General features: G+C 38.5%; 3 protein-coding genes across 5 annotated transcripts; all 3 read left to right on the top strand.

Annotated features, from left to right (window-relative positions):
• Positions 1 to 5,547: 5,547 nt before the first annotated feature.
• Positions 5,548 to 18,056, top strand: LOC127620067 (PR domain zinc finger protein 1-like). 2 transcript variants are annotated; one of them, XM_052093160.1, is made up of 7 exons: positions 5,548 to 5,577; positions 6,489 to 6,799; positions 10,577 to 10,696; positions 11,938 to 12,187; positions 14,684 to 15,579; positions 15,672 to 15,800; positions 16,180 to 18,056. In XM_052093160.1, the coding sequence occupies exons 2-7, from the start codon at positions 6,629 to 6,631 to the stop codon at positions 16,708 to 16,710; spliced, it is 2,097 nt and encodes a 698-aa protein (XP_051949120.1). In that variant the 5' UTR covers positions 5,548 to 5,577; positions 6,489 to 6,628; the 3' UTR covers positions 16,711 to 18,056. The 2 variants fall into 2 exon arrangements, with proteins under 2 accessions (XP_051949120.1, XP_051949121.1); XM_052093161.1 differs by lacking the exons at positions 5,548 to 5,577; positions 6,489 to 6,799; positions 10,577 to 10,696 and adding an exon at positions 11,488 to 11,811.
• Positions 18,057 to 48,335: 30,279 nt separating this feature from the next.
• On the top strand, positions 48,336 to 94,466 carry LOC127619479 (uncharacterized). The gene is made up of 22 exons (XM_052092325.1): positions 48,336 to 48,616; positions 53,272 to 53,368; positions 57,023 to 61,002; positions 72,715 to 74,371; positions 81,274 to 81,321; positions 83,386 to 83,504; positions 85,720 to 85,930; positions 87,438 to 87,577; positions 87,685 to 87,811; positions 87,920 to 87,955; positions 88,060 to 88,199; positions 88,717 to 88,843; positions 88,998 to 89,152; positions 89,401 to 89,527; positions 90,484 to 90,516; positions 90,633 to 90,745; positions 90,865 to 90,994; positions 91,266 to 91,405; positions 91,546 to 91,669; positions 91,760 to 91,918; positions 92,143 to 92,302; positions 93,425 to 94,466. The coding sequence occupies exons 1-22, from the start codon at positions 48,426 to 48,428 to the stop codon at positions 93,511 to 93,513; spliced, it is 8,103 nt and encodes a 2,700-aa protein (XP_051948285.1). The 5' UTR covers positions 48,336 to 48,425; the 3' UTR covers positions 93,514 to 94,466.
• Positions 94,467 to 95,667: 1,201 nt separating this feature from the next.
• anxa14 (annexin A14) lies at positions 95,668 to 113,402 on the top strand. 2 transcript variants are annotated; one of them, XM_052093058.1, is made up of 13 exons: positions 95,668 to 95,944; positions 96,063 to 96,112; positions 97,245 to 97,347; positions 97,439 to 97,527; positions 97,645 to 97,758; positions 97,906 to 97,996; positions 98,141 to 98,220; positions 98,383 to 98,421; positions 98,786 to 98,876; positions 101,368 to 101,475; positions 101,577 to 101,632; positions 112,666 to 112,773; positions 113,176 to 113,402. In XM_052093058.1, exons 2-13 carry the CDS (start codon positions 96,071 to 96,073, stop codon positions 113,233 to 113,235), a joined length of 981 nt encoding a protein of 326 aa, XP_051949018.1. In that variant the 5' UTR covers positions 95,668 to 95,944; positions 96,063 to 96,070; the 3' UTR covers positions 113,236 to 113,402. The 2 variants fall into 2 exon arrangements, with proteins under 2 accessions (XP_051949018.1, XP_051949017.1); XM_052093057.1 differs by having other exon boundaries at positions 95,669 to 95,948.
• Positions 113,403 to 144,179: the final 30,777 nt, after the last annotated feature.

The following is a 144,179-nucleotide window of genomic DNA, read 5'->3' as shown; positions in this document are numbered from 1 at the left end:
TGGAAAATGTGGCTCGGCTCCTCAGTGCGATACCTGATGTGCACTTGCAGCGCACTCCTTTTATACGCATATGTCAGGGGGAGTGGCATGCAAATTCCACACGCCAATTTTCATCTGCCTTTTCATACGATCAGAGATGTCTGGGCTCCCAAGAAGCGACCCCTAGTGTCGACACATCGACACAACATCTTGTTCCTTCCATCAGGGAACAGAGGTTACATCAGTAACCGAGACATTATCAAAGGTCATTTGGAATGAAACTTGGTGGACCCATTTCACTCTTGGCCTAAGAGGTCTGTGCAAATTTTTATAAAAATCAGCCACTGGGTGGCACTATCACAGATTTGTGCATGTTAACAGTTGTATATTATGCAATGTAAAAAAAAAGTAATTCTTATCATATGATAGCTCTTGTCATTCTGAACAACTTTGCCTCAAGAGCCAATGGTGTCTGTCAAACCGTTCGTTAAATATTTAAGATTACATTAAAAACCTACTTTTAAGAACTAGTCCTAGACTTTTCGCTCAATCCCAATGAAACAAGTGCCACAAGATTATCTGTATTATATTGTCTCTTTATGAATAATTATTTTTTTTAAATAATGTGTTGACTTAGCCACTACTACTTAAATAGCTTTTAAAGTGGATGTAACAAGCTTACCACTTTTCTGATTGAGTTGACATTTTGTATGCAATCTGTGCATTGTCTTTGTTGCATAATGTTTGAGAAATGCCTAATATAGTTCAGAACATACATATATATATCAATTTTAATTTATTTATTTAAGGGGCAAGTAAAAAAAAAAAAACATTTTTTTGCTAATCAATTTCATGCTACAAATGTTCTCGATTGAGCTTATCTTGTATTGAACCCAGAGTATTCCTTTAACATTAGCAAATGCATCATGGACTAGGAATCATGAACTTACAATGAACAATATTACTCTTAGTTAATGTTCATATATAAAATACAATTAGTGTACATTAAAATTACAATTCATTGTTGATTCATGTTGATATGCATTAACTAATGTTAACATTCTGTATATAACGTTTACATTTTGTGTAATTATAAGATTAATACATGCTGAAAAACTATTGTTCATTACAAGTTAAGTAATGTATGTTAATAAATACAACCTTATTGTAAAGTGCTACCAATACACATATGTAGACTTTTACAAGTGTCGGGCATTCCGTTTCTTCAGAAATCTGCAGGGCTTTCTGTGGAGTTGTCTGGGCACAGGCTACAAATGGGTCGGCCTAAAGCTACCTGATTAAAGGTCTTGGAATTTAAGGGGTCTTTCTGTGACTCAAGGGGCTTTTTGGGTATCATGCACTGATTATCATTCGGGAGGGATCCTTTGACCACATCATAAGCACATTGCATGATTACTACACGCACAAATGAAAAAAACATTATAAAGATGCCAGTATCACTCATGGAGGCTAATTATTCACACTGCCCCCAACAAACACAGTTGTTGAGTTTTGTTGGATCAGTGTTTTAAAGGGACAGCTCGCCAAATATTAAAAATGTTTTCATCTTTTACACACACGTAGTTACAAATCCATATGACTTTCTTTCTTCTGTGGAACTAAAGAGGTAAGAAAAAAAGGAGGTAAGAGAGAATGTTAGCCTCAGTCACTATACACTTTCATTGCATGGTTTCCCATACAATAAAAGTAAACGGTGACTGAGGCTAACATGTTGTCTAGCATGTCCATTTGAGTTGCATGGAAGAAAGCAAGTCAAGGGTTTGGAACTACATGATGGGGGGTAAATAATGACATGATTTTCATTTTTAGGTGAACTTTTACCCTTGTTGGTGTATGTTGAGACAGTGTTTCACAACATTATAAATCCAACTTTAGAAGGGTTGAAATGTTGGAGCTTGTTAGGGCAGTTAATTAGCCTAAGGTGATTTTGAAAGGCTCTTTGCACGATTGTTTACATTATTGTCAAGGTGGAGAAATTTGTGTTCCTTGAAAATTGCAACAACTGTGACTCAACAACACAGTTGTTGGCCTTCAGTTCACTTTGAAGAACCCCGTCCGGGATTTGAGGGTGTTACTGTTATTGAGCTCGGAGGGAGTTTTTATAAAAATCAGAAATACTTTACCATATTTGTGGGTCAGTAGCAGTTCACAACTTTCGGGTGGGTCAACACCTTGTATATCAAAACAATATAAACTCTACATGATCCTGAAAAAAGAGGTGCTACTCTTTGCAGTCCCAAACTTGTTCTATTCTGTAGTTTTTTGTTTTGTTTTTTGCTTTACACTAGCTTACTTACACACTGTAAATAGTATGGTGCTTCACCACTGAAAAAGTGCTGCATATAACACCTCCATTAGCACATACAATATTTTGTTGTGTATGTGCTACTTTTCATTCCTATATTTTTCATGAATCTGAAATATGTGAGGCCTCTCATATCCATGTCTTTGATCTCTTTGTACAAAGATAAACTGGCATTCATAGCAGTGCACTTTGCATTCTCTTTTTAAGTATGTCATTTTACACTGTAATTATACACTTGCTGACTTGTTTGTCACATCCTTATCCCACCACCACCCACCCTCCCTCACGTTCCACCCCCAACCACCAACACCACCCAATCCCGCTCCCTCGGTGGGATCAACCCTCCGCTGTAAAAAGTGCAAATAGAGCGACGCCCTGGTTGATCAGCTCTGCTCACTCCGCGCCGGGCTGAGCCTCAGCCCAGACTGTCTGCAAATTAGAGAAATTAGCCCAGTGAAAAGAGAGCCACACTTTGGCCATGTGGCCACATGCGTCTCACGAACAGCCACAAGTGCCATATGGCAGCCAATTTACTGACCGTTTCACTTCATGGGTGAAGATAAGGACAAATTAGAGGGACACACTAAGTTATGGCATTTAAATGTAGTTGATGTTAATGAAGATGGTAGATGGACAATTTAATGCTGTTTATTATTGTTTTTAATGTAAAATGTTAGCATGTCCTTTTGAATAATTAAAAAATCACAGAGTTGGACTGTACGAGATTCCACACATAGATTTGCTGAAAGAAAAAATGCGAGAACATATGTGGCAATTTGAAATATGCTAATGACTTTAGTTTAAAAGATAATTATGGTGAATTTTACATGCCACCCCCATTACCATTACCACATTTGTACAAATGAATTTATTTTATTTAAATGATAAAGACTTGACACATCATTGAACTACTCCTTTCATTTTTGCTGATTTAAAAAAATGTACTACATCTGCATCCTCACTCTATCACTTTAATTCATTATAAAAATTAATGATAATGTAATTAAAAAAATGGGAATAGCATAAGTAAAACAAATGTTCCTGAAATTTAGCTATTAACATCCCCACACCCACCTCAAAACTGCCAAGAATTCTTCTGATGAAGTGTTGTCCCATACTGCATTTGAACAGAACAATCAAACTGATCAAATTTATTTGTTCACTGTGGAAATATTTTCATCATTATTTGATGATTTAAAAAAAACCTTTTATTTCAATCCATTTAACTTGCAATCACTTCTGTCATTTGTACTCAATTTCCTTCATCAGTAATTAAATTCAAAGTAAGCCAAACAAGTGTGACTTTGGCAACACTATGATTTTACTTTTAAGGCTTTTTAAAATGACTTTTTACAGTGTATCCCGCACTTCCCCTGTTTTTCAGTTTTTTATTTATTGTTTCCACACATTTGAAAGTAGTATCATATGTTTTTATGCTGGTAGGTTTCAAATAAACAATATCGTATCATAACCCTAATCCATGGACTGTAGCAGACATCAATAACCATCTCTTTCCATGCTGTTCAATTTCCCTTATCTTTGAGACAGTAGTTAACTGATTGTTATTGTGAGTCTTGAATGTTCCATGTAAGGGCTGGTGAGTTTGAATGGACTGAATATTCCAGGTAACGACTGATGTGTTTAGACTAGGCTGAATGCTCCGTGTCAGAACTGGTGCATGTGACATCGAGACAGGGTGATGAATCTAGAGGTCTGCACGGGCCTTAAAATTAGACCTGACCCGTACCTGAGACCGTGTGGGTCAGAACCCTACCTGGCCCGAACGATACCATCAGATTTTAAGCCCCAACCCAAACCAAAATTGCTTGCTATCTAATTTCTTCTCCTAGTAAGTACTGATGCAATAGGCTGTATTTTATGTAAGCATATAGGCAACATTCATAACAGTATTGAAACCGTAAACATACACATTTTTAACAAGGCACAGCAGCCCCTTAGTTCATTAGAGCAGAAGGGGGAAAAGCATTGCCTTACAGTTTATTTCCTGAGACTTCACCTGGTGCAGAACAATCTGGAATAATATGAAACAATGCAACCTGAACTTGTTCAGATTGTTCAGCCTTTGTGACATCTGCGTTGAAAACAATCTAGACGCAGCTGAAAGTATGAAACAGAGCGCAGGTGTCTCAACATTTGTTCTGACAATTTTAAGTTCTTTTTAACTTGACATGGTGTTTAAAATATGCCGGTCCTGCACGAGATGCTGAAGAAAAAGCGAGATGTGGTACAAATGTCAAAGATATTCGTTCAGCATGTTTAAACATTGGGAAAACAGAACAGATGCGCGCAAAAACACATTTGGTGTGAATGGACAGTAACTCGTCTGTTCGTGTGTGTCTGTGAGTGAGAGTGCGAAACAAGTTCGGTAAGACTGTTTATTTTTTTCATTAATTACAAACCCTACCTAAACCTGAAGTCCTACTTGAAAAACTGATACGAATCCAGCACGAAACCCCTCGTGTTCTCGGGTCTAGTTGGTCCCATGTCAGGTTGCAGATCTCAAGACATGGGCAGATTGGGAAGAGTTCCCGGTTGTCCCTATGGCCAATCCGCCACTGCCTCTAGATGAAGCCATTCAGACAGGTGTCTGAGAAGCTGTCCAGTTTGACCTGCTTTGTTTCCTGTCTCCGTCCATTCCACTACTACTCACAACAGAGTATCACACACCAGGACACCAGGCCAGATCTAGGTCACAGAGGTGCTTGTAACACGTGTGTGTGTGTGTGTCTCGAGGGAAGGGGAGGGGTGGATAATTGGGTTGGGACCAGATTGCTCATTAAGCGTCCATCCAAGCAAAAGTCCATTGGTGTGTTTTGCAATGATCCAACCATCTGTTTTTTTTTTTTTCTTTACTCAGTCATTCATCTCCATTCTGATTGTCTAAGTAATATCCTTTTGTCTCCAGGAGGTGTTGATGTGTATGTTTGGGGCTTACTGTGGTCAAAACGCTTCCAGTGTCGCAATTGGATCACCTTCAACTAATCCTGGCGGTCACATGTCTCAAGTCAGATCCTGATTGGTTGGTCTTTGGAGCTCAAAAGTCTGACACAGTTCAGCGTTGACAGTTTAAACAACAGTGGCAAACAGGCAAGAAAGTCTGAGAGATCACAAGGGAATTGCTGTTGGAAGATTGTTTGGACTTTATGGATACTGGAGAAAACTCAACTAAGATGACAGCGTGACTGGGGCAGAGAATCACAGCGATGACCTAACCAAAGATACTTAGGATGCAACAGCTGAATGAATGTGAAGTGAGTTCACACCATTGATGAGAATCAGCTAGTATTTATTTATTCATTATTATTATTGTTTATTTATTTTAATATGATAGAGAGCATATTATGACCTTTAGGTTTGGAGAGAAGATGTGTGTTGCTCTGCATCATTGAGGCTTTATCCAATCTTTGTTGTTTGGGATGTAATTGGATAAAGTTAGGCTTTTGTGAATGGCTGTAATATATATTAACTTCCCATTGGCTAACCATGATGTTTTACTAAAACTTTTTCTCTAAGCTTTTTTTTATATTTTTAATTTTTAAATGCACTGTATAATTAGCTTATAATGACCTCAAATTTGGTCAAATTTCATATTAAAATAAAGTTAATTAGGGTACAAAAAGTTGCATGTTTGACATTTTTTAAACAGGTTCTAAAAATTCTTACAGCTGGAAGACTTGTGATAATATGGTTGCAGCCACAAGCTACGTCTAGCCTCATAACACATTTCCACTTATTATTGACAACTAAAAGGCTTGGAATGATTATTTTGAAGATTCAATTATGGAAGTACGAATGTAAAATCTTAAAATGTATTTGGATGCATTTATATACGTGTATAATTGCATTTATAAAGCTATGATTTTGTGAATAAGAGCATGAAGTCATAGATATTTCACATAATATTACTACAATTTTCTTGTCTCTCTACACTTCTCCTTTGTCAAATATTAGTCACTAATTGTTTTATGTGATTATATGTAACATGGAGTGCTTGTTAATACTCTGTTGAAGAAGTCTTGCATCTCTCACTTGATGTATCCATCACTCCTGGCCACAGCGATGGCTCAAAGTATGAGACTAACTTTGTTCCGTCCTTCAAGATTTTGAATACAATAGAGACCTGAATTGAAATTTGTATGTCTATTTGTGTGTCTATTTTTAGATCAAAAACTAACAAATAAAGCAAAAAGGAGGAAATCTCCAACAAAGAACCAAAGCAACACAAACCAAAGGAGAATATACCAAACAACTCACTAAGAAAAGAAGCAATTGAAAAGGGGGAGAGAAATCGATTGAGACAAGATGAAGTTGGAGGCATCTCTAGAGGACATGAGTGAGTGGAGGGAGGTCGACTTTGCACTGAACAGCACCTACATTGTCCATGACCAGTCGTCCGAACCTAGCTTCAGTCTGCCCAAGGCTATGACCTCCATTCCACGGAACCTCACATTCCAGTACAGTGAAGACAACCAGGTACAGTACACTTAGTCTGTTGCTTTTTTAAGCCTTTCTAAATAAATTTCCAATTCCCATATTTCAAAAGATGGTTAAAATCTTTTGTCATCATTTAACACACAAATATGACCATTATCAGCTTGTGCAACACTTCAGCGGCTGTTTTCCTGGAGCAGTTATTAATACATTATCAATTACCATGGGAATACCATAGATGTTTTTATATGTACCATAGTAGTATCTTGGGAGTACCATGTACATCCCATGGTAATCCCATCAGATACCATTACTGTATTATTGTGTCAACACAGTACATATTTGTAAAGTTATAAGCTTAAGTTAACTTCAGGTTTCCCTCCATTTGGGTTTGATCCAACACTCTTTGTTTTACCAGCCTAGATACCTAACCTTTAAGCTATCACCACCAAGACTTAAGGAAATGTAGGTCCATGAAGTGGGACTATCAATACATTTTAATACACAAATTAGAGTATCACAACAACTGTGACACTCTGTAGGGGCACTTGCTTGGCATTCGCAGGTGTAGTTTAGTAGGTCAGTGTGATGATGACAGTCATTGGCAGGTCAGGGATCAGATAGCTAAAAGGCCCATCAGGTGACGTGGACTTTAAACAGCCTAATCACATAAACTCTCTCTCTCAGTCCAATTTCACTGTGTGTATATTTACACACACAGCAGAGAGCTAGTGTGCATGTGTGTGAATATCAGGTCTTATCTACCTTAAACTGCAGCTTATTTAGCAAATATACTACCAAAGATTACTGTTAGATTAAGTAAATGACACAACTGGTAGAGCATAGCGTAAGGAACTGCAAGGACGTGGGTTTGAATCCAGTTAAAGGAATAAACTGATAAAATGTTTACTTGAATGCTCTGCAAGTAATTTTGGATAAACATGTCTGCCGAATGCATACATTCCAAGTACTGTTGTGCTTTCAACAACAAAAAGTTATTCAAAATCTTTGTTTTCTATCAAATTCCTCACTCGATTTCTATCTCTTGCTTGTTCACACGCATGTTCCTGTGTTTTCTTTTGTGTCTGTCCCCATACTTCATGACTTCTGCTATTCTGTTTTGTCTTATACATGATCCAATTTCCCTCCTTTGCAAGTCTTTTCAAAGACCTGCAAAGGTCTCTGTTCAGGTCTCTGTTCTTTTTTATATTCTATCATCCTGAAGGTGTGAAATTGTGGTCATCAGCAAGAATGCTGAGCTCCGCATACAAACACATATAGACAAACATGCACATACACTCTAATATCTCATATGTGAAACAAAATGTACCAAGACCAAAATCCAGACCATTTTTCAAACATTTCATTCAGACTTCACATTATTTTTATTGACCAGACAGAGAGTTCACTTTCGGTCAATAAAAATTATGTGAAGTCTGAACAAAATGGTTGTCCTGAGCTTATTTGCTTCTTTCTCTTCCTTTTCTCGTTCACATGCCTTTTATCTTGTTTGCATTCTCAGTCTCATCTTTTGCCACACATGGCCCTCTTTTTCAAGCATGGAGCTAAAATCAACCTTGCCCTTGAATACAAAAACAATGTTCCTGTCACTATACACAGAGACACATTTAAAGATTCTATCAGAAGCTGACACATTAGTACAAATTAAAACAAAACTTGTAATAACTAACAACAGAAGCTCTCTCTCTCCCCTAATCTGCACTCTATCTGAAATGTACAAATACAGTGAGGCATTGCACACTTCCCATTTTTGAGCAAGCAATTCCTCTAGCCTCCTTCCCACCCTGCTGATTCTGTGAAAACAATTTCTCTTACGTTGTTCATGGCATTAGCTTTAGACATGAAAACCCACATCCTTTGAGTGTGTCAGTTCCCGGAGGGCCCCAGAACCCAACAAACTCTTTTTATTGGAAGAAAGAAGGGTCTGAGAATTTAGGAACATCGGAAAGCTAGTTTCGTTCATGACTATTCTGCTAGTCATTAGCTATCCAGTTTCTGTGAAGCATGCAGACACATTATAACCTTTCTATACCAGTGAAAGTGTGCATGTCACTGTTCTAATACATTTTCAGTGCAATTACTGCAAACTGCAAAACAGTGTGTGGGAGAACAGAAAGTGACAACTCCACCACTATCTGATAGCATTTCAAGACCAGGAGCACTGATAAGAATGCATTGTGAAGAAAAAGTTACTTTTTGTTTTTATCCTTTTATTGCAAGCTGCGTACATTTTAGTAAATTGGCAAATAAGCTTTTGGTCTTAAGTTTGTTCACAAATAAGAGATTTATTTCACTTTATTCATTAATAATTTTTCCAACTGAGGACATCCCCAGGTGTTCCCAAAGGAAAGTTTTGTCTGATTTAGTAAATTTGTCGAGCCAATTTTGTCCCTAAACTATAACTAAGTAACACTAAGCATTCATAGAGAGAGAGTTCTGTAACTCTTGTCTTGAGACGTGTGCCTAACTGGGGGTGGGGGGGGCATGTGACAGATGGAGTGATCTGTAACAGGGCAGCGAAGGACACAAATCTGCACACATACACTTACAGAATCTCAGCCAAAGGAAATAGGTTAAGCTTGACTGATTAACTTTCATTTGAACTGAAGCTCCTGAACTGAAGATCCTTGGAAAGCTTGGGGATGGGTGGTCATAGTTGGATGGAAGGTTGAGTGCTTTAGCGTGTGCTTGGGGTGGCGTTGGTGGCGTTGGTCTTGTGAAAGAGTGACACTCGGCCCCCCACCCCTGCTTACTCACTAAAGCCCATCTGAGCAGTTAATCACTAAAAACCAACCAATTAGTCATGCAACGCTAATGAATCACAATTCTACTGTCACCCTAACTCTCGTCTCCTGTCGTTGACTGGATGTGCTTCCTCCTTTTTGTAAATTCTTGGAATCCGTCAACAATGATAAAGTTTTTTACTTAGCAAGTAAACTTTTCGTCTTGAATTTGCTGAAAATAGGCGCTTAATAGTTGAAAGTTGAAAGGAAATGAACGATATATGCATGATGGGTGGGGGGGGGGGGGTGACTCCCACACCCCCCACGCCACAGTGTGACCTACATACAAGCCTTAATTCTGGTAATGTTTTCTACTGAGCATCAAGAATACACCACCTGCTCCATCCCTACACTCTTTCTGTGCCTTTTTGTCCTCTTTTGTCCTTCTTTTTTTGGTCTTAAAGGGATAGTTCACCGAAAAATTTAAATTCTTCAACGTCATGAAAATGTACTCAACCTCATGTTTTTAAAAAACTGTTTCAAACCAGTAGGGGATGTTAGGCGGGATGATGCATTGAAAGTAAATACACACAGAAACTGTCAGTCCCTAGCATTCAGCCTAACGAAAGTTATAAGGGTATATGACGTGAGTAAATTATGACAGAATCATTAGAGAATCATCCCCACTTGTTAATCTCATGCCTTCCTCAACTCTTTCTTAAGACAAAATTGTCTTAAGACAAAATAGTTGTAAGTTTGTCAATACTACACCACATTTGCCAGAAGGGTCAAAGGAGTCAGGCATTAATGAGGACAGCTGTGTGTTTATGTTTCTAGGGCAGGGTCCATGCAGAGCAGGAAAAGTATTAGTATTTTTATTCACTTAACTCATTAACCTGCAAAGTCTGTAACATTGGGTTCCCTATGACACTCAGCTTGGGTCGTCTCAAACCAGACATGCCTCGCCGAACACAATGAAATGGACGTCCTGTTCAAAATAGATAAATCATTAATCATTTATTTATAATCCCCTCCCCCCAAATTGTTTCACAAGTGCCACTATTTACTCTTGCAGGTAATTGGTGTCTTCAGCAAAGAGTATATACCTCAGGGTACACGATTCGGGCCTCTACAAGGAGTCAACTACACCAAAGACAACGTGCCCCCTCAGACTAACAGAAAATACTTTTGGAGGGTAAGTGACTTCATTGTTGATCTAACCAATTCTAGTGAGAGTAAAGCTGCCAAACCGGCCATGGCTGACTTTCCAGAGAATTTCAGTGAAAAGGATCCAGAAGCATGCTTATTCATGCTCAAATACTGTACATACAAATAAGTATTCTTTTCTTCAGCATGATTGCCATTCCTATTAGACTCGAAGGCTTACTTGGAAAATGCAGAGGAAGCCCTGAAAGATCTTATCCTGTTTGTTCTGGATTCCTACTTTGTCCTCTACTATTGAGTATACCTTTTGTGTAACCATTAGACAAATACAGAAATTATAGCTCAATTATAGCTTTTTTTTGGTCATGTTTTTAGAGAAGTCGGGATTCCTGCAAAGAGATACAGTATAGTGGCACACACATACACAAACACATTGTTGCTGTATACTGCATGAAAGTCCAGTCTTTAGATTCCTATTTTCATATTAGCATGAATCTAAATGAACTTTGAAGTATCTTTTTCTCCCTGCCAATGTCACTTCATATGTCTATGTGTGTGTTTTTATGTGTGGTGTGGGCGTCCATGTAAGCCTTTGCAAGTGCACACACGAGTGCATTTGAGTGAGTGTGTCTGCGCGTGCTGTAGGTACATGCATTGATGTGTGTCGCTGTGGGTTTTCCTAATTTTAGTTGTCCTTTCCTCTCTCCATTTCCTGTAAATCCATACCGACTTCCTGATGGTAGCAGAAAAAGCCATAAAATGATGCACCACATCACATGACATAAAAGCAGGTGAATGTACGTGCAAGGGGGTATCCGCAAGGGTGAAAGTATGTTTGTGTTTATAGCCTTCAAGGGTGTGTAACTGGTAAAAGAAATGTCTGAGTAAAGCTATGCATGCCCTGGCACGTCAAAGCAGTGAATTCCCCTACATTCAAATGAGAGAGAGAGAGAGAGAGAGAGAGAGTGGAGAAAGGGGTGGAGACTGTGCTTGTGACTTGCAGCATGTGTAAATAGTTTGACGGTGGCTACATTATAAGAGAGCTGACATCATTCACACAGAGAGTTAATCTGTGGGACAAGCCGAACACACACAAGCAGAGTTGACGTAGACAGCTGTTTGAAGAGTATTTTGTTCATGGCAGAGGTGAAAACTAATACCAACTTTTGGAAACTGCTTATTTGAATGTCACTAAATTGGATGTAAAAAAACTATAATGTCTGATAATGTAGGTCTGCATTAATTAACATGATTTCTCTTTTCTCCATCTAGATCTACAGTGGTGGGCAGCTACACCACTTCATTGATGGCTACGACGTGCAGCGCAGTAACTGGATGCGGTACGTCAACCCCACGCGCTCACTAGCCGAACAGAACTTGGTGGCCTGTCAAAATGGCCAGGAGATCTTCTTCTACACCGTCCGGCCTGTGGAGCCCAAGCAGGAGCTGCTGGTGTGGTACAGTGGGGAGTTCTCCCGAAGACTGTGTAGTCAGCCTGAGCAACCAGACAGAGAGAAGCCAAGTGAGTCACAACATTATTTGACATTGGGGATGTGTTGGATGGAGAAGCTGGGTTTCTGTAGATAGTGGGATATTTGATAATGCTAGGATGGAGAGGTTGTAGACCATTGGTCTTTATCTTTTTCTGCTTTCCTTCTTATACCTTCTCTCATGTCTCTCCATTTCCTGTCTTCTTACTTTTTATGTTTCTCCTTATACCTCTTTCTCCATCTCTCTCCCTCTGTCTTTCTTGGGAAAATGGTAAATGGTCACCTCAACTACCATTGTATAGTGCCACTCCTGTATGTAGTAACTCAAGACTGAGAGAGACAGGATGGTTTGTACTGTGCTCGGTATCTATCCTTATCTTTCAGTCTCTCAATCAGCAGATTCCTGCTGAAGGAAGATGTTTTAATGCCTTTATCTACAAAGATCAGTGATGATAAAATGGACACTCTTAGTGCCTCTGTATTTATGGAATATAGCATATCATTATTTAAAAATGGGGAAAGAACATTTAACTGAAATATATATATATATATATATATATATATATATAATTTTATAGGCTGTGATATTGTATTTTCAGGCTTTTATTCACTATTATAAAGTTACGAAATACAACAATTAATTAAATATGGTCCTAATAATTAAATCTGATGGAAAATACTGCCGAAACCAGATTATTCAACAAAATTTAGTTGTTCAGAGTCCCTTTACATTTGTCAGATTAACTCAAAGTGCTTATTATGTTTATATAATATATTGCATAACGTGCATATTTATTTGTAGACATTAGGGATAATGTCTGCTTTGCATTAGGGTCATGATCATGTTTAATGACTGGTGTGTATATATATATATATATATATATATATATATAAGAATCTAGGGGTGAAAACCAATGAAAGTGACAGTGTGTGCATGTATATGACAAATGGTGGACTTTCTGGATATTGCTGTCTGTGGAGGTATTTTGTGATAATGCCTTTTTCACATTGATTCAATTTCACACTGACACTGTGCTATGTCTGTCTTATTCACTTCTCACCATTTTTGTCTGTGTGTGTGCGTTTCTGTCTACTAATGTTAAAGGCCATTACCTGAGTCATGTTGACACAAAAACACACGCTATCACTGAACAATTACAAATTATTATTGAATATCCCTCTTTAGGAAACCTGGCACTGTGAAGCACTTCACCCTTTCTTAGAGACTTATTTTTTATTCATGTCATTCAGACTGCTTTAATAAGTTTTACTTCCTGTGTGAGGTTAAAATAAATCTTTATATTAGGTTTTAAAAACCGACAATTCTTAACCATTTTAGAGTCCTTTTGTATAAGTATAAAAAAGAGCACACTTACTTGAAATGCTCTTCACTACACTATACTCTGAAAGTGGATCCATGATTTAAATCTCTGTTGCTTCTGTTGTTTCAATTTACTCCCCTTTTAAATCTGATTTTAGAAATTAGTTTAGAGTTTAGAATGAGTTGAGATTTTTGCTCTTTAAAGTTTCAAATATCCATTTTCACTTTCCTCGCGGTAGTTAGGAAATGCCTAACTGCACACTGCCTGTAAATGTTGCACCAGGTTGGTTGTTGTGGCTTTCTCTTTACAATCTCTAGAGTGAAAGGACAGTAATAATTTGACTTTATCTCAATTCCCTGTATAAAAGTCAGTAAAAGTTAGTGCTGAAGTGATGCCATAGGATTTTTTCCATGGTTGAGGATGTCTACTGTTATGGTGAGTCAGTGCAGTTTCTGAGTAAAAAAGTATAGCTCTCACACGAGGCTCCTTTCTTCCGATATATACATATAACCCCCACCTCCTGAACCTACACACTCCCACACTGCAAACACCCACAAGGTTGTAATCTAGGTGCTTCGTGAAAACAGTACTATTTCTGTGTCAAACAGAAACCAGTCTGATATCTTCTGCCTGTCAGCTTTAAACTGAAAAAGCTGCCATTTACCATAAGTGAGCATCTGAGGAGGAAGGTTATGAGTAGGTGTATGACAGGCATACAGGCACATTTAATGGGTAACTGCTGTCACCCTGTGAAGACATCGACCCCTAAAGGCCAAAGTATATTTCAGTTTTCTGAGTGCTGCGCACATGGATTTTGTCAATTTTGTCACCAGCGCAGTATGCATGGAATGTCCGGGTACAGCATGACATCGCAAGAGTATTACAAAGAAGTCGTGCGTATGCATCTAACACACCTGTATGGGCTTGTGGTCAAAATAACTTTTAAAGGCTGAGCACTGAAAATGTATTGTACCCTAGTCTTAAGGCTACTCTGCAAATTGACTGTGAAGCATGAAGATGTAAATTCTGTTTGTGTTGAATGATTGATGTAGTAGCAGAGCTCCAAACAAGACAAAAGCCATCACATACAGTATAGCTAGTATCACACTTGGTTTAGTCTTGGATTCTCACCTCTACTGACTTTGATACATACTTCACCTCACACTGATGTTTTCTCTCTCTCTCTCTGTTTTATCTGTTAACCAGAGCACATACCTGATATCGCAGGATACGACTATCAGAAGCAGCCCCTACCTCAGTACATCTACAACCCTAAACAGACCCCAACCCCACACAAACTTCAAAGTGAGGGAGAGGAAGACGAAATAGATGAAAAGATTGATGTAGAGGTTATCGAGAGGGACACGCCGCCTGACACACCAGACGAACAGGTTGTGGATTTTAGCAAGAAGATCCATAAAGCTGCACCACCAGAGCCTGTGCATTCTCCACATTCCAATCAAAGAGAGCTGAACATGAGCACTAATCCATATCCCACCCTTTCCCCACCTCAAGACCTTCCTCTCCACCTACATGGCCTCTACGGTAATCGGGAAGGCTTGATCTCTTACCCTCTATTGCCCTCACCAAGACCTCTACAAGCTCCATATCCTATTTTATCACCATACAACCCCCATTATCAGCGCTTGTTGTTGCCTTCATATTCCCCTCCCTTTCCCTCTATGTTGCCTTCGAAAGGGGGTCTCCGGTACAATGGCTTCCTGGGTAGTGATGGCTTGCCCTACCCCTCTATACCCCAACCTGGTCTGTTACCTATTACATTGCCTTATCCTACCCCACTTCATGGAGGTCTGAAGGAAAGAATCCCGAATGCTCCACCCCAAGGAGCCCCCGCGACCCCAGAACTCTCCCCTCAGCCAAAGCACTTGCCCCAGCAAACCTTTCAGAAGACCTTCTCTGAATGTGAAGAGGCCATCAATCTCAGCATGGCAACACCCAAGAGCATGTCACCATCATCCTCGTCCTCTCCACCAGTCCCTGGGTACAAATCTCTCCCATACCCACTTAAAAAGCAGAATGGCAAGATCAAGTATGAATGCAATGTCTGTCTCAAAACATTCGGTCAACTCTCCAACCTCAAAGTGAGTAGAGTGTTCTTGACTTCCTTACCTTCATGTTTTGAAAGACTTGGTGTGATTTTAGAATAACTAAATGGTATAAATTCATGTTTAAGGTGCACTTGAGGGTCCACAGTGGAGAGAGGCCATTCCAATGTAATCTTTGCAAAAAGAACTTTACCCAGCTAGCTCACTTACAGAAACATCACCTTGTCCACACTGGAGAGAAGCCACATGAGTGCCAGGTAAGATGAGAACATGTGCATGCTGTAATCTATAAAAGAAGTGAAAGATAAAGGACATTGCATGACAGTTATACAAGGTTAATGTGCGATGATGCTCACCCACAACATTGCTTATCTCTAATAGAACCTTCACCTTGTCACTCCTGTTTCCTTGAAGGGAAAATGCTTTGTTGAACAGGAACTAGAGAGGGTGTGGCTGTGACTTCAGCCTGTGCTTTTCATTTATCTTGGCCACTAAAAAGAAAACATTGCATTAATGAAATAACACGTCTAGCTCCTTGAATACAATCCAAAGTGACTGTGAGGCAATTATGTAAGGCGGCAGTGCTGTAGTTTGCCTTTGAATTAAAGGATAGTTTTTCTCTTTTAATATCCACAGGTGTGTCACAAACGCTTCAGCAGCACCAGCAACCTCAAAACCCACCTACGCTTGCACTCCGGGGAGAAGCCCTATCAGTGCAAGCTGTGTGGGGTGAAATTTACCCAGTACATACACCTCAAACTCCATCGTCGGCTGCACAGCTCTCACGACCGGCCCCACTGTTGCCAGGCCTGCAACAGGGGTTTCATCCATCGCTTCTCTCTGCATCTCCATCAGCGTTCAGGCTGCTCTCCGACTGCCTGTACAGAAATCCCAGAACTGAGGCGAGCAGCGGAGCTTGTAGAGTGCTTTGATGCCAGTCACGAGGCTGAGGCTCTGCCTGAGAGTGCCGAAGAGTCTCAAGTAGATGCCACCCTGGAAAAATGGTTGGTGAGAAGTTTGGAGAGTGGCGAAGGGAAAGAGGACCTTGGATTCCTCAAGACCTTTGCTGCAGTACCACAAAGGGTGACTGCCATCGGACATCACCAAGAAAGAGCCAGTGTGGTACACTTCAACCGTCAACCCTCTATAAAGACAGAGGAGGAGTAGTCAAGGGAGAAAGATGAAAGGATGACATTATAGCTTTTTCAGGTCTTCCTAAAAAAAAAAAAAAATGTATTTAAGCACATGGAATTCCCTAGTTGACACCAAAAAACCTCTCCTCCCTGGTACACAGGGATAAATCAGAGAGAGGAAGAGGAAATGAGAGGCGCACCAAACAAATAGTGTTTCCAAAGACTTGAATAATGTGTCAAGTGATTGCACTTCTACTCTCTTACCTGCTTTAGAATGAAGATGTGATTTATAATGTCCTCATACTTTGTTTGGTTTTTATTCTGATGAGAGTCGGTTTGTGTGAGTTTGTCTTAACTTATTATTGCAAAAGTTTTTTTTTCTAACTTTTTTTAAGAGCACTGTATCAAATGTAGTTGAATACTTATTTGTGTACTTTTATGTGTTCTTTTTATGTATGGCTTACTGTTGTGATTTATTTTAAATGTTGGGATTCTCAGGAATAGTTTGTCAATCCCTCTATGGACACTATGTGACAGTCCCTGATGCATTGGATATTTACTGTCCATTCCAAGTGTGATTTCAGTGTATATGTGTACAAATTGAGTATGTTTGAATGATTGTTCCTGGATTTAAATTACTTTAGACAAGAGCCCTTTTGAAAATATAAAAAGCTATATTGACAGTAGTGTCAATCTAGGTTTAATTCACTGTAATTTCTGAATTGCTTTTCAAAACTTTGTGTTTTCTTGTCAGCAAATATATTCTGAACCCCTTTGACATTGAAAAGTAAACATGCATGACTTTTTATTTAATATTTAAATTGAAAGAAAGATTCTTTGTTTTATTAGTTTTATTTTATTGTTTGTTAGTTGGTTGTGTTTACCATTGCTTACTGTTTTCTCTTTAATCCAAACAAGTATTTTAGCACTATGAAAATTTCCAAATCAATGTAGCTGGAATTGAATTTGCCAATCACCTCAGATGAAGATTGCAATACTTCTTCTTTTTTTGCAGACACAACAGTACCTCATACTAAAACAATTAAATTGTTAGCTTGATTTTTTACACTTGTTTAATTTATTTGATATCAGCACTGGAAAAAGCTGGAACTAGATCCAAGTGCAGTATATTTGATACTTAGCTACAAAAGGGATTATAAATGATACTGTTCCATAACTTTTTTGTACAGTTCTTTTGTTTTTTCTAGTTTATTTTTGACTCCATCTGAAAGATGTTGATACTTTATATGTGAGAAACTATTTTTGATAAACTTTTATAATGTAGCACATTAAACATTACTTCTCTAAGCTCTCTGCTTTTTCTGTCATGTCGTGGTGTTGATGAACTTACTATGTCAATATAATCATGTATTCACACTTGTACATTCACTTGTACAACACCCTTCAAGTCCCACACAAAAGTTGGTCTCTGTGGTCGTATTTCTAGAAAGTAGAGGAACTGAAATTGTAGCTCATCAGCTAGGACTGAAAGAAAAAGCCCACCATCACATGCAATGCTGTTTTTCATTTTGACATAAAAAAACATCCCTTTAACCTTTGCCTAATGTTATTTTGTAGCATGGTTTACAGTAAAAAAAAAAAAAAGAAAAGAAAGAAACAAAAACAGTTCGGTTTCAACATAACTCCTTTCTGCTTTCAAAAGTGTCATTACAATTATTATATAATATTTAAAGTGATAGTTTTCCCAAACTATCATTATTTTCTCATTGACACCCTTGAGTTGCTACAAACCCATATAATTTACTTTCTTCCATGGAAAACAGAGGAGATGTTTAAATGACCATTTATTTCACTATACTGGAAAAAGCCTACAACATAAAATTCTGCCTAATATCTCTGTGTTTTGTGTACAGTTTGAAGACTTCAAAAAGGTGACTATATTAAATGGACTTGAACATTAGATATGAAATATTCAAACACTTTTTGAAACACACAATCGTACAAATGTGCTCAGAAGAGCTGGCAATTATGTAATGAAAAGGCACAAGCAAAGAATCAATAAATCAAGTAAAAAACTGCAAAACATCTTGGGCTTTTATGCCACACTCAATCAGGTCATTCCAAGTTTCTTTGCAATGGTTCGTTTAACCTGTACTATTACCGAGCACTATTTTTTTGTCTCCAATCTGTGCACAGGAAAAACTGTGGTGTGATTGTAACCCACTCTGAGCTGGATTCAAACTGGCGTCTCTGGTATGGGAGGTGGGCATGCTAACAAGGAGGCTAAAAGCTACAACATTTAGTGCACCACTTGAGACAAGGGGAGTGAGGTTTACACACACTGCACAGCACGTACCAGCTGGCTACTGTTACACATTCAACACACAAATGTTAGTAACTAAAGACAGGGCAGTTACAGAAAGAAATGTCTCAAGTCTTTTCTCTGTCCTCTCTTGAGTACAACACTGTTTCCTTTTGTCACATCCTCCCCTCTTTTCTTCTTAAACACATACATGAAGGGGGAGCCCCACACACCACACACACCTCAGACCAGAACAAACACACCTCAGCAGGTGTGTGTGTGTGTGTGTGTGTGTGTGTGTACGAGGTGAAGACATCTGTCACTGACAGCATGTCAAACCACCACTTTGAATACATTTTATGAGAAGTTGCAAGAGGTCCTTTTATGGCAGAAAGGAGAAAGAAAACAGAGAGACGCTTGTGAAAACATAATAGAGAAAAAGAAAGAGTGGAAATTGACTTGCTGTAAATGGCATGCAGAGTGTGTTGTGTGTGTGTCGTGTCAAGTCATTTTTATTTGCAAAGTGCTTTTCACAACACACATTGTTTGTAAGCAGCTTTACAGAAAATCACGCATTAACATAAAATTAATCTGTAATACCTATAAAGTCTTAGAGTGATCATTGTTTAGTTTGATTAAATATGATTGTAAATTGTGTATAAAAATTCAATAATAATTGTATTAAGAGCCACAGTGCGCAAGCAAAAGGCGACGGTGGCAAGGAACACAAAACTCCATAAGATTTTTGTTAATGGATAAAAATAACCTTGGGAGAAACCAGGATCACTGTGGGGGCCAGTTCCCCTTTGGCTAATCAGCATGAATATAGTGCCAATATTAGTTATTTATGTGTAGTGCAGGTCATGGTTTAAAATTAGTAAACTAAGTAAGTGTTAAGGTCCAGTGTTTAAAAAAAAGATTTTGTATGTTCTATAAGATTAATGACTAATGTCTTTGAAGTCCATCCTGGATTAACTGCAGAAGTTCACATAGATGCACTGTCCTTTGTTAGTTGGCTGATGACCGCTTTTGTTGGCAATTAAATGATAGTCAATATATTCTAATTCAATCAATATACAAAAAAGATGCAGGCAGAGATCAATGAGTTGCATCGCAGTTCAACCGGCACGTAATTTTTGTGAGGTTCGGTGGGGTCCATCGTAAATCCAAGGTTCAGGCAGTGGCATATGAATTATCCGATATTTTACAGTTGGAGGTGGCATAAGTTCATCCTGTGAAGTCCATCGTGATGTCTGGCTAGCACCAGCTGCATTTAGTCATCATCACTCACAGACATATAGTAGTGGAGTCTGTCACCAAGCAGGAACGGAGCTGGATCTGGCCGGAACTGGTACCCTCGGTATATGAATCCATGGAAACAAATAGAATAATATAGGCGTAGCTGTCATTCAAATTTTTGCAGAGTTATAGATCATGATAGATGTTTCTGGCTCCGACAGACTTAACTAAAGCAGCCTAATTGTGACTTGATGGATAAATTAGGTGTATGCCTGGATAAATAGATGACTCTTTAGTCTAGACTTAAACTGAATGAGTGTGTCTGCATCCCAAACAGTGTTAGGGAGAATATTCCATAGTTTAGGACCCAAATAGGAAACGGATCTACCTCCTTTTGTGCATTTTGATATTCTAGGAACTATTAACAAGCCCAAATTTAGCGTAATGAACCTGATGGAATATAATATGTCAGAAGGTCACTTAAGTTCTGTGGAGCTAGACCATTCAAAGATTTGTATGTAGTTAACAGAATTTTAAAATGAATACGAAATTTAATGAGTAGCCAATATAACGACAATAAAATGGGGCTAATATGATCATATTTCTTGGTTCTGGTCAGCACACTGGCAGTGTATTTTAAACCAATTGAAGTTTATTTCTTCTGAAATTTATTTTAACTTCCTGGACATCCTCCCCGTAATGCATTACAATAATCTAGTCTTGAGGTCATGAATGCATGAATTTGTTTTTTGGCATCAGCAACAGAGAGCATGTGTCTTAACTTAGCAATATTTCTGAAGTGGAAGAATGCTGTTCTACAAACATTGGTATCAAGCATAACACCCAATTCTTCAGTGTAAGGTATGGCGGAGGATCAGTGGCCTTAACAGATTCACGAACAAACAAGAATTTACTGTTAAAAACTCCCCTAATTACTGAAATAGCGCCAACCAGTCTCCACAAGCACAATAAATGTATTGACAAAGAGACAATGAACCATTGACAGAGAACCGCATGTGACATCCGCATGCTCACCACGTGCTTATCGTGTGGACCGGAAGGGGGAAACTTTTGAACGTAAAAATGTGTGTCTTTCTTATAAAGCCTAAAAGGGCTTAGTTTTAATGAAATATGTTGTAATCCCTGTGTGCTATGTATTTTGGTGTAGATCAAAATTAGTAGAATTGTTTAGTAGTGTAGGAGAACTCATTATATTTAATAAGAGGCTTTATATTTAATAGCCTGAGTGTAAGAATGTTAAACCCACTTTTAAAGGTACCAAATATACCTTTCTTGGTATCAAATTAAACCTTACGATTTGTCCGAGCTGAATTCGAATATAAGATCTCTGTAGAATGATATTACGCGATGTTTTACTATCTTTTGAGTCATTCAGCCCAAAATCTCTTACTGTCATAAACATGCAAATGAGCCTTGACAAAGGAATCATTCTCCTGTCCCAATGGAAGGAGAATTTTACGACCTCCAAAGGAATGTTCAGAGAAGTGCTGACCCTCACTTCATTCTCTTACTGAGAAAGAGAAATGAACCCTGTTAATCCTATATATATATATTCTATATATCCATGTGATAAATATTGACATGTATCTAATGTGCCATCTCACATTTTCCCTTAAATGTGCTTGATCTATGTTTTCTTGCAAACTAATGGGTTAATGTTTCAGACTTTGCATACTATGGTTAACCAAAATCATATGTGTGGCATATTTGGTCTCTATAACTTGGTATTTTGAAGATTGAAATGACTGTGTACATGATATGTCGATAACAACAACATATTAGTATTACAAGTATATTTCCTATTTTCTTTCTTGCACATGCAATGGGCAATTTTACAACAAAGAGCAATAAACCAAATTCCCGCCTAGAACTCAAACCCTTCTTATTGGTCGAGCCAATGAGAGGTGGGACCTGTTTCCTGAGGGTATAAAATTGCTGCGCCCACTTCCTCGCCCCCTCTTAGCACTCTCTTAGCCCTCTCTTATCTCTTATCTTCGCTCTCTTAGCCTCTCTTGCTTCCTGCCTCTCTTGCCCTCTGAGCCTTGTGCTCTCTCACTCTCTCGCTGAATGATGCCAAACTAGAAGGCCCCAAGGACTCCCAAGCGTGCGCCAGGCTACGGCCTTGACTTTGCATTCACCAAAGATTCTCTGACTCTCACTGGTTCTCTCTCATCAAGACAACATCATCAAAGATCAACTGGAGCCTCAACAAATGGCATCAGGACAGTTTAATTCAAATGGGACATGCAAGTATCAAACTTAGTCTCATTATTTGATACATTAAGTATCCTTAACCCCTTTCTAAAAAGGGCGTGTCAGAACTAATATGATGGTTTGCTCAGGCTGTTGATCTGCTGAACTTCAAACAATGCTATAACTTCTTGCCTTCCTGTATTCTGCTTCAGCCCTCTTTCCCTTGGTAAACTGTATGCATGTATGTATCTGTATGTTAGAGTAGTTTAAATGTTTAGTCTAGTTAATAAAGTCTTGTTCATGTCACATGTAAAGTTGTCTGTGTCTCAAGCTCATATCTAAAGTCACTAATCATAGATTTTGACTACTTGCTCTTAATACTTAGTAAGAAAGACATTTCCCTTGCCCCGGAAATGTACATTTCTATTAATTAATTAATTAATAACCAAAATTGAGTGTTCACGGGATGAACAGAGTATTTGGTTGTAATGTTAATGTAGCTACATCAAGTTAACCCGATTAACTGATCCAAATATTCATAATCGATTATAACAAGTTATGATTGATTATTAATATTTCATAGAGCTGATTCGCTACCTAATGGTGGAAGAATATAGAGCTGATTCGCTACATCAGTGTAAAAGATGACATACATCCATCGAGATTCAAATGATATGTTAGCAGCTTATTTTTATTTTTGATCCAATAATTAGTACCTCTGTTTTGTCAGGATTGAGTTGAAGGAAATTTCTGGCGATCCAATCTTTTATTTCATTGATACACTCTGCTTTTTTAGAGAATTGTGATTTTTTTGTTGGGTTTAGAAGAAATATAAAGTTGGGTATCATCGGCATAACAGTGGAAACTTATTCCATGATTCCTGATAATATCTCCAAGGGGAAGCACAGATAAAGAGAAAAGCAGAGGCCCTAAATCTGATCCCTGTGGGACTCCATACTTAGCGGTCTGATAAATTGGACCTAAACCATGCTAAGGCAAGTTCACTAATGCCAACATAATTCTCCAGCCTATTCAAGAGAATGTCGTGATCTAACGTGTCGAAGGTAGCACTAAGATCTAAAAGCACTAGAAGAGAAATGCAGCCGCGATCAGTTGATAAGAGCAAGTAATTTTTAACTCCGATAAGTGCAGTCTCTGTACTGTGATGAGGCCTAAATCCTGACTAAAATTGTTCATAAATACCATTTCTCTGTAGAAATGAACATAGTTGGGAGGACACTATTTTTCTAGTATTTTTGACATAAATTGTATATTTGAAATCCATCTGTAATTAGCCAATTCTCCAAGCTGTGGCTTCTTAATAAGTGGTTTGATAATGTAACGGTTACCCTGTCTTGTCTCACTGTTGGTTTTGGTTTAGTCCCTGTCTTTCGTTGATTGTTTGTGAACGTGGTTGTATGTAAGTGATGTTCGTTCCCATGCCTGTGTTCCCAGTTCCAGTGTTTTCGTGTTTTGTTTTCATTTTTGCCCATCGTGGTAGTTTTGTTTGTTCATCTCTGTTTGTTTCCATTCGTTTAAATAAAGTTAACTGCACTTGGATCCTCAACCTTTGTCAGCCTCAGTCCTCAATCATTACAGAACGAAAGACCACACCATGGATCCAGCAGTATTATGCGCCAGATACCACCTGCTCTGCCTGAGGCAAGAGGACCGTCCTATTGAGGCCCACGTCCGCGACTTCCTTAAACTGCCGGCTGTTGCGGACTTCTCAGACTCCTCCCTGGAGGTGTTCTTCAGGGAAAACCTGATTGGCTGGCTGAAGGAGCGGCTGCCGCCGGCATCACGCGGCTGGACTCTCCGCGACTTCCTGGAGTTAACCTTGCTGTTGTGCGGCTCCCCGTCCACGCCTGCCCCGGTCTGCGAGCCAGAGCCTACGCCTGCCCCGGCCAGCGAGCCTGAAGTCACGCCGACCAGGAACAGCGTTCCAGCGTCGCCAGTCGCCTTCCATGAGCCAACGCGGCCCACTTCGTCTGCCCGGAGGAGGGAGAGAAGACGGGCTTCCGCCTCCCGGCCCGCGCCTGCCCCGGTCTGCGAGCTAGAGCCCACGCATGTCACGGTGAGCGAGCTAGAGCCCACGCATGTCACTGTGAGCGAGCCTGAGTCCTCGTCAGCCACGGTGAGCGAACCTGAGCCCTCGACCGTCCCCGAGTCAGCGCCAGTAGCCTCAGACGTCAGTGAGCCAGAGCCGATAGCCTTAAACGTCAGTGAGCCAGCGCCTGTAGCCTCGACCGTCCCTGAGCCAGCGCCTGTAGCCTCGACCGTCCCTGAGCCAGCGCCAGTGGCCGTGACCGTCCAAGAGCCAGCGCCAGTGGCCGTGACCGTCCAAGAGCCAGCGCCAGTAGCCAGGACCGTCCCAGAGCCAGCGCCAGTGGTCGAGCCCATCCTAGAGCCAGCGCCTCTCAAGTCTCTCAAGTCTCTCGAGTCTTCCAGGGCTCCTCCTCCCGAGCTTTCCAGAGCTCCGCCTTCCGAGTTTCCCGAGCTTTCCAGAGCTCCGCCTTCCGAGTTTCCCGAGCTTTCCAGAGCTCCACCTTCCGAGTTTCCCGAGCTTTCCAGAGCTCCGCCTTCCGAGTTTCCCGAGCTTTCCAGAGCTCCGCCTTCCGAGTTTCCCGAGCTTTCCAGAGCTCCGCCTACCGAGCTTTCCAGAGCTCCGCCTTCCGGGCTTTCCAGAGCCCCGCCTTCCGAGCTTCCTGAGCTTTCCAGAGCTCCGCCTTCCGAGCTTACCAGAGCTCCACCTTCCGGGCCTTCCAGAGCTCCGCCTTCCGAGCTCCTTGAGCCTTCCAGAGCTCCGCCTCACGAGATTTCCAGAGCTCCGCCTCTCAAGCCTCTCGAGCCTTCCAGGGCTCCGCCCCTCAAGCCTTCCAGGGCTCCACACCTCAAGCCTGTCGAGCCTACCAGGGCTCCGCCCCTCAAGCCTCTCGAGCCTTCCAGGGCTCTGCCCCTCAAGCCTCTCGAGCCTTCCAGGGCTCCGCCCCTCAAGCCTCTCGAGCCTTCCAGGGCTCCACCCCTCAAGTCTCTCGAACCATCCACGGCTCTGCCTTCCGAGCCTCCTCCAGAGCCTCCTACGGCTCTGCCTTCCGAGCCTCCTCCTGAGCCTCCTGCGGCTCCATCTCCTGAGCCTCCTGCGACTCCGTCTCCTGAGCCTCCTGCGGCTCCGTCTCCTGAGCCTTCCTCGGCTCCGTCTCCTGAGCCTTCCTCCGCTCCGTCCCCGGAGCCTTCTAGACCTCCGCCTCTAGAACTGCCTATGGCGCCACCGCCCTACGGTGCCACCGCCCTCGGCTCCACCTCCTGAGCCATCCTCGGCTCCACCTCCTGAGCCATCCTCGGCTCCACCTCCTAGGCCTTCCTCTGCTCCATCTCCTGAGCCTTCCCCAGCTCCGTCTCCTGAGCCTCCTACGGCTGAGCCTCCAGAGCCCCCCCCAGCTCCGCCTCCTGAGCCTCCAGAGCCCCCCTCAGCTCCGTCTACAGAGCCCCTCTCAGCTCCGCCTCCGGGACCTGTCCCTGTCCTGAGGCTGTCTCCCAGGCCTCCTAGACCTGTCCCTGTCCCGTGGCCACCTCCCAGGTTCCCTGAACCGGCCCTTGTCTTGTGGCCAGCTCCCGGGCCACTCAAACCTGTCCCAGTACTGTGGCCTCTTCCCAGGCCCCCTGACCCAGTCCTTGCCAAGTGGCCATCTCTCAGTCCACCTCAACCCGCCCCTACCCGGTGGAAGCTCCCCAGGCCACCCGACCTGGTTCCCAGCACACACCCCCAGAGACTGCTTATCTGCCCTCTCGCCCTCCTTGTTCTGTCTCTGTGTCCCTCGTGCCCCCCGTGGACTGCCTGTCTGCCCCTCGTTGCCCCCCGGACTGCCTGTCTGCCCCTCGTTGCCCCCCGGACTGCCTGTCTGCCCCTCGTTGCCCCCTGGACTGCCTGTCTGCCCCTCGTTGCCCCCCGGACTGTCTGTCTGCCCTTTGTGCCCCCAGTCATTGGTCATTTGTTCTTCCCGTTTTTTGTTTTTGTTGATCGTCTGGTATCCGATCCTTGAGGGGGGGGCTATGTAACGGTTACCCTGTCTTGTCTCACTGTTGCCCTTTGTTTGTAATTTTGTCACTTTTGTTATTCCTTAGTTTTCACTTTTGTCACCCTTGTACATCCATAGTCTTCCTGTCAGCCCTCGTGTTCACTGTTCATTGTTTTCACCTGCCCTCGTTAAGTTTGCCATTTGCTTCCCTCGTTATCTTGTTTGGTGTTCTGTTTGTTCATTGGCCCCTTAGTTCTATGTTCATGTATATATATCCTGGTTTTTGGTTTAGTCCCTGTCTTTCGTTGATTGTTTGTGAACGTGGTTGTATGTAAGTGATGTTCGTTCCCATGCCTGTGTTCCCAGTTCCAGTGTTTTGTTTTCATTTTTGCCCATCCTGGTGGTTTTGTTTGTTCATCTCTGTTTGTTTCCATTCGTTTAAATAAAGTTAACTGCACTTGGATCCTCAACCTTTGTCAGCCTCAGTCCTCAATCGTTACAGATAACTGCCATTTTAAAGTTTCTTGGGAAATGTCCTAAGGATTACTGAATATGTGAGACAATTCTGGAAGATTATTAGTGAAGCTGTCTTTAGTGATTGAAAGAATTCTGCCTGAACAATAGTGTGCTGTAGATTGAGTGACATTAGCTGGTCGCAGCAAACAAGAGAAGAGGTAATGATCATAAATGTCATCCCTCTGCAAAATAAATGTCTATAGTATCAACATCAACTCCATATGACAGAATTAAATCTAGCGTATGATTATGGCAATGAGCTGGTCCTGTCACATTTTGTCTGACTCCAAGAGAGTTGAGTATATCGATAAATGCTAATCCCAATGTGTCATTTTCATTATCTGTGTGAATGTTGTATTCACCAACAATTAAAGCTCTACCTACATCAGGTGTGAAATTCGGTCCCTGGAGGACCACAGTCCAGCAGAGTTTAGCTCCAACCCTAATTAAACACACCTGAAGCAGCTAATCATGGTCTTGGAGCAGGGCTGGAACTAAATTCTGCAGGGCTGCAGCCCTCCAGGAACTGAGTTTGACACCCCTGATCTACATTAACTACTAGATCTGATTCAAAAGGAAATCTGAGTACGGTCCAGGTGATCTATATACTGAAGCAAGTGTAAAAGACAACAGAGATTTTTTATCTATTTAGTTCAAAAGACTTAAACTTATATCCTGTCCTCTTCGTAACACCAAATACGTCACAGTATTTTGAAGCAATATGACAAAGGATAAAATTATGAACATATAAGAATAAGCAACACTAAGCAGGCTAGCAAGCTACAAACACTCGTACAGCATGCTGGCAGCAACCAGAACAGGAAGAGGAATGGAACTTTGTGTGTGTGTGTGTGTGTGTGTGTGTGTGTGTGTGTGTGTGTGTGTGTGTGTGTGTGTGTGTGTGTGTGTGTGTGTGTGTGTGTGAGCGTGTATTTATCACTTTGTGGGGACCAAATGTCCCCATAAGGATAGTAAAACCCGACATTTTTGACCTTGTGGGGACATTTTGTCGGTCCCCATGAGGAAAACAGCTTATAAATCATACTAAATTATGTTTTTTGAAAATGTAAAAATGCAGAAAGTTTTCTGTGAGGGTTAGGTTTAGGGGTAGGGTTAGGTTTAGGGGATAGAATATAAAGTTTGTACAGTATAAAAACCATTATGTCTATGGAAAGTCCCCATAAAACATGGAAACACAACATGTGTGTGTGTGTGTGTGTGTGTGTGTGTGTGTGTGTGTGTGTGTGTGTGTAGACAGGTTTGGGTGGTTTATGATGACATTTTATTAGGTTACAAACTGGTAATTACAATGCTATGTGGATTATGAGGACATTAGTAGTGTCCCCATAATTCAAATCGCTTTAAAAACATACTAAACAATGGGGGGTTTTTTTTATGTAAAAATGCAGAAGGTTTTTGTGTTTTGTGTGTGTGTGTGTGTGTGTGTGTGTGTGTGTGTGTGTGTGTGTGTGTGTGTGTGTGTGTGTGTGTGTGTGTGTGTGTGTGTGTGTGTGTGTGTGTGAACATATGCATAACCATAACAACAAAGATTTTTAACATGAAATGTATTCATTCATTGATAAGTACATTACAAGAGTAAATATAGGCCTACAAAGTAAAAGAAAATTGCAGGAAAAAGGCACACAAATTTAAAAACACTATGAATACCAACATGGCTTTTATTCTACATCAAGAAATACTAGCTGCTAGTTATCTGCTAATGAAATTTGATGCATTACTAATTCAGTAGAACCCATTAAGGAAATCGTTTGCCAAATTTTAAATGCTTCACTTGTTGCTATTAAGAGCCAAAACTTTGAGAAGCCTACAAAATAGTTTCTTAGATCAACTACAAGCCCAACATTTGTAATTTAGTTTAATGCATTAAGCTCTATTAATGCAATTTACTGCACCCATTAACATTCAGGAACTAAGAACAAAATGTTTTTCACATACGGTTAGACTTTGTATTTTGTATTTTATTTGGGCTCAGAAGATCTGCAACCTCCTTTCCAAATGGTAACTGGTCGCAACAAAATAAAATTATGATTAATAACGTTCTTTTCAAAATGACAGTACTCTGTGCTAAGGAGTGGGTGAAATACCAATTGCAGTGTTTTCAGATCTCGCAAGAGAAACAAGCAACCTAATCTGGCCCACAATAAACCACTTGCTTCACCAAAACAAGCTAAAATAAGCAGTTAAATTTGTTCTTGTGTGTTGGCTTTATCAGCATAGAAATCATAACAAGCATACAGTTAATTAACAGTTAATGAGTTGCAGTGAAACCGGAAGTCCAGGAAAGTGATTTGGTGCCTCTTTGTGTTGATACAACAAGACGCTGCTCATTAGCCAACCGCAGGCTTCTGGTGGGAACGTAGCTCTGCAGGAATGATTTTAGGTACACTAGAGCAAGTCCAGTGACTGTTCTATGGCAGCATCACAGCCTTGAACTTGATACGTGCAGCAACTGGCAGCCAGACAAGAAGTGGTGTTACATATGCTCACTTTGGTTCATTGAAGATTCTGTATCCTTTGTAGAGGCCTAATTGCACATGCAGCAATGAGATCCTTACAGTAATCCAGTCTAGATATGACAAGTGACTGAACAAGGAGTTGTGTGGCATGTCTTATTTTCTCGATGTTGTAGAGTGTTAATCTACATGATTGTGCTATCTTTGAGATGCGGTCAGTTAAATGGAGTTGGTTGTTGATAGACCCTTAGATTTCCAGTTGCCTGGAAAGAAAAGGAGCTCAGTTTTTGCTGGGATGAGTTGCAGGTGGTGATTCTTCATTCAGGCCGAGATGCCTGCCAAACAGGCAGAGATTTGAGCCGTCACCATGGGGTCATTGGACTGTAAAGAGAACACATGCTTGAATGAATGGGTCCCAGTGAGGTTGTGTTGAGAAGAGACGTGGTCCAAGAAATGAGCCCTATGGTACCGCAGTTAGTAGCTGATGTGACTTGGACACCTCGCCTCTCTTTAGGCTACCTTGAAAGACCTACCTGAGAGATAGGACTTGAACCAGCCAAGCACAGTTCCTGTGATGTCCAAAGAAAAGAGGTCACCCAGTGTCAGACTTGCATGTGATTTAAAATACAATTGAAGTGACAACATTCCTGAACTGCTGGCTGCTTTCCATTATTCTTGTCTTCTGATGTCTTATCTAGAAATCATTTAAAGTGTTGTCATTATATATCTGACTACAAGAGAACTGAAAGTAGAACCGGGCACTGTCTTTTCCAGCGAAAAAAGATTTAACAAACAGTATAAAAGAAAAGCACATATTCAATCTCTCTAATGATGTGGAACTGCTGATAAGCTTACTTTTAGACACTATTTGATTTTGAGCATGTAATATTTCTGCCCTGTATGAAACCACAAATTAACAACACAACTTTAATATGAAGAAACATTTTGATCCCTCTGTGTGTATCTATACATGACATGTCTTTAAAATTTCTAGCTTTGAAATATGAACTCTAAAATATCCATGAATGTTACTTTTGCATTTCTATGTTTTGCAAGTCTGGCTCATCCAGGGTATACATTTCTATATACAACAGTTAGTTCCGGTCCTCGAATCTGATTGGACGAGAGATGTTCCATAAGTACTGATGGTCTCACACCATCAGCATCAGACGCTTTACTGTGTGTATCACTCCGCTTGTGTTCCAGCTGTTCTTAGCTAAAGTGTCAGAACAGTGCAGATGTGTTAAGAGACATCTGTCTCTTTACATTTAATTTTGAGACATTACATATTTTAGCCAGCAGGAGGAGGCAAAAGACAATTTTTGTGTGTAATATGAACCAGTTGGTGAGGTGAAGTGAGTCAGCATCATTCAGTGTGTTTATATTCAACAGCACTCCGTGATCGCTCGTATTACAGTTACACTTCTAAAGCTAGGAAATAGCTTTAAATGGCTTTAAACTAATTACTTCAGCATTAAGGCTCATCACAGCTGGGAGACACAACAGACTGATTAATTACACAAACTCAAGGCATTTACCTCATACCGGAGTTTCCACATTGGAGAGGAAAAAATGGTGGAGGACATTGCGGTTTCTATACTGAATGACTCTTGTGCACCAACTACCGCAAAATAGGGTGGAATACCCCCGCATTAACGGCTATTTTTCCATTGACAAAATTGGATGCATTTCACCAAAATGACATTATCTTATTAACAGATTACAGCATCATCAACAGGTGATCACACACTCTCTCTCTCTCTCTTACACACAAACACACACACACATCCTTGTTTATCCAATAACATATTAGAAAATAGTTCTGTAATTATGTTTTTGAGAAGCTTGGACACATCATTTGGTTTGAACCAGCAACAGCAGATTCTGATCCATTGCATAAGAAAGTAGTTCCATGCACAAATGTGCACAAAATGTTTTTTTCAAAGTTACTTGTTCATTGAACTGTTGTATATAAGTAATGTCACACTCGCAAACATGCTATATGGCCCTAAATCAGTACTGCTGTGATTCGGCCGCAGGCTAAATGCCACAGCAGTGCTGATTTAGGGCTATCTTGCACTCTTGTTCATGTGATATTGCTTAAGTAACACATTTAGCTGCAAAGAAGTGCAGTGAAAATGTGTTACATTACAATTCCCTGATGCTTTTAAAGTTTGTACTCATATGGCCTATTCTATTGTGTGTTTCCTTAGCAACAAATTTAAATATAGGTCTCCACACAAAGACAAACAACATAGAAACTGCCAGGTCATATTGTTGATAAATGCATAGGTGATGAGTACAAAGAGCAGGAAAGTTGCTATGATTAAACGTAAATATCACGTGCTTGCCTGCAGTCACCTTTTGTAGTCAACAACCAGCATAACACTAGATTACATTTTCACTTTTGGTTGTCACTGACACTGACTCAAAAACTCCAGCATGATTTGTCACAACTGAATTCAAAACATGCACACTCACGCACAGTAAAAACCTGATCACACTTTTAGATAGTAATGCCTCATTTCCAACTAAAACGGCCGTACAACTGAGATAAAACTGAATTTCTTTGATTCCATTGATACAACTTATTGACACTCCTGGTTATTTTTTTCAATTCCAAGTACTCGCTAGAGCTAATAAATTTTTCTGGAAATTGTTTCGATTTTACACCTTAAAGCTAATTTGCATGAAATAAAACTATATGATTGGCAGACATATCTGCCGTTTTGTAACCAGCTTGAGATCTTTGAAATTCCAGATAAATGTGCATGAATTTTCTGCTTAACCAGTTTTGTGTACAGTAACATTAAAAGGGTGGAATGACTGACAGGTGGTGGCCAGCATCTGCCAAACAGTGTTTCTACATTTTTTTTTTTTTTAGTATACGGATACAAATGTTTCCTTGTGTGCAATCTGATCAGGTTTGCAAAGAAAGCACATTGGCCTGTAATAAAACTAAAACACATTCAAATGTTTAAACAAGACCAAGTATTTCTGTGCTGTGAGTGTAAGGGTTGTAAATAAAGTATTTGAGTAATTGTTTTTAATTACAACACTTAATATTTTGGAAAATATACTATTGTACTCTAGCACTGTTGCAGCTGAATACTTGTATTCTTACTGATTTTCATTTCATATTAAATAAATATAAGATACTTTTTATTTCTTACAATTATGAATTTAGAAGTAGGGTTGCAGCGTTATACCAGTTTCACGGTATAGCACCGTATGAAAATGTATGTTTTTCATACCATGTACATTTGCTTATCTACGGTATTGAGGAAAGGCAGGAGAATCTCACCTGCGCATGCACATCTCCTTTCCTCCTTGACTGCCTGTCAGACTCAGACAACATACACACAGGCACAGGGTTGGGTTTACAATTTCTGAGGCCTAAACCTGAATGTTAAATCTTTGTGACACATGCACTAAAAACAGCCTAGACGCAGCGCAACAGAAGGAAACAGAACGCAAGTGTCTCGACGTACGTTTTTGAAACCTGAAGTTCTTATTAACTTCAAACAGTGTCTAAAAATGCGCCGGTCGGATACTAAAGAAACAGCGAGACACGGTGCAGCAGTCAAGGACGTTCGTCCAGCGTGTTTACATAGGAAAACAATGAAAAAAAAACAGAGAACACAGAAAAACACGTTTGGTGTGAACGGCCCCTAACTCATCCGTTCGCGTGTATCTGAGCATGTGAGTGAATCAAATTCGGAAGGCCTATATATTTTTTCATAAATTACAAACCCAAAGTCCTACTGACCTGAACCTGGCAGCTTCTAACGTGAACCATTCTGAGAGCACTGACAGCGGCGTGTTCGCACATGTACCCAGAACAACATGTCACATCTAGCGGTTTTTGCAGAGCTTTCCTACCGGGGTGGGGGCCCCCTCACCTGGTTTGCATGATGGTTTAAACCACTACTGCACATGCACCGGAGAAAATTTCAGAGTAGCGAGGTGAGGGGATCTGACAGAAGTGTGTGTGTGTGTGTGTGTGTGTGTGTGTGTGTGTGTGTGTGTGTGTGTGTGTGTGTGTGTGTGTGTGTGTGTGTGTGTGAGCGTGTATTTATCACTTTGTGGGGACCAAATGTCCCCATAAGGATAGTAAAACCCGAAATTTTTGACCTAGTGGGGACATTTTGTCGGTCCCCATGAGGGGGTAGGGTTAGGTTTAGGGGATAGTATATAATGTTTGTACAGTATAAAAACCATTATGTCTATGGAAAGTCCCCATAAAACATGAAAACACAACATGTGTGTGTGTGTGTGTGTGTGTGTGTGTGTGTGTGTGTGTGTGTGTGTGTGTGTGTGTGTGTGTGTGTGTGTGTGTGTGTGTGAGTTAAAGCAATGTTTCTCAACTGGTGGATCGTGACCTAAAAGTGGGTCTAAGTTCTATTCGGACTGGGTTGCGGACAGCAGGGAAAGAACAATAACATGGTTCTCCCATTGAAGATATTTCGGCGGCCACCCAAGTGAATGCCTATTTCGGACTGCCTAGGGACATTTAATGGTAATCTCGCAATCAGCTAAAGGCTTCTCATTTGCACTTTCGCATGAGTGTGATGGAACCAGCTCGCGCTAATGATCTGCTCTGATCTCTGGCGTGCGTGTGTAAAAACTTCCCTAGATATTGCGAAGCGCAGACCTTATAACTGATGTGACCAGTTTCAATTCTTGGGAGACTTTTCTAGCTCGTTTTTTTTTTCATTATACATAATCACCTTTACAAAATTGTTTCACGATTCAGGATATGCTATTCGCTTTTTAAAAGGAGGGAGAGAAAACTGCCTGTAGATTGTCAATTGATACACGCCCTTGTACTTGAAAGCCATGAACAAAACTATGCAAAATAAAAGGATATGCGACCCAGGATACATTAAATACAGGTTACGTTTTCTCTATGGCGGGTTGCCACTTAATTTCCAATGTCAAATCTGTCCTGAAGAAAAACCAGTTGAGTTAGAGCTACAGATAGGAGCAGACTGGCTGTGCAGTCGCACACCTACAGTATATATTAATTATTAATAATCATGGGACATTACATTAAAGGCACACACAGCTGATGTTATTTTTCAATTAGTAGTTAATTTAACATGTAAACTAACATGCTTTAGTTATATAACATGTTATAGTTACATGCTATATTTTTAATCATATTTATAATTCGGTTTATTATTATAATTCTGTTAGCTTTTCGTTTATTCTATTTATTTTATTTATTTTCAAAAGGGAGACTTTTTTACACATGCTTCCATTAAAAAAAAATATGGTTTCAAGATTCATTTATAATGAAGCATTTGTAAAAAAAAAAAAAAAAGAAAACAAAATCTGTTTCTTTTAAGGGTCATTGTAACTGATAATAATTGCGTAAAATCATATACTGTGATACCGTGAAACAGTGTTATTGTATATGAGATGTTTATTGTACCATGAAGATCTCATACCTTTGGAACCCTAGTCCAAAGTACTTTTTTTTTGGAGGTCAACAGGACTTCAATATTTCCTTATTTTGTTAATTTTACTGAGCTTAAAATACCAAACAAATTACACTCCTGGTTGAATTTTTATAGCCAATGATAAATGAATAGCCAACGAGTTTAAGTAAACTGTGGTCTTTATTTCTTTCGCCACAACACATTCTTCAACCAAAAGCAATAAGTTTTAATTATAGATTTTGTAGAAAATGACAAGCTTCATTCAAGTGTGAACACTGATCAGTCTAAAAGCAACTACATTATTAAATCAGCTATTTCATTTTCAGATGCAGGTTACATAGTTGGAACATTGAAACATTTCTTCATACACCTCTGTCTACAACTACACTTTTTTGTTCTTTCTGTTTCCATTCTTCCTCCACTTGCAAAACACCACAAGTACTTCAGCAAACCTAAGTCGGTACTTTCACAATCACTCTTCCCTCGTCACAATGTCAGAAAATATTCAACTTGCACTTTATGGTACCTTCACATTGTGCTTTTTATTTTCTACTAAATTGATGCTAACAATATACACAGGCTATTAAATCACATGATCATGAGACATTAGAATGACAATGAAGCATTGCAGTTGGCAATGCACTATATAAATCATATCCACAGTGGCCCAAAAGACTGACTCATTTTCCTAGCAGGCCTGGTTCATGAGCTTGGCCAACCTTGTCAACCAAACCCCCACCCAACCCTCCAACTGTTTGGCCCACCCAAAGTGTCCAATGGCCCACCTTACATCTTAGAACTGGAGCCAGGCCTGCTGTGTAGTGCAAAAAAGATTACTACAGAAAGATAGTAAACTACTCACAGATAAGGTGCTGTATATTAACAAGCACACTTCTGCTCTCAAAATATTTTCAGAGAATATATTTAGCCTCTAAACAATTTCTCTCTCTGAAGAACTGGACTTCCACATAAGTGGAATTTCTTTTTTCTTTTATTAAATGTATCCTCACATGATTGTTTTGGTTATATCAGTGATCTGTGGTATGACCAGAAACCACACAGGTTAATTTGACTTTGAATAACTGGAACATGAAGCTTAGAATCAAACCTGCATAACATTTGTTGTTTGATCTTATTTTCCTAAAGGTCTGTACATGCACTAGCATGTCAAATGGCCAACACTGTGTAGTTTATCTCATCATAGATTAGTCATCAACAACTGAATGTCCTTTTTGCAAATGTAGCCTCCTTTTGCCATCCCAAATGCCAACTACTGTCCTGAACTGCAGGGTTGTCACTTAATTAAATGTTTTTTAATGCCCATGCCAACAGGTGCAACAGTAATTTCACATTTGAAATTAATCTAATATGTCATGACATTAGTCATGTTAATAAGAATGTTTTTACTAAATAATAAAAAGGAGATTAAATTATCTTGAGTCTGAGGGGTTAATTCACTAAACAGTTGAATGACTAAAAAACGACTAAAAAAGTAGTTTCTTTTCTTATATGAAGAGGGCAAAAAGTAACTAATAGCACGGTGCCAAGCCAGCCATTTTCATTTTTTAGTAACATAAAATTATGTTGGGCTTGCATTCATCGAATACCCTTCTTTCAAAAGAAAGCTGGATTATATCATTTGAATTTCCTTTTTTAATTTTCATTGGCATGTAAACATCCTTTGCTGATGAGAGGTTTAATATCACTATTGTTTTCCAGCAAACAATTGTGTAAAAAGTCAGTTTTAAATCCAAATGTAATAGTCTAGTCTACCAACTGATAACGTTTTTTTACTGGTCCCAGAATTAAGTTAAAATTCCAACCAAACAAATACAAATAACTGTCTACAACAGTTTTGTCGATGAGTTCAGTTGAAGAGATTTAACGAAGACAAATTTCACATTTTTGGTGAGTTAGCGCACACTACAGGCCAATAAATGTTATTATCACTGGCATGTAGGAGGCTATGTTCAGAATAGCATTTTTTAGCATATCATATTTAAAATACAACATTGTTAATCACATTTTTAATGAATTTATTGCTCAACAGTACCACGTGAACAGATACAGACCTTTAGATTTTTTTTTTAAAGGAGATAAGATTCTCAATCTTTCCTAATGTTCAGGTCAGTCAGTCATGTGACAGTTACAATCTTGAGAGTCATGAAAGCCAGTAAAAGATATGTGGTTGAAACGTCTGGCTACTGCCACCTCAAGTGACACTAACATCACAAATTCACATTTATATTGACCTAACAAAATAAAGAAAAAGGTGACAAATCCCAAACGTTGTCAGTATGTTCAGTTATAGCCTGAACGTCTACAAAAATATTAGCTCTAAACTGATAATTCAAGTCATATAAAGCAAAAAAAAAAAAAAGGCTTGTGAGCCTAAGCATGTTTTATGCTGGCTATTTCGCTATACTTGTAGCAAAGGAAAGAAAGAAAAAAAAAGAAAGAAAGAAAAATAGAAATCATACCATTGCTAAGGAGATTATTCATTCATTGAGCTGTAGCCTACTTTACAAGGATTTTTGGGGGTGAAATTAACAAAACAGGTTTAAAAACGCTGGATTGGAAAGCGCACTCAGTAATGTTTGTCTTTGTGTCATCTTAGACTTACACTGACACCTAGCAGCTTGGATGCAGCATAATTTAAAATCAATAGATTTATATTTCAGATGCCATTGTAGAAATGTAGTATTCACAAAGTATTTGGCTGGTCATGTGACCCTGTCATGGCAGCCACCATGTGTGGACCCTCTCCATGTAGAATAAAACTGCTTTTATAAGGTTACTGATATGACTGAATACTTCATTTTAATCTGAATGGTCAAGATTTCCTACATGCAATTAATGTCTTTAGGAGTTGAACTTTTTTAATGAGGAAAACAATACTGAGTGCACTTTTAATAGAATCAAAAGCAGTAAATACATATAGCCCTTTAGGGAAAAATATTTTTTTATATAAATGCTTTTAAAATGCTTTTTGTCTGAACAGTCATATTGGATAAATTCCAGTCGAAAGTGATAATACCCATGTGGGCATTACAGTTTGAGTGTTCCCTATATTAAAAGTCTTGAGAAAGGGCTCTTTGTGAAAAACTTAACTTTTACTAAACTTTTGTTTGGAATGACCATTCGAGTGGCTTGGTGTCCCCTTAACGAAAAATGCAGTTTGGAAAAAGCCCAATGTCACTGAATTTTAGCCGCGCGAGAATATTATGTCCGCGATATCGTGTGGATTATCAGGGTTCAGAGGTCAAGCTACAATCAAAGAAGACATATCCAGTAGTTGATCTAACAAGCTGAGAAATGTCAGCCTAATCATAGCGGGAGAAGTTTTACCTTTTAAAAAAAATATTTGTACTTGTTTGTTTCTTTGTGAGTTGATGGGTTATGGGTGTGTGAGATCCGAGAGGCAAGCAGCTTTCTACAACATGGAGAAGTGGTGCAAGAGCAATGTTGCTAAACTGTTTTCTCATAAGTAAGGGAGGTAAGAACAGCAGGAAATAAGATGCCCAGTTTGTCAGTGAAAAGAAAACTGAACATTAATCTACTCACTTTACCATTTGTTATCAACGCAAAACTACCATAAACCATAAAGTGATACTTTCCAAGAAATTTTAAGACACTTAAATCACAGACTAACTAACACACTTTTAGTTGACACTTGCGTTCTGGCAAGGTCATTGAAAACGTAAATCATTTGTTTATCCGTGATGAAGAAAATGGTTATTTCCAACAGTTTACTCTGACGAGTAGCCTAATTCAATGGATCGGGAAACGCAACGTTTCTGTTTGAGGAATTATTATGAGGCTATTATTTGTAATTTTGCTCCTTCTACTGATCAATATTGGTCATTGCATTGTTCGTTGCTAAAGATAGTTTTTGGGGGGCAGAACAATCGAGACATATCCAGCTGCAGACCCGCAGCACCACCAGTTTCAGAACCTGAAGTGAGGGGCGGAGTTATTGACAATGAGACAAGCATGGCGGAGAGCATGGTGAGTTGTGCATATATTAAGTTCAGCGTTTATCTGCTAAATATTTAATTTGTGCATAACTTTATCATCTTAATGAAGCTTGAATATTTTGTCATACGTTCGATACATTTTTGCGTGTTGTAAATGAGCCTTGCGGTGACGTTTTGAAGACATCTTGTGAAGGTGTTAAAGTGTTTGTTCCACGTTCCTCTGTTATATGCATTGTTTGTGAGTTAATGTTACCTTATAGTTGAGGGGGTTTTTTTACGTTGAGATTATTGTGTGGTGCTTTCATCTCTTGTAGAGACATTTCGAATGAATGAAGACCACAAGGAAAAGGCCCGCAACAATCTCCTGGAACAGTCAGAAGCTTCCAGAGAGCCCTTTCTATTTCATTTTGTGTTCAGGGATGACATGGAGTTATTTTAGCAAGAATGTAAGGACAAAATGGGCCTGAGAGTGAATTCCTCATTTGATACATTTTAAGTTTAATTTATACAGGATTGTCATGATAAAATGGGCCTAGGGGTGAATTGGTCATTTGTTGTATATATTTTTATTGTTTCGTTTAAAATTATGCTGAATTTTCTCTCTTTTTTTAGTTTTTTGACATGTTTTATTTTACATAAAGAAAAATGCATGCTGCACATGTTCTTGTGAAATAAAGTATAATTTATATAAAATGCCCATAAGTTTCAAGCATTTTTTTTCACCATCATGATCAGGAAGTAACTCTCATAATACAATGAAACGGATAACTATATACAATTATATTACACAAGATCAATGTTTTAAAGTGCTTATTGTACTGTACCTTAAAGAATCATTATAAGATACGTATAAAGTATGATGTTTCGTTTGTAATAAAAGCAAAGTACTCTCCAAAACGTTAGGTGGCGCTATTCGGTTTCGAACGTAAGCTCCGCCCCTCACTTCAGGTTCTGGCGCTGGGGTTCTGAAACTGGTGGTGTAGCCTACTCTCCACAACGTTAGGTGGCGCTACTCGGTTTAGAACGTAAACTCCGCCCCTCACTTCAGGTTCTGGCGCTGGTGTTCTGAAACTGGGGTTCTGAAACTGGTGGTGCTGCGGGTCTGCAGCTGGATACTATTGGAACAATCAGCAGTATAGGCCTACAAGCGGTAGTAAAAGGAGGAAATGGAGAAAGAAAACGTGTTCTTGTTTAACAACAATTATTTTAATTATAGCTTATTTCAACTCTGGCCACAAGGTTGCACTCTTGCGCTTCATAAAATACCAGAAACAAGTGTTCTAAACTGGAAACGTCCTCTCACTTTTAACTGCTTTTATTTTCAGCAAACTTAACCTGTGTAATATTTGTATGAACATAAAGATTCAACAACCAAGACATAAACTGAAAAAGTTTCACAGACATGTGACTAACAGAAATGGAATTATGTGTCCCTGAACAAAGGGGATTTAACAGTCAGTATCTGGTGTGGCCACCAGCTGCATTAATTACTACAGGGTATCTCCTCCTCATGGATTTCACCAGATTAGCCCTAGCCCTCACCCTCCGATATAACAGGTCCCAGACATGCTCAATGGGGTTGAGATCCAGACTCTTCGCTGGCCATGGCAGAACTCTGACATTCCTGTCTTGCAGGAAATAATGCACAGAATGAACAATATGGCTGGTGGCATTGTCATGCTGGAGGGTCATGTCAGGATGAGCCTGCAGGAAGGGTACCACATGAGGAGGATGTCTTCCCTGTAACGCACAGCATTTAGATTGCCTGCAATGACAACAAGCTCAGTCCGATGATGCTGTGACACACCGCAACAGACCACGATGGACCCTCCACCTTCAAATCGACTCCGCTCCAGAGTACAGGCCTCTGTGTAACGCTCATTCCTTCAACGATAAACGAGAGTCTGACCATCAAACCTGGTCAGACTAAACAGCAACTCGTCACTTTTTGCCAATCCTGTCTAGTCCAGCGAAGGTGATGTCTGGGAAGGACCTGCCTTACAACAGGCCTTCAAGCCCTCAGTCCAGCCTCTCTCAGCCCATTGTGGACAGTCGGAACACTGATGGAGGGATTGAGCATTCCTGGTGTAACTCGGGCAGTTGTTGTTGCCATCCTGTACATGTCCCGCAGGTGTGATATTCAGATGTACCTATCCTGTGCAGCTGTTGTTACATGTGGTCTGCCATTGCGAGGACGATCAGCTGTCCTCCCTGTAGTGCTGTCTAAAGTAAAGACATGCAATTTATTGCCCTGGGCACATCCTGCAGTCCTCATGCCGCCATGCAGCATGCCTAAGGCACGTTCACCCAGATGAGCAGGCACCCTGGGCATCTTTCTTTTGGTGTTTTTCAGAGTCAGTAGAAATGTCTCTTCAGTGTCCTAAGTTTTTATAACTGTGACCTTAATTGCCTACCGTCTGTAAGCTGTTAGTGTCTTAACGACCGTTCCACAGGTGCATGTTCATTAATTGTTTATGGTTCGTTGAACAAGCATGGAAAACATTTTTTAAAACCTTTACAATAAAGATCTGTAAAGTGTTTAGGATTTTTACAAAATTATCTTTAAAATACAGTGTCCTGAAAAAGGGACATTTCTTTTTTCTGAGTTTAGTTTCCAAGAGAGAGAGTTTTACCACACATTAATTTTGTCTGTGGAAAGGGGGCTTACAAGTTTTTTTTAATTATTATTATTTAATCTCCTCGAACAAAACAGAAAATTATTAATAAGTATTTTGTCTAAATATGAATGTGATAATTTCAGGGATTCTCATTAGCTAAATAAATTAGCAACATTTAAAAATAATCAAATATTAGATCAAACAACCTTATAATACAATTTTAGACATTGAATTCAATGATCTTATGGATCAGGAATATTCTGCAGGGTGTAATGACAAACGGGTTAGTTTTTGTTGCAGTTTAGACTTTTGGTAGAAAATAAAATAAAAAGTGCCTTTTAACCCATGGTGCATTTAGCCCTGTTGAACCCTAAATAAATCATTTTAAAAAGAAATGAAAAGATGCTTGCACTGTTTGAAGGGTATCCCTTATTCATTTATTCTGGTTATACAGTTGCAAAACTTTACCAAACCTAACTGTAGTCACCGGTTAACTAGTATTGAGGGACATGAGTTTAATGTCTTAGTATTTTAATTTTTTTTAATCAGTGCTACCTTAATATTTCTAGACCACGGTTTGATCAAGGTAAATGCTTAGGGTGGCGAGGATCACAAAAAAAAAAAAACTTAACCTAAACCTTAATACATGTACATACTTTATGGTAATGTCAGAGACCTGTGGTATAACTAAGTGTAAAGTGGTTAATGGAAAGGAGGAGGAGAGAACTGGCTTGTCAATATAAATAATAGTTTAATATAAAACTGAAACAAAAGACAAACACACACATATGACGGACATGTCCGTTAACGATCTCTCTCTCCCACACGATCCCCTGCAGTCGACCTTTATCCCTCTTGAAGGCTTGATTAGCCTAATACGGGACCGGGTGTGTAGGATCACCACCCGGCCCCGCCCTCTGCCCTGCCACATACCTCCCTCGTTCTCTCAGGCTGGGGAGCCCCCGGCCTGATGTACACCCCCCCCCCCCCTTTCCCTGGGGGAGGGCGTGCTTTAAGCCTAGTCTGCCGGCAGGTCATCCCCATCTACCTGGACGAGGGAGGGGACAAGGGGAGGGAAACAGAAATAATTCAAATGGGGGGGTACTTCCTGTAAAAGTGTAGTACCCCCTCAAAAAAACGGGGGAGAGAGAGATGAAAAAAACTCTTACTCGCCAGTTCTCCGATACGCCGTAGCTTGTTCCTCGGCCACTCCTCCACCCTCTATCGGACGACAGCCGCGCCTCTCCGGGCGGATCAGAGGCAGACCTCCAGCCCGGACGGAACGCATTCTCGGGGAACAGAAGGGGTCTCCCCCACCCCTGGCAGCGATTCTCCCGCTCCAGGCGGTAGGCAGTGAGCCGCTCCCCGCTCGCGGTCGGCGGTCTTAAACCCAGCGGCCGGTAGGCGACTCCTGCGCCCCTGGCAGCGGCCCTGACCACTCCAGGTGGTCGGTTAGGAGCCCCTTCTCCCCTCGCGGTCGGCAGCCATCGTCCCACTCATTTATTTCTCATTAGTACACTGTAAAATAAATTCAGTAATTTTAAAGGTAAAAGACTAAATAGTCTACAGGAAAAAAAGAAACGTTAATTGATTAACGAGTATTAACTTATAAAATATGTTTAAAATGTTACTGTATATTTTAAAGACAATACAGTAGTTTTTCAAATACAATTTTGTAAAAATATCTTTCTAGTATAATTAATGGTAAAAATGTCTATTATGTTTAACAAGAGAGTACATGTAAGTTTTACAGTAAATTATTGTTATTGTACAGTAAAAAAAAATGAATAATTGGGCATTCCCACAATTCCCTGCAATCAAAAAAAATACATGCTGGATTTACTTAAAAATATAGTGCATAATGTTTGCAAGCCTCTTTTTAAGTGAGTTTCACATGGAATTTTAAGCATTATTACCTAAAAACCTTTAGTTGGCAATGCTTTCCCAGCAAACGGTTTTGTTTAAATTTATTGGTTGGTGTGACAATATTTTAAGTAGTTTTTAACCATTAAATTTAAGTTAATTCTACCATAAAAGTCTTGTTTACCCCATTATAAAGTTTAAGCTTATATAGATTCATAATTTTAGGTTCTTGAAACTTAAAATACATAGGTACTGATCATTTACTTCAAATTAGATATACATTAAAATGAGTGGAAGAATTAACAGACAACTGGTGAATATTAAAGGATTTCTTTATTTATTGAAAAATGCAACTTATTAAAACATCATTTTCAGCTGTTCTAAATTCACAGCTTTAATAGAAACATGCCTATGATTTGTGATAATATTCTTTTGTTGTATGTTTGAAATAGTGTGCAAATCTACTGTGCGTGTGTTTTGTATTGTCACAAATCACAACAATAAGCAGCAACATGCTTTTTAATCTTTGTGGTGTTGTATGCTTGTGTTTGTTTTAGTGTAGTGTAGAGTTGAGTATGTTGTTTATATAATATTTGTGGCATTGTATGCTTGTGTGCATGTGTGTTTTATTGTGGTATAGAGTTGAGTATGTTGTTTATATAATCTTTGTGGCATTGTGTGTGTGTGTGTGTGTGTGTGTGTGTGTGTGTGTGTGTGTGTGTTAGTGTGGTGTAGAGTTGAGTATGTTGTTTATATAATCTTTGTAATTGCAATTTATTGCCCTGGCCACATCTGCAGTCCTCATGCCGCCATGCAGCATGCCTAAGGCACGTTCACCCAGATGAGCAGGGAACCTGGGCATCTTTGTTTTGGTGTGCTAACCACCTGACGTCTGCCTGACAGGAAGTCCAGGATCCAGCTGCACAGCGAGCTGTTTAAGTCCAGAGCCCGGAGTTTCACATCAAGCTTGGAGGGCACTATGGTGTTAAATGCTGAGCTGTAGTCTACAAACAGCATTCTCACATATGTGTTCCTTTTTTCCAGGTGGGACAGAGCAGTGTGTATTGTAGATGTAATTGCATCATCAGTGGAGCGGTTGTTGAGGTAGGCAAACTGCAATGGGTCCAGAGAGGTGGGCAGCACAGAGCAGATGTGATCTCTGATTAGCTTCTCAAAGCATTTGCTGATAATGGGGGTCAGAACAACAGGACGCCAGTCATTTAAACAAGTGATTTTTGATTGCTTTTGTACAGGCACAATGGTGGACGTTTTCAAGCATGTGGGGACTACAGACAAGGAGAGGGACAGGTTGAAAAGGTCCGTAATAGCACCAGCCAGTTGGTTTGTGCACGCTCTGATGACGCAACCTGGAATGCCGTCTGGACCCGCGGCTTTCCGGATGTTCACTCGTCGGTAGGATCGGGTACATCCGCAACAAAGACGGAGAGTGAACCATCCACTGTAGTGTCGGCCGCGAGTGCTCGCTCCGCGAGGGCGGTGTTATTTTCCTCGAAACGAGCATAAAATGTATTAAGCTCATCTGGGAGAGATAGTGGTGTTCACGGCGGAGTTTTTATTCCCTTTGTAGTCCATGATGATGTTAATTCCCTGCACATACTTCTAGAGTCGGTGGTGTTGAACTGTCCTTCAATTTTGTGCCTGTACTGGCATTTGGCTGCACTGATATTTTTACAGAGGGCATAACTGGCTTGTTTAGGCTCCTCCGCATTCCCGCAATTAAAAGCAGAGGTCCGTGCATTAAGTTGCACGCGAACATCGCAGTTAACCCATTGTTTCTGGTTAGGGTAGATTAGTTATTGTTTTGGTCGGAACAACATCCTCTACGCACTCCTGCTTTCATCTCCTGATAAAACACGTTATGCTATCAGCGTAAACCTCAATGTCGTCATCAGAGGCAGACCGGAACATCTCCCAGTCCACGTGATCTCCCAGTCCGCGTGGTCTTGTAGAGAAGAGTCGGATTGGTCTGACCAGCACTGGATCATTCTGAGGGTGGGTGCTTCCTGTTTCAGTTTCTGCCTGTAAACAGGCAGAAGCAGAAAGGAAAATGTCTGATTTGCCAAATGGTGGGCGGGGGAGGGATTTGTAGACATCCTGGAAAGGAGAATAGCAATGGTTTGAAACCCGGTCCCCTCGTGTGTTGAAGCTGATGTGTTGGTGGTATTTTGGTGCGATTGTTTTAAAATTGGCTTTGTTAAAGTCCCCGGTAACAATGAACGCGGCCTCAGGGTGCGCAGTTTTCTGCTCACTTATACTCCCATATATTTCCTTGAGTGCCTGGTCTGTTGGCTTATGGGTGGATGTACACAGCTGTGATAATGACCACTGTGAATTCCCTCGGTAGCCAGAATGGTCAACACAGAAGCATGAGATATTTCAGATCAGGAGAGCAGAAAGACTTGATAAAATGTACGTTCCTCTGATCACACCATGATTTGTTGATGATAAATCATACACCTCCACCTCCGCTTTTACCTGAGAGGTCTTTTGCTCTGACCGCTTGGTGCACGGAGAACCCAGCGGGTTCGATGGCTGAGTTTGGAGAGCTTGTTGTCCAGAGACTGAACATTTGCAAGTAGAATACTGGGTAGCGGGGGTCGATTTGCGTGACGTCTTACTCAGATGAGATCGCCAGCTCTTTTTCCCCTTTTCTTTCTGCGTTTCCACGGCCGGACTGCATAGACAAAGGGCTCCGCTGGCATTTTAAGTCCGGTTTTCGGTGTGTAATTGCAGAACCAATGTCCAAAAGTGTTTGTCTGTCGTATACAATAAGGCAGACAACATCCAAGACAAAAAAACAAATAAACAAAACAAACAATAAACTGCAGTGTTGTGTCGGAGCTTGCAACGTAGCAGCCATACTTGGCGCCATCTCGGCACGTCCAAAGTTGAGTATGTTGTTTATATAATTGTTGTGGCATTGTGTGCGTGTGTGTGTGTGTTAGTGTGGTGTAGAGTTGATTATGTTGTTTATATAATCGTTGTGGTATATGTATATATGTATTTCACATACATTTATATTTGATTACCTTAACTGTGGATCAACAGAAGAGGTCTGGTCATCGAAAATGGCCGCCTCAAATTGCGCGCTTCAAAGTCAATCAAGTTCTGCATCTGTGCATCACGTGGTAATCTGAGATCCTAAAATTAAAATTTTTAAAAACTACAGTTTTTTTTCATTATTAAAAGTAAACAATAAACTCAATATATTTTGTAACAACTGTAGCTTTAAATTAAGTAATGTGTGAAACTTAATTTTATAAGTAAAATCTGTTTGTTTTAATGAGCCATATTTGCTAAGGACAGGAATACTTCTATACAATGTGCTTTACCCATCATATTTAATTATATTTTATGGGAATAGTTATGTTTCTTCTGTTTTATATTTGATGTAGTTTAGTTAATGTTTACTGCATTATTTCATATGTGTTACACTGATGGTGTTTATTGTTTGTGTGAGTGATACTGAGCACTGTCTCTACATGTTTATTGGTCATTGCTCCTGGAAGAGCCACTATTGGTGAACTTCATGTCATCATGCGCTCTTTGTCGCTATACACTGCAAGATATAACTGATCAGTGAAAGCTTTGCGTGTGGGGTCTAAAGTTAGATTTTTTTGTTAATTTGATCTAATATTTAATTATTTTTGAAATGTTGCAAATTTATGTTGCTAATGGTATTCCCTGATATTATCATATTTATTTTTAGACAATATATTTAGCCTTTTCAGTTTTGTTAAAGGTGATTAAATCAAAAGTTTAACTGTCCAATAAGTGAAAGGATATGGGGTAAAAACTATCGCTGCCTTTTTTTTTTTTTTTTTTTTTGTAATCAAAACAACCTTATTATGTTGCTCCATTCTTATTTAATGAACTTAAATGTAGCCTATTTTTTCTCAATCTTGATGTACTTTGGGACCAGAAAAAGGTGTGCCTTTAGCCCTGTTGCAACCTAATATTATTTAGGCTACATAAATTTGACTTTATGTATACATTTCTTATGTTATAGTAACATAGTAACATAAGAAATCAGGCTGTTCTTATTAGCTTTCAAAAACTGATTATAAATGATATTCTGCATTGAATCCGTTTTATAGCCTACATAGGGGCAGTGGTGGCGGAGCGGTTGAGGCTCTGGATTACAGCGGTCGGGGGTTCAAGCCCCAGTACTGCCAAGATGCCACTGTTGGGAAAGGCCCTTGACCCTATCTGCTCCAGGGGTGCTGTATCATGGCTGACACTGCTCTCTGACCCCAGCTTAGCTGGGATATGTGAAAACAAATAAGTGTAAATATATATGCAAAAATGTATGTATAATGTGTGACCAAAATAAAAGGCTTCTTCTTTTTATCTCACAACTCTGTTTGAAATATTAAACTGGAATAGAATTAAATTAAGCTCAAATCCCTAGGGCCATGAGCATATCAACTTTCACATTACTAATGTCATCGTAATGTCCTCCATTAATATTTTTATCTTGCACTTAGCATAGACTGGAATATGTATTATGTTCACTTCACGTTCTGAGTGAGGGCGTTTCTCCCTCTGGTAGGCAACTGTAATGAGTCTATAGCCGTTTCCAAATCCTATTGAGCTGCCTAGTTAGGGGCCGTTCACATCGAACGCATTTTTGTTGTCCGTCCATGCTGGTTTACTATTGTTTTACTTTATAAGCATAGGCTGATCGTACGTCTTTGACCGTTGCGCCGCGTCTCGTTTTTCAGAGTGTCGCGAAGGAGCGCCGCGTTTTTTAGACGCCGTGTCAAGTTAAAAGAACTTCAACTGTTACAAATGCGTCTCGAGACACTTGTGTTCGTGGCGCTGCTTTCAGCTTGTTTTAGCGCAAGTACAAGTTCTGTGTGAACGCACCCTCAGACAGCATTTGAGCAGCTGAGCTGACTGAAATCTAAAAACGCAGCCTAGTTTGGGAGCTCTTCTAGGTTTTGAGACAGAGCCAGATCTATTCACAAGAGAGAGTCACATCTGGCTGTGTAGGCTACAAATGCAGACATCATTCTTCATGCACGTTTGTCTCATCGTAATACATTTTTACTGAAATTAAACGCGTGATTCCATCGTGATGCTTTAGGACTATCGCATCATGGCGAAAAAAACTATTTCCACCAAAAAGTCTTTAAAGAGCTTGTTTTCTAAAAGTGAAGCGAATCTCAAAGAGTCTGTGGAGAAAGATGACAGCGGAAAGGGCATAAAACTCAATTTCTTTAAATGGAAGAAAAAGAGGAAAACTGAGAGCGCAACAGACATCTCCGAGAAGAACGTACAGTTTTCAAGGTAAAAAAATATAATTACATGTTCACAGTCGTTTTCATTACAAACGGTTGATATCATGCTTATTGTGTTTTTTTGTTGTTGTTTTTTTAACCCAAACTTCACTGTTAGGTTAAACCGATAAATATATATTTTTTAACAATATAACATGTGAAAAGCTTAAACAGAATACAACAAAATGTACTTGCGCATTTTCAATTTAAAATGAACTGTTGTTACAACATAAAGGGTTAGTCCCTGACTGATAAGTACTATCACCCAGACTTACTACACATTAATGTGCTTAACTGATCCCTGAGACCTTTTTAGTTGCCCTGGACTTTGGACAATTCGCACAGTCCACCTCTTTCTGTTTGCACATCCTGATCAACTACACATACCAGCAATAATTTAAGAGACAGTCAGCTGGTGAATATGCCCAGAAATAGGTCAAAATAGCAGTAACAAACTGTTCCTTTTATGACCCTCAATAGTCATATAAGACTAATTTACAAAGGGTGGTTGGGTACACTATATAAAAAAAAGGTTTTGTCAGGTAGCCTAAAATGTCTCTCATGTGGTAAGATTCAAATAACTGGTTTTATTCGAGACAAAAATATTATATAATATGCTTGAATGAACCTGTATATATTAGTCTATACACTAAATACATTTTTAAGGGTCACATCAGGAGAACTGTCTCTTTAAGAGAACGACTGCACCTTTGCACTTTTTATAAAAAAAGTTGGTTTTTTTTAAGTGTTGACATTTTTAATGTGATTTACATACTATGCTGAAGGATACAAAAAAATTTAACTCCCAAAATTTTAAGTAGATGAATATAAAAATACACAATGCTTAAATCTGTGGACCAAACCAAAAAAGGAAACATTTCAGTCCATCAGACATTCTTCAGTTCTTTTCTTCATGTCTTTTTTTATTAATCTATTTAAGCTGTTGGATTTGGTGTGCAGATTCCTTAATATTTATGACTTAAGAAACAAAGGATGAAACCAGTAACGGCAAAACTAACAGCAGATATTTTTTTTAATCTATGGATTTAAATAGTTGATGTCATTCGATGACTTCAGTGTAATCATCCAAACTGGTCGAAGCATTTTAATTGCAACCCAGAGAAAGCCTGCATAATTTTGGTTCTGCACATGCATACAGCTTAACCCTCATTTAAAACAATCAATAAAACCAGCTTTTGTACTTTAATATTGTAGGTCAGTTGTACAAGCCACAAAAGCTCCTCCAACTGATGACCATCCTGCGGCATTTTTGACAAAACACTAGACAAGTCCCTGACATGTGACTATTATTCAAAACATGCTGTTTTAAAAGACCGGATCTGTTCTCTGTGTTTGCATTGGCACAATACGTTGTGATGCCTTAATCAAGCACTGTTAACCGTGTGTCTCTACTCCAAATAAACTGTAAGACAAAGACAAACAATCTATGTACTCATGGTGAGGTAATGTGTGAGGAGTTCATTTTAAAACACAAAAAACCTGTTGCATGTGCATTTACAGATACAGAGCATAGTTTTAAATTTTACTTTAGAAATTGGCAAACAATGTGTGGTCTGTGCTATATGGGGCAACATCTTCAGATCCAACTACAGATTTGACTTTTAAGCAAAGTGAAATACTTCTCCAAAAACACACAAACACTTTTGAATAGAATATTTTCCCATTTGTGTGGCCTGTTCAGTGCTGTATTTATCGGATAACAAAGTAATTTGTTACTTTAATCAAATTGCTTTATAGTAAAAAAGTGTCAGATTTTTTAATTCTTGTAATCATATTACAGTTGCTGACTTTCAATGAAAGTAATTACTTTTAAGTACATTCCTTGTGCTAAAGTATTGTGTATAATACATTTAATATGTACCTTTATATGCAAGTATGTATCCAACCTTCTCGCTTCATTGTAGTGGTTCATGTGTCCATTTGTCCTTGCTTTTTCAGAGATCTAAACACTTTAACTTCCATTTGGTCTGGGCATCCAGGGAGCATCCATCCACCAGACAACATGGTCCACATTTTAATATTGGCATTTTCTGGCAATCGTTTTAACGTTAGTAACGTTAATCGAGTTAAAGTAGCTATGAATGAAACGCCTCCCAATGGTGTTTTGAATGAGGGTGTGTTCCATTCAGAAGTGATTATCCCTATGCCCTATTCCTTTCAAAGACTTTATCATACACCATGAGAGCTTTGAAAGTCTAAAAGGTGTGGGGCTCAAAAATAAGGGTGACTCAGATCTCGCTTTTTCTTGGAAATTCAGTTTGAAGCGATCTTACGTCATGCCTGTGCTCCCTTTAAAGTGCCTTTCGAAGGGTGCTTTAACCCATTTGGAAAGCAGTCTGTGTTCGCATCTAGCAGGAAAAGTTCAAGGGACAAAAAATACATCACTTCCTTAGACCATCTTAAATGGTCTGTAGACATTTTGAATTTTAGGGGAAAACCAAAACCTTTCTTGGAAAAGTGATTTAGAATGTTATTTAGAAAGTTAGAAAGTCAACTTAAAATACAATAATTATTAATGTGATTACTTTTTAGATTAAGTCATCAGTAAAGTAATCTGAATACATTTTTAGAGAAGTAATTTTGAGAAGCTTACCCAACACCGGCCCTGTTCTGAGCAGATTTCCACTTTCTGTTATACATTTTTCTGACAAACACAACTTTTATTTCAGAAGAAGTAATCTTAAATTGAGATTTGTTTTTGTGAACTTGTTCTGTATATATTTGTTTGCCTTGCCCCCATTTTGTTCCCTTTTGGCTGAACATGGAAACCATGTCAGTGGTTTTGCTTGAATACTTTTGATGTTCGTCAGCAGAGTCTTTACCACACCCATATAAAGACCACAAAGTTACATCTTCAGGGTATGAGTTAATATTTTGGTGCAGGTATTTTTGTGTGGAAAAGTAAAGCTGTGGTTTCACTTAAAACTAAATGCCAGATTGTGCATTCTGTTTTTTTGTCTTAACCAGATTTAGTTTTGAAAAATCAATTTCTTGCCTCACAGATTTAACTAAATGCTCATCTCTCCATTATAAAAGTGCATTTTAGTTTTATATTGCTTTATTTGTTTTTCAATTCTCCATGCTGCAAATTATATAGTTTTACCTGGAACTGGCCACACCACATGCTTACCGTCTCTTATCACACTGAACGAAACTCATAACATTTGGCTGTGCCCTCCAGGGAGAAGCTTGATAGAAATATTCAGATACATAAGTGAAAGTTTCAGCTTGTTTTCACTTAATTTGTTAAGTATTTCTAGCATGACGGTGTTTACATTGATACCTGATAAAGATAAAAGCTATAAAGAGTTTTCCCACATTACATGAATATCACTTTATAATCAGGCTCACTTTTAAATGTGTATGTACCTTCACACACATACATCGCAATTTCAGTGTCAGTGTGCCTGAGGGTTTTAAGAGTGGGTTTGGAATGTGAAGCTGAATGGTTAGCAAGACCCAATAATTTCTCCCTTCTGATAACTCCCATGCACTTTTGAGGGTCTTGGATCAAAATAACCTGCATGTACATACATGCAAATGAAAAACTTTAAAGGGATAGTTCACACAAAACTGAAAATTCTGTCGTTATTTAGTCACTCTCATGTTGTTCCAAACACATATTAATTTCTTGCTTCGTTGGATACAAAAGGAGAAGTTAATCAGAATGTTAGTCTTAGTCACCATTCACTTTCAGTTGTATAGAGAAAAGATGTAATGAAAGAGAAATTGTAACTTAGCATTCTGCCGTACATATCCTTGAGTATTCCAATTTAAGTCGTGGTCTTAGAAAAACATGAGCGTGAGTACATGATGATTTATAAGAATATACACTTTTGGGTGTACTATCCCTTTAAAGTGAGCTGTAAATTCAGTTTCAGCTTTCTACAAGACATTTTTTAATGATTCCATCTCATGGCTTTAAGGATTACTTGAGTTGGTCAGTCAGTCAAGTTGATCCAGTGTATCAGCATCTCTTTGTTGGAAGTATAAATGAATGGCATTTAAATGATTCACATTCAAAAAATGTGATTGCTTCCGTGATGAAATGAAAACTTGGATGCACCTGTTCCAACCCAGTCACCAGCTTAAGAGTTGTGAATTGCATCTTTTGTACAAGAAAATATACTGCCACACAATTAGGGCATTGTGTCCCTGATGAAGGTGAATCAGACCCACGTGTCGAGGCCACAGCATGCCATTGACTGTGCTCACCTGTCACCGAAAGATCTGGATTTGTTTAGCACTTAAGTTATTGTAAGTGGTGCTGTACAATGGATGTTTATGCTTGTTTAAGTAATTGTGTTTGAACAACTTTGTGTACCTGTGCATTCATTTTGTATGTGTTTACACACCTGTCAGTGCTCTCTGAAAATATCCCTTAGGTTTACGCTGATAGTATGCTATCTTTGTAGAAAGCAAATAGCTTTTTACACATTTTGTTTGGATGAGTTGCCTTTTTATGAAGACATATTTAAAGTTTCACATTCCTGTCATTTTAGCTGAACGGCATGAACATCTATAGTTCACTGCACAGAGAACTTGAGGGCATTTCATTTGTTTGCTCTTTGTTTGCTCTGAACTTTAAACCGAATCCCTAGTCTCTCAGAGTTATATTTTCTGACTGAATGTTGTGTTCCACAGAACAGAGCCTGCCACATTGGAAGTTTGTGAAGGTCAGGATGAAGAGAAGGGGTCTGGACACAAGCCATCTCTATTTGGCACTGCCCCCAGGTCAAAGGTCAGAGAGCTCCACACTTCTACTTCAAGTGTTAATTATTTTAAACTAACATGTGCATGACAACTACAGTATTCACAGTCATAGCTATGCAGCTCGCATGACAAAATAACAGTAAACATATATATATATATATGTGTGTGTGTGTGTGTGAGTTTATTTGTAAATATTTGTAGTAAAAATGATACAGGGTTCCTACTGTCATTGAAATTTTGGAAATATCAGGAAATTGTAATATTGTATTTTTCAGCTCTGGTAAATTCATGGGAATTAATAACATTTTAAAAGTCATGGAAATTTCTACAGTGACTATACACTCACCAACAATTTTATTAGGGACACTTGAACACCTTCATATTCATGTGATTTGTTTTGTCAGCCAATCATGTGGCAGCAATGCATAAAATCATGCGTATATGGCTCATAAGCTTCAGTTAATATTCACATCAACCATTAGAATGGGGGAAATTTGATGTGAAGTGGGACTACCATCTGTGTACCTCAAAAGAAATCGAGATTCGTCAGACCAGCCTAGGTTTTCTAGTCTTTAGCTGTCCCCTTTTTGGTGAGCCTGTGCCCACTGCAGCCTCAGCTTTCTGTTCTTGGCTAACAGAAGTAGAACCAGAAGGGTTCTTCTGCTGTTGTAACCCATCTGCCTCAAGGTTTGACATATTGTGCATTTTTAGATGCTATTCTGCTCACTACAATTATACAGAGTGGTTATCTGAGTTACCATAACCTTTCTGTCAGCTCAAACCAGTCTGGCCATTCTCCGTTGACCTCTCTCATCAACAAGTCGTTTCCAAGGGGGCCTGGGTAGCTCAGTGAGTAAAGATATCACCTAGTCACAAGTTCGAATCCAGGGGGTACCGAGTGACTCCAGCCAGGTCTCCTAAGCAACCAAATTGGCTCAGTTGCTAGGGAGGGTAAAGTCACATGGGGTAACCTCCTCGTGGTGGCTATAATGTGGTTCTCGCACTCGGTGGGGCACGTGGTGTGTTGTACATGCACAACATGTCACGTGATAAGATGCGCAGATTGATGGTCTCAGACGCGGAGGCAACTGAGATTCATCCTCCGCATCCCGGATTGAGTCACTATGCCACCACGAGGACTTGGAGTGCATTGGGAATTCCAAATTGGGGAGAAAAAAACAAAACAAGGCGATTCCATCCAAAGAACTGCCACTCTCTGGATGTTTTTTGTTTTTGGCAGAAGTAAACTCTAGAAACTTGTGTATGAAAATCCCAGGAGATCAGCAGTTACATAAATTCTCACACCAGCCCGTCTGGCACCAAACATCTTGCCACACTTGAAATCACTGAGATCACATTTTTCCCCATTCTGATGGTTGATGTGAGCATTAATTGAAGCACCTGACCCATATCTGCAGTGGAATGATTTTATGCATTGCACTGCAACCACACCTTTTGCTGATTAGATAATAGCATGAATAAGTAGGTATGCAGGTCTTTCTAATAAAGTGCTCCGTGAATGTATATAAATGATTTATTTACAGATCAAAAATATTGATTTAGTCTGATTGACTCTTGATTTCATCCATGTTTTATTTAAAGTGTAGCGATGGTATAATGGATACATTAATAATTCTCTCCTCTCATGCTTGCGTTCAACAGTCCAGAAGTTAATATGCATGCCTTTTATGCTAAGCTCTCTTGTACGTTTTAAGGGAAGACATGCACAGACATGGTGAGGGACATGGTTGATTAAGGCGATTTGTAAGAGCGCTAGCTTGTGTGGGAAACAGCAGAGACTTGTTACTGAGGACTGTTTTTCTAAATGTGCTATATTTGTTTATTCTAGCCTTGCTTCTCTCCTTTGTGTAGGCTTAATTTAGGACAAAATTGTACAGTTGTAGCTCTTCCTGCATCTACAGGTTTTCATGTCTTTATGAGTAATGTATTATCAACAGATTGAGACTGTTAGTTTAAAGACGTTCATCTGTGATCAGGCAGAGTACTGGATGTTTACAAATAGTATGTATTTTATGTTTGTATAGGCACAGGATTTTGAATTTATGGCTGATCATTTTTTCAGGTTTTATGGTAAGGTTACACAGGGACTTTAAGGGTTAGGGTTACAATTCCTTTTACATTTTGTTTCTTTAGCTGGCCAGCAGATGGAGCTAACTGTATGTAACATATGCTAAACTTTCACAAGAAACCAGTCATTATTTTGACAGCTTGAGCTTTCTGTTTTGAAAGTATTAATACCAATCAACCGCAGTTATTTATAAGATATATATAAAGGTGATATAAGTGTATTTTGGCATCTGTAAGCAGGTCTGAAGCATATTGCCATAAACATATTGCCATTCATTTTATTGTTTTGTTTCTCACAGTTCCTGTTGATTTATGATTTTATGATTCTGATAAACCTTTATAACTCTTCAATAAAAAGCAGGTGGTGCTCATTAGTGTAATTCCAGCAGGTTAAAAGTTATTCATAAATGCTGACAATACTAAGAGGAAACAGATCAGTTCTGTGTCTAATTATTATGACTCTAATATCTGCATTGGTTTAATTCAGATTCATTACCACAAAAATATGTTATGTTTTGGCTTTAAAGCTGTTTAGATGTTTGTTATATCTATTTTATTTACATTTTTTACTTTTGTGACAGAGTTCTATATTTCACAATAATAGAGAAACAATATCGATTAGTTGAGATACATGACAGGGTTTACTGATAACCAGCAGATATGGTCATAATGAACTCTTCCCGCCTTCAACCTGCATTTCTTCAAGTAATTCAGGGCCTCCACCCAGATTGAAAGACATAATGAAAGATATCTCTCTGTTTCACGCAATGGCATTTAATTCTCTGTTGTTATCAGATGGAAAATGTAATGCACTTTAGCGGCAGACTTATCATCTTTCACTAGAGAGTAGAACATGATTTCATTTCCTGAGGCAAAAGATGAAAAGGCACAGCATTGGTCTTATTAGGTTCACAAGAGTGCATCTGTCACTTTTAGGGAAAGTGATCAAAATCTATATGAAAATGAACTAGGATGTTTCATGCTTCCATCAGAAGCTTACTGACACTTTCATTAGAAACTATTATCTCATGCCTTTCATGCCTAAAGAATTCACTAGACTTGAGAATGCAAATCAGATGGGTTACTATTAGACATGTTTGAGATGTTAACTTGAAGGAATAGCTCACCCAAAAATGAAGACAGTCATCATTTACTCATCCTCATGTAGAGCCAAACCCATTTAAATTTATTCCTTTCTTGGAAAACAATAGTAGATGTTAGGGACTTAGTTGCCATAGATTTTCTTTGTATCTTTTCTCCATACAAAGTGAATGGTGACTGAGGCTGCTATTCTTCCCAATATCTTCTCTTACCATCCACAGAAAAAAATAAAATGGTTTGTAACAACAAGAGGGTAAGGGTTTTATGGGTATTTATGGGTTGATCTGTCCATTTCAATTGCATGAATTTAGTGTAATTGCAGTGTAAGATTTTACGAGATTACGGTTGTTGTTTTTTTATTATCCTCATTGTTGTTATTTAATATCAAATTATGTAAATAACTGCGTAGTTCATGATTTTAGTCCTCTTTTTTTCCTCACTATTATTGCTTTAATTTTTTTCATCTGTCTTTTTAATTTCCTTTATTTTATAGAAAGGGCTGCTCAGTTACTCTGAGAGTGACCTTCGTAAACCCAAGAGCTTTGGCACATTTCATCTGGGCTGGAAGAAGAAAAGGAAAAGAGATCTAGCCCAGAGCCTTTCAAGTGTCCCAGGTGCAGTCCCAGGTGTCAAAGGTCACATCAGCGAACATGAGGAATTTGAGGAGCAGGTAGAAAAAGAACTAACCCTACTACACCATCAGGACGGTTTCCAGGTTGTTGAGGCTACACCTGTTTCTAAAGCACTCCCTCGTATAGCTAACCAGTCGCAGCCCCTGGATATCATGAGTGACATGTTTTTGCCCAATGATGAGGGCCGACTAGAGGATGCTGTCCTTGCTGCTGGTGGTTTTATGCCGCCCCATGTTGACAGTTCATTGATACCGTATATTGACTCTTCAGTCTCTGATAGTGATGGTTACCAGACACCCCCAGAGAGCCCTGTACCAAATTATCTCTCATTTGATTACACAGCTGCCCAAGCTGTGACTAGAGAATACCCAGCCCCTGCTGAAAGTTATATAACTGACTCTTCCAGAACCTTTTCTAGACGTCAGGCTACATTTGCTCAAATGGATGATCATGAACCTGTAATTATTACAGACACTCTGAAAATTGCAGAGTTCTCTCCTCTGAACACTGAACATGTTGAAGCAGTGTTCAGCAGTACATATTCAGCTGCAAATCCAACTGCCACTGCTGTAGATAGATCTATTCAGTACTCCAGCTCTGTGCTGTTTTGCACTTCAGAGGCAAAGCATGAGGCAATGCATGATATCACAGACTCAGTCAGTCGTGTTCCTAAAATGGAAACTACAGCAAATTCTGACACCTGTTCTGTTGATAATTCAAATACAGGGGTACATCTGAACTTGAATTGTGTTTCTGGTAGGGATGATAATTCACTCTTTTACTCCAATTCTGAGACCCATAAATCAGGGATTACAGCAGACGTGGAGGTTAAAACCTTCACCACAGACATTGCTCCCAACATAAATACATTGATTACTCCGGAAGAGTCTTACCTGGACTGCAACCAATCAAAGGATGTAACCTCTACCATCAACCAGAGTTCCTTTTCCTCCAACCCCAACAGTACACTGTCTTCCATCCTTGATTGTTCTAGCTCTTCCATCCACCAAAGTTCCAACTACTCCATCTCCCAGAGTTCTGATTTTGAGACACCTGAATCAGCTATTACAGCAGATGTTGTGGTCAAAACCTTCACCACAGACATTGCCTCTTACACAAACACAATGATGTCTCCGAAAGATTTATACATGGACTGCAAGGTATCAAAGGATGTGACCTCTTCCATCCCCCAGAGTTCTTTATCTTCCATCCACCAGAGTTCCATCTCTATCTCCCAGAGTTTTGATTCTGTGACAACTGAATCGACTTCTACAGCAAATGTTGAGGTAAAAACCTTCACCACAGACACTGACCCCAACATAGACCCAATGATTACTCAGAAAGAGTCATACCTGGACTGCAACAAATCAAAGGATGTAATCTCTACCACCCCCCAAAATTCTATATCTTCCCTTCCCCAGAGTTCCTTGTTTTCCATCCACCAGAGTTATTTTCCTTTCATCCCTCAAAGTTCCAACTTTTCAATCCCCCTGAGTTCCAGCTCTTCTATCCTCCAGAGTACCACGTCTTCTATCCCTCCAATGTCCACCTCTGTCATCCCAGAGAGTTTCACTTCAAACTCAAACAATGTCATCTCCCGAATTCCAACCTCAAAATTTGATTCTGACTCTAAATTGCTTTCTAACATTCAACCAAATTATATTATATCTACTGAGGCAGAAGTCTTTAAAACCAGCCCTGTAGATAACAGGGATTTGTTTGTCACCAACAGTGATATATTGGTCAACAACACTGACCCACACATCAGATCTGACCTCAGTATCACTACAAATACCAGCAAACCCATTTCTGTTTCATCCATGCCAGATGTAATAGTGTCTAGCTCTGTGTCTTCCTCCAGTAACATAGAAAACAGTGTGGATGCTGACACTGATACCAAGCTTATTTCATCTTTCTGCAATGCTGATGTATCAGCATTAAGCTCAGTTCACTGCAATTTACTGGTAGGACATTACACTCCTGCTTCAAGTTCACTGGAACAAACTTGCTCTGATAATAATAGCAAGATAATTTTAATGGAATCTCCTCAAACAGCCAATTATTCTTATTCTACATATGCCACTGACTCAGATAAACCTATCCCTGCTGTTGTAGGACCTGTTTGCCATAATGCTGAACCTGTCCTTCTTGAGAATGAGTCAAATATCTCTTTACCTCAATCAGTTCTGTCAAGAGTGCACACCACCATTAACTCCACTAAAACTGCCACCTTTGACCTTATTGGTCTCTCAGACCCCGTTATACCTGACCCTTCCTGGAGAGGTCTGTCTAAAAATATGACTTATTCAGATATGGCAACCCTGAGTGAAATATCAGCACAAGAACGTATAAATCAGGAAATAGACCAAGCTAAATCAACCAGCTCTCATGAAATTGTCCATTCTTCCTCAGATTTCCCACACCATGTTATTTTCAGCCCTGGTGTCTCCACCTCTGAAGCCATATCTACCAGCATAATTCATCCTTCCTCTTACTCAGAAATTTCCCATCAGCTGGTCAGATCTGTAGCCCCAGAGGTAGAGCTAGACAAACAACTGAAAATAATCAAAACATATGAAGTTTGTGAGGAAGATCAGCCATATGTTACAGAAGTCAATTTTGTAAATGATGAGAAGGCACCTTCATTAGAACAATCAAAGAATCATGAGTTGTTTGGCCAGGGCGAAACAGCAGCAGGATGTATGACCAAATTAAATGACCCGCAGATGTTTGTCAAAGAGAAATATGGACCAGAAGAAGAGGAAAAAAATGGACTAAATGACATTTACAACAAGGATGAAACAGCATCAAAATGTACAACCACAGTAAATGACTTGCAAATGTTAGTAAATGAGAAATATGCTTCAGAAGAGGAGGAAAGAAATAGACTAGATGAGTTTTACAATAAAAATTATGAAGTTACATCGATTCAGGAAAAGGACATTAAATCAGAGCAAAGCATGAGAAGAGAGAAGAGTATTGATGTTTTGGAGCTTAGATGTGTCATGGATGAGAAATCAAGAACATGGATGTCACATGAAGCACAAGAGCAAATGTTACTTCATAAAGTTATAGAAAACTATGAGGGGGTTGAAGGAAAGATGGATGGATTGCAGGTGGTTCAAAGCATGAGGGAAGCATCCAAAACACAAGGCGAAATAGAACTGGAAGCAGAATTATGTGGCGACACTGAAGTGTTGACAGTTCAAGCAGAGCAGCAGATTCCCTTTCTTGCTCCACTGAAACCAGCTCTACCAGTCATTCGAGAATGTGGCCCTGAAGAATGCACTCTGGCCCCTCCTTCCTCTGAGCTAGTAAAGGTATCGTTTGCAGATTCAAGCATGGTAACACTCAGTCACCTGGAGACTTGGCTCCACCCCTCAGCCCAGCACCAGTCTAGTGGAGAGATAACACCACTAGAGGACACATCAAGGAGCAAATATCAAATAACTTGTGATAAGTACCACGTTGAGACGAAGGAACATATACACAGCAAAGAGACTAAGGAAATAGCCACATTTTTTACAAGCAGACAGAACAGTGAATGTCAAGAACCAAACAGTGCAGAGACTGAGAGCACAGTTTGGCAGTCCACTCTAGGCATAGACAAGATCTCCACAATTTATGCAGGAGAGGACTTTATACACAGCAAAGACGCAAGCAACAAACAGGGGGAGGTCACAGTTACAAAGGTAAAGACAGCCACAGATAACATCAGCACCTTCACTCACAGAAACGTGGTACAAATCAGTGAAACCACAGCAGAAGATAGAAGAGAAGAGGAAGACGTTATCACATTCCCTGACCACCAGCTTGCAACACGTTTTATACCAGGTGACAGGTAAGACAAAAATATATTTTTCAGCGATCAACGATATGTTTGTGTGGGTGTATGTTTGAAATGTAATGTTTTGAATGTTTGTATAGCTGATGCAAATATGTGATATTTACTTACCTTGAATATATTTACAACATAGTAGCTGATGGATTTTATAGTTTGCCAGCCTGCAAAATATTAACAAAATAACTAATAATAATTATTTTGAGAGTGTCAAAATAACGATTTGTATCAAATTCCAAATAAAGTATTACATTTGTTATTTATACAATTACATATAAATCTTTTGAGAGAATATATTGCTGGAGAAGTCACAAAATCAATTCAGTTGTTTCAGAACATTTATTTAATTTCACACTTCTCAGATGAGCAATAGCAACATTTAAACCAGTTAATAAAAATGGTGACACGTTACCTCTGAAATGCTAATTATGATTAATATCTATATCTGATATATTTGAGGAAGTCTAGTCATGGGAAATGGATATGAGCATGACATTGTGCATGTACAGTACCATTCTCATCCCAAGTGTTCTGCAACTCTTTATTTACATTTGTTTCCTTAGTGGCTTCTGTCTTTTCATTGTATTTCTATGAGTATCTTCAGAGTGATGAACTCCCATTACTATAAATAATCCTTTGTATATCAGGTTGAAGAAAATCTCAAGAAGGGACAGGTTTATCAAAGCCTCACCCACTAGCATCTTATAAGTTAATTTGAATGGGATGGGCGGCAGTAGGAATGTGGGTGGTAGAGCCTTGGTTCAAAGTATGCTATTGACTCATACAGTACTTGATGATACACAGTTTTTAAATAGTCCTCATTAATGAAGGCCTACACCAAAAACAGCTGAGATGAGCTTGAATGCTTCCAGCCACCAGAAATCTGACTGATGGAATTGCAAATCTTAATGAACTAATTTGCCCAAGTTAAATATGTTTTCCACTCAGAGAGAATTCTTGGTAGTCTCATAGTGGGGATTCAGAAATTGTATTCGGTTACATTTAATTCAGTTCAGTTCACTTTCTTCTGTACAGTTTTGTTTATTTCAGTGGTGTTCCACTGAATAATAATAAAAACAAGACAGAAATGGGTTTTATCAATTGCACGTATGTACTCTGTGAGAAGAGTTTGCACCATGGAGTAATGTGGCTGTGCATGTAAGTGGTACAATGTCTAGGTCTAGATGCCCATCTTGGTAAGATTTTAATGTAAACACAGTCATTTGCACTGGTGGCCAAATGTTTGGAATAATGTACAGATTTTGCTCATATGGAATCATAACCCCTCAATTGGTTAAGATCCTTAACACTCTTTTCCAATTATCTGTTGTCCAATGTCTGTGTTTCTTTGGCCACACTAATCTTTTCTTTTTGTTTTTCTGTTTCAAAAGTGGATCTTTCTTTGCAATTCTTCCCATAAGAGTCTTCTCTTTACTGTTGTACATGAAACTGGCGTTGAGCGGGTAGAATTCATTGAATATTTCTCAAACTCTGATGTACTTATCCTCTTGTTTAGTTCTACATCTGGCCTTCCACATCTCTTTCTGAGCCAGTTGTCCTTTGACTTTGAAGACTGTAGTGTACACCTTTGTATGAAATCTTAAGTTTTTTGGCAATTTCAAGCATTGTACAGCCTTCATTCCTCAAAAAAATTATTGACTGACAAATTTCTAGAGAAAGCAGTTTCTTTTTTGCCATGTTTGACCTAATATTGACCTTAAGACATGCCAATCTATTGCATACTGTGGCAACTCAAAAACAAACACTAAGACAATGTTAAGCTTCATTTAACGAACCAAATAGCTTTCAACTGTGTTTGATATAGATATAAAGTGATTTTCTAGTACTAAATTTGCAATTTACATGATTACTCAAGGATAAGGTGCTGGATTAATGGCTGCTGGAAATGGGGCCTGTCTAGATTTGATAAAAAAAATATTTTTTTCAAATAGTGATTGTGCAGTTTTTAAAATCAGTAATGTCCTGACTAAACTTTGTGATCAGTTGAATGCCACTTTGTTGAATTTAAGTACCAATTTCCTTCCTAAACAGCAAAATCTGTATATTATTCCAAACTTTTGGCCACCTGTCTTTGGTGAATGTGAACAGGCAGTGGAGAAAAAAGATTGTCTCAAAATATTAGATCTGTGCATTAGGCCTTGTGTAAATGCAACCTGATAGACCTGACACTGTCTATCAGGCATGGATTTAGAAAGCAGAGGCCCCTGGGCACAAAATCTTGGAGGCTAAATCAGAACTAGTGGCCCAAACTCACACAGCATCTTCATTTTTAGAAACAGTAAAAGGAAGCTGTGGGTTTTTCTTTAGTTTAAAACAAAACCACTTTCTCTAACTCCATTTCTTGTGATGTTAACTGTGACAGCAAAGGAGATCTATAAATATCTATAAAACAAAAGACAAAATGAAAACACAGAACAAAATCAACAGAATTTTTTGCAATAAAGCAGATTCAAATCTATGAAACTACAGCCTTTTATGTTGTGTTATGTATAAAACAACAAAGCGAGACTTCCCTGCAGTGAACTGATGGAAAAAGACCAAAGATATAGGCTACTTTTAAAATATTATGTGAAATATTTTGTGAAAGTACCCTGAACTAGAGAATGACTCCCACATATTATGCATTGATAAGCCTAGACCGCATATCTGGTCATAAAAATGAACAGTCAACATTAATACAACAACGTTACATGATTTAAAAAGCAACTTATCATACGGGGACAGAGGGGTGGTGAAATGCGGGTGCTAGCTAAATCAGAAAAAATATTTATTTAGGTAGGTCGGTGCACGCAGATTCGGAAGGCTTCGGCGCCGCTCCGGGCATCTATAATAATCAGGGTTTTTAATAAGGGGACAAAGTAATAGATAGACCTACATTTTGAGGCTGTCAAACTGGTAATGTACGTTAACCTACCCGTCACCGCCGGGTATCTACCACCTTGAGCGGCTTCCGAAGTGCCTGCTTCGGTTTCGGTCTCAAGCGTAGTCAGAGTGTGGTGGTGGGGGGGGCACTTGAACAGGTGTCTGTCACTCCAGCTGGGCTGTGGTTCTCTGTCTTGTTGTGCTGATGCTCAGGTTCATCTGAAATAGCAAGGCTGGATGTTGTGCTAAACTTCTCTTCGCTAGCATCACCGCAGGCGCCGGGCATCAGCCCAATCTGCCCGGTGGTAAATCCGGCTTTGCTGTCTATTATGTAGTTAAAGGGATAGTTCACCCAAAAATTTAAATTCAGTCATTCTTTACTTACCCCTGTGTCATTATAACCCTGTAGGACTTTTTTCATTTTCTCTTTACACAAAGGGAGAAATTGTGAAAAAAATTGTGCTCAGTGATGTCATGCAATGGCAGTTTAAGTTGACAAAATTTTTTTACTGCATAAGTATAATTCGGAAGTCTAATAAATTATTCCATGAGACTCATGATTGTCATGAAAGCATACGATAAGGTTTGGTGAAAAACAAATTTAAATCAAATGTATATTTATTTGTAATGTTATTTCATTTAATCTGTAATGCATACTTTATTCAAGTTCGAATAATTAGGAATCAGGTGATCTGAATAATCACAAACTCTGAAACTGGCATTTCTCTTTGAGGTCAGAGCCGCTTATGAGTAACTTGAGTGAGAGATGGAGTGAAACTCCCACAGATCCACTCTCTCACATGCGGACACACTGGGCTTCTCTTGCGTGTTTGGCGCAGCTTTAGTTGTGATGGCTCGGGATGTATTGAATAATAGCTAATGTGTTGCTGTGTTTATCTTATCGTCAGTTAATTCTCGATAGCCTGCTCTAAGAAGATTTTTTTTTTGAAGATGTTTTTGTGAAATAAAGTTGGAGCAAAATCAAGTGAACAAACAGGTGGGAGTATGTTTATTATAAAATGCAAAAATTAGTTCTTAATGAATTATATTAAGTCTTTTCTGACTTAACATAATTACAATCTCCGAAACGGTCATTTCTCTGTGCGGTCAGCGCCTCTTCTATGAGTTGCGTGAATGTCATGATATAAGGAGGAGAGATTGAAACTGCATCCGGCTGATGCACACTCTGTCACGGGGATGCTCATCCCTCGAGCGTGCACACTAAATGCAGCTAGATTATGATGCTCACGACTTATTGAATCATAATATTTGTCACTGTGCATTTCTTATCATGGAGAAAATTGGCAATATGCAGCTTTATTTATAATAGTTTATTAATAAAAAAGTTTTTTTGTGAGTTTAAGATGGATTGAAGTGAACAAAAATGGGAGAGAGGTTGTCTTCGCCCCATTATACACTGCAACAAAATATGTTTTTGATTTGTTTCATACATTAGAGAATATATCTAATGGATATTTTGTCTTTACTGCACTCACAGTAGTATAACGAAGTGAAAAATACACTTATATTTAAGATACATTCTCTTAAAACATGTCTAAATATCTTATATGTTGCTTCTCAAGTTAATTTATCTTGTTGTAAGGATTTCTAGACAATTTTAAGTGTAAAACAAGTAGGGCTACCAAAGATTTTCCTAGTCGACTAGTTGGCGTTAATTTAAGCCTTAAATATATATATTTTGGGGGGGCATCAGAAAACGGTTTGAGTTCCAGGGCTGAGAAAGTATGTTATAAGTAACATTGCTAACACTGTTCTAAATTGCAGAGTAATAATAAACCATAATAATGAGCCTTTAAAATAGACATTTTACAAGCGCACGCATGAGGCAATCCACAGCTACACTGGCAAAAGCTGTAATTATTCTGAATGTGTCAGAAAAACCAGCAAGGAGAATGCCTGAACATTTTGTTTATAGAGAGAAATGCACATAAGGGTTTTGCCGACAGACGATGATCTCGGGGATCAACGATGGTCAGAGTGATCGCCAATAGCTGATGCCTTTGATGATCTAATTTTCCCATTAATGAATTAAATTATTATTAGACTATTATTATTATCGCTTAAAAGATCACTTCCAGTCAGGCATTGGTGAAAGGAGCACTCGGGTAAAAATGGCCAGTGATGCAAGTGCGTTGACACATTCCTTTGACTCAATGGTTGTGTGTCGCATGTCTCGCATGAGTTCAAGCTTGCATCACGGGAGCACTCGGGTAAATTCGTCCCTTCATCAACGCCTGACTGGAAGCGATCTTTTATAGTTAAAAAGTGCTTAAATATTGTTCTTTTTTGCACACAAAGTGATCGATTCACTTTAGAAGACATTACTGTCAGGATGGATTACTCTTATGCTGACTATCTGTGTTTGGACCTACAAATATCTAATCACTATCCTCTCCCATACTAAGGACCTGCTGAGCGTGGATCTTTTTCTGCAAATCTTCAAAAGTGTTTTGCAGAAGAAAGTCATACACATCTCAAATGGCATAAGGGCAAATAAATTGGGTGAACTATCCCTTTAAGAGCTAATCGTTGGAATAATCACCCCAGATAGTTGATTAATTGTTCTAATAATCATTAGAAACGTCAATGATTTCACATCAATTTAAGGCTTAAGAATACCCAAAAGTATCATAAATGTAGTAATATGTGTGCCATGTTCGAAGTCTTCCGAAGGCATACGATATTTAGTGATTTTTCAGATTTTGAACATCTTGACATTTGTTGCATGTTCCTGAATTCCATGAGTGACTGTGAACAACCTTCTCTAATAACGCTCATGAACGTACAACGGATGTCAATATACTGAAAAATGCTATAACTTTTGGGTAGTTTCTTACCAAAACATATCTATGCATGCCTTCAGGAGACTTTGACTATGATACTACTTTTATGATACTTTTGGGTAATTTTTTAAACTTTAAAGTGAGGCACTACTGTCTGACATTGTATTTAAAATATGGGCTGTGATATTCAAAATATTTTTTTATATATATTCATTATTAGAACAACACGAGGGTAAATTGACAGAATTTTTTATTTTTTTTATTTCTCTCTCATCTCTATCTGTTTCTCTGAAATACTGTAAGTTGCTGTGGAAGGTAATGAATGACAGGGACCAAAGCCAATCATTCAGACACTTTGTCAAGTACTCTCATAAAACCTGTCATGTTCATAAATGTCCAACATTTTTAAAGTTAAGTGTTTTGCATGTTGCAAAACAGATTACAGGCAGTGACAACAGCTGGAATGTGTGTAAATGCAAATAATTTGCACATTCCGATCATGTATCTCTAAACAATGCATATGTAGTGGATGTAATGGAGTTAAAGTGGATGTTTAGAATGATTTCAGTTATGCAGGTGACAGACACATGGTTGCAGAAGACAAAACATAGCCCTGATTACATTATTCTTATTTGCATATTCAGAGCTCCACCCCCATTGTTAGTGCTGTCAGTCTTCCAGTAGTATCTGTTATGACCAGAATGTGCAGTGTGTGTCTGGAACTTTAAACATGTGCTATTAACCTTTGCTTTGCATGTGCAGATATGTTACTAAAAATGTAAATTACCACATGCTATGATGGAGAATCTCTGCCCATGAAACACTTTGACATTATTTAATATTACATTTCTACTAGTTTGTTTAGACATTTTTAAGGAAGTTGCGATGTTAAGCCTGTTTTGAAAAGCTGAAGTTAGCCCAACAGTTAGAACATTAAGCTATCAAGAATGAGACTTAGTAGTTATATGTTAATACAGTATATTACATTTATGTTGATAGTTGATATGAAAAACTTTTGGTAACTTCATATGTCCTGCATTTTGACATGCTAAACTCCATCTAAAAATATTTTAAGCAGCATTTTGCTCATTATTTTTATAATTGTAACTCATGCTGCTTATTTACCTTAAAAATGAGACCTTATTTAGAATATTTGCTATTTTATAAAAATGTATTTGTCATACAGCAGGACCATTTGAAATTAACTATGAACTAAAAATTGTGATCGAGCCAACTTTTGAAAAAAGTGGAGATGGTTGGAATATTTAATTAATTAATGGTTGTGACAAACACACACCCTTCAGCAGTGTAAAGGTTTCAGTTAACTTGGCACTCCCCACATGGTCAAGCCTGTGACTGACAGGAAACTGACATGTGAATGCAGGTGAACGTTACAAAATTAGCTGAACAGTCCCAGCAATTAGGTGGCATTTCTGTTGCAGGAAATACAAACTCCAAACTACACCTTTACTGACAAAGACAATTACAGACCTCTCTGGGTGTATCACACAGCACCTGAACTGGCTTACCACACAAAAATTCTAAAGCATGAACTGCTGTATCCTGATTTCTAAAATGTCCAAAGGAAGACCAAAGGCAGTGAGAGAAGTAATGGAGATGTTGTAGAAGTTAGCATTGACGCACAGCTTCAATTAACGCACATACAATAGGCTACACTATTTAGGCAAAACAGTGTTTTTTATATATTTTACAAATATGTATCTCTTCAGTTGATCCTGTGTGGTGGAACACATTCAGAAAACTGAAGCTACCACTGAAAAGAGCTTGGCCACCACCACCACCTAAGACATGAACCATAATAATTCTCAGACAATGGACAAAATAACTAGAACTAATATGTTGGCACAAAATGTTCTAAACAACTGCTTTTTGTGGGACAATAGCAACAAGAGCTGGTGAGTGCACATTTTGAAGAATTTCTTTGGTTTGCAGCTTTACTGAGCTCTTCTAAAATTCGAGAAAAAGAGATGAAATGTAAAGCCCGATTTTGCCACTAGGGGGCATCATTTATATGCTACAGAATGACTAGCTTTCCCTTAAAATGTCTCAGGGCAAGCTGAAAAATAAACATGATGTACCCAGAAATTACTTTCTCGATTTTCAGAATTAGCTGATATGAAGTGAACCTTTCTCTCACGTAATTTATTTCAATCTATCTAATTTGCTTAACATTTTTGTTTTTACTGCTTATATAGTGGTCTCAAAAACCACTGGTAAACAATACTTAATTATTCAAAGGAGATGTAATTTTAGAGTTGTTATTGTTTCTTTAATATCCATTATTCTTAAGGTGTTAAATTAAGAGGATACTATATTCATATCACATGTCCATTCTTGCCTACGGCATGTGTGTGTATATTTGCTAGTGTGTGGAATGAGTGAGTGTTCAGTTTATATTATTTTAGTCTGTTTCAAAACGATTGTGTGTGGAATGTGTGTTAATCTCAACCCAGGGCTGCTCCATTTCAGATAATGTTTAACTTACCAAATTAAAACTTAACTAACAATGACTCGCTATGTTGTCTCTGTACTACATTCATTAAATACACCACATCTCAGACCATGTCACTGCATCGGCACTCAACAAATCTAATACAGTCAGGTCCATAAATATTGGGACATCGACACAATTCTAATCTTTTTGGCTCTATACACCACCACAATGGATTTGAAATGAAACGAACAAGATGTGCTTTAACCGCAGACTTTCAGCTTTAATTTGAAGTGCCTCCCACTTTTTAAGGGACCAAAAGTAATGGGACAGATTAACAATCATAAATCAAACTTTCACTTTTTAATACTTGGTTGCAAATCCTTTGCAGTCAATTACAGCCTGAAGTCTGGAACGCATAGACATCACCAGACGCTGGGTTTCATCCCTGGTGATGCACTGCCAGGCCTCTACTGCAACTGTCTTCAGTTCCTGCTTGTTCTTGGGGCATTTTCCCTTCAGTTTTGTCTTCAGCAAGTGAAATGCATGCTCAATCGGATTCAGGTCAGTTGATTGACTTGGCCATTGCATAACATTCCACTTCTTTCCCTTAAAAAACTCTTTGGTTGCTTTCGCAGTATGCTTCGGGTCATAGTCCATCTGTACTGTGAAGCGCCGTCCAATGAGTTCTGAAGCATTTGGCTGAATATGAGCAGAATTCATCCTGCTGCTTTTGTCAGCAGTCACATCATCAATAAATACAAGAGAACCAGTTCCATTGGCAGCCATAGATGCCCACGCCATGACTCTACCACCACCATGCTTCACTGATGAGGTGGTATGCTTTGGATCATGAGCAGTTCCTTTCCTTCTCCATACTCTTCTCTTCCCATCACTCTGGTACAAGTTGATCTTTGTCTCACCTGTCCATAGGATGTTGTTCCAGAACTGTGAAGACTTTTTTAGATGTTGTTTGGCAAACTCTAATCTGGCCTTCCGGTTTTTGAGGCTCACCAATGGTTTATATCTTGTGGTGAACCCTCTGTATTCACTCTGGTGAAGTCTTCTCTTGATTGTTGATTTTGACACACATACACCTACCTCCTGGAGAGTGTTCTTCATCTGGCCAGCTGTTGTGAAGGGTGTTTTCTTCACCAGGGAAAGAATTCTTCGGTCATCCACCACAGTTGTTTTCCGTGGTCTTCCAGGTCTTTTGGTGTTGCTGAGCTCACCGGTGCGTTCTTTCTTTTTAAGAATGTTCCAAACAGTTGATTTGGCCACACCTAATGTTTTTGCTATCTCTCTGATGGGTTTGTTTTGATTTTTCAGCCTAATGATGGCTTGCTTCACTGATAGTGACAGCTCTTTGGATCTCATATTGAGAGTTGACAGCAACAGATTCCAAATGCAAATAGCACACTTGAAATAAACTCTGGACCTTTTATCTGCTCCTTGTAAATGGGATAATGAGGGAATAACACACACCTGGCCATGGAACAGCTGAGCAGCCAATTGTCCCATTACTTTTGGTCCCTTAAAAAGTGGGAGGCACATATACAAACTGTTGTAATTCCTACACTGTTCACCTGATTTGGATGTAAATACCCTCAAGTTAAAGCTGAAAGTCTGCAGTTAAAGCACATCTTGTTCGTTTCATTTCAAATCCATTGTGGTGGTGTATAGGGCCAAAAAGATTAGAATTGTGTCGATGTCCCAATATTTATGGACTTGACTGTATATTAATAACATGAAACTGTGGGGAAAGATGTCGGTATCATGGTTAAAAAAAGAGATCGGGGCTGCAGAAAAAATGCTGGTAGCTGCGAAAGCACAAGACTGTCTACCCCATTTTAACTGAATATTTATGTCACAAACACAATCTCAAGAATCACTATGAGAATCACTACCAAAAATTCTCAGAAATTCGATATATTGATTAAAATTAGTAATGTCAATGTTTTGTTGAGTTGTAAGACAAGACCTAAGATGCTTGGCTCAATAATATACTATAATTTTTAAACGATGGTCACCATGGATGAGATGCAACGTGTATGGTAGAGTTATAAGTAAGACTTTGCTCATATTCACACATTAACATTTATCAGCATTGCTTGCATATTTAAAGATATTCAGGGAAGGCCGCTTATGGGCACAGCATGGACAAAGATATTTCTCCACATAGCATCCATATAATGACTTTACAACTGTTTGATTAGTGAGCTAACACTGTGTTAGTGTTAGATAGATACCGGCATAACTACGTGCATATTATCTGCATGCATATTAGGTGACCTCAAGAGACGGTTTAGTTCTCTGATAAAAGATTGTTTAATGTTATTAATTAAGGTGTTCCAACAATCATTATCAAAAATTATATCTTAACATTATTGTGAGGTGAAAATGAGGACTCTGCCAGTGAGTGTCACACTTCAGTTACCATCAGTTCTGTCAGAATTTCCAGATAATAGACAATGTCGAGTTGTGTCACCTCAATCATTTGGGGGAGAAATCTAGTTTTATGTTTCTAGTAAACTAGTTTTGAAGAAACACCAGGAGACCCCCAAAGTTAAAATTTGTATGGGGGGTCCCTTAACTCTTGTGGAGGTTCTGGGATCACCTCAGCCCCCCTCAGTTCGAACCCATTGCCACCATAATCCCAAATCTGTCCATAATTTACCCTATAACACAGACAAATACTGAGAAAAAAAGTATTGGTGATGGAAAAGACCTAGCTTTGTGGAATTGTGCTAAATGTAAATTATTTTGTATTTTTTGTGGCGCAAACATTTTAATGTGGGAATAAAATACATTCTTAAACATAATGTTGGCAAAGATGTTAAAAACAACACCACGAATCCCACTTGCTCTGTAGGCTCAATGAAACACCCAGCCAACAGAGGCAACAAGTCTTTTACACCTTTATTACCATATTTACGGTTACTAATGATACATCATTATTGGCAATCAAAATGCTGCAAAGTCATTATGCAACTTTTGTCTGTTCCATTAGTATCTTTTCATGTTGTAAAAATACTGAATTCCCACTCACTGTTTTAGTTTTGTTATGGGGGATTACACCTTATTTTAAGGCTGTGATCATTTTGAAGAGCTATTTTTATAATGTAATTTAACCAAAAACTCACCTTGCAATAAAGCCCCACAGTAGAAAGAGACCTTTACACCTTGCTTTCACAGCTTGATCTGTCCTCTACCCTGCTTATATGTGCAATTATACTGGATGTAATGTTTGTTTTGTTTTTTGAATGATCCATGTACTAGTCTATATCTAAATGTCCTTATTCAGGCAATTGTAACAGACTCCAGCTCCAGCTCTAGCATGTAATGTGGGTCATACAGGAATTGGGGTCTATGATTTATTACTTGTCATGGGCCTCAGGTGAATTATAGGTGTCTTGTTGCACAAACCTTTTCACAACAGCTAATACTTTGTTTGAATTTACTGAAAACACTGAACATTTTAATTTGTGTGTCAGGCATTGTTATAAAAATGCTTAACACATTAATGTTCTTTCTCTGTTCTTTTCTCTCTTTCACATTTATCCTATGATCTAGATTCCTTCATGCATCAACTGTTCTCAGTACAGTGATTGAGGAGTCAGAAACTGAGACAGAATCAGACATAGACATGAACTCTGCTGTTGCTGTGCTAAGCACGACCCTCAATCGACCATCATCTACTGGGGAGAATAGAGAAGATGTCATGATGGTCCGCAAAGTGTCCATGGTCAGGACCGAGAATAACGGAAGCTCAGGGAACTATGAAAGTCCATTGGACAGCTTTGGGTTAAGAGATCAGTCAGAGCAAACCAAAGCCAGCCCTGAGCTTCGACGGAGGTGGAATAGTCTTCATTCTAGCTCTGAAGAAAAGAAATCCAGCTTCTTAGAGAGTTCAGACTATAAACTCACGGACAGAACATACCTGCATTCCTCTCAACTGTCCCCAAGCTATGAAACAACAGTCTACACTTCTCATTTTCACTCTCCCGGGACACTGGAAACCCAGCCCACTGCTTTCTTCTCAGAGACTGCTGGTAGCCTTGGCAACAGTAGCTGGAAAGTCAGAGAGAGCGAAGTTCAAATAAGCAGTGAGAGTAATAGCAGTGGGAGGAGCGGGGTGGAGCATAGTACACCTGCCAGAGTGAGAGAGGGAGAGAGAGAGCAGATTAGAAAAGAAAGCTTTGACTCACAGGCAAGTTTAGATACCAGCTTGATCATCAATGAGACAGATGAGTCTTTCACAGGAGTGTACCTAGCGACACGGGTAGAGCTGCCTTCCTCTCCCGATACCCCTGACACACCTTCTACCTCCTCTCTTTCTGAAATTGATAGCCTTGTTGACACACTCAAGAGTATGGATCGACCGATCCGGCAAAGGGTTCAACGCACCCCATCCAATACGCCCTTCTCTTCACTGCCACCTATCGAAGAGGATACGCCAATCTCATCCCCAACTCCAGTGTCCGCAATTACTGAGCCAAAGAAGATCTTGAATGGAGTATCCAATTTGCCTCCAGACATCGGTCTCAACTGGAGTTCCCCCAAGGACATGCGCTCTCCTTTGACCATGATGAAAGAGCAGCAGTCTGGAGACAGTCCGAGTCGTGGGCTTACCTTGCCCCTGCGAGCTTCGGCCCTGAGTAGCATTGTCATGCGCAGGAGCTCCCTCAATGACCCGAGCACTGAAGAGGGATCTACAACAGGGCTTGTCAATGGAGGTGGACTTCTCAGCCCATCTCGCCTGGAAAACAGCCTCCTCTTCCAGCCAACCGAGAATGGCAAGACCTCAAATCGCTCCATTTTCCGTGCAACCTCTCTCCCTGATATTGGCAACAGCTATGACCGTATCAGCTCAGCCCCCAAAGGAACAGATGCTCTTCTTGGGCCCCGTTTCGAGCGCTTCTCATACCTCACATCTCCATCGAGTTCTCTGAGTGGGATTGCTGAAACATCTCGAAAAAGCATGCCTCCCTCAATGCAACAAAACTCTGGAACAGAGACCTCCAGCTTCAACCACAAACCCTCACTGGAACTTTATCGCTTTATGTCCTCTGAATCTCTCCTCAAGAACTCTCAACCTCCAGGTCTTCAACGAAGCAGTAGTGTTGATGTAGGTTTCCTAATGAACGATACCAAACCCTTCCAAATGAATCAAAAGCAGGAGCCAGAGCAAAATGTAGCTCTTAAGTACAGAGCCTTCCCTGATGCATATGTGAGTATTGCTTTATGTCACAATACTGATGGATCCGTAGTAGATATGACTATAACAGACATAGATTGTTGGCATTGTTGATATCTTTAAGTACATAACCGAGTGCACTCGCATGTACAGTGTTACACCGATTGTTCTTAATAAGCCAACAACGTGTGTGATCATATTGCAAATGCTTTAAAAAGTTTCACTTCATCAGAGTTAGGTCATAAATGTTTAAGCAAAATCTGATCGACACGGGTAGATTTTTGTCCATTACCCCGATTTCAAGTTGCATGTAAACACTTCTACCCGCATTGTTACTGATTCATCCAATGTTTGCAAGTGTTGAGTGCATGCCTGATTATGTTTTGATTTATGGGTGTACATGTAAACAAACTTAATGACTTGGGCAATGCAAGAATTTGCTAACTATGAGTAATGAATTTTCAGTTGTTGAGAAAAAAGAACAAAGCATAGTGTCATGTTAAAGTGTATCACTCTAAAAATTGGGGCATGGATTCAGTGAAAGGGTTTTTCCATTCTGTTCCTCTCGGGTGCTAGTCAGCCTCTTAGTTTAACCTGATATAAAGCCACTTACAGTAGACCAAATGTTGTGTAATATAACATGTGTTTCAGACCTCAAAATGTCTAATGCGCTTTTCTAAAGAAAAAAGAAAAGAAAATAAACTACTCATATGAGGTAGGTGCAGGACTTGATGTTCTGGAGGTCTTGTAGATGTTTATTCAGACCCTGCTATTTACAGTAGTTCCAACACACCTGTATAAAATCTTGAAATTCACCAAACTGCAGAAATATAGACTTTCAAAGAATTGTATATCATGGACTTCTGCCCTAAACCTCTGTGAATGAAAGGTTAGGAGGAGTGTAATGACACCTGAGTGAGAAGAGTTTTCAATAGAAATTGGGGGGAGTACAGGTGCATCTTAAAAAAAAAATAATATTGAGGAAAAGTGTTTTTTCAGTAATTTATTTCAAAAAGTGGAACTTTCCTATATTCTAAATTCATTACACATAAAGTTAAATATTTAAAGCCTTTTTTGTTGTAATCTTGATGAATTACTGCATCAATATGGTGGCATGGAGGCAATCAGCTTGTGGCACTGCTAGGGATGTCACAATGTGAATTTCTGATGGTACAATTATTGTCTGATAAAATCTATTATCTGCAAATTTACCTATTATGCAACAATAAAACCCTCCACAAACATACCACAACTTAAGTTTTATGGGGCGGCTGTGGCTCAGGTGGTAGAGCGGGTCGGCCACTAATTGCAGGATTGGTGGTTCGAATCCCGGCCCACATGACTCCACATGCCAAAGTGTCCTTGGGCAAGACACTGAACCCCAAGTTGCTCCCAATTGCAGACTAGCACCTTGCATGGCAGCTCTACCGCCATTGGTGTATGAATGGGTGAATGTGTCACAGTGTAAAGCGCTTTGAATACCATTAAGGTTAAAAAGGCGCCATATAAGTGCAGACCATTTATTGCGGAATTTGTTAGGACATGCAGTTAACATATATATTGAAGTTGAAAACAAGTAGGTTGTACTTGTATTTAAGTAGGTGCAATTTTCTCTATCTGCACTCTGACACCAAAACGTACTGTACCTTTTCAACAAAACAGTATGTATACCCTTTCAATAAATACAAATACAATTAAATATAAACTGAAAATAAATAACTAAAAACAACTAACTAAAACCATATGTTTAAAATAAAATGGTGTCAGGCTATGAGAACCTTCTTTCTTTATTCAGTAATCTAACGATCAGCTGGATAATCACAGCACTTTTACGCTCACTGAAATCTTATTCAAGTAGGAAAAACTATTTGGAAGCATCACATTCACAATATAAAGCTGAACCTCTCCTCTTTTAAACTTAAAATATACAACTCATCGGATTTACAGTTTCAGTTCAGTGTTTGTCTTTACCAAAAGCTAAGTAGTTCACTTCACATGATTAGGCATGTAACGATTCACTCAACTCGCGATGTGATACGATTCACGATACTGGTTTCACGATACGATTTTCTCACGTTTTTTTTCCACAAAATTAGATTTAAGTGTCCTTTTATTATTTCTCACTCAGACAAAATGCTGCACATTTCTTTGTGAAACTGAAATATCTATATGTCAAATAACAAAACTAAATAAAAATTTTAAAACAAATCCCGAATCAAATAAATAATACAAATAAAATAAATATCTTCATATAAACAAACTAAGGCTTTGCCTGTGCTCTTTCCCAGCTTAAACTTTTTTTTTACATGTTTTTTTTTTTTAAGAAATATCAGCATATCCAAGTTTTCCGGCAGTAGCTGAGATCTCTGCACATTCACAGTGTCCCCTGCTGATGAAAAAAAACCTTTCACTAGGGACAGAGGTGGCTCGTGTGGCTTTTGCTATACTGGATAGCAGTGGGTATAGCCTAGCATTTTCTTTCCACCACTTGAGTGGACAGCTATTAAGGGAAATGGATGTTTCAGCTCTGTACTTATACATTTCTGCATCAATCTGACTGATGTGCTGTGCAACTGGTTCATCGAAAGTCCCTCCAAGGAGATCTTCCAATGCTGTTTTCTTGGAAGGAGGTTGTTTCAGCTCAGCTCCTGCTCTGTCTGTCTGGTCAAGAGGCTGCTCTGTTGCAGGGGGGTGGCCACTGGCACCTTCTTTGCCCTCATCCTGCAAGGAGGAATAGCAGAAATAAAAAGACTATGTAAAATCTAAGTACAACAGTGACAGGGGTTTCACATTGTTATAAAGGCGAGGTTTTAATATCATTTGTTATAATTTGTGTCATTATTATTGCAAGAGTTAACAAACACATTTAGAAAAATATGCCATAATAATCAACAAAATATGAAAAAAATAATTGAGAGAAAGTGAGTAAAATAAATACAATACATTTGCTGAGTTTGTAAAATTATTACCTTCTTCTGAGCATGAATCTCTGGATGGTGATCCCTCAGGTGCTGGAACATATTAGACGTGTTCACCGCTTTTGTTGACACTTTTCGTCTGCACGTTTTGCATGCTGGATACCCGTCTTCAACAACTTCTGTATCATTTTTTAGATAGCCAAAATGCTCTCAAATAGCTGATTTAATTTGCTTCTTTGGCGGATATAACTCCGGAGATCGCGAGAGTTTCACGTGCGCTGAAAATTCACGTTCTGCACGCGCCCCGCCTTACCGAGACGATCGCCTCATGAACTCTGTTACCATAGTAACAGCCTCACGGACCAGCCAGGAAGAGGGCAGGACACACGCAGCTCAAGTAGTTAGACCCACTCTGAAAGACTAATTTTCAGTAAATTTTCTTAAAATAGACGGGTTGTTGTTTACACACTCACCCCCATAATCGTCACTCCCATCCGGTTCACGGCACCATTTTAACCGGCCCTGCTTGCCCCGCTCCGCACCGGCATGGGAGGCGGGTGCGCTAACAAGGAGGCTAAAGGCTACAGCCTCTAGCATCAGTCGCTAGTGTGCCTCTTGAGGTCAGGAGAGTGAGATTTACATCACTGCACTGCTATCTATCAGCTGGCTCCCGTTACATGTGCCTCTCCACTCTTCCTCCAGACTCTGCGACCTTGATTTCCAAATTAAATGAAAAATGTACTTTCATCTGAAAAGAGGACTTTGGACCACTGAGCAATAATTATTTGCAAATAATTCTTGCAAAATAAGCCCTGACCAAGTATTGAGTGCATAAATTAACGTACTTTTGGTTGACATTTCTGTATTATAAAGTCTTTATTCTAATATTTTGAGAAACTGGATTTTTGATTCCATGATCTATAAGCTTTAATCATCAAGTTTACAACAACTACAACAAAAAAAAAAGGCTTGAAATATTTCACTTTATGTGTAATGAATCTAGAATATATGAAAGTTCCACTTTTTGAAATAAATTATGGGGGAAAAAAATCCACGATATTCAAATTTTTTGAGATGCACCTGTATACATTACGTCCATTCTGTTGCTATATTCACATTTTCTCTTGTCCTCTAAAACACAGATGTATCTCCTTGTCTTCACTGTATGATGTGCCAGGTATTAATGGGTTTACAAGTCAAATATTTACAGGAAACAACATGTCTAAAGCAACAAAAATATTTTAATGGCAACTTTTGATTGGTTTAGGTTTGATTCATAGATTTTTGCTGTGGGAAGACATAACCTTGAAGTCTTGATCTCAACTGGGAAAAGAAAAATGCATGCAGTCAAAACCCCAGGCTTTTCTCAGTTGCTAATTATGCTGATAGAGAAGAAAAAACCTGCCGCACAACAGGCTTATTTAATGACTATCCATACAATGATTTCCAAAACTCCGTGTCTCACAGGTTTTCTCATGCATCAGAGAAGTCAGAGACAGTTTGTGCCTTGAGGGTGTAACTAGGGATGTCACTAAGGACAAGACTTTTATGATTCAATCATAATGAGTAGTTTGTCAGGCAAATGTCAGTCACTAGGGAGTAGCTTCAAACCGTTATCACATGTAGAATAAACACGCAGCTTGACCTTTGTCCATTTATACCATCATTGTTCATTGTTGACATAGAGCTTTATGTCGAGTTATATTAATTCTTTATTGCTTTTATACAAATTCTAAGGCTAGAGCATTTCAGTGCCGAGACCTATATCCTTCATATCCAATATTCAAAAATGTGCTGACCTCTTGTTGTATTTATTATTATAGATGTTATAGCTGGTGATGACACATCAGTCCATTAGCAGGAGTAATGAGCCAGAGTCATGTTGTATTAAGTGTATCGTGCTTCCTGTTATGCATGTAACGAGATCACATTATTCAAACAAAGAGAAAGCCCCAAAATAATAATGGTTCAGGTTTCATCAATGATGAAAACATTTATTGATTTATTGTTTTAATTATAATTTTTTGGTGTCCTGAAGGAAATGCAAATGATAATACAAACATATATTAATCATTTTCATCAAAATAACATCAAATCGTTAATCACATCATAATATTAATACATGCATAGAAAAAAGTTATAAATAGTAGCCTAATACATAAAATATTGATTTATTTATTTAATTAGTGATAGTGTTTGACACAGATGTAGAATAGTGTTTGGCATAGATGTAAGAGAATCGTAAAACCCATTGGACTTAATAAAAAATTGAATTGGCACATTCTGAGGGCAGGGCAGGCCAGGAATTGCATCTTTAAAACATGTCCAACTGGAGCTCCCATCAGAGAAAGGAGGAGAGGCAGATGGAATGTGATGTTGTTTGTTATCTGTCTGTTTTGTTGTTCTTCTCTAATTATTTTCATAATCCGTCTATGTGTCGAGTCCTGCTCAGGGTGTGTACCCTGATCTTTTTATTGGCAATGGCTTACTTTGTATTTGCCAAATGGAGAAGGCAGGGAGAAAACCATTTTCTCACATTCATGCTTCACTCACATGTCAGTGCAGAGTGCCACTAGGCTATAAAGACCCATTTGCCAGGGGAAATTGATAAACTACCACGTGTAACGTTTAGAAATTGATGCTAGGTAGATATAACACTTCGAATCAAATTGTGTGCACATGCAGTAGCCCCAAGAAGTGTTTATAGCCAATGCATTTATTTAGCCAATGCATCCAGCATTTTCAGTCATGAAAAGGCTTTTCCAAAAAGTCAACAAGCCACAGTTATATCTGAGAAGAAATCAGCAAGTTTCACTGTTTTAGACTAGCGATAGAAAAACTTGTCAAATTCATTGTTCCATTGAGTTGATCGATCTACTCTTGATATTCACTGCATCTCACACCCATGTTCAGTATACATATATGAAATATTCTGCCCTTCTACAGAAACATAGTTTCACAGTGTCTGCCAGGGAAACTGACAGATCGGTATGAAGTTTTATGAGGGTAGTTTTATGGCATCAAAATTGTGTGGCATACATGGCTAGTTGCATGTATAAAGACAATGCACTAAGCAAGATCTGGGAAGGGCTTTTCATCACCTCCTACATGCATAAATAAGTGGTGTACACAAACCAACACAGAGAAACCTGAAGGGTTTGTTTAGGTGAAGTGTAAATGTCAGCTATCAGTATAAAGATAAATTGAAACTCATCAAAAGCCATGCTTGAAAACTGCACCTGATAAGCTGACCACTTGATTTCCATTTTTTTAGCGTTGATGTTAACGTTATGTCAAAGACACCACATATCTACTGTATACGGCCTTTGTGTACATAGTTCCCCTGAATGAGCATATAAAACAGCTTGTCTTACCTGCAGATATAACATGTGATCTTTTATTACCTCCACAGCATTCTTGCACTATTCAGTATGTTCTTGCTGCATTCCAGTGCTTACTCCACTCTGCCCATTTTAGAGTGTAACATTAGGTTCAATTATTACTAGAGGAGACATTTAGGCAGCTAAGAAAATTATGTTTCAATGCGTTTTGAGTGTAACATTTTAATTTTGAAATTCTACACTTAATTTATGATCAATGAATTTATCTAGTTTAGAATTTTTATACAGTGTGTATGTACAGTATATGAATATTCTTATGAGCTAAACATTACTTTAGCTCAAGGGTTCTAGGTTTCAATGACATGGAATTGTATTATTCTAAATTCATGTCACCATGCTAAAGTTTATGTTAAGACATTTCTGATCGTATTGTGTGCTCTGTGGTTTCTTTTCTGATCTTATCATTATAGCGTAATATTTCACTAGTTCAAACTCACTCTGAGCAATTTAAAATCATTTTTATGTTTTCTTTAGATAGCAGTTACTCAGTGCCAAAAACACAGACAGACAGATAACACTACTTAATGTTTATGCATAATTTAAGCATTTTACCATTTACTGTAGAACAAACACACCTATGAGACTCTCATTAAATATTTGTATTTTCTTTACATAGCTCACGAAAGAGAAGGAGCATGGCAAGCTCAATCCACGGCCTGGAAAGGTGAGTTTTTCTGAACAGACTTTCCCTTTTCACAGTGATATTAAATGAATTACCTTATTAATGGCCTGATTGATCAAACCAGACCAAGCCCTGCACGTCCATACACTCTACTGAATATGCACATTATATGAAAGAAAAAGTGACAGAATGTTCTTGGTTTTCACTTGTGATGAAAGCCAGAGGCTGGCATTTAAGAGCAGGTGAGAGAGATTAGTGGGTGTGTTAACAGGCCCAGAGGCTCCTCTTACAGTGCTAATTGATCCAAGAGCACATTCAGTCCTGCTCATTTGCTGAACCAGCTGATCATTATTGAAAGAATAGTAAATGAGATTAATAAAATAAACTAGATTTACATTTCTAGAAGTAAATACCAGTACTTGCAAAGTAGCAAAGGAATACAGTAGTGTTAAAGTTTTAGGATAGTGTATAATGGTGCTTCTAAATAAAAATTATAAAAAAATATTATTTCTTGTGTTAATTTGGTGAAAAACTGTGGAAAACATGTCTTTATTTATTTAATGCATTAAACAATTTGAGTCTAGTTGGCTGCAAGGGCTGTTTGGTTGAGATGATGGTTCCTCTGATTTATAAAAATAAAAAAAAAACACTTTTAAGCTATTTCAGAGCAAATACATAATTATCTATATATACCAAAAAATATCATCAATAGGCTGAAAAATATTGAGATGTACCAGAAATATTTTTGTAGCCATTCCTAATTCATCAGCGTTAGGACCTGCAGGTCTTGAAAAAATGTCAAAGGTCTTGAAAAAGGTATTGAGAAGTATTACATTGTTAGTGCTGATACCTTACAAACAAATCTAGAGTTCTGACAAAATTGCTGCAAACTTGCTGCAAATTTCCCCATTATTTACACATGCAAATGAGCCTGCAAATGTTTGCTTGAAATTTGGAGCTCTTCACCGATAGTGGTGAACCTGCAGTAAACCTTTGGCAACAATGAAGAGTTTGCCGCAAAGTTTAATTGCATGTGAATGTGAGTGGTGAATTTGCGGCACATTTTCAGAAAGTTTGCAGCAAGTTTGCCTTAACTCTCCATTTTGGTAAGTGTGCGGATACCCACAGTTATATAATTTAGCCTAAGAAAGAATGTTTATCACTTCTGTTATCATTAGTATCAAGTGCACAGAATTGCTGCCTGGTGGGAACAATATACCACAATGGTTCTCGTCCAAAAATTAGTGAGCTGCTTTGCTGTCAACTGCCTTCATTCTAAATGAAATGCAAACTCATATATGACCCATTTAAAATGTTCTGCATTGCCAGCAACAGATACAAATAGTGCCTTTCATACAAAGCACACAAGGGACTCAACTCATAATTGTTTTCAAGAGAGTTTGGCATTAGTATGTTGCCAAGCTAGTGGCTCGTTTGGCCAAAAGAAGGTATGTCTGAAGGCAGCATAATACTGTTGCTACCTTTTGGAACAGCCTTTGTGTCCAGAGCATGCTTATGATGCCTTAAAATGTTGTCACTGTAGACAGCTCACTAGGATTTGCTTCAGAGCCAGTAATGGTATTTTTTCAAGTGTACATGATATACAGTAACTTGCCACAACATCTGTTACTTCACATTTATATTTAATTTATTATCTGTATATTGAAATGGGTGGCTCACTATTTCACCATGCATTATACATCTGTAATGGATTAGTTTTGCTTGACATTCCTGAGTTATTCATCGTAGGCAAATTAAGGGATTTAGAGAAGGTCACTTGAAACTGGATTGTCAAGTTTATTCTTGCATATTGTTATGCCTATATGATTTATTTCATCCTCTGACATTTACAGGTTGTATTATTAGTCAATATAAAATTGCAGCTTTAAGGTTGTGAGACAACCACGGAAAAGTAGGACAATGCACTTGGACACAAATGCTCTGTTTCACTGGCTGCTTAAGATGAACAACAATGGTCCCTTGTCCAATAATAGTACATCTGCTGCTCCTAGTGGTTAAAGTGGTAATAATAAACAATGTAGGACTTGTTGAGTCAAGGATTTGGTAGGAGTTTTTTTTTTTTTAAACCATTTCTTCCTTTATCAGATGTTAATATATGACCAGCCTGGACTGACCGGCCAGAGCATTGAAGTGCGTGGTGATGTTGTGGATGCTACACCATGGGAGTTTACAGATATCATTTCAATCAGAGTGATTAGAGGAGGGTAAGTAGAAAGAGCACACACCGACAAGCCCGTTTCGACCCGACATAGAAATGATTTGCACCCCCAGGTGCAAGGCCACATAAGGTACAAGGTGGCACTGGTCCACCAAGATTGACAGCTGGTCCACCCATCATAGCTGTCGTAATTGAGTTGTTTGGAAATAACGAGAAAAGAAATGCAAATTAACAGCATTTGACCCATTGTGTCATGCAAGTAGAGTAAAAATAATCAATTCTGTATCCAGTGGGTTCTGGATGCTTTTTTTATTGCTATGGTCGTGCTGTATGCCACAATAAATGCACATTGAATGTATACAAATTGGTTTATACTGGTTTAAAGGTCATAGAGGTGTGCACACATGGGCTGTTGTGGGGGAGTCAGATATGTTCCCCATTATTCTAACATGTAGACTCTCCCTGCCTCCGAGCAAGAAAACATATGCAGATACACAAAGTACTAACTAAACAATAACCATTCAAAACATACCACCTGTACGTGACACCACTTTCACACACTAAAATCTTTTTCTTTATTAGTAATTTTGTCTTTTTTTCTAGTTTCTAAACATCCTTAAAACAAGATATATTTACATGCTACATTCACACAATTGCATAAGATTTTAAAGGGGTCAAGACATACTATTTTTAATATATATATATATAATTGTATTATCTTAATTGTCATGCAGCCCTTCCAATGCAGACATATTTGAAATGCAATCCAAAGAAAATGAATCAACTCCACACAACATTAAAATAAAAAGAATTCAGGGTTGACAAATAATGTACACCCAACACATTTCATCTGAATGTATCAAACTGTTCTCTCAAGCACAGCATAAACTATCAAACAGTCATGACATATGAAATATTCATGAATGAAATTGGTTACTTACAGTTTTTCATCCAATAGTCCAAATTTAACAGCCCCATCTTTCAAAAACTTTTCCTTTGCCATGCTTGAATCATATTGTGACTGTTTCACAAGCAATTCACACTGAAATCTTCGGAATACACAAATGTAATACAATACACGGTGATGTTGGGTGCTTCAACCAGCTTCAACAGGCCAAAGCAGAGATGCTGATCTTCACATCTCACATCTTCCATTTTTGTTTACACACATACATTGCATGTGTTTCTCCTAGCCAGTACCAGCAGCAGAATGAGACACGTTTTTGATAGTTCCACTTGTACCGCTCTTATTACGCAGCGCACATCGCCAGAAATGCATCAAAATGTTCCAAGATGTTTACAAAGACCAACAATTAAAAATAGCACAGATGGTGCAAAAATCGGTGCAGGACACCTTCCAAACAGTACAACAGCAAGACAGCGCACGTGAATCAAACCCAATGGGGATCCTTTTTAGAGTTATAACTTGACATTGCATATTTACAAGCTGCATGAGATGTATGATAATGGTCAAAGCCATTTGTCTAGTGCGCGTGTAGAAAAACATTTAAATCCAAACAGGCACATTAAAGTGTCCTGTGTAAGTTCACTTTGGATGAATCTCCCATGACAGGCCCATATCTCTCCGCTTCACCTATGTGACTGAGTGAGCAGTAGTGGTTGCAAGGGTGCAATGATGGAAAAATAGGTGTTGCATATGCAGATGTGTTTGGTCCTTGTGACATCACATGTACCACGAATTCCAAATGAAGCATTTTTACAGCTTGGTTTAAATAAATGCTCTTTTTCTATTAAGGAGGTAGCTTTCAGTTCTGAAACTTACAGTATGTTTTTATAGTACAATTATCTCTTATATGTCAAAAGATCAAGGAAAATTGTATTCTTCATGTCATGACCCCTTTAAGACTTTTTTCAGGCAATTTGTCTTGTATTAAGTTAATGTTTTTTAATTATTTTTAAGTCTAACGCATTTTAGTGAGGTTTATGCTTATTCTTACAGTTTATGCTATGTTTATGGGGTAAGAAAAATTCATTCAAAATGTATTCACTTAAAAATCAAGACTTATCTTACACGGTTGTTCATTTCAAGTGAATTGAACTTGTTTCAAGTATGTTTAGTTATTTCACCTGAAAGCTTCTGTGCAACCTTTCTTTGTCAGTTTACTTATCTCTGATGACCCTTCAATCAGTCTCTGATGGCACTGCATAAATGTTTATGGATGAGCATAAAACTTATGTCATAGTGGGCACATCATTTACTGTGCATGCTTATAATATGTCCCCAATTTTTTCTTCCCAAGTTGGGTGTTGTATGAGAAACCAGACTTCAAAGGGGAAAAGATAGCTCTGGATGAGGGGGACATAGAGCTGTCAAACCCATTCAAACTGCCAGATGAAGAAGAGGTTCATGAGCAGAATGGAACAGCACAGGATAATGGAGAAGAGGACCAAGAGTCCAAGCCACTACCAAAGAGGAAGTCCGTCATTGGATCCATACGGCGAGCAGTGAGGGTATGTCAAGCTTGTGTTTGTTGGCATACAAGATTAGGTCTACCAATTGCACATTTTCTATCATCTCTTACTCAACTGCAATTTAAAGCCTGAACTGATTGTTTTGGAGTCATGGACTGAATTTTAAAGAATACTTGAAAGCAGGAATTTGAGCCATTGCATATATAAAGATCAAGTGTTTGGATATGGTAGAAGTGACTGTGAACTACTACTGGTTTCTGTAAGAACTCCAGTATAACCATCAGATCTGATCGTAGTGCGCCCCCCTGTGTCTTGAAGCTGAATTGTGCCTTTATTTGGTAGTGCTTCCAATGCCTTAAAGGTCAAGAGTATGATTTTTTTTTACTATTTTAATCCCAGCTTAATATGCAGAGCCAACTATAATAAGACATTCATTGGTAGTGTTTTGATATTCTATCAAAACACTGCTCTGTTTAATTAACCATTCCGAAAAGTCTGACATAGCAACATTGGCTTAACCAATGGCATGAGTTTGGGTCGGTATTATCTTTCAATTCTGTGATGCAGAATGTGGCGTGAAAATCAAACATTTCACCTTTAAAGTCCCTCTGAAGTGCCTTGACGAGCACAGTTTTCTTTGGCCTATTGACGTATTTCCTACTGAAACATGAATTTGGGGTGGATTTTGTTGAACAGCTTGTGCCTTTTAAAAAATATCCAGTAGGATTTAGTTCTTTGCAGCGCCCGGGAAAGCCACACACACACACACACACACATCTGCTGCTGTGTTCTGCTGGGGAAACAATGAAGCAATTTCAATACAGAGTCTGACCGCTTTTTCACTGACATGAAAACTGAATGATGATCTAAATGGCCATGTTATTTCATAACCAGCCTACAAACAAGCACAGCACATCACAGTCTTTGCTTATGACACGGCTAGTGCAGTTGTTGAAGTCAATGCGGATAAAAGAGAAACAAGAGAGTAAATGATCACAATATCAATGTTTTTTTTATCACAGTATTCTAAACATAAAGAATAAAGAACACTAACTCGGGCTGTACATCCCAAGAAATCTCAGAAAAACGCCTGCATTAAACATATTAATTAACTCCAGCATGTTCCTTGCATCCAACTCCTGCGTACACACATTGCAACGCTCCCTTTGAAGTGCCCTGCCAAGTCATCATCGGCATGGGTTAGAACTCTACACTGTGTTCTTGTTCTAAAATGCATTTGATTGGATGTAGTTTCTCAACCTCTATGTGGCATCATGACTTTGCTTGGGTTTCAGCCAGAAGAAAGGCACTGCAGATTTGAAATGCCTATATCTTCTGAAAATACATTTTGTCAACGTTTAGAAGTACACTAGCATATGTATTACCTTAAAGCTAATATATATGGACTAAAAGCAGCAAAACTTCACAGGAGTTTTTAAGGAACTTCTAGTTACATAAGTAAACAGCATTTATACATTCATGCTTTTGTGATTTAATACAACACCTTTTTATATTTAACAAATTCAACTCATTTCTGCATTTGCAGGATTACAGTGTTCCAGAAATAAGTCTTTTCCCAGAGGAGAATGCAGATGGTAAAAAGATCACGTTCAGAGACACATCAGATGATGCCAGAATCTTCGGCTTTCCAATCAAAGCAAACTCCATCATCGTCAATGCTGGACTGTGAGTGATCAGTTGCGCTTATTTCAAAAAATGTCAAACAGCATCATCACCGTAGTTTGAGAGTTACAGTGTTTGTTTGTTGAAACCATTTGTTTGTTGTTCACCAGCTGGTTGGTGTTTGCGGAACCCTTCTTTCAGGGCGTCCCACGAGTGCTTGAAGTTGGGGGGTTTCCCAACCCTGCTGCCTGGGGAGTCACACACCCGTATGTGAGCTCCCTGCACCCACTCAAAATAGTAAGTGCTCCCTCCTCGGTCCACTGTCCTTTATGGCCATGAGTCTACAGAATCTAATTAAATTATTAATAAATCTATTATGTTTTGTTATTTATTTATTTATTTTAGGGGGAACCTAAAGTGGAAAACCTCTATGAGCCAAAAGTAAGGTTTTTATAAAATTAACAGCCATCTAAAATCTATGTGTTCTTTAAAGGCTTAAGGAAATTAATTTTAATTCATTGAGAATATAATTTTGTCTATAACAGATTGTGATCTATGAAAAGCCTTATTTCACTGGGAAAAGCAGAGAAATCTACACCAGCATGAAAGATTTCATGACAAGAGTAGAAAGACAACAATCATTGTTTATGTACAGTGCTGGATCCATTAAAGTTATTGGAGGATGGTAAGTATTTAATGGGATAGTTCACCATAAAATGAAAACGTTCCCATCATTTACTCACTCTCATCCATCCCAGATGTGTGACTTCTTTTTTTCTGCTGAACACAAAGATTTTTAGAAGAATATCTCTGCTCTTTTTTGTCCTTACAATGCTAGAGAATGATGACCATACATTTAAAGATGTTAAAAAAAAAAGGCAGCATAAAAGTAATTCATAAGACTACAGAGGCTAAATACATATCTTCAGAAGTGATATGATAGGTGTGGGTGAGAAACAGATCAATACTTAAGTCCTATTTTTACAATAAATCTCCACTTTCACTTTCAAAATGTGAAAGAATGTGAAAGTGGAGATTTATTGTAAAAAAAGAGCTTAAATATTGATCTGCTTCTAAGGACCAAAAAGTCAAACACATCTGGGATGTCATGAGGGTGAGTAGAAAAAAAGGTATGCCATGCACTGACTAATTTAATTTCCTCTCTCTTTTGTTCTGTTTTTTTCACTCCATCTGTCTTGTAGCTGGGTGGGCTATGAGAAAGAGGGTTTCCGTGGTCACCAGTATCTTTTGGAAGAGGGAGATTACCATGACTGGCGGGTGTGGGGAGCGGATAACTCAGAGCTGCGCTCAGTCAGAGTCATCCACGCTGTAAGATGCTTTTACACAGTTCCATAATCACAATTTAGCCATACAGGTGACTTTATATGTAATGGAATGAGCTAATACGTCTTATTATGAATGAACTGTCTCAGATCTAATTTTAGTGGAATTAATTCTGGACTTTGTCATTTCTTTCATGTAGGACCTGTCTGAGCCCATGCTGGTATTATTTGGGAGTCCTGAAGAGGAGAACGAGGGGGAGGAAGAACCCACATTTGAGGTGAAGGAGGCGGTCACAGATGTGGAGGTTTTCGGGTTCGGCATCAACACCCGCTCCATCCATGTGCTGAGGGGAGCGTATGTTCGGACTCTTTTTTCTATTATCAAGAAAGAATAGCACCATCTAAGTAGTCCTTACGACTTTTGTGCGATATTTATGACTTGTTGTGAAACCATACAATAGCTTTGTGTAAGGAACAGACTGAAAAATTATTTTCATTTTTGGATTAACTATCCCTGTAATATGTAGAGTTACATCCATTTAATTGAGATCAAATCATACAGACTTTTTTGTTGAGTGAATTGACTTGTTTCCTTGTCCTCAGATGGGTCGCCTACTCTCATGTGGATTTCTCCGGTAACCAATATATCTTGGAGAAAGGCTTCTACAACAACTGTGGAGACTGGGGTTCGGGAGACAACCGCATCTGCTCTTTACAGCCTATTCTACCTGTAAGTTATCTTAAGAGATTTTATTTTCTATTTTCAAAGATTTTATTCACTATTCATCACAAATCAAAAAGACTTTATCTGTATTTAACATTCTGCCTTGATAATGGCTGGATTAGTTAAGATCTTGATTTCTTTAAAGGGATAATTTACCCAAAAATGAAAATTCTCTCATTCACTCGCCCTCATGTCATCCTAGATGAGTTTGACTTTGTTTCTTCAGCAGAACACAAGCGAAGATTTTTTTTAAGAATATCTCAGTTATGTTGGTCCTTCCAATGCAAGTTTATCCATATGTTCAGGAGCTATATGATAGGTGTGGTTGAGAAACAGATCAATATTTAAGGGCTGTTTTACTTTAAATCTTCACTTTCACTTTTAAAATGTGAAAGTCAAGATTTATAGTGAAAGTTACTTAAATATTGATCTGTTTCTCAACCACACCTATCATATAGCTCCTGAATATGTGGATTTAACCACTGTAGTATTATGGATTACTTTTATCCTGCCTTTATGTGATTTTTGGAACTTGTCACATTTTCTTGCATTATAAGGACCAACAGAGCTGAGATATTCTTCTAAAAATCTTAATTTTTCTTCTGCTGAAGAAAAAAAAGTCAAACTCATCTGGGATCGCACAAGGTTGAGTAAAAAATTTGAGAATTTAAATTTTTGGGTGAACTATTCCTTTAATTAAATTGGTCTTGTTATTTAAAAAATGTCAGGTTTTTAAAATGTATTTAAAAAAGTTATTTTAAATATATATAACAAATATATTATTTGTTTATTTTAAATGTATTTATTTATTTTTAAATATTTATTATAAACATTATTTTAAAATTTTTTATTTCTTTCGTGTACCCTTGTTATCTGTATTATTGCTATGTAAAGCACTTTGAATTACCACTTTTGAAATAATGAGCTATATGAATAAACCCACCTTACCTTCTTTATTTCAGGCACCTAGTGAAGGGCCCATCTTCAGAAATGAGGTGAGATGATCGAGTTTTTCTCCATTCAACCGTGAAGAATGTACTCCTCGTCATAAATGCAGGATGCTTAGCGATGCATTTGTGCTCACTTTTGCTTTGTCCATCTGTAACTCTAGGTGCTGCTCTATTCAAAGGCGAACTTCCAGGGCACATGTAGGGTGTGTCTTCAGAACCAGGGTTGTTTGCCTGAAAATCTTATAGTCAAGTCATGCAGAGTGGTAGGAGGGAGGTTAGTGGGCTCTTTTTGGCATGACTTGTATGACATGGGTGCATACAGCAATAATGCAGAGCAACTATTTATATATTTCTGACTGGCACATTGGATTTGTCTAATTCTATGCATTTCAGTTGGGTGTTGTATGAAAGAGACCGGTTCACAGGAAACCAGTATGTTTTATCTGAAGGGGATTATCCCAACCTGACCAGCATGGGCTGTCAACCTGACTGCTATATTCGCTCTCTCAAAGCAGTTCCAATGGTGAGTAAAAACACTGTTCCTTTTTTATCTGTTTATGTGTTAGTGTTAGTATTAGGAGTCATTCTAGGCTGCCAACATGTTGCATTCAGAGTGGTGCAGGAAATTTAGGAAAGCAACTAGGATCACATTCCTCATCTATCATTGCTATGAACAACTGACAATTGTTTCTTTGTGCAAGATGTTTAACCAGGCCTCTGTTCCTTTAAGAGAAGAATGTATGTGTATTTCTTTTATTAATTTTTGTATGGGTTTTTTTTCCCCTCTGTTTTAGACCTTCTCAGTGCCATCGATCTCTCTCTTTGGACGAGAGTGCTTTGAAGGTCGGGAGGTCACTTTTGATATGCAGGTTCCCAACATGCAGGAAGAAGGCTTTAATACACAGTACTTCTCTGTCAAGGTCAACAGTGGATGGTGAGTGTGTTCTGATTTTTAAATACTTCTTCATATTAAAATATGTTTGTTGTTTCATGTCTGTACCAGTTTGTTTGCAGTAATACTGGTCTTTGAGGTTGGTTAATATTACAGTACATGTCCATATCTCTGTCCTGCAGCTGGGTGTTATGTGAACATAGTAACTACAGGGGGCGCCAGTTCCTTTTGGAGCCTGTTGAAATCACAAACTGGTACAAATTCAGCTCACTCTCCAATATCGGCTCTCTGTATCCAGTCAGACAAGTTAGTATTGCTTACACGTCCAAATAAATAAAAAAATAATTTAAATTAATTGTAAACAGTCTACAATTGTCTATGTGTGTGTCCCTATAGAAAAAAAGACTGTTCCGCATAAGAAATAAGGAGACTGGCCACTATGTGTCAGTGCAGGGTGGGGTTGAGGACATGAAGACAGGCCGCGTGGTCGTTTCAGAGCAGGTAGAGGGAATGAGCGATGTGTGGCTTTACCAGGACGGACTCATTAAGAACAAGGTACATCATACATGTATTACACTATACATTTCTGTATTGTTGTGATACATCAATGTCAAATTAAATCAAGCAACAGAGTGATATTGACTAAATTATTAATTGATAATGCTGAGATATCTTTGGGTTATATGATTTAATCACTTTTCAATGCATCCCCCCACTTTATTTTTTGGTAATGACTTCAGTCATTTACACTGTCCTTTTGTCCTCCCACTCTGTTTAAGCTGGCTCAGTCCATGAGTCTACAGGTGGTGGGTAATGTTGACTCGGGTGCGAAAGTGGTGCTGTGGACTGAATCACGTGTGCCAGCACAGACGTGGAGCGCTCAGGTCAGCGGCAAAATCTCCAGTGTCAACTTCCCAGGAATGGTGCTAGATATCAAAGGTGACGCCAACAGTTTATGCACAGAACACAAGCTTTAGAACAATGTGACTTCTGTTATCATAAAAAAATATATATACTGTATTATAATCCTATAATGTACAGTATAATTAAATATATGTTGATTGTAAAATTTGACAATAATCGTTAAATAGGTACTGTAGTTGACATAACATGTCAAGCAGTAATAGCAGTGTCCTTTAGTATACCCAATTTTCTTTTCTTTTTGCTTTTTTTTTTTACATTTGTGCATTTTTTTAATTAACAGGCGGTTTTTATTAACAAATTATTGAGAATTACTTTAAAAACTTTAAAGGATATTTATACATTAATTACCTTAATATTTCTTCCAGCAGGTCTTTTGAAATGAATTAAAAAAAAAAATGTATGGAGCTTCTTAGATGACAGGGCGGGAATTTTTTTTGTGAAATAGTTTTGCGTTCTCTCACAATACATTTTATTAGCCAAACCATATTTTAACCATGATATTTGAAGTGAAACCATAGTAATAATACAGTAAAATTAAACCTATGGTAATAAAAATCTGAATTTTGTGGTTAATATGGTTTAACTATAAAATCACATTTCCGCCAAAACTGAAACTGTCATCGTTAAAAATAGTAAAGCCATGATTTTACTACAGTAAGCATAATTTAACTATGGTATTTGTATAGTAAAACCCACCTTGAAAACCTAAAAATTATGATTTTTATTAGCATAGTTTTCATTTTCCTGTATTATCACTACGGTTGTACGAATATCATGGTTAAAATATGGTTACTGTATTAAAACCATTGTAAATTCATTGCGAGGGAACGCTAAAATATTGCTAGGGCACGTACAACTTTTTGCGAGGGAACGCACACTATTTTGAGGGAACACAAACTATTGCTGAGGGCATGCAAAAAAATTAAATCAGGAAAAACAATTCCCTCTCTGTCCTCTAGGGGTTCTGTAAAAAGAAGAAAAAATAAAAATTATATATATATATATATATATATATATATATATATATATATATATATATATATATATATATATTATTATTATTATTATTATTATTATTATTTATTGATTGTTTTTTTTTACATTTATTTATTATTCTAATTCTTTTTTTTTTTTCAGGTGGTAAGACATACGACAGACAACATTTAGTGATACAAAAGGAGAATGAGGAGCATGGGAGCCAGCAGTGGGAGTTGGAGTTTGTCTAACTCCGCCCCCTTTCCTCTTTACACTGACTCCACCCATTCCTCCTGCCCTGACAAATAAAAGCACTCTGTAATCTGATTTAAGACACTTGTAGGGGTGCCACTGAGTCGATTTCATGTACATGCAGAGGATGACCAGAGGAACTCAACAGATTCGTTTTTCTTATCTGTAAAGTCTATTTATGTGTAATACACTGGGATCAAATACCACCTATAAAAATTCTAGTTTTTATTTTATTTTATTTTTTTGTCCAATGGTGGTGACTTAGGTCGGGGGTGTTATTTGAACATGGTTTTAATGCAAGAGATAAAGATTATTATAACTGAGACATACAACCCATAGTTTCACTCTGCACAGTAAAGATAGTGCTCACAGTTACCCTGGATAATGATGGGAAGTGTAGCTAAAACAACCGTGAGAATCTTTTTTTTTTTTATCCTGTTTGTTTCCTTATACCTCATTTACATCTATTTGTTGAATACACTGCATTTGCATTAGTGCCCACACTGTGGTCTTAGTTGTCATAAATAATATACAATATATACAATTATCTATGAAGCCAGTGACTTTTGAAGCTCAGATATGACCTTCATTTCTATTCATTTTATGTATTTTAGTTTTTTTTTTATTTACATGATAATATTTTTTTCCTGGACTTGCATTAAACATCTTGGGTGTAGTCTGGTATACTATAGTATGAATGTCTGCCATTAGTTTATAGCCTTTGCTACTGCTAATGATGGTTATCCTGATGAGTTTCTATGATAGGTTCGGTCTGTCATTTTATTTTTTATACCAAAAAGTGTGATGCCAGAGTCAATGTCTTTTTGGAAAACCAAGAAACTTTATTCTGTAACTTTATTTTTCAAATTTCAATGTGAAATATTATGTAACAGGGAGTGGCTTTAATTTTGTAATAAAACAAAGTATATAATATATTAATCATACTGTATATCGTTGTTTTCAGTTGTTAAACTTGTTTTTATTATTGAGATTTATTGATGTATTGATGTTTTCTCAGATCTACGGTGGGATCCAAAAGTCTGAAACAACAATTGAAAATTATTCTATATTGCATTTGAATTTAATTTAATTTCCATTACAAATAATCAGCATAACAATTTTAGCAATAAGTTGAATAGCAAAATTAACATGAAGTATTTGTTTTACATTTTTTGAAGATTTGAGTGTTCTTAAGAGCATCTTGTGTGCTTCAAAGAAAGCAAAGAAATCTGACCTTTTGTTCAAAGGACAAATTTGATCTTATTTGATTAGTAAAATAGTTTATTTGAAACCTAGAAATAGTGCTGAATCTGAAATATTTATAATTTATTTTACTTTGTAATTTTTTTTTGTTTCATTTTTTCAGGTTTAAATTAGATTTCGTAACTCAGATTTTCAATGTGATCTCTCTGTATGTTAATATTTAAAAATATTTTTTCAAATTTGTATCAGTATTCATATGGCTTATTTAATTAGGTACTCTTTGTCAATTCAGTTTCAGATACCTGTACTGGATGTATTAGCCAATGACTGTATGACTACTGTTCTTGTTTAACTGCTGTCAGATCCGATCAGCGAGACTCATATACTCAAGCATGACCTGGCTGGAACAGAGTCCGGGAATAGCATGTACACTACGTGTTGGAAGACTCACAAATCTGATAGTGGTGTTTCAACTAATGTTAATGAGAAGTATGCAGATGTTCTGATAGATTAACAACTAACGTGACTAACTAATGCCTGACACACCTCACAATGTTGCTCTTTTAGGTGGAGATGAATCCTTGTAATTATATTTTAAACATTTGACTTGTGTTTGTGTACACAGTCACTTCCAAGTTCAACTTAACGTCTCTGTTGACATTAAGTACACTTTCCCACATTTCTCAAAGTACACCACTCAAATTCAGTGGCTATCAATGAACTGATATTGAGTGCTCTGATGTAAAATTGAAATATAAACCAAAAACACTACGAATCCCATTGTTTACATTAATTTAGAGCCATCTTTTTAAGTCCAAGATGCTTGATGTCGGGGGCTACTTCTGTTACACTTCCAGTTATGCAGGTTTCTACCGATTTCAGTGTGTATGTAGCCTTCAGGTCACACCCAGTGATGGCTATCTGATATAATCTGATCTGGAGCATTAAGAGCTACTTTTTTGTTCGAGCCATTTTGTGCCGTAAGCAGCCAGACGACTCTGAGAACTTTTCGCGTTGATGGTATTGTAGTTAAGAAAACAAATTCAGACTTAAAGAGTCAAGAGGCTTAGTTAACATAAAGAACATCATTCCAATATTATTCTTTAACAATAATTTAAAACATAGAATTCAGGTTTAGAGGGCAGGACTAGGGTACTAATATAAATTGAATCTCAGTCTCAACTGTGATCGAGGTACCAGCACAGACGTTTCCTCTAACGACTTTCAGTAGGTAAAATTTGTCTATTAATTCTCATTTGCTCAGTTTTTATGTTTATCTAGGATTATTGATCGTGTGTTGTGCAAGGAATCTTAATACAGCTGATAAACTTTTTCATTAATGAAGGTGTTGCCATGAGTACAGAAGATAAATCAAATGAAGAACTTGCACCTATGGTGAGCGTGTGCACCTGCACACTTTTCTCTACCATTTTGTAAAGTTTTGTATAATTTTAGAAATATTTTGAACTTTAGTTCAGTCCCATTTTGTTGTTCCTGGTATACTTGTATTTGTCGTCACACAACTGTTATTTACACAATAATCTACTTTGATTGGGTAAGCAGTGCTGATATTTCATATAATGTAACTGCAATGGGGCGTTTCACTGTTTGCAGCACTCCGCAGATCAGTGTTTCACCTGTACATTGCTTGGCAATACACAAAACTTGATGTTTTGACTTTGTGTTTGCAAAATATTCCTTGGTGGAGAAAGAATATAGACCTACAAACTAACTGGCCAAATTTTGATCAAAAGGTAAGTTACTCTGTATTAAATTGATGATCCGCAATAGCGCTATTGTGATCATGATATTGCTTAAAGGGATAGTTCACCAAAAAATTTAAATCCCTCATCTTTTATTCACCCTCATAACATCCCAGATTTGTATGACTTTCTTTCTTCTGCAGAAAAATATGTCAGCTCTGTAGGTCCATAAAATGTGAGTGAATGGTGGCCAGAACTTTGAAGGTCCAAAAAGCATATAAAGGCAGCATAAAAATAATCCATATGACTCCAATGGTTAAATCAATATCTTCCGAAGCAATATGATAGGTGTGAGTGAAAAACAGATCAATATTTAAGTCCTTTTCACTATAAATTCTCCTCCCTGCCCATTAGGTGGCATTATGCAAAAATCAGCAAAAATAAAAGTCTTCATTTATAATAAAAAAGCATCTTCAAGCAATATCGCGATCACAACAGCACAATTTAATACAGAGCACCTTATGTTTCAGTAAAATGTGGCCAGTTAGTTCGTAAACTTTTCTCCGCAAATGAAAAATGTGCCAAAACAAGCCAAATCATCAAGTTTTCCAATGCCCTAAATTCGCATTTCAATTTCATAACAAAATTCCATCAAATTGAAATGAATAATTTTACCAAAATTAAATAAATAAAGAATTTAATTATATTTTATATTTTTCCCTTCGCAACGTGACATATCTTCCTCGCCTTCCTCATCTATATCCTCTTTATTTCCCCATCTCTCATCCCCGATTCCTCTCCCTTTTCCACATCTCATCCCACAGTCCGAGACAATGTGGTGGGGCACTCTGGGGTCCATTCGCCCATATCCAAATTTCCGTCCCGAGAAAGACGTGTCTCACCTTCAAGCAGCTCTGGACAAGAAAGGTAAATTGAAAGCAAGGATGAAGGTTCATCAATTAATGCAGTATTTTTGAATATTAGTAAAATATTGAACTGCTGTACCTGTCTGTTAAAGATTTGAACACCCTTGTGGGAATACTAACCAATCGCAATAATGCTCAAAGACAAGCTCTGGCCCGAGTCTACAAGAATTTAACAGAAAAGGTATGTGTGCAACAAATGTGCATGTGACGGTTTGTATTGCAAAGAAACATGAAAGAAATATTGGTGGGATGAAATGCATACAGAATGTGAATTGTTTGTACATGTTTGTGTGTACAGGAACTGGATGCAAGTCTAAAGAAGGCTCTGTCCGGTGATTTGCAGTCTCTGATGTTAGGTCTGATGATGGCACCAGAGCAGTTTGAAGCCCATCGCTTGCGCAAGGCCATGGAGGTTTGCTATTATTATCTAGTAAAGTGCTTGAGTATGAGTATGCAATTACATGTTGTGTGAATATTGACATTCATTTAACTATACAGTAGATTGATTTACATTCTGCCAATGTTGATTTGTTTTCTTTTTGTGTTTATGTGTGTTCAGGGTGCTGGTACAAATGAAGATACTCTTTTGGAGATTTTGTGTACAAGGACACCGCAGATGCTCTCTGACATAAAGGCTGCATACAATCTAGGTACATAAATAGTGATTTTACAAATGTGTAAGTAAAAAGAAAATGAAATTCATTCTCATTATTAGGCTGAGTAATTGTCTATATATACTGTATCTGTGTATTAATGTTACAGTATGTCATTGTATTGACACTTTGAATTTACAGAGTATAAGCGGGATTTGGAGAAAGACTTGATCAGTGAAACTAGTGGAGATTTTTCAAAGCTCATCGTGGCTTTGTTGAAGGTAAGACAGCATAACACTCTCTGTCTTGAATCACACTGTCAAAAATGTACCACCAAAACCAGTTCTAGTTCTTTGATCAAAGGAGATAAATATCTATCTTATGATCTGGTGTCATGTTTTGTGTGAGTTGTGACAACCCCCCCCACCCCCTTCCTTATTTAGAAAGAGAATGGGTCGGGAGTTATAAACCAAGATGTAATGGTGAGTCCAATCTGCTCAAATCTTTTCTGGCCATACCTGTTTTAGAGTCGAGTGCACAAAATGTTTTTTGAAAACATACTGTAAGTCACTCTGACTTCATAGGACTGCTTTTCTCATGAATTCTGATATGTAGTTGATAAGTGCTCTATGAAGTCGACTCAGCTTTGTTTGATCTTTTATATTGCACCTGCCAGAAGTGAGACCTCTAGGTTACTTCAGCAAGCAAGATTTCAATCTATAACTGCATTGTGTCATTTGCCATGTCAAAGTTTCCTGCATCAGATTCCAGTAGAGACACACTGATCCTCTTGATTTCAGCTCAGTGAAAAAAATTCACTCTGTGCATTATGATGATGTTCTACAGGCTCTGTCTGAGGAGCTCAAAAACAAGAAACCTGCTACTGAAATTTGGATCAGCATACTCACCACAAGACATCCAGACCATCTCAACACTGGTGAGTTACGTGTGTGTGTGTGTGTGTGTGTGTGTGTGTGTGTGTGCGTGGGCAGGTTTAAGTGGTTTTCAAGAACTTTTTTTAGGTTAAAAACTGGTAATTATAAAGGTATTATGCTATAAATGTGGTTTATGAGGACATTTCTAGTGCCCCCATAATTCAAATCACTTAAAAAACATACTAAACAATGTTTTATGGAAATATAAAACTGCAGAAAGTTTTTTGTGATTGTTAAGGTTAGAGTTAGGGGATAGTCCTTAGAGTATAAAAATAATTATGTCTATGGAGAGCCCTCATAAGATTAGCCACACCAGTGTGTGTGTGTGTGTGTGTGTGAGCGTGTATTTATCACTTTGTGGGGACCAAATGTCCCCATAAGGATAGTGAAACCCGAATTTTTTGACCTTGTGGGGACATTTTGTTGGTCCCCATGAGGAAAACAGCTTATAAATCATACTAAATTATGTTTTTTGAAAATGTAAAAATGCAGAAAGTTTTCTGTGAGGGTTAGGTTTAGGGGTAGGGTTAGGTTTAGGGGATAGAATATAAAGTTTGTACAGTATAAAAACCATTATGTCTATGGAAAGTCCCCATAAAACATGGAAACACAACTGTGTGTGTGTGTGTGTGTGTGTGTGTGTGTGTGTGTGTGTGTGTGTGTGTGTGTGTGTGTGTGTGTGTGTGTGTGTGTGTTTCTGACCTAGCTATACTATTGGTAACAAAATTGCTGAACGTTTCTCCAAAAGTTAGCTAAATCTGAATAAATCCTCATTTTGGAGGTTTAATCAAACAAAAAAATGGTTTAGAAATAATTGCTATTTCTCAACACAAGGACTTGTGTTCTCATGAAGAACAGTCATGCCTATCTACCTAGTAAGAATGAGCTTGGAAGGACAGGAGGGCGAAGAATGAGTTTTCAGATGTTTTGTGACATGTAGATTCAGCAACCTCATGATGATTTTTTTTTTTTTTGCCGGTTGATGATAACGTAGAATTTGTTTACAAGAACATACCACATTGCGAACCAGCTAATGTGTTAGTCACTTCTAAAATGTAAATTCAAAAAGTATATAATAATAATAAAGAATAATCCCTAAGTAGTCATGCTCCAAAAAAGAAGAAGAAAAAAAAACACAAGAAAAGTAGTACATATAAGTCCATGCTTGCTATAGATCTTTTCCTCTATTTTCTCTCAAGCCTGGTCCCTCACAATGCAGTAGTTTTGAGGTCAATGATGTGAAACACCATTGTAAACATAAATGAGATTTAAAGGGGAATCTAACCTACTCTGCGTACATATTCGTGGATGTTATATTTTGGCTTCACTGTATGCATTGCATAATTTAATTTTATCTAAACTGACTGATCTCAGTTGAGGAGATTCTGGGCTGTCAGTAAAGGGTTAAACATTTGACGGACGGTGTCATGTAACAAATCAACATGGAGCCGATCACAGCAGAGTTTGTCTTTGGGAGAAATGTCAACAAAACAACATCTGATAAGAAACCTAATAAAAGTTTTACGCTGAAACCTGTTTGAGTCAAAAGATTAGTCTCTAGTTTCATCCAGTATGCCATTTTTTTTATTTGAGCAATGTATTGTGAAACGCCACGCTACTTAACACAGTGTACACTACTGTGAACAATAGCACAAGGTTTTCATTAGAAATCCTATACTTATGTGCATTTTCACATTGAGAACATTTGTTTTATTTCAGAGGCCTTTTATGGAGTTAGGATGAAAATATCGTGCTTTTCGAACTGTTTTGAAACCACTGCAGACAGACAGCACACTGGAGGTTAAATCATTAACTAAATAGGGAGCAAGGGAGCATCCTATAGCTTTCCTATGAAGTCCAGTTCGTTCAATCCAAACTTCCTATTAAAAGTTCAGTTTCAGGCTTGCAGATGATATTTAGACCACTCAACATGGTTGACAGACATGGAACAATGGTAATCAGCACATAGATTCAGAAATTATAATGTACAATTTTTATTTTTATTTTAACATGGTTGGTAGTGATTGGACAATGCTGGCCATTACTAATTATGTACATTGTATCATAACTAATTATGCTAATTTCTGATTGGTAAAATGCTTCAGCACTTGGCTATCACTTGTTTGTTTGACTACGCCAAGAGAGAACATTGAGATTTTGTTGCCAAAGTACAAAAAAATGTTGCAACATAAATTCAAATAATTTTTATTTGTATAGTTTTTTTGTTGTGCTTTTCCCAATACACACTGTTCCAAAGCAGCTTCAATAGAAGCTTCTTTGGCTTTGTATATATTGATATTATTTAAATATTTCACAACTTGTGTAGTCCAGCTGTACCCATATGAGAACATACTTTTTTTTTTAATGTTTAATAGGTGCTACTAGTTACAAATCAAAAAGGGAAATTGAAAATGCACACAGCATTAAAGAGACTTGGATAGGTATTTTTCTGTTTGCAGTCTCTTTTCAGTTGTTTATTTAATACATTTTCAGTGCTGAGTAAACTGGAGATTGAGAAAGGCCAGACAATGGATGAAGCTTTAGAGGGACACTTTAAAGGAGTTCTTTCTGGAGACCTGAAAAAGGGCTTAAAGACACTAGGTAAATCTGTTTATATGTGTATGAATTAATGTGTTTGTTTGTGATTATCAGTAGTTTAAAATTGACAAAGCAATAAGAAATCTCATCTTTTCTCTCTTTAGTGCAATGTATACAGAATCAACATCTATACTTGGCCCAGCGGATCCAAACTATGAAAGTAATTTTTTGTATTTATTTGTTCGAATCAACCCAACAGTTCTTATACATTCTTCATACACTGTAAAATCTAGGAATAGTCCACTTTATTTGAGCCAAATAAGTATATTTACTTGAAATGTACTCCTCGCTTTTTTTTTTTTTATTAAAGTCAGCTTATTACATTTTACAGTGTATGCATTTATAAATATATTTGCCTTTATAAATGTCCTTGTAATTATTGATTCAAGTATTGATTCTGCTCTAAAATCAACAACTTGGGGCGGCTGTGGCTCAGGTGGTAGAGTGGGTTGGCCACTAATCGCAGGGTTGGTGGTTCGATTCCTGAACCACATGACTCCACATGCCGAAGTGTCCTTGGGCAAGACACTGAACCCCAAGTTGCTCCCAATGGCAGGCTAGTGCCTTGCATGTCAGCTCTGCTGTCATTGGTGTATGAATGGGTGAATGAGTCACAGTGTAAAGCACTTTGAATACCGCTAAGGTTAAAAAGGCGCTATATAAGTGCAGACCATTTACCATAACTTCAGATCTATCAGATTTCTGTATATGTGTGAGTGGTGCACTGTAAAAAAAAAGTTGAGTAAACTTTTAAAAAAAGTAAGGCAACCAGCAGCAAAGCATTTTTGAGTTTATTCAACTTCAGGCATATTAGTTTTACCAACTTAGCAATTCAAGTTGGATCTTAAGTTCCATGAACTTAATACAATAAACTTGAACTTTTTCTGATTAACAATTTTTATTGATTTACATATTAAACACAGAAAAACAAAACATATATACAAAGAATCAACTATTAACTCCCACTGTCACCCCTCCCCCTCACCAACCCCACCCTGGCCCTCAACAACATACCAATGGTCGTACATGATTATAGACACACATATACACACACACACAAAATAAATAAATAGATAGTAATAATCACACATCCAGCAACATTAGATTTCCGCCCTATTTCTCCATAAACAAATTCAATTTCCTTAGTCTTCTAAAAGACCCTACATCAAAGGCCGCCACCCTCCCATCTCCAAGCACCAATCCAGAAATGAGGGCGCTCCAGCCGATCTCCAACCTCTTAAAAGAATCTGTCTGGTGATCATGACACTGGTTAGGACCCAACTCTTTATGTGTCTATTCTCAACATCGATGCCTCATGACCTTTTCCAAAAGCAGTAATCACCACTTCCAGAGTGTCTACCGCTTTAGGGCTGTGTATGCTACTCCCCAAAATAGTACAGAGCTGGTAGCGCAGCTGTAAATATCTAAAGAACTGATATCTGGGAATCCCAAAATGTTGAACCAAATTTTCAAAAGATCTCAACAATAAACTTTCAATATTCTTGAAAATAATATAATACAAATTATTATATTATAATAATATAATATTTTTAGCAGATCTATATATCGACATAAGATCATGTATGAGCTGCACCAAGAGACAAATAAGTTGGTCTAATTTAAATAGTGTTGTAGGTTACAAATACTTCAAACGTTTGAAACTTCTGCATAAATAAAGAAACTTCATCAAAGCAAACACTAATTACTCTGAAGGTGACTTGAACTTTTTACAGCAAAACATAATTAAAACATCTATTAATTCAAAACCGATTATTTACAAATAATTGATATGTCCTCATAAGTACGCACGCTTTGACCAAACACACTTAAATAAATTCAAGAGCAGGGGATTGTGGGTAGTTTCTTCAGCAACAATGCTTCTCCTGTGGGCATGCTCAGTAGCAGGTGCAACAATGTGCAGTTCATAGTGCTCAGCCTTACAAGGTTCCCCCAGATTTTCACCCATGAATTTTCAAATTTTCATGAACTTTCCATGATGTTAACAAATGGATAACATCTCTAAAGAGTCCAAATCAAATATTAAAATTCCCACATATTTCCTGATTTTCCAAGGTAGAGCTTGGCTTTATATACTTACAGCATTGAAATTGAAACTTCCATTTCACAGAGGTGCACAAAGTTTCAAATAGGAGGGTGTTGGGGGGTCAGTGATCAAACTGAGCATGCTCAAAAAGCCTGTATGTTCTACCTTCACCACCAATCTTGATATTGTATGTGCTGTTTAAAAATTTAAGTTGACTTAAAATAGTATAAAAGTTGACTTTATTGTTTTAATTAAACTCACTTTTTTCATTAAAAATAGACATTAGATAGTTCAATCAAATTTTAAATTGAGCTTATCTGACAAAACTGAAGTTATTTAAAGTGGTGTCTGTCTCATGTGTGTATGTTTGTGTACACAATTCTTAGAATTAAAAAATACTTCTGTTACAAAACTTTTAATTACTTAAATTTAGTTATTGTTGCTGGACAATAATTTTAACAGATTACACTTTGTCCTTTGGTAAGGTTACCACTTTACAGGTATAACATTAAATAATATCTTATTATATAATATATTAATTATTTATTGAAATTCAACTTTTTAAATTTCTGTAAAGAAGTTTATTTATATAGCACATTTCATACACACTGGCAATTCAATGTGCTTTACATGAAAATGATAAAGAAACTAAAAGATACATACAAATACATTTTAAAACCATTAACAACAAGAAATAAGAATAAAAAGTAATACAATAAACAAAACAAAAATATTAAAATGAATAAAAAAGGAAAAGAATACAGAAATAAAATAACGCAGTGTAATGAATAAATGCAGCACAGTACATTGTCAATAAATGCATATAGCTAAGGCTTCATGATCATCGCAAAAAAAAAAAAACATTTGTAGGGTTTCTTGGTTCAGGTTTGGGGAATGTGCAATTAATATTAATGATTGTAATCAATGATTAATCATACGGTTTGAACGAGATACCCATACATTCTAAATTGCCCCAAAACAGAGGTTCCCTATCTAGAGGTCTCTCCTATTGCTTAAGTAGCTTACGCTATGGGAAAACTCCGTTTCTCGAGAAATATTGAAGTCTTTATGTAAAACGCATTGCAGCTGCACAGCAGACAGTAATGAGCGAGGCAGCTCGGTCATTGGCTGTGCTGCGGCAACTGCTCGAACCAATGACGGGGCGACTCTGAACGCGCGACCAATGGGGGCGCGCCTCGCATTCGCGCGCTCAAAATTAGCATAGCCAGGCTATATAATGGGCACCCCGTCATACGAGTTCCTTTAGATTTAATCTCCTTCAGCGAACACCTTCTCTTCGCTGGATCCTCCGGATTGTTGGAGTCTTTCGCAGTCGAAAAGCCTACAGCAGGACTGCTTAGAGGACGCCGGCGCCTTCAGCCGCCTTCGAAACCTTCTGCTACGCCATCCGGCGCACATCGCATATCCTTTACTGCAAGCGCTCGCCCGCGACGCTTTTTAAAGTAAAAGAGCAATTTTTCAAGGCGTTGTTTCAAATGCCTTCAGCCTGCGCCTCGTGCAGAGGCCCTCTTCCTGATGGAGATCGGCACGTCATTTACACTTGCTGCCTGGGACCGGACCACGCAGAAGCTGCACTCATTCAGGGCGGATGCCCCGAATGTGACTCCCTGGGCCTCGCCGAGCTGCGCGCTCGCTTTGCCGCTTTCGCCGCAAACGAGCCTGCTTCCACCGTGCCGCCACCTCTGTACGAGCCGCGCAAGAAAAAGCGCCGCTCACAGAGGCTGCCGGAGCACGTAGACTTCGGTGACTTCACGCCGGCCCAGTCCCCGCGTGCGTCACCGCTACCAGAGATCTCCCCTCCGCCAGTCCACTTCACGAAAGCGGACCTGCACCCCTCCAGCAGAGCGGTGGGTCTCGTCTCGTTTGGCACATCAGGGGACGACGATGAAAAGGATGACAGCTTTTCTATCAACGCTGCATCCGACGACTGGCCGACAGGCACCAGCATGGACTCTGAGATCGTCCGTATCCTGTCCAAGGCCGTGGAAGACCTCGGGCTCAACTGGTCTTCTCCAGAAGAACCCGCCCGCAGCCGGCTGGACGAGTGGTTCCTGCAGGGGCGCCAGCAGGCCCCCCGACAGAGACCCTCTCCTTTCTTCCCCGAAGTCCACGACGAACTCACGAAGTCGTGGAAAGCCCTGCACTCTGCTCGCCTAAAGCCTTCTTTTTCTTCCTCGCTCTCCTCAGTGGACGGCGCGAGAGAAAGAGGCTATGAGGCAACTCCGCCCCTCGAGGAGGCCGTAGCCAACCACCTGTGCCCACCCTCCACCACTGGATGGAAGGCCAAAGCTTCTCATCCCTTGAAGCCCTGCAGATCCACGTCAGCTCTCGCTGGTCGCGCATACGCCGCCGCCGGCCAAGCTGCATCAGCGCTTCACTCAATGGCGGTCTTACAAGTCTATCAGGCCAAACTTCTCCGCACCATGGACGAGTCTGGACCTGAACCTGAGGCTTTCAAGGACCTGCGCAGCACCACGGACGTAGCCCTGCGAGCCACAAAGGCCACCGCCCAATCCATCGGCCGGGCCATGGCTAACTTGACTGTCCTTGAGCGGCATCTGTGGTTGACGTTAACGGAGATGAAGGACGCAGATAAGGCGCCATTCCTTGACGCGCCTATCACTCCGAGCGGCCTGTTCGGACCGGCGGTGAAAGAATTCGCTGAGCGCTTCACTGAGGCCCGGAAGTATTCGCAGGCTATGCATCACTTCCTGCCCAAGCAATCCAGCTCGTCTCAGAAACCTCCTCAGCAGCAGCAGCGAGCCAGGGCGGCGCCTCCCGTCTCCCAGCCAAGGAGCAGACCTGAAAAGGACGCTCGACGCCGCTCGCGTTCCGCTGGCCGAAGAAAGCCGCATGAGCAACGAGGTCCTCGGCCCAAGATCACACTGAACCCGGAGCCTTGTAAGTCTTCCTAGCAATAGGAAGAAAAAGAGAGAGTACGCGTCTCGCAAAAGCCGGACTACTCTCTCTCAAACATGTAAAACATTACCCAGTCCCCTTACAGGCGGCTGGAAATGTCTATACAGCAGTCAATGGGCCAGTCAAAGAACTCGCTCACCTGCAATCAAACGGCGTTTTTACGGCGACACACAGAAATCACGAAAAGAGTCATTTTCTGCCTGTGTCACTAAGGGTTCACATGTCCACACTAAAGTGCGCATTTCCACATATCAATACTGTCCAAACAGTGCCAAATACCTCCCCAGTTCAGGCTGGACGTCCCAAAAATGTAGATCCTGTGCCTATTGTCATGTATGCACCACTACACACAAGCACTGTTCCCACAGTTATATACACTTCCCCAGTAAAAACGGGAAATACTATAAATGTAGCGTGCGTGCCTGCTGTACTGCACGCACCTCTACACACAAACACTGTATGCATAGCCAAGACATCCCCGCCGCGAGCGGAAGACTTTATGGAAGTGGTGCGCGTGCCTACTACAGTATGTGCACCCCCACCCATAAGCGCTGCCCATACAGTTCCAAACAGCTCTCTATCTCATGCCGCAAGCATCAGAGATGCAATGCGCGAGCCAAGAAACTCCCCGCTAAATGCGGGAAGCTTTATGAATGTGGCGTGCGTGCCTATTACGATGTATGCTCCCCCACCACAAAACACTGTTCATACAGTTTCAAGTATCTCTCCGACTCATGCCGCGAGCATCTCGGAGATAGCGCGCGTGCCTGTACTCTCACACGCACCCCTGCACTCTGCACTGAACACGGCGGCTCAGCGCGCACCTGCGCCTCTGAGAGCTGTAGACTCTGTGTTAGCACAAGGCAATTTGCCGGTGGGGCCCATACGTCACTGCGACACGCCCCCAGCCAGCATTCAGCCCATATCTGTGCGAGCAGAAGCCTGGGAAAAAATCCCCGACATGCCGAAATGGGTTTTGAACATAATAAAACACGGTTACTCACTTCAATTCGCTCGCAGACCGCCCCGCTTTTCAGCGGCGGTCGAGACGAAAGTGAGGAAAGATGTGTCACATGTTCTACTTACCGAGGTGCTCAAACTGATAGAAAAGGGCGCTATAGAAACTGTTCCTCCCTCTATGAGCGAGGCGGATTTTTACAGCTGCTATTTTCTCATCCCGAAAAAGGACGGTGGCCTCCGCCCCATCCTAGATCTCAGACATCTGAACAAAGCTTTAATGATTCGCTTGTTCAGAATGTTAACAACCAAACATATCCTCGTGCAAGTTCGCCCCGGGGATTGGTTTCTATCAGTGGATTTGAAAGACGCTTACTTTCACATTCCGATAGCGCCTCATCACAGGCCTTTTCTGAGATTCAGCTCGAGGGACAGTCATACCAGTACACAGTACTACCATTCGGCCTATCATTGGCCCCCCATACATTCACGAAATGTATGGACGCAGCACTTTCCCCCCTGAGACAGCGGGGAGTGCGAATACTGAATTACCTCGACGATTGGCTAATCATAGCACAATCAGAGGATCAGTTAACGACGCACAGATCTTGGATTATCAGCCATCTAGAATGCCTGGATCTGAGAATCAATTTTGCAAAGAGCGTGCTATCCCCCAGCCAGAATATCTCTTTTCTGGGAATAGTGCTAGACTCAGTGCAGATGACAGCGCGCCTCTCATCAGAGCGCGCGCTCTCTATTCGACGCCTTGCAACATCATTCAGAACGGGCGCGCACGCCCCCGTCAAACGATTTCAAAGAATGCTTGGTCTCATGGCCTCGGCATCAGCTGTACTCCAGCTAGGATTGTTGCACATGCGTCCTCTCCAGCGCTGGCTCAAGAGCCGTGTCCCCACTCACGCGTGGCGCTCGGGCCACTTTTTGATCAGAGCGAATCACGGATGTATAAAAGCCCTGACGCCCTGGAAAGCCATCAACTGGTATCAAACTGGCGTGAGTTTGGGCGTGAATGCGCGGAGAAAAATGATCACGACAGATGCCTCCAAAATAGGATGGGGGGCCCTTTACGAGGGCAGGCCTGTCTCCGGCTTTTGGTCAAACCCGGAAAAGCGCCTACACATAAACTGTCTGGAAATGAAAGCGGTCGCCTTGGCTCTCAGAGCCCTGCTTCCGTACCTGAAAACGAACACGTCCTGGTCCGAACGGACAACATGACGGTAGTTTCGTATATAAATCGGCCAAGGTGGACTCAGGTCGAGCTCCCTGCACTCTATGGCCAGGAGCTCATCCTATGGTCACAGCACCACCTGCGCTCGCTAAGAGCAGCGCATGTGCCAGGCGCCCTGAACCAGGGGGCGGACATGCTGTCCAGAGACAAGGTTCTCCCAGGGGAATGGTCTCTCCACCCCCTGACGGTGCAGTGGTTATGGCAAACACTTGGCGAGGCGGAGGTCAACCTCTTCGCCTCCAGGGAAAATGCGCACTGCCCCCTTTTCTTTTCAAAAAGCACGGACGCTTCGCCCAGGTCTGGCCGAGCCGCCCCTTGTATGCTTTTCCCCGATCGCGATGCTACCTCAGGTCATCAGTCGGATCAGGGAAGTGAAATGTGCAGTGCTCCTGGTAGCCCCACTCTGGAAAAACCAGACGTGGTTTCCAGAACTGATGCAGATGATGCAATCTGCCCCATGGCCGATTCCGTTGAGGCTAGACCTCCTCAGGCAGGCCAACGGGATGATTTTTCATCCCCGCCCCGATCTGTGGGCCCTCCATGCATGGCCCCTCAACGGGTTCCGAGAACCTCCCCAGTGGAGTTTTGAGAACCATCACTGAGGCGCGAGCGCCCTCTACTAGGCGCTTATATGCCCAAAAATGGAAAGTGTTCAGCGACTGGTGTGATACCAAGAGCTTGAACCCCAAATCGTGCGAGATACCAAGTGTACTCGCCTTTTTGCAAGAGCTGCTGGAGGCGGGCCGCACACCCTCCATGCTCAAAGTCTATGTGGCTGCCATAGCTGCGTCACACAATCCTGACAAAGGACATTCATTAGGGAAAAACAATCTAATCATTCGTTTCCTAAGAGGCGCTAGGAGGATGAACCCTCCTCGCCCCCCCCTCGGTGCCGATCTGGGACCTGGCCACGGTCCTGGATGCACTCAAGGGTGCCCCGTTCGAACCTCTCCGAACCGTGCACCATGAACAGCTCTCGCTCAAAACCACGCTCTTGCTGGCACTCGCTTCAGTCAAGAGAGTGGGCGACCTGCACGCGCTGTCATCAAGCGCTACTTGCCTGGAATTTGGACCTAACGACTGCAGAGTTGTCCTTAGGCCAAAGCACGGGTATATTCCTAAAGTGCTCTCTACACCCTTCAGAGTACAGGTGATATCTCTGGCAGCTTATCGTCCCCAGCAGACGAAAGCGACGCTAATTTACTCTGCCCGGTCAGGGCGCTCAGAGTATATTTGGAACGTTCTGCCCTGTTCAGACAGATGGAACAACTATTCGTATGCTTTGGCGGCCGCACTAAAGGTCTTGCAGTTTCAATGCAAAGCATATCGCGCTGGATAGTGGATGCTATAGCGCTGGCTTATGAAGCCAAGGGCCTTCAATGCCCCTTAGGCGTCAGAGCTCACTCTACAAGGAGCATGGCCTCCTCGTGGGCGTGGTCGAGTGGGATACCCATTGAAGATATTTGTGCGGCTGCAGGCTGGGCCTCGCCTTCGACATTTATCAGGTTTTATAACCTACAGGTCCCCTCATTACATTCCAACATTCTATCAGCCTGACTATAGAATGGAATAGAGTATGTATATGCTGGGCATTGTCTCCTCCCTTATAAGGTCCGTCTCTGACCGACTTTGAGGATTTTTATGCGTACCAGTACATAGAAAACTCAGTACATAAGATATGTGCTTGTGTTTGTACAATGAGCGCCCCACCTTGGGGCAAAGGCGCTCTGTGTTATCCCATTATATAGCTCGCCGTTGGCCGGCTCGTGGAATAATCACTTTGCTTTAAGGCTCAGGCATCTGCCTCTGGCTTTATAGAGCTGAAGTCAGCACGCGACGGCGTTTTGCAGGGTGTTCCCATAGCGTAAGCTACTTACGCAATAGGAGAGACCTCTCGATAGGGAACGACTCGGTTACTAACGTAACCTCGGTTCCCTGAGAGGAGGGAACGAGTATTGCGTAAGCTGCCGTGCTTGTGCTTGGTCAGTTCGCTTCAGTCGATTGAACCTAAAGGAACTGGTATGACAGGGTGCCCATTATATAGCCTGGCTATGCTAATTTCGGCGGGCTCTGAGCGCGCGAACGCAAGGCGCGCCCCCATTGGTCGCGCGTTCAGAGTCGCCCCGTCATTGGTTCGAGCAGTTGCCGCAGCACAGCCAATGACCGAGCTGCCTCGCTCATTACTGTCTGCTGTGCAGCTGCAATGCGTTTTACATAAAGACTTCAATATTTCTCGAGAAACGGAGTTTTCCCATAGCGTAAGCTACTTATGCAATACTCGTTCCCTCCTCTCAGGGAACCGAGGTTACGTTAGTAACCGAGTCGTTATATAGCCCAAAAGTCTGCTTCAGATATATATATATATAGATAATTAACACAACAAATTATAATTAATTAGGAATATACATCATATGCAGACAGGCTGTATTCATTTTCAGAACACCTTAATGGAATTAACCCGTAACGCAACCAACCAGTTCGTCCACCGAACCACTTTGCTCGACACTCTTGATCAATTCTCCAGAAGGTTTATTCTTAGTATAAGCTTACTTAATCAAAGCACGTTAACTTACTTTGATAATATCAGCTCGTAGCTTTAGATCGCACATTAAAGAGGCTTTGCTTTATGACCAACAAACACAGACAATCAAGCGTATAATTGGGTTTAATACAAGGAACTAGGATATATCACAAACTTAACAAACGTAGAACACATTTAACAACAAACATTTAACATAGAACAAACAAAGTAAAACAGTAAGGAAAATGATAGCAAACTTGTTACAACAGTTAAACCGTAAGAGCCAGCAAGGGACTTACACACTTTAACGCATTTGAATTTAGATGGGATAATACTTGCAAAATGGACCTTTGTGTCGCTGAACAAGATTGCGTGTGTGCGTGAATGTCCTCGTTGCGTCCGTGAGATGGAGGATTTCTCTTGGTGCTTCTCGAGCGTGGATCGCTTGCGGGAAGTTCAAAACGTCTTAAAGAGTAGTTGTTGACTGAGGGAGCTGAGTTTTGTCCGAAGACAAGGAAAAGACTGAGATAAACGCCAAATAAAATAAAAGACAAAGAAAGAAAAACGAGAGAGCTTGAAGAGAAGTTGAAGAACACTTGAAGAGGTTCAGAAGAGTACCGGAGTAAGAAAGCAAGAGAGACAAGAGAGTAATTCCACACCAGATCCTGACTTTTAAGGTAGGGAGGTCACGCCTCCTTTGGGAGGAATGACCCAATGAGGCTCCTCAGTTTTGGCGCGAGAAGGTTCCCTTTGTCTTGTCAAGGCTAGTCATTTGCCTAATTAATGACAGGGTCCGGATGTGGTTTGAATCACTCAAAAGATGGTAAAACATAGCAGAATACATTTTAATGTAACCGTATATATATATATTCAGCTAGGGCGAGTTGTAAGGTTTAATTTGAACCTTAGAAACTTGTATTTGGTACACTTAAAAGTGAATATATATTCTTAGACTCTTTATATAAGCCCTCAGAGTTTAACTACACAACTAAACAATCTTAACTAGTTTGATATAAGAGCAGAAATACCCAAGCATACGGGAATAAAACATATTTCCTTAAAAATAAGCCATTTCTTGGTTTTAAATGGTTTGAACGTGTGTGTGTATAGATTTTCAGTGTGTAGATGGTGATATCACGAGTGTCTCTGGAGAGGCTCTTTGGGTTGTAAAAACTTCAAGAAGCATTCTAACTCCCAGACTTGCTGGCACTACCTCGTGATTTAGATGGGGAGTCACAGGGTGTGGGTTTAGGAGACTTCGCATAAATGTGTGCATTGCATTCAGAGTTAATGAGTTCATGATTTTCCGTTCATACTCTACACATTGGAACTGCAAAACAGCATGTTGTTCTATGCAAATTTACCACTGAAATAATAAAACACTCACGTCAATTCATACATTGTGAAGATTTCTTTTCATTTTATACTTTGATATCACTATATACATATGATAGATACATCAATATTCTATCCTACATTTTGTAGGGACCGGTGGTCCAGGGTGTGATGGTGTCTCACAGTGAGGAAGATCTGCTGAGAGTTAGAGTGGCATACCTTCAGTCAACAGGGACCTCACTGTACACTACCTTACAGGTCTTTACACATACACGGGATAGTTCACAACATCCTCATTTGTGGTTCCAAACCTGTTTGGCTTTCTTTCATCCATGGAACACAAAAGGAGATGTTAGGCAGAATGTCATTTACCATTTACTTACTTTGAATCTCGTTTCCATACAGTGAAAGTGAATGATGACTGAGTCTCTTGGTCCCTAACATTCTACAAACGTATCCTAACCTATCCTTTCATGTCCTTTCATGTTCCAAGAAAGAAAGTAATACGGGTTTGTAATGGCATGGAAATGAGTAAATTACAACAGTATTATCATTTTTTGTGAACCCTTTTTCATCTTTCATCATTAAAAAATATAATTTTCCACTTAATTTCTGAGAAAATCTTTAGGAATTCTTTGGATTTCTTGTTTCTCTCTATAGAAGCAGTTTAAAGGTGAACTCCAGAAGGCTTTGTTGGCTATATGTCGTGCCGAAGACTAGCAACACATCAATAGTGCAAATATGTGGAAAAGGGTTGTGTATATTACAGAATATGATCTTCTAAGAAAATACATTGAGAGCACATTTTCTCCATGTAAATAACTGTTAAAAACAGGTTTTGATTAAGAAAATCTGAAAATAAAATGTTTCTGAGCATTGTAGTACTCACCTTTATGAATCACCTTGAATCTCTGGTTTCTTATTTGTCTATATAGTTTTAGATAACCTCTGAAATAGCCTATATATATATATACATATATATATATATATCAGAATAATGTACAGATTTTGCTCTTATGGAAAAATCTGTACTTTTATTCACCAAAGTGGCATTCAACTGATCACAATGTATAGTCATGAAAAATTACACTATTACAAATAGATTTTTTTTCTAATTAAAGAAAAAAAATTAAACTACTTCAAAGAGTTCTCATCAAAAATTCACAACTTTGCAGATCCTTGGCACTCTAGCTGTCAGTTTATCCAGATACTCGGGTGACTTTTCACCCCACGCTTCACTTGCCATAGATGTGGCTGTCTTCTCACGCACCTTACATTCTAGCTGATCCCACAAAAGCTCAATGGGGTTAAGATCCATAACACTCTTTTCCAATGATCTGTTGTCAAATGTCTGTGTTTCTTTGCTAACTCTAACCTTTTCTTTTAGTTTTTCTATCTCAAAAGTGGCTTTTTCTTTTCCTTATGCTTCCCATAATGTCTGCACCCCTGAGACTTCCCTTTACTGTTGTACATGAAACTGGCATTGAGCGGGTAGAATTCAATGAAGCTGTCGGCTGAGGAACTAATATTGACCTTATTACATGCCAGTCCATTGCATACTGTGGCAACTCAAAAACAACCACAAAGACAATGTTAAGCTTAATTTAAGGAACCAAATAACTTTCAATTGTGTTTGATATAATGGCAAGTGAATTTAGCAAGATTACATGATTTAGCAAGGATAAGGTGTTGGAGTGATGGCTGCTGGAAATGGGGCCTGTCTAGATTTGAGTCAAAAATGACTTTTTTCAAGTGGTGATAGTGCTGTTTTTTTACATCAGTAATGTCCTGCAAATTCTGTACATTATTCCAAACTATTGGCCACCTGTGTGTGTGTGTGTGTCCACCATCCTATGCGGCCTGTGACATATATATATCACTTCTCAAGTGTGCATTCCTCGGGCGAGGCACCTTTGTGGGGTGTGCTGTCACATCAGTAGTGTGGCGTGATTGGATGCTGTTACCATAGCGTCAGCAACACAATGTTGAGAGGCCATAATCGAAAGTGAATGTCTCAGTTGTGCATGCAACATTGGTTCCCTGAGATGAAGGAAACGAGACATTGCATAAGGTGGCTGCACTACTGACCCAGAGCTTCGAGGTGCGAGCATTGCACTCCTTGTCCCTCAGTTAAAAATTCGGAGGAAATGTTTATTTCACACCCTCTTATATAGGCCAACTGCACGACTAAAGGGATGGGCCTGAAACAAAATTGACATGTTTTTGTACAAAGGGCTTCAACTAGGTCATTGAGAAATGAATTTCCCATAGCATCAGTGATGCAATGTGTCGATCTATTCATCTCAGGGAACCGAGGTTACATGTGTAACCAAGACAATTTCCTTTCCCTCTTTCCTATGGCAATTGAGTACATTCAGTTACAGCTGCAGCAACTGTTAGGACTTTATATTAGTGTGTAAGTACATAGGTAAGTAAGTAATGAGTTATTCAAAATAAAAACATATTGTTACTCTAATAGGCTGTTGAAACATTGAGAATGTTGTCAGTACTTCTACTTAAATTAAAATAAGGGCCTAATAAGCTTTATGTAGCTAAGTAAAAGTACAAATGTGACTGCAAGTCGTGGAAGATGTGTGTCAGGTGTGTTTGAATGCATTACAGGGGGTCTGACATCACAAGTTCACATGACCAAATAGTTATATGGATTTGAACATTTCCGAAATTCAAGTCGTGTAAGATGTGTGTCAGGTATGTGTGAATGCATTACAGGTGGTCTGACATCACTATGTCACATGACCAGGAAGTAATATGGATTTGAAAATGTAATAAAACAGGTTTTATTTTTGAAAATAAAATTTAAAAAAATCATAAAAAAATTATAAAGTTACGTTTCCAAAATAAACGTAATGTAAGGTGGAAAGGTGTTGTGTATACATGTGCTATTGGAGGCCTGACATTCATCTGAACTGTTAACTATAAGTTAAATGCAATTTCAGTTACATTACATTGTAATAACATATCCTAGGGAATAAGCCATTTATAGCTTTAAATGTTAGTTGTTTGTACCATATATTTCTACTTGTTGGACAATATTAAGTTACATCTGGATAAAGCTACACATGTTTTTGTAGCCAGAGTAAACTGTTTTTCACCAGCATTTGTTTGTTTCACACCTTAGAGACACTCCCTAACTTTGCCTGCCGATTGTGTAACAAATGTCCAATATAAAAACAACTTTACCGCAGTAGCCGGTGTAGCGAAGCAGGATTGATTTTTCCAGAAGGACTGGATACTCTATACCACACAGCCAGGTCAATCAAGGTGTGGATGGAGGACCACCGGATCCAGACCCTGTCATGGCCAGCCCAATCTTCAGACCTGAACCCCTTTGAAAACCTCTAGAATGTGAACAAGAGGAAGATGGATGGCCACAAGCCATCAAACAAAGCTGAGCTGCTTTAATTTGTGCGCCAGGAGTGGCATAAAATCACCCAACAGCAATGTGAATGACTGGTTGAGAGCATGCCAAGACGCATGAAAGCTGAGATTGAAAATCAGGGTTATTTCACCACATACTGATTTCTGAACTCTTCTTCAGTTAAAACATTAGTATTGTGTTGTTTAAATTTTATTTGAACTTGTTTTCTTTGCATCATTCGAGGTCTGAAAACACTATATTTTTTGGTTCTTTTGACCAGTTGTCATTTTGCTGTGCAAATTTTTTTTCCAAAGCTGTATGTATATATATATACTGTATATATACTGTATATATGTTGAAGACTACTGAACTGAACTAGTTAGTAGGATGATTTGACATTTTAATCTCGTATATTGTTCTTTCATTTCATTGTTTGATGTTTAGTCAAAGGCATAACTAACGTGTTCATGATGTCATAAGATCATAAACTTAAGTACAAGGAAGTGAAGCTATTTTAGTCTCATTGTTCCAAAGTCCAGAAAAGGCCCACTTATTAAACAGTAAATTATCAACACAATACAATGAAAACCAAATGCATAACATCAAAGAAGCATTTATGCTTGTGTATCAGTAAATGAGTGTACTATGTACACTGGAGTCTGTCGAACTCTTCACCGATTTATAATTATGAATGTTCTCTGTTGCAACAATGTACATGCAATTGTGAATGTCACACACATCCCATCAATAGGTACCATTCTTTATTGATTATTAATATTGAAAAATATCCTATTAAAACATTGTTTAATTTTACATTCAGGATCCTTCTATGATGCTCAAAAAAATACAATTGTAAAGCCACACCACCTAAAAAAAATCTAGATTTTGATTTAAAATTGTTCACAGACATATCATGCATCAACTACATGCACACACTACACACACACACTCAGTATTTATACATACAGTATACACACACACACAATCATATATACTATGTAATACATATATATAAAATAACTGACTAAGTAAACAAGTGGGGCCCCTTCAAATAAATATATATATATATATGCATTTAATAGGCAGTCATTTAAACTTTTTTCAGTCAAATTTGTAATTATTGTCTTTTGTTTAGTTTTGGCTTCGACTAAATCAAATTGTTATTATTTACATCCTCTGTTTACTTTGTCAGTTATCATGTACTATCTATATGCCATTTACTACATAATAACTATAATATATATTTTTTGCAAAAGCAGCCTTTCTCAAACAGACAGGCTTAGCTTCATCCAAGTTTGACAATCTATTGGTAGCCTATTGCTCAGTTTAACAGCTTGTAAATGAAGACTGGTAGAGTATAACTGATGACAGTAGATGCCACTGAGTAGCTGGATGATGGAGTCGTCTGCATAGAGGTTTTGCTAACTGTTATGGTTGTTTGGGTAATAGTGCTTGTATTAGCAGTTGGTTGAGTCAATGTAGAAGTAGTGGTTGATGAGCTTGGTGCAACTGTACTTGTTGACGTATTTGAAGGGGGCCAAGTGGGTTGAGCTGTACTTGTTAATGTAGTTGAATTAGCTGTAGTTGTTGACGCAGTGGAGTGAGCTGTACTTGCTGTAGTTGAATTAGCTGGAGTTGTTGACGCAGTGGAGTGAGCTGTACTTGCTGTAGTTGAATTAGCTGGAATTGTTGACGCAGTGGAGTGAGCTGTACTTGCTGTAGTTGAATTAGCTGGAGTTGTTGACGCAGTGGAGTGAGCTGTACTTGTTGTAGTTGAATTAGCTGGAGTTGTTGACGCAGTGGAGTGAGCTGTACTTGCTGTAGTTGAATTAGCTGGAGTTGTTGATGCAGTGGAGTGAGATGTATTTGCTGAAGTTGAATTAGCCAGAGTTGTTGATGCAGTGGAGTGAGCTGTACTTGCTGAAGTTGAATTAGCAGAAGTTGTTGGCACAGTGGTCTGTGAATTACTTGTAGTTGAATTGTTCATATTTGTTGTGGATGAAGTAGTTGAGGTAGTCTGTCAGGGAACAAAATTAAAGCCTATTATTCAATGGCATCACAATGCAATACATTGTTTGTTCCGTAATGTGTGTGAAACTTCCCTATTCCCAATGCTGTTCTCTTTACTGTAGTATTATTAGTGTAAAAATGAAGTAGGGACCATTGATGTTGTTATTTTCACTATTTAAAATATACTTTTTTTCTTTTCCAAAAATCTCTGCATTATCATTCAGCCAAAACAACTTTGAATCTGTTCACACAATCTTTTCCAAAAATGTACAGAAATGAATAATGGGTATATAACTTCATTATTGACAGACTGGCTTTACCTCATTTCATTTAGGAATTCATGGCCACAAAATATAATTGATGTTGGACAATGTTGTAAGATAATATTGAAGTATTATGGTATGAATATAAGATACAAAAATGAAATCAGGTTAATCGCTGGTATTTATTCTACCTGAATCTTGAAGACCAGAAGAGCCAGCATGCAGAATCCGATGGTTGTCCACTTCATAATGAAGACAAAATAGTGATCAAGAAGATGGCAATGAGATAGATGCTTCAGAGAAGTGCCTTGAATACAATAACTGTGATCAGTCCAACAGGTGCTAGGATGGAAGTCTGGTCTCTGCTCCACCACCTGCTCTTATATATAGCTCACCGAAAGCACATGTAATTATGTGACGTTCTCATAAATCTCCCAGGGCGACTGGCCACGCCTTTGACCAGAATCAACACAGCATTAATAAATCTAAAGTGAGGGTAAGTATCAAAGTTCGGTTGATATTATGATTGTAATCTAGAACAGCTTTTTACCAGTTGACAGTTTTCCTTTTTCCTGTAAAATGAAAATATACAGTTGTCTACAATCTGACTCTCTTTATGTCTTTCTTTTCTGTCTTAAACCTCAAGCTTTTTGTGTTTTGTTTTGTTTTGTTTTGTTTTGTTTGAGATTAGCTCTATATGGCTTTTTTCAAAGTTGTCAGTCTGTTGTTATGTTTCTTTTTGTTGTTTGGTTTTCATTCTGTTGTAAAGTGACATAAAGCTGTGGAAAAGGCGCTTGATAAATAACAATTATTATTATTATTATTATTATTATTATAATTATTATAGTTTTAGGATGTCCTTGTAAAAACGTTCCACAAATAAAATAAAAAAAATTAATAAATTAAAAGTAATTAAATTCAAATAATGCAATAATACAGCATAAACCAGTAAAAACACTTGTTTGAAGAGTGTAACCTTTGCGATTTGTCCAGGAGTCATTACACTGACATTTACACACCACAAACACACTCATTTTTAGTGATAAAATTATGGAGAAAGGACCTCTTAACACTATTTGGTGTACAAAATAAGGCTAGATGGGACTTGTAACAGAAATCAAGTATTTTTCAGCCTAAGTAAGGCACATGTTAAATAGAGAAGCATGTCAAATCTTACAGGAATTTTCCGGGTTCAATACAAGTTAACCTCAATCGATAGCATTTGTAGCATAATATTGATTACCACAAAAATTTTGTTTGACTTGTCCCTCCTTTTCTTTAAAAAAGCAAACATCTGGGTTACAGTGAGGCACTTACTATGTAAGTGAATGGGGGCCATTTTTCTGTGTGTGTTAGAAGAGTCACTGTTTCAAAAGCTTAGCCAGAAGATTTAAACAATATGCGTGTTAGCATGATTTTAGTGTGATAAAAACACTTACTAAACTTTTCTTTGTAAAGTTGTAGCCAATTTTAAAACTTCGTTGCGATGACGATGTCAACCTAAAATCCTAAAACGACAGTGAAAATTATGATTTAAACAACTTTACAGCTCAAATAATACATGAGTTTTAATAGAGGAATGAATGTGCTTTTATAAAATCTTAAGCTTCACATGTCTGGTTTTAAACCCTCCAAAAATTGGCCACATTCACTTTCATTGTAAGTGCTTCTCTGTAACCTTAATATTAGATTTTGTTTTTATAGAAAAAGAGGGATGAAATCATTTTTTGTGGTAATCAACATTAAGCAACCTTTTTTATATATATATATATATATATATATATATATATATATATATATATATATAATGTACAGGTTTTGCTCTTATGGAAAGAAATTGGTACTTTTATTCACTAAAGTGTCAAGCAACTGATCTCACTGTATAGTCAGGACATTAATAACATGGAAAATTAATATTACAATAATAAAAAAAAAAATTACTTCAAAGAGTTCTCATCAAAAACTCGAGCAGCAATGACAGCTTTGTAGATCCTTGACATTCTAGCTGTCAGTTTGTCAAGATAATCAGGTGACATCTCACCCCACGCTTCCTGTAGCACTTACCATAGATGTGGCTGTCCTGTCAGGCATTTCTCACACACCTTACAGTCTAGCTGATCCCACAAAAGCTCAGTGGGGTTAAGATCCATAATATCCATGTTTCTTTGGCCACTCTAACCTTTTCTTTTTTTTCTGTCTCAAAAGTGGCTTTTTCTTTGCAATTCTTCCCACTCGAGTCTTCTCTTTACTGTTGTACATGAAACTGGTGTTGAGCAGGTAGAATTCAATGAAGCTGTCAGCTGAGGACATGCGAGGCATCTATTTCTCAAACTAGATACTCTGATGTACTTATCCTCTTGTTTAGTTGTACATCTGGCCTTCCATGACTGACGAGTTTCTAGAGAAAGCTGCTTCTTTTTTGCCATTTTTGACCTAATATCGACCTTAAGACATGGCAGTCTATTACATACTGTGGCAACTCAAAAACAAACACAGACAATGTTAAGCTTCATTTAACGAACCAAATAGCTTTCAACTGTGTTTGATATAATGGCAGGTAATTCTCTATTAACAAATGAGCAATTTAGTATGATTACTCAAGGATAAGGTGTTGGAGTGATGGCTGCTGGAAATGGGGCCTGTCCAGATTTGATAAAAAATTACTCTTTTCAAATAGTGATTGTGCAGTTTTTAACATCAGCAATGTCCTGAATAAACTTTGTGATCAGTTGAATGCCAATTTGGTGAATTAAAGTGCCAATTTCCTTCCGAAACAGCTAAATGTGTATATTATTTCAAACTTTTGTCTGTCAGTGTATATATATATATATATATATATACTGTCAAACTATAAACTGATATGAGATCAGTTCTGAGATTTGCTACTTCCTTGTTCCTCATGTTCATGTGACTAGATGGAGAAAAAAAACATGCAAACCAGCACGTTCACTGAGGATTACTCTGTAAATAATGTGGACCAACTAACCAGGAAGTTTGAATTGAAAATACATACATTCACACATTTGAACATTTGGATGAATTATTATCCAATTTACATTCTTTTCATGGAATCATGCTTTTAATTTTATTTTTACTTTTTACACTTACTGTGATGATAATATACTGAATTACTGAATTGGATAAATGGACTTGTGTGGATCACAAAAGGAGATGTTATGCAGAATGTTAGGAAATGACAGCCTCAGTCACAAGCAACTTTCATTGTATGGGAAAAAGATTGGTGACTGATGGTGTCAGTCCCTGAAATTCTGCCTAACATCTTTAGTGTTCCACACTGTAAAAAATAACTTTTTTTTTGTTAACCTATTAGACCATTTAAAGGAGCCTCTAACATCCTATTTATTTACTTAATTAATTTAAATATATATTTCAAGTGCCTCAAAACCTTTCACTTTAATGGAGTTAATGACAAATCCGTTGGCAGTCATGAGTTTATGCTGGTACTAAGAAGTTTCTCAGATAACTGAAAACTTTCCTAGAGATATTCTAAATCCATTAAACATTATTGGTGAACAAATTATCAACTATTCATCTGATGGCATTTGCACTGAATACAAATAGTAAGCTATTAGTAATAGAAACCTGTAATAGAAACCTGTAGAAAGCTATTTTTTATAATTGAGTTGAATATTCACAAAAGTTTAAGGGACCTAGTTTTTACTCTGGATTTAAATACAAATAATTGTTTTCTCTATGCTCAATTTTAACAATAATCTATGCAGAGCACTTTGAACGTTGTACTTCTTTTGCAAATGAATTCATTTTTGAGCATTCCATTTCCCTGCAATATAGAGTTATAATGTTTCCTGCTGAGTCATGAAGTTTCATACAACATCAGAAATTATATTTCTCGTTTTCTTTAAATGTCAGGAACATTTCATCTACATTTGATCCTACTTTTGGAATGGAGTCTGCACTGTAACAATGTTGACCTTAACTACAAGGAAGTTGAACTATTTAAACAATGGATCTTTCTTGAATATGTCTGGGTGAGGAAGCTTACATTATTGATAAAGTTGTACTTTACAGTAGATTAAATAAACCATGTGACTTGAGATAAGACATTAAATACATAGATTTTTTTAAACCACTCAACAAAAAAAAAAATACAAATTAACAAATATATCCAAAGCAACCAAATTGGCCCGGTTGTTTGGGAGGGTAGAATCAGATGGGGTAACCTGCTCGTGGTCACGATTGGTTCTCGCTCTCAATGGTGCGCATGGTAAGTTGTGCATGGATCATGGAGAGTAGCATGTGCCTTCGCATGTGGAGTCTCTGCGGTGTCATGCGCAACGAGCCACGTGATAAGATGTGTGTATTGGTGGTCTCAGTAGGGGAGGCAACTGGGACTTGTCCTCTGCCACCCGGATTGAGGTGAGTAACTGCACCACCACAAGGACCTACTAAGTAGTGGGAACACCCACTAGTGACCTAACCGCCAGCCACTGGTGACCTGCAGCGACAAAGTTGCTGGCTGAATAAACGCAGATGTATTATGAAAAATATCATAAAACCAGCGCGCAGAATGGTACAGTTAGAGTGCATGACTTGACCTACCTTTTATTAAGCCACACCAACTTTGACAAAATCATTTTGCCCTCCCCTTCAACTTAACTTAAGTACGTTCAAATCAAACACTTTGAAAATCACATCAGGCTCTATGTTAACATTGATTTTTGTTCCACTTCAAAACAAAATGTTTTTTATATTTTTATTTTAATGCCTAATTAAGTGTTTGCTAAATTATTAATCATATTCTATAACAATCTCATTCTGCAGATACTGTTTTGTTTTCCCTTTTAAAATGACAATTTCATGAAGCTAAAGAAGTGGAAAATTATAAGGATATAAAACACTTTATTATAAAAATATTATTATTATTATAATTATTCTGCATACAGTACATTGACTGTATTGTTATGCTTCAAAGCAAGAGTCACACTCATTTTTTACATGAAATGCTATCTTATGTAGCAAAGTTACTTAATGTGAACATGCTTTTTAATTATTACAAATACATTTTTTTATCAATATTGAAACTAGATTAAAAAGTTTGTGGACAAATTTTATACACCTGTCTCATCAGTTCTAACAAAGATGAGGTATTTGCATTTTGACATAACTTATGGGAGGAAAACCTTAAAAAAACACATTAAATCATATAGTTATATTTCAAACAATCTATGCCACTGTGTTCAAATGTGCTGTTACATAACTTATTTATAGGCTTTTTTTATTATTATTGTCACTGGTGTATTAATCTGGTTTGCTGCCAATATGTCTGGGTGAGGAAGCTTACATTATTGATAAAGTTGTACTTTACAGTAGATTAAATAAACTATGTGACTTGAGATAAGACATTAAATACATAGATTTTTTTAAACCACTCCAAAAAAAAAAAATATATACAAATTAACAAATATATCCAAAGCAACCAAATTGGCCCGGTTGTTTGGGAGGGTAGGTTCAGATGGGGTAACCTGCTCGTGGTCGCGATTGGTTCTCGCTCTCAATGGGGCGCATGGTAAGTTGTGCATGGATCATGGAGAGTAGCATGTGCCTTCACATGTGGAGTCTCCGCGGTGTCATGCGCAACGAGCCACGTGATAAGATGCGTGTATTGGTGGTCTCAGTAGGGGAGGCAACTGGGACTTGTCCTCTGCCACCCGGATTGAGGTGAGTAACTGCACCACCACAAGGACCTACTAAGTAGTGGGAACTGGGCATTCCAAACTGGGAGAAAAAGGGATAAATAAATCAAATAAAAATTCAAAACAAATATAAAAAGTTCAACTCATTTTTTCAAATATAATTTTTCCACATTTGAAGGATATCTTCAAATTGTTTGTTATTCACAATAACAAAAAAAGCACGTCTTGTTTCTCGTTCATCTTTGATATAAAGCATTTTATGTACTGATTCCATTTATATTTAGTATTTTCCTCCAAAATGTTTGTTTTTAGTTGCAAGTAAACTGATTCGCTGTCAACAGCAATGGAATTGCATCCGTGAATGTCATTTATAAACGTTACTAGGCAACCAGTTCAAACAATCTATGCAACTGTGTTCAAATGTGCTGTTATATAACTTATTTATATGCTTTTTTTATTATTATTATTATTATCAATGGTGGATTAAACTGGTTTGCAGTCCTGCAAATCTCAAGTCCCTAATAAATGACCAAAGTTCAGCCATGCAGCTCTATGTGGCAAGTTGATGGGTTCTTTGACTTGTTGTCTGTTAGTCAATCGGGTCACTCACATGTGGCATGTTAAGCCAATCGGATCAAATGATGTAAGCTGATTGGTTCTCTGACTTGTTATCGGGTTGCAATCATTTTATGTCTCTCTCCTTTTTTAACCTGCCAGGTTACCAGGAGGCGGGGTGGACCACGGAAGGGCACGGTCTCATCTCCAGAGATGGAAGGTGTGTGTGTGTGTGTGTGTGTGGGGGGGTGATTAAGTCAGTCTGGTGAATCAGCAGGGGAGGAGTGTGAAGAGGAGGAGGGTGTAAGGCAGGGTGCCAATGTGTTTGCATTCAAAGGCAAAGAGCAAATGTATGATCTTTGAGAAAATCAACAAATTAACTTTCTCGCAATTAGCAACTCTTCCTGAGGCACCACACCCCACTGAGCGAAGACTGCAAATTCACACATCATTGTTGTCCTTACACATCTGCCCCATTCTCTCCTCTCTCCCCCTCACCCATTCCTCTTCAGCTCAGAATCACCTAAGATCTGTATGTAACAAAAGTCTATATCTGATGTATACAAATAATGTAACTAGTGTAACATGTTTGGAATCATTTAAAATGTCTCAGTGCGTCTGGTATAGTGCTCTTATTCCCAGGTTTGTAAACTTAATGACAACAAAGTTATAAGGTCTTTGCCAAATGCTTTATAATTCTGGAGGTCTGTCCCCATCCCTGCTTGTATGTTAATGAGGTATGTCCCCAGGACTTCCAAACCTAACCAGTTCAAAACAAAGAAGTTTGTTATGTTTAAAATGTATGTAAAAAGAGGTGGCAAATAACTATGATGCTATAGTGACATGGTGTAGAAATAGGGACAATAGTTACAGAGAAAAAATATGTCAATTTATGCAAACATTTTTATTTTTTAATAACAAATTAAGATTATGCTTATTCAGAATTACCACTTCAGAAAATAGTGCCCCATAATCCTGTTAATTTTCACATTTGGCATTTTACAACATCTCAAGCATTCTATAAACAAATTAATCTTAATTGTGATGTTTGAAAATTATTCATAACAAATCTATTGCTTCAGTGTTTTTTGTTTGTTTGTTTGTTTATGGGGTGCCCTGCAACAAGGGGGGCCCTTTACCCCAAATACCGTCCTTTCATTTATTGGGCAGGTATTGAAAAACTTTTGATTTAATCACCTTGAACAAAATTGAAAGTATTTTGTCTCAAAATAAATGTGATAATTTCAGTGATTGTCATTAGATACACACATTTGCATTATTTGAAAAGTTATTCAATGTTTGACCAAACTACCTCAAAATCAGCCTAGAAATGTGCATGGTGATCTCATGGATCAGGAACATTTTGCTGTGCATAATAACAAACAGGTGTTAAGGAAAGTACTGTGTAGTTTATTTGTTTTATCATTTAGTGTTTTTGGTGTAAATTAAATTAAAACTGCCTTTTACTCTGGTTGAGGTTTGGGGGTTTAGCCCTATACCTATATTTTTGGTTTGTTCTGAAGCAAACCCTTCACTTTTTTCCAAGCATTCATCTTACTGTACTTTACATAATACACAATTTGCATCAAATAAATGTACACTTCTATGTTTGGGAGAAAGGTTACATCATCTAAGGAACTAGCTACAAGGAAAAAAAGGTTGTTGGGGAATATTCTAAGTTTGCATACAAACACAACTTCATTTTCTGAATATATTGTGGGGGAAAAACAGGATGGCACTACCAATGAGTAATGTATTGAATCCTAGGTTTCTCCAGGGCAATTGTGCCTCTAATAAGTCTGAGTTGTCTTGGATTAAAGTGTCTGATTTCTTAGAAAAGATACAATTTAAATTCAAAATATTAAATTACTTAATCAATTATACTTGAATATAGTAACTGAATTAAACGGTTTATCTAAGAAAAGATAAATATGTTTTTCTGTCTCTGGTTAGGGTAAAGCCAGAGAACATCTAGATTACGATTGAAACCTTCCTGAAAGGAGGAAATGAGACACTGTGCCAGTAGCTGACTTAACTATTTCTGAAGCCCTTTAAAATTGTGCCAATCTATTGTGAGCATCAGCGTGAGCATGTAAACAGGAGCACAGTGCCATTTCTTCAGGATTTTTCACACAAGGGAAGAGAGGGCATCTCTCTGTCCCTTAACAGCAAGAAATCAGTAGTGTGGTGAGCGTACACAGCATCTCGTTTCCTCTTTTCAGAGGACCAAGTTTACAGCCGTAACCAAGACATTCTCTTTTAAGTCGGTCACTTCAGATCTGCGTTAGTAGCTGACACTATGGGAACCGTAAAAACATAACGCCATGCTACTGATTCACACGCACAAGGACACGCCTTCTAGACATAAGGGTAGTTGAAAAGTATCAACATAGTCTCCCATTCATATTTAACAATAGAAAGGAAAAAAGAGAACCTCAATTACCATGTATTGCTAGGAAATACAACAATGACACTTCATGCAGGGTAGAGAAACAATATACAGTATATTCCTTTGGTGGGGAAAGAGTTTAGAAGGGTCAATGACCGTCACCATAAAGTAATGCCACTAGACACCACCCTCTTCCCACCAACCTTTATTTACATATTTTCACACCCCTTTAATGCCTCTTTGTTTAAATCTAAGGTGTGAACGACTAGTGCTGAACAAGGTGGGTTTCATGACACCTTAAGCCGGTGTGTAGATTTAATGAAGATTCTGTCGTCCAGAGCACAAGAAAAGTTATCACGACCCTGAAGAGAATGCACACCAGGGTCTGAGTGACAAGCGCCATCTGGCAATAGATTGCTGTGATTTTAAAAGGCTTCAGAGATTGTCACTTCTGAGAGGAGTTCCTGTAGCGTCAGTGTGATGCAGTAATAAGTGACACAGCATCAATTTGACCATGTGAAAGGGAATCTCATTTACATCCTATCCTTGAGTAATGGGCTTCTTGTAACCGTTACAAATACTATTATTTTTTATCAGATTACAGTTACATTTGGATTTTTTTTATTATTATCAGGACTACAATTCTTTATTTATGACAAGAAGCTGCTTACCTAAAATTATATAAACCGGAGTGGTAGAAATATGATCAGCTTCATGCCAGACATCTTTCTTGTGACTCACGTGAGTCAGGAGTGGCACTCACTGTCGCATGCGCAAATAACACCTGTCTCACATTACTCTGCTCTTGAGGCAAATGAGGTCAAACCAAGGTCTTTGTGATGGCCACTGGAGAAAATGTATTATATTTGTCGAAATGTCAAAATTATTGTATCTTCAGAGGAGAAAATTGAAACAAAGTTACAGTTCAGTGCAATTTATGCCTTCCATGAAAATCACGTTAGCTAGGTTAGCTAAAATTAGTTACAGTATATGTATTATCTGATAGTTTCAATGTCCGAGCGTCCTTCGATTGTTTTGCAGAAGCAGGAATAGCTGCCAGTGACATGATTTGATGGTTTAATTGAGGGTTCAACAGAAAGGAACATGTTCCATATTGACGTGGAGAAACATAACACCCCCTGGAGCACGGCCCGTATTTCTGTAGGCCTACATGAGACGCCTATACTGCCGAAACTTCACTATCACTTTACTTCTTATTTCCATCATAACATCACTAGAAACTCTAAAGTTGTTCTCTGAAATGCTTTCATGATTTATTGTCAACAGCCAAAGGGACAGCATTTCTTTTTTCATTATTAAAAAACAAAACAAAATTGTAACACATAAATGCCAAATGAACTGACAATGTTATTAAGCTCTTAGGAAAAAAGTGCAATGGAGAATTTATGTGATTTTGATACTAATAAATGTATTGTTGAGAACAGTTTAAAAGTCTGGGTGAAAGAGAAATTCAGGCAATTTAAACTTCACATTACTTTCTTATAGTGTTAATTGGATATTCGCTTAAAATATTCTTTTTTACTAAGTAATCAGTATTTGTAATGGTGAAACCGCGGCATTATAGCCCATCAGTCACTGAGTGATTGCAGTTGGGGCACAGATGGCTGCTTGGTGGCTTCACCTACTGCTAGCAGTTTACCGTTGCGACAGCGATCCAGTTCTAAATACCGTATACAGTATATCAGTGGATGGGAGTTACTGTGACTTTACTGAGCCTAGCAACAACACAGGATGGAATCAAACAAATGTTAAACATTGTCAGGGACAACAAAATTAACCCAGAACAATCAAACAATACTAAGGTCACATTTCAGAACAATATGCATAAAATAACCCCATTAAACATGAACAATACATCATATGTGATAGCTGGATTACTTTGATAGGGATGCTCCTGGTAAACAGCCCCTGAATTGACACTTTTTATAACGGAAAACTAATATTGGCTGTATCAAGATATCAAATGTACATACACTACACAAACAGTATGCATACATATACAAACACTTAACTATTTAACTATTCATATCGGTACTCTGTATTGGCCGATACATAAGACTAGGTACTTGTATCGTCTTCAAAAATTGGCATAGGTGCATCTCTCAGTTTAACCCTACAGCCAGCTGTCAATTGAGAGAGGAAGTTCAGGTTCCCATGGCTGGCAGTCAGATCTACTGGCAAGTCACATGTTTGTAAAAAATTAAATTTAGAACTAAATGAATGATTATGGTACTCTTTATTTCAGAATCTTGAAGCCTTTGTACTTTGTCTACCTTCTAATTTGTCATTTTGTTAATGAACTGCCTCAATTTTCATAATTATCTCCTTTGACCATTGTTAAAGCATATACAAAAGCATTGTGTGTCCAAGAGGAGGGGAGTGACAATCAAGTGCAGGTATTTATTGTGCTTGCATGAGGTGTGTCCTGTATATTTTGAGTAATGTGTTTCATTGTTTAATTATACAAATTTATTATTATTATTTGTCATGTTTGCTTTTAAATTTTTCTGTGTGATGTTCCTTGGTTTAAAGTGTAACATTTTACAGTCTTCTTTCTTCTGTAAATGAGTATGTACAGCATGTATTTATGTGTGTATGTACAAATAAATAAGTACTTGCATAGATTCTCTGTGTCATATATATATATATATATATATACATATATATAAATGTACGCAATTAATCGCAATGCCCCCAGACCGTAATAAGGAAGATTCCTGAGAAATGCAAGCATGTAGTACCACCTGTTCACTCTAGAGCGCAGTAAGTGAAACTTCAGTTGTATGAAAACATGCAGTTTATACAGTGAAAAAAACAACCCTTCAGCAGGAAGCATTTTTGCGTTTAAATCACTTGATGGAGCGCAAATTCGAACTAAGGGATCTCAAGATATGTTCTAAGTATTAAACTATATTTAACTTGACACAGTGACCTAAAAATGTATGTTTATGACGCAACGCACCCGAGACACTGCACAAGCATGTCTGACGCTGATGTACATTGACGGGCCCTCATAATAAATCTCCAACTGATTGACAAATTCACTTGTGAAATTGATTTTTTATATATATATATATTTAAAGATAACTATGTATAATTATTTCATCATTATATATTGAATTATTGTTATATGAGGGGCTTTCTCAGCAAATATTTGTATATGCGATTAAATGCGATTAATTATTCGGAACACCATGGAATTAATTTGATTAAAAATGTTAAGTGATTGACAGCCATATATATATATATATATATATATATATATATATATATATATATATATATATATATATATATATATATATATATATATAACACTCCTTCAGGACAGTGTTGTGGATGAATCGGCACATTCGTTGTGCTTATGGCTCCTATCGGTTGGAATTGGTATTGTGGAGTATTTACCGGATATTGGAATGATTAGGTCATGTGTTGCACTCATGTAACAGCCGGCTCACAGAACATTAGTTTGAATGCCTGAGGAAACGGAACTATTTTGTTTGTTGGTTCCGCTAGCGGCTGGAGCTTGTTTTGTGAAGGAACACACCTTTGGTTATGTGGATGAATCTACACGTTCTTTATGTGTATTTGTTTTATAGACTTTCTTTTGTCATGTAATTCTGTCTCACAAAATTGGTATAGAAACACCAAACTTGAGCAATCTGACAGCTTGGTGCTGTTGTGCATGGGGTTAATGCCCAAGTTTTTCTTTTTAGGGGAAGCTTTGAGTTTGATTGTTGCACTAATATGGAATGTGGTCTTTATAAGATATGGGGTGGACATGTTTTCTTTAGTGCTGGCTCAAGTAAGAGCAGGGGAGTCATTACACTGATAAGTAGACATCTACAATTCAAATGTGTCAAACAGATTAAAGATAAATTAGGAAGAGTCATTATTGTTTTAGCTGAAATTCTAGGGCAAGGGTTGATTTTGGCTAATATTTACACCCCTAAATCTGATGATCAGGGCTTTTTTATAGCTCTTGAAAGGATGTTTCAAACCGCTTGCACCCCTCATGATATAATATTGGGAGGAGACTTAAATCTTGATCGACTCAATCCTTGATAATAGTGAAGCAAAATTGTGTAAGCCCCCTAAAGCTACATTGACACTTCACAGGATGTGTAAAGATCTTTGTCTTACAGATAGTTGTAGACTTTTGAACAATCTGCTAGGGACTATACATTCTTTTCATCAGTCCATAAGATTTATTCTAGAACATATTTTTTTATTATTATATCTAAATCCATCATTTCATCTGTTTTGGATTGCTCAATTGGAAACATCTTAGTCTCTGATCATGCCCTGCTGAGTTTAGAGGTGTTGCCACATAGAGCGAAATTAATCATATTGTTGTCACTTTAATGTATCCATTTTGCAAAATCCTGAATTCCAACTAATGTTAAAATCTGAAATCAATGTTTATATGGAGATCAACTGGTCCTCAGTATACTCTGTGGCCATGGCTTGGGAGGCGCTTAAAGCAGTCCTTAGGGGTCGGATCATACAGTATGCCTCATTCATCAAAAAATCTAAATCATAGAAATTTGTGGAGTTGGAAGGGAATATTAAAGTGCTGAGGCAGAGCTGAAGTGCCGAATGTTGTCTGATGGCCTCAGAGAATTGACCTGACTGAAATACAGGTAAAATACTATTTTGTCACAAAAGGTGGAGTTTTAGCTATTCAGGGCAAGACAGTCATACTTTCAATCGAGGGACAAAGCAGGAAAACTTCTGGCTAGATATATAGATAGATAGAGTCTTTTTCTACCATTCCCTCAATGAAATCTGCTGGTGGTGAAATATTTACCTCTGCCATTGATATTAATAATGCTTTTAAGGAGTTCTATCTTGATCTTTATAGCTCCATGTCTTCATCTAGTGATGAAGATATTATACATTTTGTGGAACCATTAGAACTCCCTAAACTGAAGGCTATGCAAAACAATTCTCTTGATTCTGAGATAACCTTGGAGGAGCTTGGCGAGGTAATTAAGACCTTGTCTAATTTGCTGAATTTTTAAGATCTTATGCAACAGAACTGGCTCCACTTTTGTTAGAAGTGTATACGGAATCATTAAAGAATGGAAAGCTTCCGCCAACCATGACCCAAGCCCGGATCAGTCTGATTCTTAAAAAGGACAAAGATCTAAGCGAGTGTAAGAGTAACAGTCCAATTTCCCAGATCCAACTAGACGTAAAAATATTGACAAACTTTCTGGCTAACTAATTAAGTAAAGTTATAACATCTCTTATACATATAGATCAGGTGGGGTTTATTCAGGCCGTAGCTCTTCTGATAGCATTAGACGTTTCATCAATATCATGTGGTTAGTGGCAAATGATAAGACTCCGGTCTCTGCCATCTCACTTGACACCGAAAAGGCGTTTGATATGGTAGAATGGGATTGTCTTTTTAAGATTTTGGAAATATATGAGTTTGGGAATACTTTTATTGGGTGTATTAAGTTACTTTATAGACACCCGGTAGCGGTGGTACAAACATATGGAAGATGGAGACACAACCCGTGTTTTTTGGGGTGTGTTAAGATCCAAGAATTTTGGTTGAAGGTTCAGAGTTTTGTGTGTGATGTGTTGGGCACATTTTGCCCCAAACTCTGTATTTTAGGCAATGATAGGGGATAAACACAAACTAATTGGGTTATGACCACTGTGATGACAGGCAGACAGATTGTTTTAAGGGGATGGAAGTTGGCTCTACTTTTCGGGAGTGCTGCTTGGAGATGGGGAGGGTGGCTGCTTTTGAGGAGGTATCATATAAAAGGCTTGGGATCTGGGAGTCATTTGTTGGAGAGAGAGGTGTAGTTTTAGATGTGTATGATTATTAGATTCTTTTTAATTATTATTATTACTTTGTGTGTGTGTGTGTGTGTGTGTGTGTGTGTGTGTGTGTGTGTGTGTGTGTGTGTGTGTGTGTGTGTGTGTGTGTGTGTGTGTGTGTGTGTGTGTGTGATCATGGGGATGTTCGTTGGGGGTCGGGGTGGGGTTGGTGATTGGGGAAGGGTAATAGAGGGAGTTAAATGTTGATTCAATGTATATTTGTTTTGTTTTTCTTTGTCAACTATTTGAATCAATAATTTTTTTTAATAGAAAGCAATGCACTAACACTGTTTTAATTAAGTTATTCTTTAAAAGAAAGAAATATCTAGAAAAAAATTGAAGTAAATAGTCCAGTCACAGTATGTGTTGTGTATTTCCCGATAACTGGTTAATTACCTCACTCAGACACATTCTATAAATGTGTAATGTCTATAAATCTTTCAGATTTAGAAATAAGTACACAGCCATACAATGAAAGGTCCCTCATTAACCACAAATTAAATTATTAATTTTTTTACAATGTTCCCAAAAATTGGGTAAACATTTTGACAAGGACATTCTTTCTGGTCTTTACAGACTGTGATACCGAGGTAGGTGACTCGATTCCTCACAGAAACATCATATATAGAGTTTAACGTGCAATTTTTTTTTTAATTTTTTTTTTTTTACCTTTTATTATTTCCTTCACACATTCAACATAAAACAAATAAGAGTGAATGGACATTACCATGCGTGTAAGTTTATGTATGATTGAGTGTTTTGTATTGAAATGTTGGAATCAGCAGGATTGGTATAGTATGAATTGTTGTAATTAAAGTACTGTGTCCTAGTTATTAGAGGGAATGGATTGGGTTGGGTCAGGCTCAACGGATCTTTCCTCTGACTGCTCCAGCCCTCACCGGGGCCAAGGAGCATATTAATCCTAGGAGATAGGGGGAGTGAGGCTTCGAACGCGTGGGGGGTGGTGGGGGGCTGGGGACCTGATCCAGAGGCACACAGTGCCAGAACCCCTCTCCACTTCTGCTCTCCTCTGCCCACCCCCGTCAGTTGCTATTCTATTGACAGGCCAGCTCATCTACCCACCTCACTATCCCTGTGTTATGTCTTCTAGGGTCTAAATTAAGTCTAAGTGCATTAAAAGAGGTGCGGCGCAAGGGGTAGAACTTATTCAGAACCACCTCAAGCACCACCCATTTCCCTACCTATTGACTGATTGTATGATTAAGTGAATGATATGAGATGCATTAAAAAGAAGTGGGGGCAACAGTGCAGGACCTCTTCAGGCCCTCCACTCAGCACACCCTAATTCTTAAGTAGGAGTGTGAGTGTTGGCCATCTAACATGAGGAGCATTAAAAAGTGAGGTGTACAGAGTAGAGCCGGCCCCAGCAGTTGCAGTGGAGGAGGAGGTCTGTGGAGGCACGATGAAGAGGGGAGGCATATTCTCCCTCAGGGTAAACACCCCCCTCCAGCCCAAGCACCCCCACACACACACACACACACACACACACACAAGGGAGCCAGTCTCAGGCCCTTGGAGGCAAAAGCAGCACAGAGTAAGATTGCAGGTTGGCGGTGAGCCATTCTGGAGAGAAGATATAGGTGAGCGTTTTGAGGCTTGTAGTAGAGAGTGAAAGAGTTATCCACATCCTGCTGATTTGTCCCTAATGCTGTAAATATGTAATGGTGTGAGAGATGAGTTATCTAAGTGGTGAAAGGGTATGGCAGACGGTAATAAAGCAGGTTTGCTAAGGTTGATGATTAATAAATGAAATCGCGAAAACTGAATCTCGGGCAAAGGGGGCAGCGGAGCTAAGAATTTAGAAATTTGGACAGTACTAGCCAAGTGGATGGGGAATCATTTGAGTTCTTTCTAGAGAGGTTATTTAATATTTCTATTGAGATGTGATCCAAAAGTACGTTTTTCCAAATAGTGATATCGATTTTGTTTTTTGTTTTCCAATTCATGAAGATGGTTTTCTTGGCGACAACTAGCGCGACCAGCAGAATTTTACTGTTCATGTGATTCAGGTTGATTGTGGAGATGTCTCCAAGTAAACAGAGAGATGGGGACGATGGGATGGGGCAGCCGAAAAAGGCAGATAAAATCCTTGTAACCTTTTCCCAGAGTTGTTTTATAGGGGTGCAGTGCCAAAGTGCATGAATATATGTGTCCCTGCAGTTTTGAGTGCAGTGTGGACAGATGTCTGAGGTGGAGCCCATATTAAATAATTTCCGTCCAGTGAGGTGAGTCCTGTGGATAGTCTTGTATTGTATTAGCTGTAAGTTAGTATTTTTGGTCATGAGAAAAGTATTTTTGCAGACTTGAGTCCAGAAATCGGCATCAGTGTGAATAGATAAATCCGATTCCCAGTTAGCAGTGGGGAGACTTATGATAATGTCTGTTTGTATCACTATTTTGTAGATTTGGGATAGTAGTTTTTTGGAGGATGGAATATTAATTAGTTGTGAAATAGTTGGGGCGACTTCTAAATTGACCATTGGAGTGTTAGTGGTTGGTTTAATTAATGATTTAATTAATGATTTAATCTGTAGGTATTGTAGGAATTGTTTGTCTGTGATGCCAAATTTCTGGACCAAGTCCTCAAATGTAGCGAGATTGCCATTGACGAAAATATGTTGCAGGTGAGTAATACCTTTATCTTTCCAAGAATTGAAGTTAAGTGTTTTATTATTGCAAGTGAAATCAGGGTTATTCCAAATTGGGGTGAATTTCAGATGCGAAAGCTTTGTGTTAGTAATATTGTGGAATTTCCACCAGGCTGTCAGACTTGAGCTAATTGTGGGTGCTTTGAAACAGGAGTGTTTTTTAATTGTCTGGGTAAAAAAAGGCAGGTCTGCGATCTGAATGTTATCACATATATTTTGTTCCAAGTTTAGCCAGGTGATATCGGATTGGTTGGGGTGAGTCCATCTGTGTACATATTGCAGATGATTTGCCAAACAGTATAATGCAAAATTTGGTGCTTCCAATCCTCCTAGGCTCTTAGATTTCTGAAGGGTGGATAATTTTATTCTTGGAGTCTTATTTTTCCAATAGAATTTTGTAATTGCTGAATCTAGGGATTTAAACCAGGCGGTGGTTGGCTGTATTGGGGTCATTGAAAGTAGATAGATTACTTTGGGTAATATTGTCATTTTGATTGTGGCTATCCTGCCCATGATGGAAAGTGGTAGGTTTACCCAGCAATGGAGGTCTTCCTGAATTGATTTTAGAAGTGGGGTGAAATTTAATGTAAATAGATCTGACAGCCTGGGGGAAACTCTTACACCCAGGTAAGTGATACTATCCGTGCATAAGGGTATAGGTAATGTGATGGCTGCAACGTCCCAGCTTTTGGGTTGTAGTGGGAGAACAGATGATTTATCCCAGTTAATCGAGTATTCTGATATGTTGGCAAATGAGTGTATGATTTTGATTGTTTCTTGTATTGAAATTAGAGGATTCTCCAAAAATAGTAGTATGTCATCTGCATAGAGGCTAATTTTATGATGCATATTTTTCGTCCTGATGCCTGTAATGAGTGTGTCTTGGCGTATGGTGGCTGCTAGAGGTTCAATGAAAATAGTGAACAGTTGAGGTGATAGTGGGCATCCTTGTCTAGTCCCCCTGTGCAATGTGAAGTTTTTTGAGGATAGTCCATTAGTAGTGATAGTGGCTGTCGGTGAAGTGTATAATAGTTTAACCCATTTAATAAATGATTCCCCAAAGCCAAATCGCTCTAATGTGGAAAACAAGAATTTCTTGTCTTCTCGGCATCTAATGTGACAATGACTGTGTTATTTTCTTGAATTGTACAATGATGCATAATATTGAACATTCTGCGTGTAGGGCCTATTGCTTGCGGCTAGTCTGCCTTTAACAAAACCTGTTTGATCGGGATGAATTATGGATGGAATAACCTTTTCTAATCTAATTGCTAGAGCCTTTGCCATGATTTTGGTGTCTACATTTATTAATGAAATTGGTCTATAGCTTGATGGTAGAGTCGGATCCTTATTGGGTTTGAGTAGAAGCGAAACTGATGCTGTGTTAGAGGTTTCCGGAAGCCTAGAAATGAGTTTTGATTCGGTTATCATTCGGATGAAAAGTGGGGCCAAAATTAACCAAATGTGTTTATAGAACTCGGAAGGGAAGCCATCTGGACCAGGTGCTTTATTGTTTGGCATTGAAATAAGAGCAGCCTGAAATTCAACTTGAGATATTGGGGTTTCTAACTTCCTCATTAGTCCTCGTTAATTTTAGGTAAATTAATGTTTTTGAGAAAGCGGTTAATTTATTATTGTCTGGATCTTTTTCTGATGAGTAGAACTGGTTGTAAAACTGATAGAAGATTTGATTGATTTCGATTGATGAGTGGGTAAGCTTCCCTGCTGAGTCCTGTATAGCTGTTATCATAGTTTTTTCTTTGTTTCTTTTTATTTGATTTGCCAAATATTTACCAGATTTATTGCTATATAAATTGTTCCTGTCTTAACCTGTGTATTAAAAATTTAGTTTGTTTGTTAATTATTTCATTGAGTTCTGATTTATATAACTCTAATTTATTCTTAGTTTCAAATGTTGGTTTAGTTACGTTAATATTTTCAAGATGTTTAATTTTTTGTTCTAAATGCGATTCTTTTTCCTGTTCTATTTTTTTTTTTTTTGGTGAACTGAGAATGATATAATAATTCCTCTAAGTACTGTTTTCCCTGTTTCCGAGAGGGCGATAACTCCGGAGAATCATTCGTTTCTAGAAAGAATGCCCACTCTTTCTTGATGAGGGCGTCAAATTGTGAATCTTGGAGGAGAGAGGTATTAAAACGCCATCTAGGTGTTGTTTTGTGTGTACGAGTCATTGTCCAATTAATTGTGACAGGGGCGTGGTCACTAATGATAATCGGATGAATTGATGATTGAGATATATTAGAAATCATAGAGTTACTTGTGAGAAAAAAATCCAGGCGGGAATATGAGTGATGGACTGGAGAGAAGAATGAGTATTCTCTACTGCTTGGGTGTTGTAAGCGCCAGCTGTCAGCAAGACCATAATCAGTCATGAATTGTTTTATTGTTAATGTGGATTGCCATATTGGTTTATTTCTTGAGTTACCAGAACGGTCTATTGAAGGGTCAAGGACTGTATTAAAATCTCCGGCAATTATGGGCAATCAGTGAGGTCTGACATGGCAGAGAAAAAAGACTGAAAAAACGTTGAATCGTCTGAGTTTGGACCATATATATTTCCAATTGTGATTGGGTTATTATCTATTGAGATATTGATGATAATATAGCGCCCTTCAGTGTCAGCGATTGTATTATGAATAAATGAAATCTTTTTATGAATCAGTATACAGACTCCTCTTTGTTTTGTATTATAATTTGTAGAAAATACCTGATTATATTGAGATGATTGGATTCTGTTACAATCGGATTTTGCCAGATGAGTTTCTTGAAGGAGACAAATGTCTGCCTGCAGTTTATTTAAATGGTCAAACACCTTGGCCCTCTTTGCCCGAGACCCAATACCACGGATATTCCATGTTAGGAAAGACAGTTTGGACATATTTTAACTGTAATAATTTCTGTCTAATTGAATGTAATGTACAGATGAGCATGAATGGATAAGGGTGTATGAAATGTTATTAATAAGTGATTGTGAGTGCATAGAAACGTGAGTTATATGTATTGTGAAAGCAAAGGTTAGTGCGAGAAAGAATGGGGAATGGGGGGTATGGGTGGTAGTGGGGGTGTATATGCCAGGGTAAACACAGTGGTTAACACTGATGATAATACACCTATCATTAGTAATGACAGCATGATAACTAAAGTCGGGTACTGACAATAATAAAATAATAAAAAAAAATAATAAAACTAACAATAACAGTAACAACGGAAATAAAGACACCAAACTAGACATTAATAATGACAGTATAGTAGCTAAAGTTACTAGAGGGAGACTGTAGTTACAAGACCTGTGCTAATGTTTCAATGCATATAGTTGTCATATATATATATCGGTATGATGGAGACGAGAGCGAGATAGATATAGAGAAAGAGAGAGCATGACAGTGAAGAGGAATAGATGTCACATATTTACCAGTGTGAGAATTAGAACAGCCAGGGGGTAATGATCTTGTCCCGATACAGCTTATCGTTTATGTAAAGTTGATCGACAACTATAACTGCTTTTTTATTTTCTTCTTTCATTTGTTTGCGAATGGGGAAAACGTGCAATTTTTAAGTGGTAACAATTTGTTTGTTTTTTATGTTAATACATAAACCAGACAAATTGGAAAAAGCTTCTAAACACTCAATTGCTTTATGAACCTCATTGCTATATCGTTAAAAAGTAGTATCGTCCGCAAGTTGACTACATTTAATTTCTCTGTCTTGAATTTGAATTCCTTTAAACCAATTTTGTTGCATGTAATGTCATTATTTGGGTAACTAATAGAAAGATTAGGGGTGATACTGGGCATCCCTGTCTGATTCCTCTAGGCTACTGATATTAAACTGTTGTGATGTCCCATGAGCTAATTTCACTGTTGATGTTATGATATGGGGTTTTAATTACTTGTTTAATTAAATTAACGGTTTTAAAAATTGCAGTGTAAACTCATGGAGCTATAAAATAGGGTAAATATCTAAACTTCGACAGCGGTGAATGGGAGATCACAGCAAATATTATTTTCACTTACCCATTTGCTCCAAAAGCAAAAGCAAAAAATCCACGATTACATTTAAATAACTTTCCAGAAGAGGAAAAATATGGTGAGCGGTGGATTAAGACATTCAGATGGGAGAAGATGCCAAATTTACTGTCACTCTCTCAGCAGCTGTAACAGAAACCCCTACGCATCTGTGGTAATTCAGTTTGTAAAATTAATTCCAGGATAATATAACACAAAGCACAATGTTGTAAACTTATGCTCAAAATATAGGCCTATATATATATATATATATATATATATATATATATATATATATATATATATTAAAAGGCATTAAAAAAGTTATTTTTCTTCTGGTTTTATGGCTGTTGGCAAACCAGCTTTTGGTGCATTTCTACTGGGTTGGAGTGCGGAGCATTGATGTAAGGAATAAAGAAACCCACCCTATCAACTAAATCCTACCATACACATTTTGTTTTCTTAAGATAAATTAAAAGAGCATTATACACTTTTGAAGAATTATTTAGCAGATTCTGAATAGACTCACATTTGATACCCATTGATTTAAATTCTTCTATTAGCGGAAATTTTTCTCTGTCATATGCAACACAATTTAACAATACATGATAAACTGTTTCAGAAAGACAATGTTTATTGCAGCAATCAGATTCAAGTTTACCAAAATTATACAATGATTGACTGAGAGCAGAGTGTCCTATTTCCATATAATCCTCTCATATCCAACTTGACCTTGAATATTGTGAAGATGTCATCTCTTAACTTCCTTATTCCATTTCTCTTGCCACATCCTATTTACCACCTCTTTAATTAATCATTTAACTTCTGACTTACTCAATGGGACGTTAACCTCTATTCTAGAATGTTTCAGAACCTGCTTAGCCATCTTTGTTGTGGGTACCAGCTCATGTGGGCATTTATAATAGAATATCTTGAATATCTTTTACTCTGAATATGAATCAGAGCATACTACTATATTTTGGAAAACTAAAAATATGGAATGTAAACTGCTGCTGTTGTAGGTCCAGTATCAGGATCTTTCGAACCGTCCGTATTTATTTGCATACTTGAATAATATTTCTGATCCAAATACTGATGAACAACTACAGCTTTAGGAACACTCCTATGTTTATCATTGATTTTATCCTGCAGCTGGAAGTCAGCTAATTGCTTAGGAAAGAGCCAAGGGGGTGTTACAGGTACAGCCACTGTTGGGCTAATATGAACTTATATTCCTATGTCTTGAGCCTTATTATTTGCTACCCATACAAAGCCATTTAATTGTTTATATTCATACTCCCAGCACTCTTTCTAAACATTCTTTACCGGATGAGTATTATGATGACCTTTCAAAGTCTTCTGATGTCTAAAGGCATTTCCCCCACTTCCTCCTTTAATGCCGTTACTGGAGATGATCTAAATGCACCACAATATTATCTTAAATCTTGTGATTAAATAACATTTACCTTTTTGATAAAAGAACCTGACATATAACTACACTATACAACCATAATCTATTACAGATCTTATCATTACACAATATATTCTCTTTAAAGTATAATGATTTGCACCGCATTCTATCCCTACCAAGCACCTTAAAATATTTAATCCCTTTTTACATTTGTCCACTAATTGTTGAATGTGTGTACTAAAGGTCCATTTCAAATCCATCCTCACCCCTAAAAACCTTACCACAGATACTTGTTCCAAATCTAGATCATATAATTTCAATTTAACTTTGGATGGTATTCTTTTTTTTTCTTTTTTTTTTTAAACAAACTACTTTAATTTTTGTTACAGAGAAACAGAATGCCCAGATTTGAGCCCACTTGTCTTCTTCACCTTCAGCCTCCTGCATTCTTCTCTCAACATATTGAACATTTCTTCCTCTCAAACACAAAGCTCTGTCATCTGCATAAACAGATTATTCTATTCCTGGGCCAGCTTTATAAAATATATAATGTATTATAATGTTAAAAAGGACAGGATTACATACACTCCCTTGATGAGTTCCATTATCGATGGAATAGACATTTGAAAAGGAAGATACCACTCTTACTTGTATGGTCCAATCATGTAAAAAATGTTTATCCAATTTTATAAATTCCCTTTTATTCCCATTTAGTCCAGTTTGATTAAAAACCTTTCCTTCAACATCATGTTGTATGATTTTTCAACATCGCAAAATTCCCCCACTAAAACTTCTTTATTAACTTGTGCTTTATTTATGTCAGACTCAAGATTGATTATCGCATTAATTGTGTTTCGACCTCTTCTGAAACAACTCTGATGAAGGCAAAGAAGAACTCTTGCTTCAAGAACATAAGTCAGCCAAGACATAACCATTCGCTCATTAACAAGAGGTACATAAATTAGAGGGCATAGCTATTGTCCTATAGTTGGTTGCCATAGAATGATCTTTCCCTGGTTTAGCAATAGGAACAACAACTCCATGCTTCCTAGAGAGTAGAAGTTTTCATAATTCCCACACTTTATTAAAAAATTATTAATATAGAGTATAATGATATATCTGAGAGACGTTTTATCATTTAATTGCTAACTTCATCCTTCCCAGGGGAGGTATTTTTAACTCCAGTTATAGCCTGTTTTAATTCATATAATTAAAAATCCTCATCAAGTGTACATCCAAAAGGGCCTCTGATTTTAGATGTGTGAATATTCTCTCATTCTCTGATCTCTGTAATTTCTCATCTCATTTGATATACTGTCATTACTGTGAACCATAAAAAAGGCGTCACCTAAAACATCTGCATTTTCATGATTTGTAACAATATGTTTATCCCCACTTATAAGGACAGGTATACTACCACAGGTCTGGATCCCTCCCATCTTTGTAATCATTTCCCATGTCTCTCTAATACTTATTTTTAACCAATACTGTCACAGAAATGTCTCAAGTCATTTCTCTTGGTGTTCTGAATTACTTTTTTTACAATTGCCTGAGCTATTAAATACTCAGTGAAATTATCAAATTAATATGATGTCCTTACCTTTCTTAAAACTCTGTCTCTAACTGTTATTACCTTACTGCATTCATCAGTCCACCATGTCCTTTTGACCTCTTCTGCTGTACCACTGCACCTCATTTTTATTAAACTCCTCTACATCTTCTCCAGTATTACTTCATTCAAGCATTTTTATCTCTCCTACCTCTTTAAACCTCCTCCAATCTGTAGATTTAATATTCCATCTAGGCAATTCTCCACCTTAGCCTGGGGTATATCCATCCCAGTTGAACATCTAATAGGGAAATTATCACTATCCATTGAGCTTTTATCTAATACTTACCAAAAACATCACCCAGCTAAACTTTAGAAGTTAATGTTAGGCCAATGGCTGAATGACTCCCTTTAGCCACATTCACTCTTGATGCTCTTCCATCATTAAGACATACTAGATTATTCCAGTGTAATAGTTCTTCCACAATTTTACCATTATAATCAATATGATTACCATCCCATAGTGTACTATGTGCATCGAAGTCACCGCACCATACCACTCTGTGATTACCCTCTCCCCCAATATTTTCTAGTAATTCTCTAAACTTGTCACAAGGATTATAGAAATGTATTACTCTTATACTCTGTATACCTCCACCACCACTGCTTCACTTTCTACATTTACCTCCAGTGTATTATATACTTCTCCTATTTTAATAAAAGTAGCCACTCCACCCTCATTTCATGACTATCCCTATCCCTACGAACTGCTGTATAACAGTGAATCACAAAATTCTATTAATATTTCAGCCATGTATCCTGTTTACAAATAACGTTAATCATCAAAATTCTCCACAAATTTCTTAAATTCTTGTCCATTACTAATTCGACTTCTTGCATTCCACTGCAGTATAAAAAATAAATTAATTATAAACCACCACATCCTGCCTGCGTATTTGAAACTTGCACCTTGAGCTTTTCATTAATTTGCTCTACTGACAAACTTTCCATATCCAAGTATTTTCCAGCTGCCCTCATAATTATTCTAGTCCTTTCAGTCCTACTCAGTTTGAGCTGAACAATTTATCACTTCTGTCATGAATGCAATAAATGACACTTTATCCACTAACAACGTGTTTCCCTTTACTCTGCCGGGGTCAGGACTTTTACTTATTTCCTGGGATGGTAGAACTTGCAAGTGAACCTTCTGCTGAGCTGTCTGCTGAACATGTTTAATTGCTTCTGCATTCTTCAACGCTTCCGAAACCTTAATGTTTTGGACCTTTACAGCATCCTTTCTAAACTGACATCCACCATATCCTGCACTATGTTCACCTCCACAATTGCAACATTTTGGATTTACATCTTGCCCACATTTCCCATATTCATGATCCCCACCACACCTAGCACAACATTGTTTTCCCTTGCATTCAGCCGCCACATGATCAAACTTCTGACATTTATAACATCTCAGAGATGGTGGAAAATAAGGGTGGACTACATAACTCAAAAATCCTAGAAAGACTCTGTCTGGCATTTTTTCGGCACCAAATATCACCATTACAGAAAGGCAATCTGCCTTTTCTTTGTTTCTGATACTTTAATTGTCTAACATCAATTATTACGGCTCATGACATTTCTCTTTTGATCATGTCCGAAGGGACCCCATTAATTAATCCTCTTACATATTTCTATTTTCCATCACCGAGCTTGTTACTTTCAGACCTAGCGAAGATTTTAAACCAAGGGCAACTTTTTGCTGTATAGGATCCTTACAGATCCGCAACAATTTTCCATCACGCAGCATTTTAGAACATTCATTCTTCAAAGCTTTGGTTACTTTTAAAGGGTTCAATATATTCACAGATTCTGTTGC

Source organism: Xyrauchen texanus, chromosome 26 (assembly GCF_025860055.1).
Source record: "Xyrauchen texanus isolate HMW12.3.18 chromosome 26, RBS_HiC_50CHRs, whole genome shotgun sequence".
Classification (NCBI taxonomy): Eukaryota; Metazoa; Chordata; class Actinopteri; order Cypriniformes; family Catostomidae; genus Xyrauchen; species Xyrauchen texanus.
This window is presented reverse-complemented; position numbering and strand designations above follow the sequence as displayed.

Coding starts and splice junctions, on each gene's coding strand:
- LOC127620067 (XM_052093160.1), top strand. CDS start 6,629: ATGAAGTTGGAGGCATCTCTAGAGGACATGAGTGAGTGGAGGGAGGTC. Junction 6,800..10,576: donor AGTACAGTGAAGACAACCAG/GTACAGTACACT, acceptor TTACTCTTGCAG/GTAATTGGTGTCTTCAGCAA. Junction 15,580..15,671: donor GTCAACTCTCCAACCTCAAA/GTGAGTAGAGTG, acceptor TTCATGTTTAAG/GTGCACTTGAGGGTCCACAG.
- LOC127619479 (XM_052092325.1), top strand. CDS start 48,426: ATGGCGAAAAAAACTATTTCCACCAAAAAGTCTTTAAAGAGCTTGTTT. Junction 89,528..90,483: donor CTTTACAGCCTATTCTACCT/GTAAGTTATCTT, acceptor TCTTTATTTCAG/GCACCTAGTGAAGGGCCCAT. Junction 90,517..90,632: donor GGCCCATCTTCAGAAATGAG/GTGAGATGATCG, acceptor CTGTAACTCTAG/GTGCTGCTCTATTCAAAGGC.
- anxa14 (XM_052093058.1), top strand. CDS start 96,071: ATGAGTACAGAAGATAAATCAAATGAAGAACTTGCACCTATG. Junction 101,633..112,665: donor AGCGGATCCAAACTATGAAA/GTAATTTTTTGT, acceptor TACATTTTGTAG/GGACCGGTGGTCCAGGGTGT. Junction 112,774..113,175: donor CACTGTACACTACCTTACAG/GTCTTTACACAT, acceptor TTCTCTCTATAG/AAGCAGTTTAAAGGTGAACT.